Source organism: Streptopelia decaocto (genome assembly GCF_964273445.1).
Source record: "Streptopelia decaocto genome assembly, chromosome: 1".
NCBI lineage: Eukaryota > Metazoa > Chordata > Aves > Columbiformes > Columbidae > Streptopelia > Streptopelia decaocto.
The window spans coordinates 200,186,446-200,308,961 of record NC_138663.1 but is presented as its reverse complement, the minus strand read 5'-3'; the positions used below and the strand labels follow the sequence as shown (position 1 = coordinate 200,308,961).

At 47.4% G+C, this 122,516-nt stretch overlaps 1 protein-coding gene across 3 annotated transcripts; it reads left to right on the top strand.

Annotated features, from left to right (window-relative positions):
- Window positions 1-23,589: 23,589 nt before the first annotated feature.
- Window positions 23,590-111,657, top strand: AMOTL1 (angiomotin like 1). 3 transcript variants are annotated; one of them, XM_082069122.1, is made up of 15 exons: window positions 23,590-23,844; window positions 41,242-41,377; window positions 44,004-44,054; window positions 65,326-65,472; window positions 68,209-69,082; window positions 81,683-81,962; window positions 87,411-87,555; window positions 88,431-88,520; window positions 95,255-95,400; window positions 100,613-100,762; window positions 102,429-102,619; window positions 103,766-103,891; window positions 105,746-105,972; window positions 107,106-107,375; window positions 108,653-111,657. In XM_082069122.1, exons 2-15 carry the CDS (start codon window positions 41,293-41,295, stop codon window positions 108,754-108,756), a joined length of 2,886 nt encoding a protein of 961 aa, XP_081925248.1. In that variant the 5' UTR covers window positions 23,590-23,844; window positions 41,242-41,292; the 3' UTR covers window positions 108,757-111,657. The 3 variants fall into 3 exon arrangements, with proteins under 3 accessions (XP_081925248.1, XP_081925249.1, XP_081925250.1); XM_082069123.1 differs by lacking the exon at window positions 23,590-23,844 and adding an exon at window positions 31,163-31,304; XM_082069124.1 differs by lacking the exons at window positions 23,590-23,844; window positions 41,242-41,377; window positions 44,004-44,054 and adding an exon at window positions 53,564-53,646.
- The last annotated feature ends 10,859 nt before the right edge of the window (window positions 111,658-122,516 follow it).

Here is a 122,516-nt window from a genome sequence, read left to right as displayed (position 1 = left end):
CTGGTGGTGCTGCCCTTTTTCTGTCACAAAGGCTAGAAACTTTAATCCCTGCTGAGATAATAGGGATGTGATCTTGCATGCATATTTTGCAAGAAAAATAAAAACATCATGACTTATCTGCTTTGTGAACGCCTTGAAAATTACACTTTCTGGCCCTGAGTTTGTCATGAGGCTATTGGCCAAAATGCCCCTGTGCACCATCTCCTGTCCTACTGAAATTTATGAAGTGGCAGTTTTTCACAGCTGTTTTTCTCCTCTCCAAAGCTGTCTGTGTTTCATAAAACAAAGGCAAATTTTGAATGTGCTTCATTCAATTAACTTTTTTCCTGTTTATGTTATAAGGCATATAATCTTTAATTGTCAGAACTTCCTGTCTTCTGTTTTTATACAATTGACCATATCTCAGGATTATTTTTTTTTAATTAAAAACCTGCAGCACTGTGATAAATCAGACCTCTACCTCATACCTTATGATGGTGCCACTATACCACATTGATATTGTTATGGTGCGTGGCTTTTTTTGGCAGCTTGCAGGCACTTTGCTCGGGTGGACTCACCTCCATAGAAGACAGCTGCCCCAAAGCCATGGTGCAAGGCTCCCTGACACAGCATGGGCTGGGTTCTGGTGCAGAGGAACTGGTCACACACCATGTTTCCAGCAGCCCACTGGTCCTCCTGCTTGCACGTGGGCTTGCTGAGGTTTCTGAGATGCTTTGCTTCCCCACTCATCCTCAGGACATGGCCAGAGTAGTTCAGTAAACAGAACTGAAGAAACCCACTCATCAATGACCTTGATTTGTGATTTTTTGGGGAGGGCCCTAAAACACATTATGTGACTTCATAGAGGCATTTTAAATCTAGTCCCAAATTAATCTCTTTTACACCAAAGGAATTTCTCTTTAAGATAATTTAGCTATCCCACCTCAGTTTCTGAGCTGAGCTACACATTAGTGCTTCATGCGTTGCCATCATTCTGACCAGTGGTTTTCCTGTTTTCAATATCTTTTGATAATTATTCTTCTGCTGTGTGTTATGTGGAAAGGCTTTGAAGAAATTCTCCAAATAGTAGATTGAAGAGGAATTCTCCACCCTCAGAGCTGGTGGCAATTCTCTAGCACAAATGCATTCCTGTCTTTCCTTTTTTTCCCCTCTTGCTCTTGTTATCCAGGCGTTTGATAATTTTAATGAAACTTTAAAGTTTCAAAAGACATTGCTCAGTATTTCTTACTGCAAATCAGTTTTATTGCTGAGTTTTGTTTGAAAACAGAATCCCCACCATGATACCAAACTCCAACATTTTGTTATGGTGTTTTGGATATTCCAGATTCTTTACAGAAATTCTTGTTTCCACCAGCAGTACTTCTAACAAAGGGAAAGAAATGTAGGGAAAAAACTGTCAGTACAACTGTTCTGTGGGTGTTGAAGCTGTCCCTGCTCATTGCAGGGGGGTTGGACCAGATGACCTTTGAAGGTTCTTTCCAACCCAAACTATTAATTGATTCTGGATTTTGTGATTCTTCTCTACACCACATAACTACTATGTTTGAGATTACTTTTAGTAACAGTTAATAAAACATCATACTTTAGGACTAGTGTTTGTAAACAATTTGAAGATGAAAAATATATCTGTATGAAATATTATGAACATTTTGTATTGTGTTAGATCATTGATGTAGTCAAGCAGGACTCAAAAATCTTCCCCGTCTCAAGACATTAGAATGCAAACTCTTGATGAGTAACAGCTAAAGCAGAATCGAAGTACTCTGTCCTTTCCTCTAACTTACACTGATAGATCAGAATCCTGTTAATCTCTGATAATTCTCATGTGCATAAAATACAGCTGGCTAATAAGAGATATTTGCTTATGTCACCAGGAATAAACCCATATATTAATTTTCAGTGAAGTTTTTTTCTGTATAATGAGGTTTTTTGAGGAGATAGTGAATTAAACTCTTGCTTCTGACACATAAGCAAATACCTGTAAACACAGGGAAAGTGAGGGCCAGCCGCATGCTGACAAAAACAGCTCACAGTTCTCCCAGTGCCTCGAAGTGAGTCATTTTCCATCCTTAGAAGCTAAATATAGGAATCGTTAAGCATCTGTTGCCAACCGCCAGATCTTTTTCTGAGGAAGTACAGCCTCACCTCTGATGCACCTGTGTAAAATACAGAAAAACTTTTTCTTTTCTTTTCTTTTTGGCTACCTTCAGCTTTCTTGTTGAGGGCTGCTGGATGGTTACCTCCCAACAGCTACAGAGCTGCTGCCAAGTATTCAGAAATTGTAGTTGATAACAACATGGGGAAATCCCCTTCTGGTACATGGCAAGATCATATTGCACCTCTTTCTAACAAGTCAGGAGTTAATTTTTTGCATAAAACTTAGTGAGGCACCGGTGAAGATGCTTCTCTAGCTTTGTGTTTGTAGTAAAACAGAAGGTGGTACTCCCCAGCTGCACGTAGACTTGGACTAACTCGTATGCCTGTTTCCATAGACTGTGACAAACATAAAGCAGGCAACTCTGAGCGCACTTAGGTTTATCATCCCCAGTACTAAAAGACCACATTCCTACAAACATATAAAAAGTGTCAGAAAAAGTAGTAGGGTAGAGATTACATGATAAAAATCCTCCTGAGGATGCAAGTGCTCTAGTCTAAGCAAACACATTGGAGTCAGAGCATGACATGAATGCTTTGTACTATTTGTGATGGCCAAAGAGTGTTCCCTTCCAGCTATAACATCTACAAAATGGATGGGCTTCAGCCTGTGGACATCTAAGAAGCTGCTATGCAAGGGGGCGGGTGTAGGGCAGGAAACCCCAGTCCCTGCCCAGTCCCAGTCCCTTTAGTCTGTGACCAAAGTCATGCTGTGGTGCCTAAAAACGAAAACTTCTACATGCACACAAAATAGTTGTATAAATTGAAACAGCTTCCTGTATGATGTGTTTCAAGGGTCATTTTTTGTTGGTAACATTCAAATGATAACAATACCTATAAATTTGTATGTGCCTGATACCGGATTTCAGACTGCAGAGTTGCTACGTGACTCTTGGCATGTGCCTCTGTAGGATTCCCTGATGTTTTTCCAGTAAGGGTTTGGTGCACATCAGGTTGATCATCCTGTTGGATCAAGATTGGGTAGTCACAGTTTTTTCTTCCACAGAGCTACTTAAATGCCAATAAGCATGGTGCTGTCATCATTTACACTAATGAAGTATAATCTTATATCTTAGGGATTCACAAAGTAGAAGATAGTGTTAAACTCTCCTTGCAGGAAAGTGAACCGTTACCTGCAGTCTGTGTACAAACTATTACACTTCTAAAAATGAACCTCATAACGTTCAATGAGGCCAAGTGCAATGTCCTGCACCAGTTTGGGTCAACTTCCAGTATCAATACAAGCTGGGGATGAAGGGATTGAGATCAGCCCTGCCAAGAAGGACTTGGGAGTACTGGTGGATGAAAGATTGGACATGAGCTGGCAATGTGCACTTGCAGCCCAGAAGGCCAATTGTATCTTGGGCTGTATCAGAAGGAGCGTGGCCAGCAGGTGGAGGGAGGTGATTCTGCCCCTCTGCTCCGCTCTGGTGAGACCCCACCTGGAGTCCTGTGTCCAGCTCTGGAGCCCTCAGTGCAGGAAAGACATGGACCTGTTGGAGAGGGGCCAGAGGAGCCACAGAAATGATCAAGGCTGGAACAGCTCTGCTGGGAGGACAGGCTGAGAGAGTTGGGGTTGTTCAGCCTGGAGAAGAGAAGGCTCCAGGAAGCTGTTCAATGTTCAAAGCGGTCTTATGAGAAAGATGAAGAGAGGCTATTAACCAGGGCCTGTAGTCACAGAAGAAGAGGCAGCAGTATTCAGATAAAAGAGGGTCGATTTAGATTGGATGTAAGGAAGAGTTTTTTTATGCTGGGGGTGATGAAACACTGGCACAGGTTGCTCAGAGTAACTGTGGATGTCCCATCACTGGACGAGCCTTGAGGCTTTGAGCGAACTGATCTAGTGGAGGATGTCTCTGCCTATGAAAGGGGGGTTGGACTAGACTATCTTTAAAAGTTCCTTCCAACCCAAAGTATTCTATGATTCTACATTTTTCAGAAATAGTGAGACCCAGACTGCCCACACCGAGGACGTGGGCTGCAACTGCACTCAGTGAAGTCTGGGATGAACAGCAAGAAGAGGGACTTGCACTGTGCTCCTCAGTGATCATGTGAGCAGAAGCTCAACATTCATTTTCCAAAGTCAGGTTTGATTTTTTTTTTTTTTTTCTGTGTAGCAAATTGTTCTGCATTCATGGGTTTACCGGCTTTTAAAAATAATTTTTGTTTCGATTGTGTTTAACCAGTTTAATCCCTCTTAGAATATATGATTTTGTATAGCACATACTTAGGTTTATATGTAATCAGTAGTTATTGATGGAAACAGGCAGGGAAAATGAAGATTAGACTAGCACAATAAGTGGTAAAACTAGATGAAAACTGAAAAAATGGCTAGAGTGCAGGTAAAAATAGGAGGGTTTAAGAGCTGTGTCACAAATTAGTTGCAGGGAAAAGGCAGGGGAAGTGGGAGTTTGGGGCTGGAACAGTGTTATTTTATTTAAAAGCAGTGCCCTCCTCACCTAGCGCTGGGCTGCCAGCTGCAAATGCCTCCCTCATGAGCAGAAAAGTGACCAAGTCCCCTAGATGGTGTTAGAGCACTGTAATTCTTGGTTAGCTCTCAGAGTTCGCTCCGCACTTTCAAGTGACTAGCTGATAAAATGGGCAATATCCTAAGAATGTCTTTTCTTGAAGGAGTCACAGCATGTTGGCAGAGGCCACCCAATCTAATCGCCTGGTATTGTGTTGCTTTTCTCAAGTAATAGTGTGAAATACAACCAGATTCTTTGAAATCTAACCTTTACCTTTTTTTTTTATAGCCGTTTCTCAATTTTGTTAGTGTGTACTTAAATTTTTGTCTTTTATAGCAAATAAAATGCTTCTGAGGAAACAGAGGCTTGTTTATATTGGAGATCTGGTCATACAGCTTGTGTGCCAAATTTCTTTGAATGGACAAGCTCTTCCAGCAGAGAAATCTTAATAGAAGAGAAGAGAGTAACTTTGCAAACCTAATTTTCACCATGAATTGTGTATTTCTCTGTACCTCCACAGTTTGGGACTGCCCATCCAGTGCTCTTTGTGATAACTTTCAAACCCCAGGCAGGAAAGTCTGCTATTGGAGAAACGCCAGATAAAACCTTGTTTCAGTTATAAAGAAAAATGGATGGTCTTTCAGCAGCCATAGGGCATTATGATTAATGTTATACAGTTTGTATCTGAAGCATAAGTTCTTATAAATAGAAGTTCCTTGGCTGCAGGAGGTGATCTCTCCATGCAGGTGTTCAGCTATCAACATTGTGCCTAGGAAATGCTGCAATTTTTAAGGAGAAATGATTGATCCATAGTGGGAAATTTCATTGTAAGCTGATGATGTGAAAGAGTCACTCTGTGACTTAATAAGAAGAAAGGAAGAAAGGCTTGAAACCAAATTCCATGTAAGTAGCTCCTGTCAGAGCCAGACTGGCTCAAATGCCACGGTGAGCTGGCACAGGCTGTCAAGTTTATGTCTGAGGAAATCTTGTGGTCCCCATCTGCAGGCAGAGGATCTAGATGAGGTGGGAAGGTACTGAATTGGTGCCATCAGAGCACCCCCTGCACTGCCAAAGCCCTCCCCATTCACGCTTCCCAACCCCACTGCAGGCCACACTCCCACCTTGATATGAAAACCGTCTCTTTTTCCTGCCTTTCCCACATATTACTCATGTATTTTAGCTTTTATTTGGAAGGAGGGGCTTTCTTTCTATAATTTAATATTAGTTACTCACACAGCTATAGGAAAATTGTTCCTAAGCTCTTAGTAAACATGACATCTCTGTCAAATCTGTGTACCTGTCAGCTTCTTGCTACTCATTCCAGACATGGGGTTGAGGTTATCATGGAGTGACAGAATCCTAGAAACATGGAATGGTTTGGGTTGGAAGGGACCTTCAAATGTCACCTAGTCCAACCCCCTTGCCATGGGCAGGGACAGCTTCCACTAGACCAGGTTGCTCAAAGCCCCATCCAACCTGGTCTTGAACACTTCCAGGGATGGAGCATCCACAGCTCCTCTGGACAACTTGTGCCAGTGTCTCACTACCCACACAGTGAAGAATTTCTTCCTAATATGCAATCTGGATCTATCCTCTTGTATTTTAAAACCATTATCTCTTGTCCTATTACTATACTCCCTGGTAAAGAGTCCCACCCCAGCTTTCCTGTAGGCGTCCTTTAAGTACTGGAAGGTTGCTATAAGGTCTCCCTTCTCCAGGCTGAATGAGCCCAACTCTTTCAGCCTGTCCTCATAGGAAATGTGCTCTGATCACCTTTGTGGCTCTTCTCTGGACTCACTCAAGCAGGTCTATGCTTGAATAAGGTGTGTATGTCTGCAGAGCCTCAGTTTCCAGGGTCAGAGTTGTCCAAGGGACTGCTGACACCTCAAGAATCTGCTGTCGGGCACACTGCAGCATGTAGATATTGCTGCAGCATCCTTTATATGCTCATTCAGGAAGCAATTAATTCCTTTTAAGAACTAGTTACTCACAAAAATCAAGTCTAAAAAAAAAGAGAGAGAGGTTTTTGAGTATTATATTTGTAGATGTGGTATCACACTGGTGACTGGTCCTTGTCTTGGAAGATGAGCCACAAACTGATATTTGCAGTCAGTGCACAGCTGAACGTGCTCACTGCACATGTTTTTGCTCAGATGAGAAGAGCCTGAGCACCGGGTGGCATTCCCACGGGCAAGGCAGCAGCACATGAATTTCAATGCACAGCTGGGGTTACTGCCTTTTCTTGGCTCGGGCATCCATTTGTGCTGCATTTGAAGAAGATGCAGCCTGACTTCTGGCCCTTAGGGAGGAGAGACGGAGAAGGAAGCAAGTGTTGGCAGCTCAGAGATGAGAAGCCTTCAAGCAGTTAGTTTGGGTACTGGAAGTGGCATCACTGCAGGGGCGGGGGGCTGCGTTTTGCCCTGCAACCTGCACTGAAGGCTTTGCTCCCATACTTAGGCTGTGACTGGTATTTGGACAAGCTGGTTGAAAGTCATATAAGGCATATTTGTGTGAGATGCAATCATTTCTTTATTTGTTAATGTAGGTGTGAAGAGGCTGTGGAGGGAACTGAGTGAAAGTGCAGTAGGTGCAGGGATGGCAGGTTGGGGAACACCACGTCCTGCTGCGCATCCTCTAATGATGTATTATTTTTTTTTCCTTCCCCAAAACTGGGCTAAATTAAATGTCCTGCATGTGCTCCCCAATCTGATAGTGTTGCCATAACTGGGATCTCACCCTCCAGTGCTTGAGCTCGTTTGATCCTGGCAAGATTTGGGCTGGAGCTGAGTCACTGGTTCATTCAACAGGGTCCATTTAGGCAAATATCTTCAGCCCTGTTATATGGATCCCATTTTCTAGCTGTCATCTTGTATGAAAAAGAAATTTGCAGGACAACTAAGTTAGTTCAGCTTCATAAATTCTTCCTGTTTCATGGGGAAGACTATGTACATTTTTTAAAAAGTAGAAAACCCTTAAGTATGAGGAGATGTATGGAAGTGCAATGCTGCTCCATCATCTCTGTGCCTCCTGGGAAGGAACATGGGTGCTGTGAAATTTATATGTGGATTTCTTATAACATCATTTGAATTATAAAACTGAAGGCATCTGAGACTACCAGTGTGAAGGGGAGTATGTGCCATGAAGGGGCATGTGCCGGCGGCCAAGGCAGACAGCAGGAGTTTTGCCCTCAGGACTAACTGTCCAGGGGCACTGTCCTGTTGAGAAAGTTGGAAGTCCAAGTCGGAGACAACCTCTTCCTCTGCAAATGGGATGCTGGAAATCTTTTAGCCTTTTCTTCATGTAGGTCCCAGGGACATGGTGATCTGCCAGGTGATGTGGGAAGCTTTAAAAAGTAGACTTGATCCTGGTGCAGTACCATAACCAGCGTGAGGTGCCTGTCCCCTGGGGATCACGATGTGTCCCCCTGGTACTTGGACACTGCAGAGCTTGAAGCCAGAAGGGGCTGCGCGTGGGGTGTTTTACCTGGGTCACATGGAGTAGCTGACATGAGAGAATAATATCAAACTAATTAGACTTTTCCATTCAGTAATAAACTAGAGATTAATTCTAGCTATTGGTCATCTGAGGGTGGATCAGCCTCATTACATTAAAATGTTTCTTGGTCTTCAAAAGTAAGTGGGTGCTTAGCTATTTGGACAATGCTTGTGCATTTTGTCACTGTCTTAGTAGTAGGAAAAGTTTGCCCCTGTGTTATTGACACAATAACATCAAATCGTCCTTTACTGTTTTTCCCCTCATCTTCAGTATTAAAAAAAGGATTGTCAGCACTGTAGAAGTTTTATCACCAGTATAATTGGGTCACATCATTTGATTTGAAGTGACCCATCACTGTGAAGCCTCATTATTGAAATCTGTCCATTTGATTTGACTTCTGTGCATGGGGATGTCAGGGGCCAACTCCAGTATGGGACAGATTCCCACCTTGATTACAGCCATGAAGTCAATTATTTTCTCCAAACCCTTTAACAGCAGACAGGGATTGTGCAAGGTGCAGGAAGTGGCATTAGGCATTATAAAAATCACAAGGTATAATATGTAATAATGCATTAGCAGCTCATAAAAAACAGTTTATCACTAAATCACTCCAAATTTAAATATGTTATTTCACAGTTCACGTCACTCCTGGTGACTGATGCCGGTAAAGACCATGTCAACACAGAAGGCTGGGTAATGGGGTTGGTGGCCCACCCTAATTCCAGCATCATGAGGTAAGGCTTTGCTAACACTGCCGCTATTATTGCCATGTCTGCCTTCCTTATTAGGGCAGTCTGAGGTTTGATTTCTACTTGGACTGCCTCAGACAAATCAGATCATCACTGAACTGGAAGACAGCAAAATCCTTACTGGTAACACTCACAGCTTCAGGTAATGGGTAAAAGAGGAGGAAGGACAGCCTGCAGATGCTGAGTGGCCCAAATTACCTCCAGCCATGGCTGAATTCTTGCTGAAGAGCAGGAGGTGGTGACTTATCAAGTAGTGAGGCTGGTTACACAGCATGGAGCTTCTCTCCTGCCCAAGACATGTGGTTTTGGGGGCCCCATGGGCAGTCCCAGTGCCTACAAGGAGGGCACGGAGGAGCCGGAGCCAGGCTCTGCAGAGTGGTGGAGGGCAGGAGGATGAGGGGCAACAGACACAAGCTTAAACATGAGAGTTTCAGACAGAAGATTTCTCCCCATGAGGACACCCACGCCAGCTGCCCATAGAGGCTCTGCAGCCTCTCTTCTTGGGGGCTCTCAGCACCCACCTGAATGAAGCTCTGAGCAGCCTGGGCTGATGTGGGAGCTGAACTCCTGAGGTTCCTTCCAGCTTGAATTTTTCCCTTGTGCTATGGAAAAGCAAGCAGGCAGGAGAATATTGAGTGGTGTAAATGAGTTACTGTACCTGCTCATTTGGCAGCGTTGTCACAATCCTTGAGCTGTGATGGTTTTGGTCACAATTTAACGCCGAGACAGTTTAGGCGTGAGTCACAGATTTAATGAAGTATTGGGGAAAGTGCCTTTGTTGTCAGACTCCTAATGAGCTTAATGAAGTGAAGATTGAGAGTCAGCTTCAATCCCTGTAGCTGTTTATTTGAGGAACAAATTTGATTATGGACTTTTCAGTGTATCAGATAAAGTCACAGCAAAATCCAGTGGCTGAAGTCAAAGCTAGATGAATTCAGGGAAGAGGTCATTATTAATAAATAATAAATCATTTTAGTAAGATTATTGATTTTTGGAAAAAGAATACTGTGGGTCATGATCAGTCCTCCACCATGAACTGCTTTTAAATCAAATATTTATTTGACAAATATGGTCTGCCCTAAAGGAGAATGCATTTGTGAGAGTCCTTTGCCCCACATGATGCAAGCTGATGTGGTCAAAAGGGTGAACCTGAGCAGCCAGTGCTGGACTTGTCCCCTGGACCATTGTGACACAGGGAAGACTCACAAAGCTGAGCTCAGGAGCCTGGCACAAAACCGCAGCTTTGTCTCTGATGCTCTGTTTAGTCACTTGGACTAAAATACTCAGGTTTTCTGTAAAAGTGTAAATACTTCCATCATAAAAAACCAGGCTAAATTACACTTAGTTACCACGACTTGGTCACATGGACCATCTAGCTGCCCATGCTTCGCTTTCTATATCTGTCAGATACAGATAATGACTCACTAAAATGCAGCATTTCATCCTTCATCTCTATAATTCACAAAATGTGAAGCAATTTTGATGAAAGCCACATAGGAACGAACATTACTGTGTTGCTACTAATTGACAGTCACAGACAACCTATATTTCAAATAATTCAAACTTAATGTGAGCTCACAATAGAAAATGCACACACTGTTTGCTCTGCATATTTAACCAGCACCCACAGTGTACTCTCCTTAGAAAGCATTAAATACATTCAAATATTAACTAATTGACTGTCCAACCTTTTTATGAGAAGGAAGAGTAATAGTAAGGTAATGTTTTGATTTTAAGAGCATGTGCTGAGGACCAGCGGTACACTGAGCATAATTCCTGATGCTAACACTGGTGTCTGCAGCCCTGGGCACTCTCTCTTCAAGAGGTTTTTTATTTAGAAAAATGTATTTAAATTTTAGTTTGGAGAAGAGGAGACTGAGAGGTGACCTTATTAATGTTTATAAATATATAAAGGGTGAGTGCCACAAGGATGGAGACAGGCTCTTCTCGGTGGCAAACAATGATAGGACAAGGGGTAATGGGATCAATCTGGAACACAAGAGGTTCCACTTAAATTTGAGAAAAAAATTCTTCTCAGTGAGGGTGACAGACACTGGAACAGGCTGCCCAGGGGGGTTGTGGAGTCTCCTTCTCTGGAGACATTCAAAACCCACCTGGACATGTTGCTGTGCGACCTCACCTAGGCGTTCCTGCTCCAGCAGGGGGATTGGACTAGATGATCTTTTGAGGTCCCTTCCAATCCCAAACATACTGTGGTACTGTGATACTGTGGTACTGTAATCAACCTAATCTTGTCTATTGTCACAATAATTGTCAGCTAACCGTTGTCAGGGTGCTGCCAGCTGAGGTGTGAATGGGTATTGAGAAGCACAGATGGATGAGCAGAGTCATGAGAAATGACTCATCTGGAAGCTGAGGGAGCCAGGCACAGAGTCCCAGCTGGGAATCAGACTTCCCAGGCCACCCGTTCTTCATGTTACATATTACCACCTTCCATGCTGACAGAGAAATGTCAAGAGGTTTTATTCTTTCAGTCCACAAACAAGTCCCATCACTGTTGCTGAGCACAGAGAAGTGATTTCTAATAAACTGAGAGCACGGCATCACCTTAAATGATGAGAATGTCTTAAATGTCCTATGTAATAGTGGATAATCACACATATGTTATATACCCATTCTGTTTGTCATCCTGGCAGTAAAATCAGCCAGAGATGGCCACAGGTGTTGTGGTTCCCCAGTTGGTAAATGTCACTGCAGGATTCAGCACAGGGACAGGTTTCTGAGATTTCTTCTTGTCCTTTTCACACTCTTGGAGCCTGAGCAGGTTCAGCACTTACCTGGTCTGTGAGGGCTCCCTCCCCGCCGCCCCTGAAAATATATATACAAAAACTTTAAATCTTTAATGTTTCTGATTTCTATAAGGAAGTTGGATCTAGAGAGAAACTGCCTAGTTTTATATCACTGGATGTCTTTCCCCTCCTGAGTCCAACAAATTGCTTAGATGTGGAGGGTCACATTGTCACACACCTCAGAGTGGGTCTACCCCTGATGTTGGTGCCTCGTTCACCTCCCCAAATCCTGACACCTTGCTCAGATGCCTATATGAGATGGGTGGTTGCTGTAGGCTCCACCGTTAGGCAGTGAAGAAGACCATGCAGCCCCAGGAAGGTAACCAGATCCTACAAGGACTGAGCCCATCTTCAGTGATGCTCAGCTCATGCAGTGACTACATAGGGATTTGAAGGCAGGACAGGATTTTAGCACTTAGCTGCTTCAAGTGCATCCTTAGGTGAATAAATGTGAGATGAGATTCACTTATATTTAGGAAATATAATATATGTAAGCACCTGGATATGTGTGCTTTTGTCTTCTCCATTGTTTCAAGACCCAAAGTGTCACAGCTGTGGCCTGGGAGAAATGCGTCCCTTGGTTCCTTGCATACACCTTGAATGGCAAGGAGAGATTTACATCATGCTGAGCAAAAGTTTGGCATCCGCACAGAGCCCAGTGGAGAGAGCCAAGCTAAGGGGGAGTAACGTTGTTCAGAAAGTATCTGCCATCACTCAATTTTATGAGAAAGTGTTCAATTCAAAAACAGACCATATACGTGGACCAAATAAAGAAGTGCATGACTATTTTTAGCAATTCTTCGTCTCATAAAACTTGCCTTGCCTTAACTATTTTACAGAAATTCTCATATTTTTAAAATTAGAGCTGTATATTAAAATTCCAATATAGAACTTGCTGAAAAAGTCATTTGTTACATTGCAAAGGGTGCATAGCAATCTGTGTTAAGGTTTTTATTGCTTTAGGGTGATTGCAGTTCATTAAAAATAGAAGACATTGCATATAGTCCGATTTCACTGGTGTAGTCTTAGATTTTAAATGTAATTCCTAATATACGTCCCTCCTAGAAGAGAAAGATACACCTGTAGAATTTATCTTGAAAGAATTCACATAAATCTTATTCCCTTTACTTCCTGTGTTGCTGCCAATGCAACTTTAGAGTGAAGTGCAGTAAAAACTTTAATGTCCAAGAAACTATATTAAATAGGCATTGCAACAGGTAATATATTCTGAAATCATACATGGAAGAAGTCTGCATTTGCATATTTCATAACATTCAAAATCAGAATTGAAGGTGTTCTGGGTAAGAAAGGTTTTCCTAGAATATAAACAATAGGGTTTAATGCTCAAATACATGAAATGCTCTTCCACCTCCTGCAGTGAGGGTTCAGTGGGCACGAGCATTGCAGCCTGTGCAGAAGCTCCTTTCTGATGCCCAAGAGGTCCAGGGGAGCCTTGGAGGAGCTGAGCAAGATGCCACGTTCTCTATGTGGTTCCTGGTGAACAGAAGGGTACGTTTGGGGTGCAGATTGGGAGGCTCTGCCTGGGCCGGCGTTGGGCACACAGCAGCCTTTTCCTGGCTTGTGCTCCCTGGAGGTCGTCAGGGCCATGTGGGGCATTGCCAGGTACTGCAAAGTCTTCCCCAAAAGCTTGTGGTTACTGAAAAACTGCTCGACGTGCTTGTGGTCTGAACCTGTTGTTAGTGTGTGTGTGTGTTGTGGCTTCTGTCTGTGAAGAGCATCTCTGGTAGTCACACAAGAGGGGCTAACAGCTAACAGCCACTTGAAGGAGGTGTTAGTCCCGCTCTGCTCTGCACTGGAGCGGCCTCACCTGGAGCACTGTGTGCAGGTCTGGGCACCACAGGATAAACAGGATAAAAAGCTGCTGGAGAGTGTCCAGAAGAGGGTTAAGAAGTTGGTGAAGGGTTTGAAGGGGAAGCCATATGAGGAGCGGCTGAAGTCACTTGGTTTGCTCAGCCTAGAGGAGACTGAGAGGAGACCTCACGGTGGCTACAGCTTCCTCACAAGGGGAGGAGGAGGGGCAGGCACTGATCTTTCTGGTTACTTGTGACAGAACCCAAGGGAATGGCAAGAAGATGTGCCAGGGGAGGTTCAGGTTGGACATTAGGAAAAGGTTCTTCCCTCAGAGGGTGCTGGACACTGGAACAGGCTCCCCAGGGAGGTGTCACGGCCCCAAGCCTGACAGTGTTCAAGAAGAGACTGGACAACACCCTCAGACACACGGTGTGAACTGAACTGTGGGGTTGTCCTGTGCAGGGACAGGAGTTGGACTCCATGATCCTTGTGGGTCCCTTCCAACTCAGGACATTCTATGATTCTATAACATCTGCTCTTTCTGTGTTAGCATTCAGAGAAGACTGAAAGTCTCGGTGAAGACTGGCTGGAAGCATGGCTTTGGACCACGGGCCATTTGAGACTATTCCTTCTGGAACAAGACAGAGTCTGTAAAAACAATTATTTAAATATGTTTGCATATCTGCACACACACACAAGCACTATGATGAAAGAAAAAAAAATGACAAAGCTTTAAACACTTGGTCTCACTTGACTTGAAAGATGACTAAATGGAGAAGGCATCACAGCAGGCACCCCACCATGGTCTCAATGCACATCACAGCAGACACCCCACCAGGTTATCTCCCCAGTAGGCAGCACACAAGCATCAGTGCAGGCACCTCACCAGACATCACTCCAGGCTCAGGAAAGGAGAAGCAGCAGAATCCAAGAGCATCCGATTGTTGGTTTGGTGGAAAGAAGAGTTCTGAAGGTGTTGTGTCTGCTCCTCAGCTGACTTCTAAGGAGCTGTATGCATATTTAGTCCAAAATGGTAAAAAATGGCTTTCCTTCCATTGACTATATATATATATATATATATATATATATATATATATAATGTCCCAAAAATTACAGTTTTCACAGTGAAATTTGGCCTCCGGCTGGACATGCAGAACATGATGTTGGGCAGCCCACCAGCAATGGGAAGCGCAATCCTGTGACAGCATTGTGTACAGGAATGGTGTTTCCCTGGGGCTTGTATCTCTCAGGAAAAAAAATAAAAAAAATTAAAAAAAAGAAAAAAGCAGTGGTGCAGATAAGACATGACCATTTCCTGTTCTCAGATGCTTCTTTCACAGAATCTGTTTGGCTTGTGAGCAGATCATGCCCACGAGCCGGGGGAAGGAGCAGCCACGGGGAGCTGAGCCTGGAGATGCCCGACCGGCTTCTCTGTCTAGTGAAGGGAATAACCTCATATTGTAAAAATGGTTTTCAGAAATCTTGCTGGAATCTCAAGGCTGCCAATATAATCTTGCTCCAACACTCTCTTGTGTTAGACAGGGGAAAATATTTGGGTTTCTATTTAAAATGAGGAATAATATGTTCTCTGAATTAGGACAGCTGAGGACTTCATTTGCTTGGAGTAGCACAGCATGAGGAATTATCATATTTAAATTCACATTCTGGTGTCCAGGAGCAAACCCTTCACTATTGCCCTAAGAAATGGGACATAAGTTAGCCATGTCTTCGCAGGCACACACATTTAACTTCTGAGTTCTTTTTCAAGGTCACTTCTTCATTTACAGATTTTTTTTTACTGTCTGTTTACAAGACATTTCAAACGGTTCTTTAAGAAATACAGAAGTATTTTTGCTACATAGTATGAATGTTGAGTTACTAAAAATATATGATGCTGAACTTTTTTTCTGAGCTCATTCTATTGTTAATCTTGATACAGAGGTAATCCTGGTAAGGAAATAGGCATTGGCACCAACGGTTTGGAAAATGAAGCCTCATGTCGATACAGCGCAGTGTAGGAACAAATGAATACATTAAAACATACTAACACATGGGCTGGAAATGGAAGAAACACTCCAGGCCTTGCTCTGGGCTCGGCTTGTACAACTCAAGAGGGTCATTATATTCTTGCTGTCTCCCTGCCATAGTTACTTGAAGAACTGTGCTGAGGCGGTGGCTGCAGTGCAGATCTGGCTTCCGAAAGATGTAATTTGTAAGGGTGAACTAGGACTAAGCTGCTTTTTTGCAGGGAGTTTGTGCATTTCCAGTCCAGGCTCACTGGACACCAGTGATTTTCTGTGCAAACTATTTCCACACCGAAGGCACAGCGCGTGGCCGTGCAAATGTGGCTCTAGGCAACACTCCTGCTGTGGTTTGAATTTTATGTACTATAAGTGTTGTTATTCAAGTATTGAGCCCAAGGAGCAAAAAAGATCAGGTCACACATTTCAAATGGCAGTATTTTGTGGATTTCCTGTTTATATTTCTAATATTAGGAGGCTAACAATTTGGTCATTTCATTTATAGATGTTTTGGCTGATTCTGGCATCCAGTATTTGCCCACCCCTGCTGTTTTTGCAGTAGCCCTTTCCTGTATTTGACAATATCTCCCTCTGTTATTTCTACATGCCAGGCCAAGCTCATTCCCCAGCTCTTATCCACAAGGTGGTTATAGGAGAACTGAGCCATATGTGACTGTGAGTTTAGATGAACACATGAACAGCCAACATGCTCTTAAACAATAAGGCAACTTTCTGGAAATTATTTTCAAGGAAGAGTGAAGAGAAAAGGATGGCATGAGTTTATTTATTTGAGGGCAGGGACAACTGTCAAGGCCAAGGTATACCTGTCTTTATTAGTATATCAGTAAGATATGTGGCAATATACAAATTTATCTCAGTTCTTAGTATCTATCTTACCATATCCAGTTGGATCAGAAGGTCTTTAAATCAATATGGTGGGGCTATTAAACATGTACACTTCATGCAAAGGTGATACTTGCAGTCGTATTATTTATTTTCAAATTCTTTTCAAGAGAATTCCTTTCAAAATAAGTAAATTAATTTCAAAGTCAGAGTGAGTGGGAGTTCTAACAGGATAAAACTGGGTTTGACTCAATGTTTTCATTCGCTGGTGACATTGCAGCATAATAATTTGTGGATCAAGGAAAGCCATGGGATCTTCAAACATCGGTATCCAATACTTTTTTTTTTGAAAGAACCTACTTTTTCAGCAAACGGCTAGCTCACAGGGGTGGTGAGAAACAGGAGATGAATGTTACCTTGCAATACCTTGCCTTGCATTTTATCCATGGCCTGAAGACCCATGTGTGTCTCTTGATTCTGCCCTGGCAACCCCAGGACAAGACCTGGATCCAGCAGCATCTGGCTTCTGGGGACCCTCACTCCTGCCAGGATTGGGCCCTCCAGCCCTTGGAGCTGCCTTTTTTCCAACATTTCAAAATTTCAAAAGCTTGGTTTTTCTTTTTTTTAAACCACAGACTAAAAAAACAAAGCAAAAAAATGGAACAGGAGGATAGTTTTATTCAGGACAGGTTTGAATCCAGCATATAATTTAGGCAATATACTTTGAATTATATATAGATTTAACATTTACTCTTCAGAAGCTTAAAGTTCCTTAAAAGGTCACATTTCATTTTGTATTAGAACATGCTGTGTTGGCTTTCTGCTTGTGTTTTTTTTGCACGTATGAGCGCTTAAGGTAAAATGTTTTCTACTTCCAAAAGCAGCAAGTGTACAGACACTTAATAAAAGAACGTTTTCTTCGTGCCCGTTTCTGGTCAGCAAGAATTTTTCCTCTCTCTATAGAGCAGCAGGGTAGAAGAATTTGGGCTGATTTCTTCAGGTTTCCCTCTCAGATTCTCCAGAGACCAATGAATATCATAATTACACAAAAATTATTCTTCATGTTCAACACCATTCCCAAACAATTTTCCTTTCTAACTCATCACATTGATCTCAGCTGCTCACTTCGTTTTTATGAGTTCTGGGAAATCAAAACACGAACCAATTTACTTCAGCAATCATAACTTCAACCAGACAAGAAACAAAACTTGTGCCAGTCCTTCTCTCTTCCCCATCAGGTTTAGAAGAAGCATGCCTGAAGTTAATGGAGTAGTGCCTGAGGTATATCTACCAGAGTAAGCCAGAAAAGAAAGAGGTCCATGATATTTATTCTAAATGTTACAAGAGTGGTCTGGTCTTGACTCTTTAAACCGAGCATGGACCCAGCTACATCATGTGAAAGGTTTAGTACTAAACTAAAAGATTAATTTAATCTATAGATTATATTATTATATAATTAGATAATAAACTTCTATTAAATAGATTATGTTATTATAGATCTGCTTAAACATGCAGCATTGCACTGGTTTAACTGAACTGGTGCAACTCTGACAAGAGTGGCTGTAATATAATTTGAGGGTCCACAAGAATTTTTAGTTTATTCAGATTTAAATGGGTCTGATAGCAGAACTTTGCTGATCTGACCTCTTTTGGAGGACATCTGCATGCAGGTTGCAGTCGGCAGGTGCAGGAGGCCACGCTCAGCGCAAGGCGCTCACCGCGGGGTCTCTCCAGAGGAGGTCAGTCATCTGTTTGCAGCCGAGCTGCAAATCCACAGGTTCTGTGTTTGAAGCAGTAGTTAACGAAGCTCTGGAGTAAAGTGGCAAGAAAAACTGGTATGGTCCCTGCAGTTATGGAGTTGTAAAGAAAAAGTCAACTCTGAAGCTGAGAGAACGTGAAGTGTCTCTGAACTTAAAGTGAAATCACAGAATCACAGAATGTCAGGGATTGGAAGGGAGCTCAAAAGCTCATCCAGTCCAATCCCCCTGCCGGAGCAGGAACACCCAGATGAGGTTACACAGGAAGGTGTCCAGGTGGGTTTTGAATGTCTCCAGAGAAGGAGACTCCACAACCCCCCTGGGCAGCCTGTTCCAGTGTCTGTCACCCTCACTGAGAAAAAGTTTCTTCTCAAATTTAAGTGGAACCTTTTGTGTTCCAGTTTGTATCCATTGCCCCTTGTCTTACCATTGATTGCCACCAAGAAAAGCCTGTCTCCATCCTCATGACACCCTTTATGTATTTATAAACATTAATGAGGTCAATCACTGCAAAGTATAAGGAAAAGAGGAAAATGAAAAGAACTGGAGAAAGAAGACAAAATGCATGTGTGTGTTTATCAGAGAGACAGAGTCATAGCTGTGCTACAGAAAGAAATGCTGTCTTCCACCCGATCCATCAGCAGCAGATGACTTCAGGTTTATTACTATTATCTGCTAATTGCAGTCCAGAGAATAGCCACAGTCTCCTGCTTGATTCTTTAGAGGTTTGTGGATAACTCAATTGAAATATGATATTTTGATTTAATGGCAGGCAAAGGAACATAATTCTTCTATCACACCAGCCTACAGGGAAACATTTCTCTCTGGAGCCAGCTGCTGCCTTGTGCAGATGCAGCTACCGCATGGAGCATCCCGCTGCCACGCTCGCCAGCACATCGGTCTGCCTGAACACACCAGCGATGAAAACAGACTGAGAAAATACCCCAAGGGAAAACATAGATCATTTAAAATGCAAGGAGAAAACGAATTCTTCAGAACACTGTCCATTCCTAGGAAAACCCTCATAACTCACCAGCCTGCTTCACCCAGCGGGCACAGGGCAGCAGGGGGGTATGCACATGCCTAATTTAGCTTTGCAAATGTGTCAGCGGGCATGGGATGGAAATCTACCTAAAATTTAAGAAACTGAAAGGGTGAAGAAGATCCCAACTTTTAAATGCAAGAAACATAAACCAAAGCTGACTATGGGTGCCCCAGCCCTCCTGGCACACAGGGACTGCAGGGGGTGGCTCCTGAATGGATCACCTGAGTGGTGGTGCCAGTGGAGTGAGAGACAGATGTGGCTTTTGAGGGTAAACCAGCCCATCCCAAGTCAGGAATTTGGTGTGATTCATCTCATCCTGAAAGCAGGCACCTCCGCTCATGTGGGATGAATTTTATAGCCTAAATTGGGTGAAGCTAATGCCATCTTTGTACCCCTTCCAGGTTAGAAAGCTGTGAAAGTAGTCTGCAGTTGTAGATCCATTTTGGGTGGGAATAATCTCTCTTTATGCCATTCAGAAAGGAGATATCCAAGTCTGAAGTAGTTGCTTTAGGCTTTCTTTGTCATCGCCGGAGAAGAATGGGCAACTCCGGAGAAAGATTCATCTGTTTTATGAGAGTTGATAGGCTGGTTGGCTGAATCATCCCCTGGCAATGATCACTGCCTTCTGTTAAGGCAGGTCACTGTTAACAAAAAATGCTTAAAAATAAGAAAAAGATGTTTTGGAGAAAATATTTTGTGAGATGGAGATGCAGGGGTTTGCTAACAAGTGGAGAACCTGGGACTGGTTCAGTATTTGCAGGTGCACTGCTGAAGGCACTGGACAGAACTGAAGGGGGGCACTTCCCAAAGCTACTTACACATGTGCCAGACAAATAAAATCCCACAATTTCTCTGATCTCAGACAAAATAAGGAGTGTGACTCCCAGAGTAGCCTCTGAGGATGGGACTTAAAACCCTGTTCTATCGGGCAATTCGTGCCGTGTTGGATGCAGCTTCACAGGGCTGACACCTCAGCCAAGGCGTCTACCCAGCAGCTGGCTGTCTAGCCCCACGTATGTATATAGATCTGCATGTACATACATACAGACAGAGACAATTAAAATGGACTGACATGGAAGGAGTTGCTGAAGCTCACTTTGTGCCCCAGCACACCGGTTAAAAGCGCAAAGAGCTCAGTAAAGCCCTGGGTTGGTCAATGGGAGCAGAAGCTGCTGTGCTGAACCATTTATGATCCATATTGCCAGTTACTACAGGATGAGTCTGTGCTTGTGCACTCAGAATTAGGAATTTATATTGGTATGAACAGCAAAGCAGTTTTATCTGAACTGGGTATTTCTGTATCAAAAGTTCATTGGCATTGGGCATAACAATTTAGTTTTGTGCCCAGGTACTGAGTAGGTGAAGGTGGTGGGAAGTCTGGGTTGCCCTATCACTCAATAAATGCATTTTTGTTAGCTTCATGCTAACCCATGTGTAGGTAAAAATAGTGTATTCTGTAATTTTATGTATGATGTTGTGTTAACTTGGCCAAAGTCTTCCTAGCTTTTTATTATTAAATTACACGCAAATTCCATATACAGCAATCAGAGATGCTGAACAACTAGGAACTGTCATCATTAAAGCTGCGTATCCTTTGCCCTCTTCTGCATCTTCCCGGATGAAGGGTTTTGCTGGATGAGGGGTTTAGGTTTTGCTTTTGTATTACTCTTAACACAAGATTATTGAGACAGCGCTACTTCTTTACATACACTTGTAACATTTTTTAAACCTAAGTGATTGTATTAGATTGCCATAGAGCTCTGTAATTTCATAATGAAAGAAGACAAATTAAAAGATATTTGTTTCTGTGTACAGAAAAATGCATATTATAATCCTTTCAAAATTTTTAGATGCAGAATACATACATAGATGCTGTAAATTACACAACCAATTTTCGTGCAAAGTTATGCTTCATTTTTTTTCTGAGTGGTCCCTTTAATTTTAACAGGCCTACATGTTAGAATAAAATTAAACAGATGAGTGTTTGCATGTCACAGCCTTAGGGAGCCAGCATATATCAGCCAAACTGTATAATACAACAGAGTGTTGTATATACCGGTTATGACTGCTCTTTTAAAAATAGATTCCTGGGTTAGAAAAGGGGATGCAACTGAACTATTTGAACCAAAAGAGAACATAGACTTAAGAACAAATGGACATAAACTGGCCATGAATGTACTTAGATTGGAAAGGAGAAGAACCTCTTGAACCATCAGAAGGTGAGAACATCCTTCTGACAGGAAAAATGGATATGGAGGATGAAACCATCTGTGAGAGACACCTTGGCTGGTCTAGCACAATCTCATGACAGCAATGCAGTGTAATGACCCAGGAGCTCTGTTCCAGCCATCTTCTGGGTCTAGTATAATATGAGTATTTTGTGTAAATAACCTCCATGGTTCTTTACAATGAGTTCTTGAATCTCCACTAATCACCATCCAGCTCATTATGTTCAAGCACGTCAACATGAAAGCTTTAAGGTAGAATCAGGTCCTCTTTGGCAGAGATAATTGGGCCGGTGGAAATGGCTGACAGCCTTCAGTGTCTGCAGCGGCAGGTGGGAAGATGAAGGTGATCGCAGCATGTCCCTGAGCATGAGTGGCATCAAAGAGAACACATTGATCAAAGGAAGAACAAAAGAGGGCAGAAGAATGACTGATCTGACAACAACACCATGTTTTGCTCATTAGCTGGAGAGTCAAATTGCAGCAAATGTCCTCAGCAGTCACAGACAGTGAAAGCCTAGGGGATGATGCACGGTGAAAGGTGGTTGTGAAACAGGTAAATTAATGTCTAGATGCACAAGTAGCAATGTTGGAAGGAAAATGAAAGTGATGTTACTTGATCCTTAAGTATTTCAGGTGTTTCTGCCCCAAGAGTGAAACATGGGCTTTTCTGTGGAAAGTATCTGAATTTTGCAATCAGAATTATTCCAGATTTTTGACAAACACATCATCCCCTGATGTGGTGAACATATTCACCTGTGAAGTGCTGATAAGGGCTCATCTGGGCTCTGCTGTTTGGGGAATACCCTGAATTTGAGCCTTCCACATCCCATGGGCATGAAGGACCTTCACAGGATGAACCTATGGTGACGATTTTCCTCAAGAAATATGGAAATTCTGTCAGCAGCCCTTCCACATATCAAATAACTTTGACTAAAATCTGAAAAAAAATAAATCATTATACTACTAATAAGCTCTACAACTTGTCGGGCAGATTGCATTAGTGTACTCTTAGGCATCATTAATGTCAGAAACAAGAGGCTGGACTTGAGGGCCATCAGCCTGCTCGGCTCCACTGCCTTTTTGTATTAGCAGGCCCTGAGGACAAGTACTGAGAAAGCAATTAAGGATTATCTTGTTTCTCATGGTCTGGCTTGGAATTAGTTTCTTCCCACAGCTGCCATTTCACTGGCTGTTTGGTGGCTGCAAAGTTATTCCTTGAGGAAGGCAAACAGGTGGCTCCTTCCTCACACCCAAAATGCTCCAGTTTCTGTTATTCAGGTGCCACATGACTGCAGTGAGACAAGGCAGTTGCTCTTGCAAGATGGCATGCTCAGAAGTGGAGAGATGTTTCTTCTGGTCAAGTCAAATGTGGGTGCCCCACGATCTCCATATGGAAGGTATGTGAAAACTCAAGGGTATTACAATAGCTTCCTGGGATGTTCTTCACACAAGGAATAGAGAGGCCTTTGCAAGAATCAACAAGGAATCAAGAGAAAAAAAGTAACCTGTTCATGAAAGAGACTATAAACTGTAGAAACAATCTTCTGTAAGTACTGAGGGTGCCACAACCAACCTTAATTGCAATTACACAGCTACAGCTTCTTGCCCACCTCTACAAGTGGCAAACAGACTTGGGATTCATAGACTCTTCTTGGATTTTAGAGTTTCCTTTTCATCTTTTGGGGGGAGTTGCCTCTTTTGTGACTGTTCCCCATTCCTTTCCTTCAGAGGTATACTCCCCTTGGAGCTGGGCTGGTTGGTGAGAGCTGCAGCATCTCCTGGAGAGCAGACACGGTGGCTGCAGGAGGTTCATGTTGGAGTCTGTGGGCTGGGAGCTGCTCGGCATTACCTCTCCTCCCACATCACCAGTGCCTCTGTCACCCCACAACCTTCCACCTTGACCAGCAGAGCTCCATGGGGCTATGTGACTTCAGGAGGGGCCCTACAGCCCAGCCATGGGCAAGGACAAGGACACTGTCTGCTTTTGTGCTGTAGCAGAAGACCGTGCACCTTGCTGGGGGGCTATTTTTGAAGGGGTGACGTGGCATAGCAGTGGGGCTGGTGCAGAAACTGCTGGCTCCACCTCCTGTTTTGTGCTGGGGTAGGAGGCAGTGGCAGGGTGCTGTCTCTCTCCTGCCTGCCCAGCTTTCCTCCAGACCATTTTAGGACTGTGCTAATCCCCTAAATTTAACCAGTGATGTCAAAGGCTCATGTTAGCTCTTTGCACCGAGTCCTGCACCCACACATGCCGACAGGAGCCAGGAATAACTCCACCACCACGTAGATTTGAAACTCATCCCAAGAGATGCCACTCGATGCTCGTTTTTGTAACACAGACCCCTGAGCCATGGCTGTGCAGGTGGAGCAGCACCAGAGCTGGGGGGGAAGGAGATGCTGGTGCTGGGCAAACTCACCACAGGAGAGCTGGATACGGCCGGCAGTGTAAGGAGAAACCCCTTAAGGTAAGCTGGAAAGAGAGCAGTGTTATTTATTTATCCAGTGGTGCCTGGAGAGCAGGCGTGGGGATGGCTATGTTTGGTTTGGCTGCTGAACTGACAAACTAGAGGGGAAAAGAAAACGCACTCTGGTGTGGATTTAAATATATGTTACTTTTGTTGTTCTTGTTTTTGTCATTAAAATTGCAAAGGGAAGAATTAAAGTTCTGTTCAAAACAAAACGTTGGATGGAGCTGGAAATGACTGCTTCCACTTTGGGTGCTGGTAAAGGAAAACAATGGAAACAAAGGGCTCTATTCACCAAAATACTGGGGAGGTGGCAGCCCCCCCTGCCAGCTTCCTGTCCACCCCCTCTCTCCCTTCCTGATCCCAAAAGCCAGGGGTGCAGCACCCACCAGTGTTTGGGATGTGGACAAGCTCCCACCCTGCTCCTCCCCGACCTGCCCTGTGAGGTGGTGCCCAGAAAGGCTTTCCTAGGAAAAAGTGTCTGTTTTCAGACAGAATTTGCACACCACAGGGGGGTGGCCTTTCTCATCCCATTGCCCGGTGTGACCCTATGTCTCCATTCACCCCGCTCATTTGGGGGAGCGCAGAGCTTGCAGCTGTGCAGATGTTTAGCAGAAGACAGGCGCTGGTGTGAAGACCTTTCCCGCACCATTTCAGAAGAACTGGTGAGCAGAACAAGCTGAGACAGACGGGATTTTTAACATTAACGTGTTTGGTTGGGGGTTTGTCAAGGGAATGGAGTCATTTGATGCTGTTAGGGAAAAGCAGTCACAGCCACGCAGGGTGTTTTACTGCCTGGGCAGGGCATGGGTAGGCAGAAAGGCTTGAGATAGGCCAGCACAGGACCACCATCACCTCAGCATTTCGGTCTAGCTGCAGGCTGTCACACACCTGCTGTAGCACTTCTTGTCTCCCAGACCCGAGTGGCAGAGAGGAGCCACAGCATGGATGGTGCAGTCTTGGCTCAGGACACGCAGGGATCATGGGAAACATGTGGATACCATTCCCTGGGAGGACAACAGCCTGAGCTGTGGCGGGGAAGAAATGCTTTTCCAGCTTTATCCTTTTTCCCCAACTTTGCAGAAGGACCAAATCTCATCTTTATAATGTAACCAAGGGGTTAAGGATGTGGGAAGCTCAGGTCTGAGATCCACATTTGAAACAGGCCATCTGAGGTCCCACCACCACCCTGCCCTAACCGCTAGCTGCTGGTGCCTTCCAGGTGGCTTTTCCACACATGGGCAAAAATTTCCAGCCTGAGAAACTTTTCCTGGCAGAAGTTTTGTTGAAAGTTGTACATTTCCAAAAAGAGGGAGAGAAAAAGAATTAGTTTGTATTTTCCAAGGAAGTATCAATTTCCCTGGCAATTGGGAGGCGGTGGGGTAGGAGCAGGGGCTCAGGCAGCCACTACTGAGCCCCTTGCATGCAAGCTTTGGGTGGACCAGGCTCATCCCTGGGGCCTCCCTGTGTCCTGGCCACTGCTGACACAAATGACAGCCCTTCAGAGAACTATGGAGGCCAGCATGAAGGATTCAGTGCCTGGGAAAAAACAGCAGTGGAAATCCCACCAGCACAGTCCAAACTGCAGATGGCCAAGAATGAGTTGTTATAGCTTCCTCATGGGAGAAAAGAGGTAGATTTGGTCTCCTATTCCCATCCAGAGTACACAGGCAAGTTTTCCTTTCTCATGAAAGGTCTTGGAGGAAAAGTGTGACTCTTGGCTCTTCAAATAACCCAAGCTGTACACCCACTGACCCCACAGGAGAGCAGGAGGTGGCTTTGCAGGGGACTGTGCCTGCTCTGTGGAGACTGGGATACGGAGGGAATCAAGGAGTGCTGTCATTTTTTTGAGGGGAGCTTGGGATAAGTGGTTACTGGAAGGAGGCAAAAGGGAAATGGCACCCTCTGTCCCACCATCTTTTGGGGAAGAACAACGTGATTCCTCAGTGCCCCAGAAGGTGCCTCCAATTTGCTCAGACCCAATGGGCATGTTTACAGTGTGCAGGTCACAGCAAGAACAAAAAAGGGCTTAAGAGCAGTTACTTTCTTTGGATGAGAGAGAGTCAGGCAAAAAATATTTAATGGAATTTAAAGCTTATTCTTCATTTATGAGCGGTAGCAAAAAAACCCTAAATAACCCTCTGAAAAGAGTTCATATCTACGATATCTCTGATTAGAGAATTATAGTGATGAACATGGATAGGATTGACTGTTATGCTGAACTGCCTGGTAAAGCCACAGGAAGGTTTTTTAGTTTATTGGCAGCATGACAAACATGTCAGTGTTAAAGGAGGCGTCTTCTTGGCTATTAAGAAATGTAGGGCAATTATTGTGTATCATACAGTAAAAAGAGAGAGCTATCCACATCCACTCACTTTGTTGCAACTGGGGGCCCATCATCTTTTGAAGTTAACAGGTAGAACATCACTGACCTGAGGAGGTCTCTCTTTTGCCTCACACCTGGACCTGTTTCCATTTGAGAAGTGCTACCCGCTAACATTGGATTGCTGATTAATTTTTCAGTAATGTGCATGTGAAAGTAATAATTGGCTGTGTATTACCTCAAGGGGTGATTAAATCATCCGGTGTCTCAGTCTCCAGGATGCAGCTGGACACATCCTGTTAGATGCTGTTCTTCCATAACTGACCTGAGCAGATGTTCTTCATGGTTGTTCCTCACCGATAGCTCATACTGGTTATACGGCATCACTGTGTTTGTCAGAGTCTCTCATGAATCACCAGATAATGAGGTGGATAATTGTTACATTGGTTCCTTGCTGAGAGTTTAAATAACATGCACAAATCAAAAGCCCCTTATTGCTACAAAACTCAAGCGTAAAGAATACGCAAACAGTAACGTGAAAGGAGAAGCAGAGCTGGCATGCTTCACATTTCAGCTGGAACAAATGCCACTGTAATGCTGATATTTTTATGGTGGAGATAGTTTTGGTTTCTTTACCAGCAAGTAGACCTAGCTGGAAAACAACATTTCTCTTTTATGAGCTATTTAGAAGTTTCAGCTTTGGGGTTTGTTCTGATGAGGAGCAAAACCAAGGTCTTATCTAATTTTTCACAAGAACAGAAGAAAGTGAGGCAGGGGCTTGGTGACAGGGACTTGCCCTCCAGCATGTCACATCTCAGACTGGTGGCCAAACCCTTGCTCAGTGTAATTAGTGGTGAGGACTTATAATTGTGTCATCCTCATGTCCAGTGAGCAGCCCCGGCTCCCCCTGTGCCAGCGGGCAGAGGGGACCGTGTGTCAGGAGGGACTGAGCCCTGGATTCACAGAGGATGTGGGGTGGGGGGTGACCACAGCACCCCACTGCTCAGTTCTCAGAGAAGGGCGGGCAGCCAGGAGAAAATTAGGAGAAAGTGGCTGATGGATGTGTTTCTTTGATCCCAGTGGCAAGATATTAGTTGTCTGTGCCACGACTGACCCTGGAGGCAGAGATCACACCTGGTTTGCTTAAATATCCCAGCCTACCCAAGCAAGACATGAGTCTTTCCTCTTCCAAACAACCAATGATCATCTGTCTGTGCGTCTGTCCAACAAGCGTACCACAAGGGCAGCCAGATGGTGGGCTGGGACCTGGGGGCCCCACATCAGCTTTCCTGAGCACCAGTGTCTTTCACTGGGAGCTGGGGCTGGGGTGGCCCCGCTCCCACAGCACAGGCAGAGGAACATCAGGTACCGGCTGAGCGAGCATGGGCTTGCCCTTGGATGGTGAAATACAGGACTGGGGAGGTCAGAGGCATGTGCGGGTGAGCTGCAGGGAGGAAAGGTGCTGGGTTAGCCCTGAAATGAGGGAGGATGGATTAGGAGACAGACCAGCTGTGGGATGCCATATCCCCTGTATGCAGCCAGATAAGGAGGGAAGGACAAAACATCCTTTGCATGGCCCACTGAGGTCTGGTTTTGCCATGTAACTCATCTCACAGTCACCAACACCACCACTGCCTCATCAACCCCTTTCTGCTCTTGTCTGATTCTGGGGAAGCCATTCGATGAGAGGTCAGTTGGATTCCCTCTTTATTTTTCTCCGCAGAATTCTGATTTTGTTTAGCACAGAATGACATCCCCAAAAGCAGCTTCCTCTGAAGAGAGAGTGGTAGATATTTTATGTCTAACTCAGTACTGCAACTTAAATGGAAAGATGAAGTGTTTCCCATCTGCCAGCAGAGATCCTGAGCCTCAATTGCAGTGAATGATATACCTGGGTTCTTGAGAAAGGAGCCTCCTCAGCCTGTGCTGTCTGTCAGGGTCTTAATGAGACAGAGCTCCGCTTTGAGCCTCCACTACTGAGTTACCCAAGCACTGCTGCCCATCTCTGCCTGCCCCACAAGTGACCTGAGGCTCCCATCGCCTGCAGCTGGCCCAGGACTTATCTCCTTTCTCCCACCAGCCACCCTTCCCTCCTCTCCCTTCCTCAGCACAGGTAACTAAGCAGCATTACTAAATGAGAGAGCATGATGTGTGCAGGGCATGGGGATGGGGGACAAACCATCCCTCAGCCATGAGGTTCTGCTGCTGCTCCAGAGGCAGCGGTGAAACACCCTGCCAGTGTTTGGGATGTGGACAAACTCCCACCCAGCTCCTCCCTGAGCTGCCCTGCAAGGTGGCCCCCAGGAAGGTTTTCCTTGGAAAAAGTGTTTGCCAACCACAGCAGCATGGACTTTCTCACCCCATTGCCTGGTATGAACCCCTGTCTCCATTCACCCCACTCATTTGGAGGAGTACAGCACTTGCAGGTGGGCAGATGTTTAGCAGAAGACAGGCCCCAATGTGAAGACCTTTCCCACACCAGTTCAGAAAAAATGGAGAGCAGGATGAGCTGAGAGCGACAGTTTTGACATGGACACCCAGGTGCAAGGCTCAGGTAACGTGGCTAGAGAAGGGACAGGAGATTGGTGACATCCAGCTCTGACCCCTGTCCCCAGCACGGGGTGGGAAGAGATGAGAGACCTCCCCTTTGTGTGTAAATCCTTCTGCAGCAGATTCAACACTGTGCTTGTCGCCGCCTCGCCCTGTCTCACCTGGGAGCTTGGCTTGAGCTGCAACCATCCACTCCATTTGTCTCGGAGGCAGATCAGTGCTGCTGGCGGTAAATCTGCTGGGAGATCATGACTCACAGTGTGAGAGCTGTGGAGCACTGCCTGCTCACCTCTCTGAAGGTGGTTTTGGCTCCCTGGGATGTCTGTGCAGGAACAAATGAGCCTGTGCCACGACGGGGCGACCACAGCCCTGCATGGACGTGCTGGGAAGAGGGTAAGAGTGTGCCCCATGTCAGGAGGCCTGGAAAAGTCATCAGGTCTCAGTGACATTGAAATTATAAGCCTACTATGTAAGGTTTTTTTTAAAAAAAACCCCTAAACTTAATCCAAAGCCTTCATTGCACATATGTCTGTCAGTTGACTTCTGTCCAAGACGAGTGGTTTCTCCAAGTGTCTCCCACTCCAGAGTAGAAGCCTTGGGGCATTCTCATCCTCAGGGTGGGTGTTGTGGCACCAGCACCCCAGGGGTTTGGTAGGAGACCTTCAACACTGCTGGGACTGCTCCTGTTGCTTTGCAGCTCTGGTGAATGTGAGGATGGCCTTGGGACATCCCAGCACAGCCAGGGCTCCTCTCAGCTCCTCGTATGTGCACAGGCAGTGGCACAACCTGAATCTTTTATTGCCCCACACACCAGCTTCTACCACATCTGGCACCAGTTGACACCATGCTATCAGTCCCCAAAACACCTCTTTGATAAGAGCTTGGATGCTTCTTCACTTGTGGCCAGAGCTGAGACATGCCTCTGGAGGAGCCATGGGAATGCAGGGTCTTTGAGGGTCTTTGCTCCCCAGATGATGTCTGCTGCTCCTGGACCTGCTGGCTTCCTAAATACATAGGCAGCGTGCAACCCATCTCACACCTGGCAGCATCCCAACCTGCTCACACTACACAAAGGTGCCAAACACAGCCAGATACCATCAGAGGCAACAAGCAGTGCTGGCCAAAGCTGGGATGGGGTGATAAAACAGCACCAGCTGGAAAGAGTAAAGGCCACCAGTCAGAGTTGGCTCGAAGGCTGCACAGCACATTTCTCTTTGTCATTCAGCGCACGTGGGTGAAACCCTCCTGGTCCTGGGAATGGCAGCTGTTTGCCTCCCAGGTATGAGGTTTTCTGTCTAACCTGTTGGCTGGAAGTCCTTCACAGCTGAGTTCATAATTTTTAAATCACATCCTGAGTACTGTAAGCTGTCAAGAGATATGATGGATGGAGCTGGTCTTTTGGGAGATGGAGCAAAATCCACTCACATCTGCCTGAGGTGTGTGGACTGCCTACGCTCAAGTGAGCTTGCTGCTGTCGTGCCTGAATTGGAGCTTCACTTCTGAGACGTCCTTCTTATAAGTCATTGGGGAAAACTGGCAACTCTGACAGGACTTTGCCGGGTGTGAACACCTGCTGGAGCTGTTTGCTCCATGGTAAGCCTATATTCTTCCTTGTGAGAGGATGGTGTCACCAAGGACCCCTTCACTGTTTGTTCTCCATTCTCAGCCTTCTCTCTTCCCTTATGCTTGGCAGAAGGGGCTTCTCGGGGAACCTCACTTATGTGGTGTCCCATTCTCTCATGGCATCTATTCCTCTTCTGAGACTGCCTGAGGTGGCATTTGATCATGGCAGAAATCCCTTTCCTGGTGTTACTTTTCCCCAGGTGGTTCTGACTCAACGGAAAACCCAGAAAGACATCTGCCATCCTTATCAAGATATAACTAGCCCAGACAGTGCTGCATCATGGCATTTTTCAACCTGTATCACCGATGACTCAACCTCCATACACAGCAGTCATCAGGGACTACTTCACCCTACCTTTCCTCCTGGCCAGAGGCCACCCCATAACCTGTGCAACCCACCAAGCTTCAGCTCTTCCAGTGCTGTGGCTGCTTTGAGACTGTGCTGCTCCTTCTCCTCGGCCCTCCCCACATATGCTGTTGCAAACTGCCAGGGAAGGCAGGAACAAAAGAGGACAGCCCAGCATCTCCACTAGCATGTGGAACAAATGAATTAGCAAAGACTTTGTTCAAGGTGATCTCCTTGCAGGGCTACTTCTGGCCATTGAGGGATTTACATGGCCAGATATTTTTGTTTTGTTTTGTTTTCTTCCTTTGCTGTGCTTCTGCAGGTTACTTTCCCAAAGATAATTATATGACTCAGGAAGACAAACACATACCTCACATACCTTCGGGAACCATAATGCCGATAGGTGGTGTAGAGCATTTTGAAGCTCTTTGAACAAAAGAACAGCTGAATTCCCGAGACTTACCTACCCAAACCAAAGCAAGTCCAGGCAACGGCTGCATAGTTTTTGTGGAGCCCTTACCCAACAGAGGACAAACCTCTCCCCAAGAAAACTTTGGTCTTGCAGCACCAAGGCACGGACACATTTTGTCGCCAGAGAAATCATAGGGGTTTTGTCAGGTAAGATTTACCATTTCTATTTTACTGGGTTTTGAAAGATCTTGTTCAAACTGAGGGTGGAACAGGAACATTTTCTAATGTGAATGAAAAAGAAGAAAAAAAATAAGCAGTCATGTGTTTTCTGAGAAGTCAAAGAAACAGAGCAGAGAAATTATCCTCTCTTAAATAGATAAGTGGTTGTTATGGCTAAAATAACCTGGCAGCTAATTGCCTGTGAAGATAACTGGCAGAAATGAGTTGCGGTGGTGTTTGGTATCGCTAGTTTAGCACAGAAACCGTGTGACAGACACAAAGGAATACACAGGCTTTGCTTCAAGTGCTTCAACATCCGAACTGTTGAGTTGCAATTCAATTTGCTGATTTTGGAATAAAACCAGAGGAGTAAGAAAGAGAAGTTTTATTTATGTGATAAATAGGAGGACCTTATAGATTTGAAAACACCCCAAATCTGGGTCAACATGTGCACCCAGCATCTCATGTACTTTGTCATGAGATCGGTGATTCTGGAGTGCTGCGAGGTGGCTCTTGGTGTCCTGCTGTGCCTGTGGAATGGCTGAGACAGGCTTGTGAGCTCCTTTGGGACTGTTTTGGGGAGCACCCTTGCTCAGCAGTGAGAGTAAGAGCTTGGCTGAAATAGAAGCTAATACTTTCAAGGCTTTTCAAGTTTTTGTTCTGATTCCTGGGTATCTGTGCAGATGTGTGTCCCTAGCTAGGGGTGAGCTATTCAAATGAGATCATGGCACATAAATAGGGATGTATTTATTGATTTGCCTCCTACCTTTATATCCAAGGGGATATAGAGAAGCTTCTCACATCTGTTCCCATCAGTGCGGGTGACCCGAAACTACCCACCTGCTGGTATCTCCTCTGAGACCAGAATGGGACAGGTCCTCCAAAAGGGCTTCATCATACAGAGGGCTTACCAGTACCTGAGCAATGCTAGGATCCTGGCCCTGAGCCACTTCCCGCTCTGGCCACCCTCACAGCCCTGAACCAAGGCAGGGGAACAGCGGCTGTGCTTTTGGGAAGGGTCCCTTTGGAGGATGCTGTGTGTTTCCTGACTCCCAAATATTTTTATTCATCAGGGTGAGGCGAGCAATGCAACTTGCAGCATGTCCTGACATGTGCCTGCTGTGCGTAAACCCGCAGCTTTTATAAAAAGGGTTCTTGTCCTGGGGACTGTGGAACCTTCAAGTGTTTCTTGGCTCTGGGCTTCTCCACTAGCTGTCGTAAGATCAGATTAATGATGTATTAATTAGTTTGAGATAACTGCCATGAGATCATGTAATTAACTTGTAACCGTATTCCGTGCCAGTTGACTGAAACTCACTGTTTTTAAGAAAACCTCTTTCAGACCAGCTACAAATAGAGTTTTCTGAATAATGGCATTAACGAACAGCTCATTAGTCACCTTTTGGGCTAATTAAGGGAGACTACATCCAAGGCAATAACGAACAGCAGTGGATGATTAAAGGCAGCCATCAGGCTGAGCTCTGTGGTACAGGAGAAGCACTTAATCACCTTGTGCCCCTCGCTGTGGCCATCGTGCTCCCGGTTACATGGGTTTGTGATGTCCAGTCCTGCCCTGCTCAGCTCTGTAAGGCTCGGTCAGACCTTATCATCCCTTCTCACCTTGCCCTTGGGCAGATGAACAGCTGCTGAGAGGTGGGTGTGAAGACGATGCCTTTGCAGGGCAGCGGTACCTGCCCAAGAGCAGCCCCTGCTTGCCCAAGTGATGTCACTTCACCTCAAAACTGCTCCCACATTTGGCATGCATGGCCTTTTCGTCACATAAAAGTTTTGCTCAGAGGAAAACTGAGGGTCAGGGGATAGTGTAACTTCTCTGGACTAATTTGGAGTGAAAAGAATCTGGGTTACAGTGTAGGCACTGCAAGGAAGTATATACCGTTTTGGTGAGGACTGGGCTGGAACAAGCACTATAAGGATGTATATACCATTTTGGTAAGCATAAGCCTGGACATTCCCAGCCCATGTCTGATGGGAAGAATGCTCTGTCATTATCCCAGTATTTTTGCACAGCACTGGGAAACATCCCAGAGAAAGGGATCTCGCTCACAGGATTTAAACCCATGTGTGACTACTGCAACACTTGCTGCCTGATACCTTCTCCCACAGTCTGCCCAAGCTCTCTCCCTCTTCTCCAGCTGGACCAATCTCCCTTCTTCTTGCCTCATCCTCAGTCCTGCCTTGGCTGCCCACCTCATCCCTTTGGTGTACTGGACTTCAATCCCAAACCCCACAAGATTTTTGGAGGCACAGGTCAGGGTCAGTGCTCTCTTTTGCTGGAAAACACACTGGCAATGTCCAACCCTCACTGTAGGGCTGGCAACATGAGTAGAAACAGAGATTTGTCTCCTCTGTCCCACCCTCCCTTGCCAAACTGATACCCAGCCCTACTCTCCCTGGTGTCCTCCCTACTGCCTCATCTACCAGACCTCCCATCACTGATGGCCACCTTAGCTGTTGTGCAGCCCTTTCTCTTGCCAATGCTCACTCCTCCTTTACACTGGGCTGCAACATGCTGCTGGTGGCTCTGCAGATTCACCCACCCTGACGTTGTCACCAAGCTCTGTGATGGTGTGTCTCAGGGCTGCTCTGCTCTCCAGGTATAAGCTGTGCACTCTCTATGCTGCTTAATTCCCCCAGGCCAGATCCTGCTCAGAAGGGTTTACACATGAGCTCTTTTTAGGTGCTACAAGGGGTTGGAAAGGTTGTTAATCTAAACAAAGATAGAGGGCTTTAAACTAAAGTTGCTGGGGGAAGGGAACCTCAGTTCATCCCACTCCTACCAATTTGATGTCAGTGCCATCAATAGATGCCCATAGCCTGGAGAAGGACCACAGTCAGCAGGAAAGCACCTGAAGAGCAGCACAAAAAAAATCCAGCCACTTTAGCCAATAAGTCAGCTTCATTGGGGGCCCAACTTAAATGCCTCTGTGCAAACACATGTAGCATGGGGAATGAACTAGAGGAGTCAGAGATGTACACATGCCTGCAGGGCTGTGATCTTATTGGTATCATGGAGATGTGGTGGGATGGCTCCTATGTCTGGAGTGTTGGAATGAAAGGAACCAGACCTTTTAGGAAAAACAGGCAGGGGAGATGAGGAGGGGTGTCACTCTCTGTGTCAGTCACCAGCTGGAGTGCAGGGGGCTCTGCCTGAGGATGGATAAGGAGCCGACCGAGAGCTCATAGGTCAGGATTAAAGGAGGGTAGGGACAGGTGACATTACAGTGGGGGTCTGCTACAGGCCGCCCAACCAGGAAGAAGAAGCAGATGAGGCCCTCTATAGACAGATAGGATGAGCCTCACATTCACAAACATTCTCACTGACGAGGAGGGGTGGGTGGGGAATGTGAAGTTCAAGGGCAGCCTTGGCTGCAGTGACCATGAAATGGTGGAGTTCAGGATCCTTAGGGCAGCGAGGAGGGCTCACAGAAAGATCACTACCCTGGGCTTCAACGAGTGGACTTAAGCCTCTTCATGGATCTGCTCGGTAGAGTACCATGGGAAAAAGATCTGGAGGGAAGAGGGCTCAAGGGAGCACGTTAATATTCAAGGGTCACTCCTCCAAGCTCAGGAGTGATGCAACCCGACAAAGAGGAAGTCAGGTAAAAAGGCCAGGAGGCCTGCATGGGTGAACAGGGAGCTCCTGGACAAACTCAGATACAAAAAGAAAGCCTACAGAGGCTGGGAGCAAGGACAGGTAGCCCGGGAGAAATACAGATAAATTATCTGAGCAGCCATGGGTCAGATTAGGAAAGCTAAAAGACTAAAAAATTAAATCTGGCCAGAGATGTCAAGGGCAACAAGAAAAGCTTCTATAGGTACATCGGTGATAAAGGGGAAACTAGGGAAAATGTGGGCTCTCTCCGGAATGAAACAGGAGACCTGGTTACCCAGGATATGGAGAAGGCTGAGGTACTCAATGACTGTTTTGTCACAGTCTTCACCAGCAAGTGCTCTAGCCACACCACCCAAGTCACAGAAGGCAAAGGCAGGGACTGGGAGAATGAAGAATTGCCCACTGCAGGAGAACATGTTCAAGACTATCTAAGGAACCTCAAGGTGCACAAGTCTATGGGACCTGAGGAGATGTATCTGCGGGTTCTGAGGGTATTGGCAGATGAAGTTGCTAAACCATTATCCATCATATTTGAGAAGTCGTAGTACTCCAGTGAAGGTCCCACTGACTGGACAAGGGGAAACATAACCTCCTATTTTAAAACGGGAAAAAAGGAAGACCTAGGGAAATACAGGCCAGTCAGTATCACCTCTGTACCCAGCAAGATCATGGAGCAGATCCTCCTGAAAACTATGCTAAGGCACATGGAAAATAAGGAGGTGATTTGTGACAGCTAACATGACTTCATGAAGGGTAAATCATGCCTGACAAATTTGGTGGCCTTCTACAACGGGCTTACAGTGTTGGTGGATAAGGGAAGAGCAACTGATGTCATCTGCCTGGACTTATGCAAAGTATCTGACACTGTCCCACATGATACCCTGGTCTCTAAATTGGAGAGACATGCAATTGATAGACAGACCACTTGTTGGACAAGGAATTGGCTGGATCATCACACTCAAAGAGTTGCAGTCAATGACTCAACGTCCAAGTGGAGACAAGTGACAAGTGGTGTTCCTCAGGGATTCATATTGGGACAAGGGCTGTTTAACATCTTTGTTAGTGACATGGACAGTGGGACTGAGTGCACCCTCAGCAAGCTGTTGATGACACCAAGCTGTGTGGTGCAGCTGATACACTAGAGGGAAGGGATGCCATCCAGATGGACCTTGACAGGCTCAAGAGATGGGCCCATGCAAACCTCATGAAGTTCAACAAGGCCAAGTGCAAGGTCCTGCACATGGGATGGGGCAACGAAGCTGGTGAGGGGACTGGAGCACAAATCTGATGAGGAGCGGCTGAGGGAACTGGGGCTGCTTAGACTGGAGAAAAGAGGCTGAAGGGAGACCTTATTGCTGTCTACAGCTACCTGAAAGGATGTTGTAGCATGGAGGGTGTTGGTCTCTTCTCCCAAGTAAAAAATTATAGAACAAGAGGAAATAGCCTCAAGTTGCACCAGGGGGGGTTTAGGTTGGATATTAGGAAAAATTTCTTCATGGAAAGGGTTGTCAGGCATTGGAACAGGCTGCCCAGGGAAATGGTGGAGTCACCATCCCTGGAGGTGTTTAAAAGAGGTATTGATGAGGGTCTTAGAAACGTGGTTTAGTGCCAGTGTTAGGTTAATGGTTGGACTCTATGATCTTGAGGGTCTTTTTCAACCAAAATGATTCTATGATTCTACAATTCTATGATTCTAATCCCAGCACAAATACAGGCTGGGTGGAGAATGGATTGAGAACAGCCCTGAGGAAGAGAGACTTGGGCACGTTGTTGGATGAGAAGTTCAACATGACCCAGCAATGTCTGCTTGCAGCCCAGAAAGCCAACCATACCTTGGGCTGCATCAAAAGAAGTGTGACCAGTAGGTTAAGGGAGGTGATTCTGCCTCTCTACTCTGCTTTGGTGAGACCCCACCTGGAGTCCTGTGTCCAGCTCTGTGACCCCAAACATAATAGGGACACGGACCTGTTGGAGCACCTCTGGAGGGGGGCTACAAAGATGATCAGAGGGATGGAGCACCTCTCCTGTGAAGACAGGCTGATAGTTGGGTTTGTTCAGCCTGGAGAAGAGAAGGTGCCAGGGAGACCTTAGAACAGCCTAAAGGTGGCTTACAAGAAAGATGGAGAGGGATTGTTTACCAGGGTATGTAGTGACAAGACATGGGGTAATGGCTTTAAATTGAAAGAGGGTAGATTTAGATTAGGTATAAGGAAGGAATTCTTTACTCTGTGGGTAGTGAAACACTGGCACAGGTTGCCCAGAGAAGCTGTGGATGCTCCATTCCTGGAAGTGCTCAAGGCCAGGTTGAATGAGGCTTTGAGCAACCGAGTCTAGTGGAAAGTGTCCCTGCCCATGGCAGGATGGTTGTAACTATGTGATCTTTAGGATCCCTTCCAACCCAAACCATTATTACAAATCATTAAGCGCAAAGGGCTCATGTTTGCTGTTTTGGGTGCTCAGACCAGCAGGCAATGTGTGGTTATCACCAGCTCTAGGTGGTCACCAGCATTAGCAATGCCTGGGTCAGATTGGACTGAGCATCTCATGAAACCGTGCCCTCTTTCATTCCTTGCAGAGGAGAGGAGAAGTAGCTGAGTCTGTGCCCTCTGGAAGATGCAGCCGATTTTTACCCCCAGTCAAGTAGATGGATGCAGCTAGAGCTCTGAAGTTGAAGCATATGCAAGGAGACATGATAGCTCAGAAAAATGGGAGATCCTTTGTACAGCCTCTGCATCTCTGCTCAGCAGTGCCTGGTTTTGGTGAGCCATGTGGATAGAACCAGTTTTGAGGGCCATGCTTGGGCAAACACTGATGACTTCTTGTCCTCCAGATTGAGCCCCTGTGTGCTGGAGCATTTAGGGTTTGATGCTTTAATCTCTTGTCTGTATGTGTTAGTCTCAGGTCATTAATTTTTCTTTTCCTGCTGTTCTGGCCATGTGAATTCTGCAGTTTATGGTACTAAAAAAGAAATAATCCCTGTGCAGCTGTTGAGTGCCCTGAGAGATTGTCTTAAACTGGAAATCCTCCAGAAGAGGAGCTTAACTGGGGCTTGTCCACTGACAGCCACTTCTTGCAAATTAGAGGGGTTGTAAAATATTGATGAAATGGTCATTCCAATATTAAGCTATTTTATTCTGCAGTTTGGAAGAGATTTGCAGGTTAGGCCAAAAATGAACAGTGGTTTGTGATCTGTGTGGGTGTTACTGAGGTATAGTGAAAGCTGTGAAGTGAAAGGGGTCTTAGTTCATTCAGCCCCCATTATTTTTTATATTGTAACAGGATATGACATACAGCAGGAATGTGAGTCAAGTCTTTTCTCATCTTGTTTTTCTTAGAGGACTGGTGGAAGCTGGAGGTGTGTAAAATGAGCTTGCTCTGCCCTAGGTGAGGACTGAACACAGGATCTGAGTGCAGGCTCTTTGGAAAATCTGATGTTTGATTTTCTTCTTAAAAGATGGAGGCAATAGGTGTTGATTGCAACAAGGTTGAATGCTTCAAGCATCTGGAGCATAAATCCCAGCCCTCATGAGACACCAGGCTGAGTGGTTTCTTCAGCTTTGCATTTTAGGGAGAAGTCTAATGGGTGAACGTTAATGTAGCCAATGGGTCCTGGTTGTACTCGTACCCATCCCTTTCCCTCCTGTCCCATCCTCCTGGCCACAGTGGAGAGTGGCATGGCAGATGGTGAGACAGGGACCACAAACCCACCCCTGATCCTGTGATGAACCTGACACCACCAGCCTCTGCAGGCACCAAGCTCTGCTGTGGCAGGAAGAGGTGGATGCCCCAAAGCTACAGCAATGACAGAGGTTTAGGATCTTTCAGGTGTTTCTCATTGCCAGTATTATTGCCCTCAATAAATTTTGGCCTTTGCTTTCTCTAATATTGGTTGGACCTTACATGTTGGTAAAGTCAGAAGTTTTACATTTGCAATTAATCTCCTTCGTGATGGGAGCTCAGGACTTGTCTCTACATGACCTCATGTCTATATGATTCCGAACAGAGGGGGACAGTGGGCAAAGAACTGAGGTCTGGACGTTTGCTTTTTTCATCTTTCATAGAAATCAGTGAAGATGGAAAAGCCATTTTATCTCCTACACTATGCTCACAAATTGCCCTTTTGTTCTTTCTCTCTTATACTTTTATTGAACTTGCAGACAAACCTCTCCCTTGGCAGGTGGAAAGAATAAATTGCCAGCAGTACACACTGATGAGATGCCTTTCAATAGTGGAGCTCTACAAATAATAGATTTTTCGTTTCAGTGCCTGAATGGAAAAACTGGAAATACTTTTTGGTTTGGGTCACTCCCTAAAGGAGTATGTTTCTTTTCTTCTTTGATTTCTTTTCATAAGCACTGCATGAGACATTCTGGTTTGAGATTATTTAGTGCTTTTCATTACTGAGAAAAGGAAGAAAAATAAAAGAAAATCAAACTAGGTCACTTTCAAACTAAAAACATCATTTGAAAGAACAAGAAGAAATGTTTCATTTCTAAAATGTCAAATTGGAACCTTGCAGCTTTTCTCAGAACTTTTTTCCTTCTCATTCAGCTAAAACTCATTACATATTCAACCCAAATTCACCCAGAGTCTTGGGACCTATTAATTGCCCTTTGGGTGAAATTACTACACCAAAAAATGCCAGGCAAGCTCCACCTGCTTGCGGCACTGACCGGTCCTGTTTGCTGCACAGCAAACGTATTCACACAAGTATTTAATTCTATGTAATTTAGGTGTTGGACAAGAGACCGGGTGAAATGACCTTTTGCAGGTCTGTCTGGCCAGAGAAGCACCGGCACTGCCATGATTCACCCTGGTGAGACCAGCACACTGGAGCAGTGGTTGGGGCCGGGAGCCAGTGGGGTGATACATCCACATGGGGGATCTGGGGCTGACCCTTCCTGCAGACCCCCCAGATCTGGCATCTCCCCTCGATGGGATGGTGGTTGGGGTGTGCTAGTGCTTGGGAAACGCAATGGTGTGGCTCAGCCAGGTTTCACTTCCTCATGGAGACAAGGTGCATCCATCTCTTTCTCTGCCTCATTTCCTAAGGAAATGGTGTTGGTGTGATGGTGAGAATCAGGGGCTTCCAGTGTGGTGGGTCCCAGGGGACTCACCTCGCCATGAAACCAGCTCCATCAGTGCCACTTGGGGTCCAGGTTTGGCTCAGAGAATGTTAGGGAAAGTCTTTGTTGTCACCTCCTCTTCAGCACCATGCATTGGAACAGGCTGCCCAGGGAAGTGGTTGAGTCACCATCCCTGGAGGTGTTTAAAGATGTGTAGATGAGGTTCTTAGGGACTTGGTTTAGTGCCTGGGTTAGGTTAATGGTTGGAGTCAGTGATCTTGAGGGTCTCTTCCAACCAAAGTGATTCCATGACTCTACGATCTTCCTGAAGAGGCAAAAAAGCTCTGCAGTAACTTCTTACTGCATCTGAACACTGGTGTGTGCTTTCTTGATAAATTAGAGGTTGGCAATGCTCAAAATACTCTATTCCCTCCCAAATACATGCAATCCTGAAAATGTAGGGACAGCTGAAATACCCCTGTGTGCTTACCCTGCTAGGGATGCACAGGTCCAAGTGATCAGGGAGGGAAAATGCCTCCCATGGACTCCCAGCTGCAGCAAACCTGTAGGTAGCACCAAATGGCCAATAAACAGGAAAATAATTCAGTGTCTACACCAGAAAGGGAGTTTTTGGAGACAGAAGCTCCATCTTTAACTGCTTGGTAATCTCCATGCTTCCCTGGCCAGGGCCAGGGATGCTGCAAGAGCCAAGTGGCCAGTGGTAGCATCGGCTTGTGATGTGCAACTGGTAACTCCCAGCCTGTAGCTCCTGCTCATGGCATATGTGGGACTGGGAACAAGGGCCAGCAGACCTGCCCGTTCCCCTCACCAGCCGGGACCCCAGCGCTCAGTCAGGCTGGGCACGTGGAGCTGAGACACTCGTCCCCAATGGACACCCTCGAGGCACATCACCCTGCTCAGAAATAAAATCCCATCTCTGCAAATAGGAATTTCTCAACATTGGTCAGGCTGACAGCAGAAAACGGAAGAGGTCCAAGTATCGGTGGCCTTTTGACACAGCACGGAGACTTGATGTGATAAGTCAAGGCTTGGCAGAGTCAGCTACTTCTTGGCCCAGTAGTCCCCTGTGAGCTATGAGATCTTTTTTCTTTCTTTTTCCCTGAAATTTGACAACAAATTTTCCTCTCCTGAGGGAAACTTCTCAGCAGCAGGCCATGGTACAGACCACTACAAGCACTCAGAGTATCTTCTGGTTATTCCCCAGAGAGAGCGGCAGGAGGCATTGCAAGCAGATCTTTGATGCTGCAGATCAGAGATGGACCCTGGTGAAAACTGGAAGCTGGATGAAACCAACTGGTTGTCTCATGGTGGAATCCATCCCTTTGCCAGTATGAAAGGAGGTAGGACATGACTGCTGGTTTTTAATCCATCCAGTGAATGTGTTGGGAACCTTCCTGATGTGCTGCTGCCTCCACTGTGCTTGCAGTGGTCCCAGGGGTGTTGCTGGGCTGTGTCCAGAGCAAGGCAGCACTCGGTATGGAGGTGGGAAAGATCTGACCCAAACTGCAGTGGCTTGCCAGGAGCTGGCACACTGACACAGGCAAGTAATCTGTGGCTTGACTTCCCCCTCTGGAGTGGCCTTTTGCCAAAAATACTCAAAAATACAATACCCGTCTTTTGCCAAGCTGGTATGCCACTTGTGCTAGGTGTGACCACTCTCATTCTCCACAAGCAGGACCCTGCAGATGACAGTGGCCAGGGGAGGAGTGAGGAGGAGACCTGGTAAAACATCCCCTTCTCTCTTCAATCATATTTGCGTGGGACAATTTAGGATGGCTCTAGAGAAACATGCTGTCCCAGCTGTGACAGGAGGGCCCATGGCTGCCCCAGCCAGGGCTCCCTGTGCAGGACCAGTCAGGGTTTCAGCCCACCTTGGCATGACACAAGATCTCGCAGCCCAAGGGGGTCCATAGCTCTCCATAAACTGCCAGTCTCAGGAAAGCACTCGGGGCAGATACGGTGGGAAACAGCCAGCAGATGTATTTCCTCTATTAGTTCATCTCTACGTAATTTCCAACCAGCTGCTGTAATTTGTTTCTTAATCCCTGTTCGAAAATTTGGCAGAGGCAGGCACATGTGCTCCCTGCTCAGCCCCAGCTCCCTGTCACAGAAGGTCCCCATACTCCAGCTCAGCACAAGCTGCCCCTCCTTGGGCAAAGCTGTTTGTATGCCTGGGACAAGCTGTGCCCCAGACTAAAATGAAAACAAACCCACAGCCCTCCAGATGACAGCACCTTGGGAACGGAAACATTTTGCTCTGGTAAAATGCTTCGCTTATCTCCATCTGTTTCCCTCAGCTTCCTGCTGATAACCCTGATGCCTGGGGAAGGAGACAGCCTGAGATGTGGCATCATCTCCTTTTCCACAAGAGCTGAATTAGATAAGGAGGTTCACACTTTTGAGCCCAGCAGCCCTGGGTTCCGTGTCCCCAGCCCAGCGCCACTGGGTGGCATCCTCATGATAGCACGTCTGCTGCTTCTGCAGTGCCCAGCCCAGGGTGGCTCCAAGGGACAAGCACAGGGACACCTGCTGCAGTCCAACCTTTTTCCCCATTAGAACAGACTCTGCTTCTGTTATTTTTTTTTTTTTTTTTAATCTTCACCATGTGTGTGATCTGTGTTACTGTTTATAGGTGTAGTAGTCAGATGCCTGTGGAGTTCAGGATCCCACTGTGCTTCGGTCTGTAAAGCACAGGAGGGCAGAGTTGCTGCTGTCAGGAGGTCATAAAAATCCAAAACAGTTAAATGTGGGTATACACTGGGTTTTGTATGCTGCCCATTGCTATCCTAAACTAGTGTCTCACAGCTTTTTCTAACTGCTGGGCCTAACAGCATTTTATAGTGGGGGGCAAGATGTCTTAGAAATGTCACAGGTATGGATTACTGTATAGTGTCATGCACATGTCCTTCTTAAACATCCTCCTTGAACTCCCTAGAAACAGTCCACAGATTCCAGATGAAAAAGCTTTTTAGTCTAACCCGTGCATTGAACAAATGCTGTGAACCTGAAAGAAAAACAAACAAACGAACACCAAAAAGACTCCCCAAACCAACATAAAGACCCCCCCGCCCTCTACATTATTTTTGTGTTGAATTGAGTTTTTTGCAATTCTGCATCATTTTGGTATTTCAAGAAATGTCTGAAAAATAACAAAATCCCCACCAGCTCCAAGGCACAAATGGCATTTACCACCTGGCCACATGCTTTTCTGTGGTTGCGGGTCTTTCTGGCAGTGAGTGATCCATGTGTGCTGTGCTCTGCAGCTGGGAGCAGACAAGAATAGGTGGGCTCATGGTGGGGTTGGACTTGGGATCCAAAATAATCTCCCACAAGCTTTCGGTGAGAGATGCCAGCAGCTCAGGGGTTTCCAGAGCCCGTGGTCCAACCTGCCACAGGCACTGAGCTCCTGCAATATTGTCAGATGACTCAAGAGTTTGCTCAGCCCCTGAAAAATCTCGACCAGAGCATCTTCCCACTCCTGCTAATTAAACTGACTCCAGCTGCTGTTGTCGGAGGAAACTCTGGCACACAGGGAAGCTTTGCTGTGGGTAGGATGCTCCTGAGCACCGGGTGAGAGGGAGAAAGGAAGCGGAGAGCTGTGGCACAGCTGAAAAGGAGAGCACGGCGGTGGCGGATCCCAGCACAGGCAGGGACAGGGTGGCAGAGCTCTTGCTCTGCAGTGATGCTGGAGAGGGGATAAGTGGTCATCCTGCCAAGTGTCAGACTTGAGCTGATTCCCAGGTTTTTCAATAACAGCTAGATTAAAAACACCACCACCACCACCACAAAAAAAAACCACCGCAAACAAACAAAACCACTACACACATATAAAGGTTGTCAGGGATGAAAGGGAAACAAGCTGAGCAGGGACTTGTCTGCAGTGTGATTAACACAGCATTATCAGCCCAGTTCTCCACACCCCCCTCTCCAGCTGACCTTTCTGAGCATTTCTTCTTCTTCCCTCAGACAATGAGCAATCCGAAGGTGCCCCAGCCCTCTTTGCTCTGGATCAGCTGGGTAAGTCCACGTGTGATACATTTTTCTCCTTTTTTCCTAGGTAGAGTAGTTAGGAGATGGCTTAAAACAGGGGGCAACTGCTGAATGCTTTCCGCTGCATAAATTTATCATCACCAGTTCCTCCTTTCTGTGCTGCTTTTGAATGCCACCCATCTGAGGGATGGGACAGCTTGACGCTTGAGTGTTTAGTACATTTCTCTGTTAAAATGATGCAGATTTCTTTTCCCTGGGGGAGAAGCTGTCACCCTCCTGGTGCAGAGCGCTCTCGGATGCTGCTGCTTCTTGCCTGGGAGTGTGAGGCTTAGTCTGCGACTGATATTGGAGCTTCTGTGACTTTCTGGTGCTCTGCAACATGATGAGGTGTTTTATCTCCCAGGAGGCAGAACCAGAGGTGTGTAAAGTGAGAGTGAAGAGTCAGATACCCAGAGAGAAAACAGCCTCAAATGGGCATGTGAAGCTGAAGGTTTCAGAGGTTGAATCCATAGGGGAACCTTATCTGGGAGCAATCTCCCCTCAATCTCAGGGCCAAGGTCTAAAAAGATGTGTTTCTCTGGATGAGTTAGAGGTGCTGAAGGTAAGGTGGGGTTAAGAAATTGAGCAGCCTGATGGGAAGCTTCTGCAGGAAGGCATCTGGCCACCCAGCCCTGGAGTTCTGATGTGCAGGGAAGAAATCAAGACCCCAGCCCCTCCTGAGAAAGGCGTGAAGGCTGGAGATGGAGCATACTGGAAACCTGGAACTGGATGTGTCAGGAGAGATGCTGGGCTCAGGTCTGTGCACCCTGCCTTGCTCTACGGCAGCATGGTGGGACCACTCCAGCACTCTACAATGCCCATCACCTCACACAGTCGAGCACCAGCCCTTCCTGCCAGGGAAAAGGCACCCTCCACTTTCAGGGCAACGAATTCTCCATCTTTGGAGACATTCGAAAGCTGTCTGGACATGGTTCTGGGTGAGTAGGTCTAGGTGGCCCTGTTTGAGCACAGGGTTGGATCTCTGGATCTCCAGAGAACCCTGCCAGCCTCAACAAGTCTGTGATTCTGTGACTTCCCCTCTGATCCTGAAACACACTTTGCCCCCAGTAAGGATGGTGCATGTGCAGCCACCAGACTGATCACCACATGTGGCACTGGTGGAAACTTGGGGTAGGAGGGTAAAACTGCAGGAGCCTAGAATGCTGATTTGTGTCATGTGTAACTATCTCTGCTGTAGAACTCTGCTGCTAAAAGCCAGGTTCTTGGGTTCTTGAAAAAAATCCTATAAACACAAAAATTGTTTATGAACCGTATGATGCCTCGCTAGCACTAGAAGGGGTTGTGGGGCTGGCGGCTGTCCTCTGGCAGTGTCATACACTTGGTCATATTTTAAAGGAGTCCTTGTGAGTGCTCTCCACTTGGTGTCAGGATAGAGACTGCTCTGACATGCATTCACCCAGAGGACTGTCTAACAGGGAGTGTGAATAAAGCCAAGAGCCTTCCCTTGGCTGCCTCATTCACTACCTATTTGCAGTTAAAATTAGTCAAGTAACTTTAAAGTGCATTTTCTGTGACACAGCTTCCACTAGCTCCTTTTGTTCTTGATCTTTCTCAACTTATCCCTTGAGCAGTGCCTTCGCTCAGTGACACATGCCTGTTTCTCCTAACCTTGGCAAACCCTGCGAGTTTCAGCAAACGCATTCCGTGACAAAGAACAAGCTCCCTCTCCCAAACAACAAGATTTAGTTGGTTTCAGTTGAATAGCAAAGAAATGCATTAGCAGCTAAACAGATGTTTTAGATGTGCAAAATGAGGCTCATGGTGACCCCTGGTCAAGGGGCAGGACCCTGGAGGGGCAGAGATCAGAGCTGAAACACAGGACAAACGGCTTCCTGGTATCCTCCTCCTGTTAATGGGGAAACAGTCCATGCGGTCCAGTGTGGTCCATTGCCTCCTGAGGTGGTGGGTGGCATCTCCCAGTGCTTCTGGTCAGCCCCGCTCCCATCTGAGGGGCAGCAGGATCTCCTTAGACATCGCTTTCGTCTGCACAGCAGTATCAGACATCCCTCAGTCTGGAAAAGATTATTCAAACCAGTGCTTGTATCCCCTTACATTTCCACTCTGCCTTCCAAACACAGCACAAGATGGGATTGTTCCATCCAAGGTAGACAAGACATACAAAGGCTGTGAGATTGCAGAACAAGTAAAGGAAAACTGATCTATCCTCTTGCCTCCCTCCCAGCTGGTGGGTTTTCAGCTGGATCAGTCTCCTGACCTGAGTCTGGAGATACATGGTCTGCATTGCAAGGCAAGCGAGGGGGTAAGAGTAAGCACACGTTGGAGTGGGAGAGGACAAGACCATCCCAGTAGCAGCTTGGATTTCTGCTGTGTTGAAGTAACTGCGTAACCAGAGCCTGGGCATACCAGGTCACCTGAACCGCAGGAGTTATTAGTAGAGGAGCAGAGAATAAAGCAGCGATATAATAACAACATCCTGAGACAAAACATCAATATCATAACAAAGCATCATCACCATAAAAATCACAGAAACGCAGGTCTGAGCGGGACTTCAAGAGGTCGGCTACAACTCCCTCCTGCCCGAACGCTGGGCTCGTGTCTCCCGGTCACCCATCACCCCACATGGAGGACCAGCCTGTCCTGGCAGCTTTCCCAGACAATCCACCCAGTGCTTCACTGCACTGGAAGGGTTTTCTCTGGTGTCTAATTAAATTTCTGTAATTTAAGCCCATTACACGTTGTGCTGCTGAAGGCAGGCACAAGCAGGGAAAAGGCCTCCCATGGGTCAGACTGAGAGTTTCTTGTCCTCTGTATGGGGGCCGGAGAAGGATCCCAGTAGAGGATCACATCGCTTTTTTTCCTGCTCATCAACTCTGCTTTGACCTCTATGCCTGCATCCAGCTTTCTGGCAGCTTGTCTCAGCCTGCTGTCAACTGCAAATGTAAAAAGCCATGCCTGGATTTTGAGCCATCTGTGGAAATGCTGATCAGTACCAGATTTACAAGACTTTTTGTGTTGCCTTATGCCATGAGTAACTAACCTCTGAGAAAAGGTTTGACCAGTCATGCATCCATCTTTTCATACTTCCTTCTAGCCCAGGTGTCTCTCTCTTCTCTATAGCAATACCATATGACACAGTATCACAAGCCTTATTTATATGCCAACATATACGGCATCTGCACTTTCCCCCTCATCCACAAGGTTTATTACCTCATTGCAGAAGATTAGATGAGTCTGACCAGCTCTGTTCTTGTTGAATCTGTGCTGGCTATTACTCATATCCTCCTTTTTACATGTTTACAAAGCCTTTGGTTGTTCCAGTGCTTCCAAGGATGGAATTAACAATGTCTGGGAAATAATTTCCTAACTCTTCTTTCTCACCTTGTCTTAAAGACTGGTGCTCTGCTTGCCATGTCCAACCTTTGGAAACCTCTGGTCTCATGCTGTGTAAGTCAGGGCATGGCTCACCTGTACCTTGAGCAGTGAGCACATTTCTGAGGTTCCCTGGAGAAGTACCAGGCTAGGGAGGCAAAGGTGACCAAGGGACAGAGCAGGTCCTATGAGAGCAGACACTGAGTAAACTACAACTCGATGATGAGGAAAGGAGATGCTGGAAGGAGGATACAGTAAAAGTGCAAGAATTATAAATGGCATAGAACTTAAAAGTACAAGAGAGATATGGACATACTGGACAGTCCAGAGCCACAAGGATGATGAGGGTACTGGAGCATCTCTCCTGTGAGGAAAAGCTGAGAGAGCTGGGTCTCATCAACCTGGAGAAGAGAAACCTCAGGGGGATCTAATCAATGTCTATAAATACCTGCAGAGAGGTTGTAAAGAAGTTGGAATCAAGCCCTTTTCAGCGGTGCACAAACTGAAACACAGAAGGTTCTCACTGAAACATCAGGAAACTCTTTTACTGTGAAGGTGACCAAGCACAGTTGGCCAGGGAAGTTGTGGATTCTCGGTCCCTGGAAATATTCAAAAGCCATCTGGGTGTGTTCCCAGGCAACCAGCTCTAGATGGCCCTGCCTGAGCAGGGGGGTCGGACCAGATGACCTCTCTTCTGACCTCAACCAGTCTGAGACTCTGTGAAATGAGGAAAGGCTTAAAACAACCCAAAGGAAGTCTGTCTTCACACAGTGCACAATTACATTGTGCAACTTGCTGACACAGAATGTCCAGGGTGCCAAAAGTATGAATGGGCTCAAAAAGTGCTTAGAAAACATGGAAGAAAGGTCTATGAAGGGCTCTCAAACCTGATGAGGCAGCTATGATGTCTGATTAGGGAAGGGAAATGGGATCACGTACTAGTGAAAACAGCATTTGTATTATACTTGTACTGTTCCTTGTATTTTCTCTGCAGTCATCTACCAGAGACCATGTCAGAGAGAGGACACCAGGGGCTCTTAAATTTTGCCATAAACCAATGTGGTCCTTCTTGTCTTCCCTTAGGTCCACAGTGACTAACCAGAAGGAAAAAACAAACCAAACCCACACCTCCTCTTCTTTTCCTTTCTTCATCCGTCTCTCCTCTCCCACAGCTTTGGCTGCTGGATTTCAGCAGATATGAATCAGACGGTGACTGTTGTGTTCCTTTTCTTCTGTAAATGATTAAAACAGAACATTTCACACTTGCTTTGTGGCCCAGCAGAGGAATGCTGCATTGTCTCCTTGGCAAGTCCTGAGGTGGAACTTCTGGCCATGGAGAAAGTGAGGTCAGGGAGAGATAAACTCTCCCAACAGGGGAACATGTGCAGATTGCTTTGCTGTTTCTCCCCTGTGCCTGCATGTCTTCTCCCTGTCTTCCATTCCCTCATCCCTCCCCTCTTTCCCATCTCCCTCCTGCTCCACTGGCTTTTCTGCTTGCTGCTTTAAGGTGATTTAGCTGACTATAAAAAAAAAAAAAAGACTGACTGAAAAATGCATGTTGAAAGCCCCCAGCCCACAAAGCCTTGAGTTGAATAATGAGAATGTGATGAAATGGAAAAATAAAGTGGGAGTGGGAAGTATGAACTCCACCTTGCCAAAATCAAGATGAAAATGCTTGTGTAGGAGATGCAATATCTCAGTGGAAGCCCCTGGAACCTGTGCCTCACATTTCCTCATAGCCGACCAGAAGAGGGATTTGCTGGCTGTGCTATTTATACCTGCACCCTGTGTATCTTCAGTCTGCTGGAGGAGGCTTCCCACAACGGAGGCTTGCAGGAAACACTGCTTTTGTGATACTGTCTGCCAGGGGAATAAATACGCCCAGGAATGAAATCCCATTGGAGAAATAAAAAGGGAAGGAAAGAAAAAGCCCTGGTCCCTGCCCTGTTTGTTCCCACTGCTTCATAGCCATCCAGCTGTTTCTCCTTTTTCGTTGTCCTGACCTCATCTCGTACTGGAGCGAATCCAGAGAGCAAGTGCTCTGCTTAGCTGTCTTCTGCCAGAAACCAAACAGGTCAAGTTATTAGGGAAAAATGAAAGCTCTTTGGCAGAACTGGAAAAACAGATGTGTGGAGATATTTCTGCTGCCTCTAAATACAATGCTGCCTGTTAAGTGTGTATCAGAGGGGACCTGATAAATATACACAGTTGTCACTGTGAAAATCTTTAACAGTGGCTATTAATTTAGCAAGACGAGTTTCTTTGGGGCTCCCTGAGACGCTGAGCTCACTGCCTGGTAGCAAGATTGCTTAAAAACCTTCTGCAGATGTGGTTTAGAAAATGCTGGTCCAGTGCTGCAAGATCTGCCTCTGCTCAGTAGTTAGAGATGCTTCAGGGATGCTGAGGATGGGTAAAAGGGTCTCTGTGGGGCAGGTGAAGCCTGTGAGTGTCAAAAAGAGGTAGGGTTTTCTCCACCCGAGGAAATGATAAGGGCATCTTTCATGTCAAAGGCTTTGTGGCTTTTATTTACTAAACTTCCTTGGGTGAAGCTTTCTACACAGTGTATTCTGATTTCTTGATTCAGCTGTTGCTGTGGTCTCAGCACCACACGGCAGTTATTTGTGCCATCCCCAGTGATGGTGGGCTCTGGTGTCACAGGCAGTGGCATTAATGGGGCTGTGACCCTCCGGTTGCCCATCAGCTGTCATCAAAAGCAGCAGCGACAGCAAGAACTGAAGCTGCGTGCAGGCATTTGGGGCTGCCGCAGTGTCAGGTGGAGCGAGACGATTTGTTTGCTTGCAGCGTTAGGAAGCTGTGGGATTACACGCATGGGTGGGTGCAAACACAATGAGCATCAAAACATGGTTGTGCTTGCAGGTTAGGAAGGCCACATCCCTTCCATAGGGCGTCGGTGATCCAGCCCTGGGTCTGGTGGTAGCAACAGCTACCAGCCACTGGGGATTCGGGATGGAGCAGAGATGCTGAGTGATCATAGAACCACAGAGTAGTTTGGGTTGGAAGGAACCTTTAAAGCTCATCTAATCCAACCCCCTGCAATGAGCAGACACATCTTCACAGAGATCAGGTTGCTCAGAGCCCTGTCTAGCCTGGCCTTGAATGTCTCCAGGGTTGGGGCATCTACCACCTCTCTGGGCAACTTGGGCCAGGGTTTCACCACCCTCAGTGTAAAACATGTCTTCCTTGTATCTAGTATAAATCTCCCCTCTTTTAGTTTAAAGCCATTACGCCTTCTCCTGTCACAACAGGCCCTGCTAAAAAGCCTGTCCCCATCTTTCCTATAGGCCTCTTTTAAGCACTGAAAGGCTGCAATAAGCTCTCCCTGGAGCCTTCTCTTCTCCAGGCTGAACAACCCAGCTCTCTCAGCCTGTCCTCCCAGCAGAGCTGTTCCAGCCTCTGATCATTTCTGTGGCTCCTCTGGCCCCTCTCCAACAGGTCCATGTCTTTCCTGCACTGAGGGCTCCAGAGCTGGACACAGGACTCCAGGTGGGGTCTCACCAGAGCGGAGCAGAGGGACAGCTAATGGCCGAGCCGGGGAGGCACCTGGAAATGCTTCTTCCTTCCCATGTAGCTTGCTGGAACGCTTGGGAAATCCATGAGAGGTGTTTATCTTCCACAGTGGGGCATAACAGACATGTGCTTCCAGCCCATGGATGATATGTGTCTCCTGGATCTGTACTCACCTGGGAGAAGCAGGAGGGGGGCAGTGAAGCGAGATGGCATCTTCAGCTCTGCTCTGCTGACCATACAGCTGGAGTTGTGGTGGCACTTGGCCCTGGCTCAGAAGGTTAGGACCAAAAGGGGTAGAAAGATTAACTTCTTTCCTTCCCCAAATTCATTGGACTAACAACAATAAATAAGTAAACAAACAAAAATATAAAAACAGTGGGAGAACAATATATTTTAAAATACAAATGAATAAATAAGCACAAAAAAAACATATAAAAATAGTGGAGCTGCAAAGGGGAGAAGCTTGAGTGGCAGTTGCCTTGTCCTCCTGGCCAGACACAGCTCCCCAGTGGTTATCAGATGTGTCAAAACACAGACGGATTAGGGAACTCCCCCTCCAACTCACCATCCTTTGTGGTCACTCAGTTTATCAAATCGAAATGGAGCCAAACAGGAAAAAGATTTTGAAAATCACATGTAAACACACACCAGAAAATTAATAATGTGGGGGAAAAGAGAAATCTCAGTATAAAAAAACCAAACCACCTCTTTTTCTTGGAAATGTAACAGCATGCTTCATGAGCTCCTTGCAATGCTACTGGAAGACAAGACAATAGATAACCCTTTTTCTCAATGTATTTGTTCCTCTAGCACTGAAATCATCACTGATCATCATTCAGCATTAGGTAAAAGTGGAGTATAGACTGTGGGACCAGAATGAGAAATAAAATAAGCCCTTGGACAGGCTGGATCTGTCTGGCCGAAGACAGTACAGCCAGAGTGCACCCCATTCCCCATGAAAGACTGTGAAGCAGAGTGTCCTGTTTGCCCAACCAAATGATAAAGTCAGAGCATGACAAAAAGTAGAGTTTGAATTGTCATTTTGAACTGGTCTAGGCCAGCAGTTCCCTCATGCAACTTCATCCACCACTCTGAACAGGGACTTAACAAGCCAAGGGCAAAATTTCACCTTCATTTACAGCTGAGCAGGTCAGCAGTTCACCTGTTTCTATAAGCAAAGTCAACATTTATCTCTGGGGAAAGTAGAAGGGGGCAGCTATATAATCTGAGACACCAAAGGCCAGTTCCTCCAGGGGACGAGGGTGTCTAGCTCTAGTGCCAAGGTTCCCCATGTTTTTGCAGAGGATTTAGCATTTTAAAACCTTAATTTGGGCCTGACTTTCTCTGAAATACTCAGAGCATCTTCAAGAGGCAATGGAACTGAATATCCCTCTTTTGTCCAAGTCTGGAACTCAACCACTAGCCTGTGTTTTCTCCCCTGAGCAGGCTAAATTGCGTGCCAAGGATGTGACGGTTCCCGTGCCTGTCCCTGGAACAGCAGAGTATTTGCAAGTCTCTGCTTTCCTGCTTGAGCCTTTTCAGGTGACAGGTCTGACCCACCATGCTGTCCCTGTGCCAGACCCTTGGCAGCAGGGCCAGGGTGGTGTGGGGAGATGAAACCCTAATGAAAATACATCCCATGGAGCTGGTGTGCTGAGCTGCAAAGAAACCTCGAGCTGACTAATGTCCTGTATTCCTGTTACCTCAGTGTTTGTTTCTGGCATCAGCCATAAATCCCTTGACATCAAGCATCTGCGGCTCATGTGAAAATGCATGACAAAGCGGGTGGACAGCAGGGGAAAGGGGCCACATTTAGGAATAGGGAACTGTGTTTGAGAACACGGGGCTGCCCCAGCTCCACACTGCTCATGTGCTCCCGAAACAGTTACCAGCTCCTCCAGGTGCAGGGGGTGCAGCTGGAGCCCTGGGGTTAATGCAGGGGTTTGGGACTTGGGGTACCTCCTATCAACTGTTCTGCGAGGCTTGGGGTGGAACTCAGGGAGCCTGTGTTGGTTTCTAGGGTGTGATGTAGGTCCCAAGCAACCCCAAGCACGTGGAGAAGAGGCCGCGCTGCCCCAGAGGCTCACCCCTGGGAGCATCCAGCTGGCTTCGGTGGCTCCGTTCGGGGCTGCGATGCTCCAGCAGAGCCCATGGCGCAGCATGGGGCGCTCGGGCTCCCCCCGAGCCTACCGTCCCGGTAGCCTTGGTGGGAATGTCACCGGTGATGTCGCGGCGATGTCACCCCTGGATGCTGCCCGGGCGGTGCTCAGGAGCCACCTCCCTCCTTCGGGAGGTCAGGACCCGCGTTCCCCCGCCGCGGTGGCGGGTCCCCCCCGCGGGCTCACCTCTCATCTCACCGCTGCACGGTGCGGGCCTGCGGGAGGGGGAACGCTCCAGGCCTGCGCGCCGGGAGGCTGCTGCGGGCTGTGCCGGATCGGCACCAGGACCATGTCCGGCAGCGGGACCAGGTCCGGCAGCGGGACCATGCTGCGACGGGCGGCTCCACCCCCGGCCCCGCCCCGGCCCCACCTCTCGCCCCGCCCCGGTTTCTGCCCCGCCCCGGTTTCTGCCCCGCCCCGGCTGCTGCCCCGCCCCCGTCGCGCCGCCCGCCCCGGCCCGGCCCGCGGTGCGCGCCCGGGGGCGGCGGGAGCGGCGCGGATGGCCAAGGTGCTGCCGGGGGCGGCGGGGCGCGGAGCCGGAGGTAACGGCGGCAGCGGTGTCTATGAGCGTGTGGGCGGTGTCGTGTGTCCGTATGTCACCGCACAAGTGCGTGTCCGTGCATACGTGTGTGTGCACACGTGTGTCTGTGTGCGCCCGTGTGCGTGGGAGTGCGTGTGCCTTTGTCCACGTGTGTACCGGGGAGTGCCCCGGGGGGGGGTACCGGTGTGTGCGGGAGGGCCGGGGCCGGCTGTCCCTTCTCATACCCACCCGTGTGTGGAGCGGGCGCTGCGTGGGGTGCCGGGCCGAGCTTGCAGCTCCCCCGGGACCTGTCCCGTCACTCCCCCGGGACTTGCCCGCCGCTGTCCCAGGAGCGGACCCGCAGCTCCCGCAGGAGCCGATCCGCCGCTCCCTCGGAGCGGTGCCGCGCTGCTCCCTCGGACCGGCCCCGCTGCGCCCCGGGGAGGCCTGGGCAATCCTCAGCAGACCCGGTACACCCGGCTGCCCCTGGGCTGCGTGGAAACCCCACCCGGTGTGGGGGACGAGTTTATCCTTCCCCCGCCGCACCGTTAGGGCCGAGCAGCCCAGCTCAGCCGGGCCGGCCGCGGGCTACTCCATGTTTCTCCGCGCCCTGAACCCTCCCTAAGTTCTTCTGCGAATTTTCTCCGCTCCGGAAAGGCAAAACCCGCCGGGTGTGCGAGCCCCAGAGCAACCACTGGTCGCATCGGGATGTTTGCGGTGTGTTTTGAAGGAAGAATGTGCCGGGCGTTGAAAGGGGAGCAGCTTCCAGCTTCCCTGGGCAGAGCGAAGCGAGCGGCCGGGACGGCCGGGGGAATATTTCCCGCTGGAGCCGGAGCGGCCGCTGGTGTTTCCGAAGCCGCGATCGGAGCGTCCCCGTGGGTCCCCCGGCGCCAGGCGGTCACCGCTCGTCCCAGCCCTGCGGCCCGGTGGGGCGGAGGGGCCCCCGGGAGCACCCCCGCGGGTGACGGCGGGTCCCATCCCGCTGCTCCGCCGGGTCGGGACGAGCGTGGCCGCGTCCCGCTGCGGGAGCGTGGGGAGGGCAGGGCGGGGGTGCAGGAAGGGCCTCCCACGCCTGGAGAGCGGTTCCTCACGTTGTTGTTGTAGGGGGATGGTGAGAGGGAACTTTTATATTTAACCTTCCAACCCCCGCAGGGAGAACAAAGCTAAACTCCTGTTTTGTTTTTGCCTATTTTTTTTTTTAAACATTGAAAGAGGAGGGGAAAAAACCCCACGTGAATTTAACCCGAATCCTCCTGCCAGGTTTTGTGATTCATAGTATTAAACACAGGAAGGTCGCTGCTTGGTCCTTTTCCTCTTTCGATGGAAAGAGTTGGGTTTTTTTCTCTTTCCTGGTGCTGTGTGAACGTCCCGGGAGCGCTGAGCAGCTGCCTGTGGAGCGGCGCCGGGCTGGAGACCGACATCTGCCTGCTGAGGCATCTGCAAGGCCCTTATCGGGCATCCCCCGAGCTGAGGTTTTGTCTTTTTTTTGTACAAAAATAAGCCTAAAAAGCTTTCTGAGGGAGGGGTGGACTTGAAGATGAGTCGTCCCCTGTTCTTTTTCTTATTGCGTACGGCTACCTGGCAGCACTGTTCTTGCTTACAGGTATGCATGGAGATATATATTTATGTATATACTTACATATACATAGAGTTCTATATAAAAATATATGTAGAGATATGTTTTAAAATATTTATATATGTGCAGAGATTAAGAAAATATAGGGATATATGACTACATATATATCTATATAAATATATACTAAATATATTTATTTTATATATATATATGCTAAATATATCTATATATGTAGTCATTACTAGTGGCTAGAAAAGCTCTTAAAAGGGTCCTATAAATATTTTATCAATAAATGCCCGAGGGGTGAGGGCAGGGAATGGGTGGGTGAAAGCCTGTGATAAACCCCCCTGGGGCTGAGCCACATCTCCCAGCTGCCGGGTGGCTGCACGCTGTGCCCTGGCCCCACGTGGAGGGGCCACATCCTGCTTCTCCCAAGTCCTGATGCCCACAGGACTGGTGGTTGCTCTCACTTTACATTTCTGTGCACCTGTGACACTGTGGACAAGCGTAGGGGCCGTTCTTGAGGTCCTGACCGCGTACAGTGGTCTGGACCAGACCCTCTGCACATCAGGATCCTGGCTGGAGGGACTGATGCACGGAGACAGCTCCAGTGCTCTTCCTAAGAGCTCCTCTGTGATAAAATGCCATCACAGAGCTAAAGGCATTGCACATCCTCAGCAAAGAGACACCAAAGGGGCTTTGTAGGATCCCAGCAGCAGTGCCGGGAGGGATGTGCACAGGGCTGCCCCAGGGTCAGGCTCAGCCAGACTCTTGGGACGCAGGTAGAGGTTTCAGGATGATGTGGAGATGTTACTTCTGACCATTGCAGCTTTTCTTCAGGAAACAAAAGCCTGATGGTCCCCAGTGCCGTTTTTTTTTTTTTTTTTTTAACATTGGTAGGTATATAAGTGGCTTTAAAGGCCAGATCTGGTATAAATGTTATTTGGTGCTAAGGTGGGATGACGTGCCTTGCACAGCCTCCTTGTCCTGGAAACCATTAGGAGGACGGCTGCATACTCAGGTTTTCGCACAGAGACTATCTGCTAATGTAACAGTCCCAGTGGAAACTTTAGTGGTTGGGAATATTTTTGCGGATTTGGGAAGAATCCCAGGAGGATTTTTGGTTTCGTACAGCAATTGCTTTTTGGCAGCTTTGGGACAGATGTAATCTGGTTCCCATTTCTGTCCTGAATTTTTAAATGGAACAGCCTGCCTTTGGTTCAGGGCAGAAGGAGAAATAGATGGAAGTAGATAGAAAATAGTAGTAATAATAACAAGAACAATGTCACTTCTATAAATAATTTGTTAGGGCAACGTTTCTGTTGAAATGTTTCATTTATTAAGTGTATCTGTTCTTTATTGGTCCTTTAAGTGACTTTTTCAGTAGGCAGGATGCTGCTGTGGGTGTAAATCTGCTGGAGAGAGTCCAGCACAGGGCAACAAAGATGATTAAGGGAGTGAAGCATCTCCCTTATGTGGAAAGGCTGAGGGAGCTGGGGCTCTTTAGCTTGGAGAAGAGGAGACTGAGGGGTGACCTCATTAATGTTTACAAATATGTAAAGGGTGAGTGTCACGAGGATGGAGCCAGGCTCTTCTCGGTGACAACCAATGGTAGGACAAGGGGTAATGAGTTCAAACTGGAACACAAGAGGTTCCACTTAAATTTGAGAAGAAACTTCTTCTCAGTGAGGGTGACAGACACTGGAACAGGCTGCCCAGGGGGGTTGTGGAGTCTCCTTCTCTGGAGACATTCAAAACCCACCTGGACACCTTCCTGTGTAACCTCATCTGGGTGTTCCTGCTCCGGCAGGGGGATTGGACTGGATGAGCTTCTGAGGTCCCTTCCAATCCCTGACATTCTGTGATTCTATGAAATCTGGAGTAAATCTGTACAAGCTGGTGAAACCACCCTGGGTTTGGATAAGCACGGGTGAAAGCTGAGTTTTTCCTCGCAGTAAGGTGTATCCTGTGTGCAGCAGCAGGTCCTGCACCATTTGCTGGTGTGTGTGTTTGTCCCTGCCTCTCAGTGTCCTTGTCACAGCCCTGGTGCATGGCTGTGACTTTCCCCACGTGTGTCTGACTCGTTCGTGTCTTGAAGTTGTAGCAGGTCCGTATTGAGCGAGCCAGGTGATGACAGCCAGCACGTGTCGAGGCAGCGCCTTTTGAGGAGCGGGGTGATCTACAAGGGGATGCCACATCTCAGGAAAACAGCCCGAGATTAAAAAATTGAACAAGATTTGGGATTATCTGCTCTGACCGTATTGGGTTGGCACAAGTATAAGTGTGCTTTAGACAACAGTAATGCCAGTGATCAATGCTCAGGCTGGAAGAATAACAAAATAATTTTATTAATTTAATTTCATGAAGAATTTTGTCAATTAAAATGCTTTTAGTGAAATTCAGTCTCCATTCAAGACCTAACCCACCTGAAGTCATTAAGAGACTGTCACTCCTTCGCCTTCTCTCCTCAATGTGTATGTTGGGGGCAGACATTTCAATGACGTCCCTGCTGGGCAATGGGGCAGAACCCATGTCCCCTGAGGTGCCTGGAGGGCAGGAGGCACCTGGTCTTGCCCCAGGGACCTGGTCTGGGCTCCCGCATCACGCAGGGGTGGGGAGGCGCTTCTCGGGGGGACTCCCCCCAGGACGGCTCCCTAGGGTGGGCAGGGGGTCCCTGGAAGTGACATAGCCCATCCCCTGGGACATGTCCCCATCCCTGTGGTGAGCATTGTTTTTGGGCCATTTGCGAGTCGTTTTGGAGGTGCTGGCTCCACACCCTGAGCCGTTACCATGATTTTGCCTGTTCTAAATCTGAGCTCAGCCATCTGGGAGCAGGGACTAAAGGCAATTATCTTGTTAGCACTTCTGTGTATAATGCCTTTATTAAATGTCTGCATTTTAAATGTGACTGAATATAAATTGCGTGTAATGATTTAATAACGGAAGGCTCATAATTTTAATATATATTCGGGTGGGAAGGTGGTTTAGTTTTTTTCCTTTAGACCTGACACTTAAGATAAGAATAATGCAAAGCCTCTGCTGATTGTAGGGTTATCAGGAGCAGTTCTTCACACAGATCAAATGAAGCACTGTGGATCCTTAGTCTATGGCTTGTTGTCTGTGTTTAAAAAGAAAAAAAAAAGGAAAAGCTCTAGAAATCTGAATATCCATACGATAGAGTTCAATGCCTGCATTTTCAGTTTGAGAGTACTGTACAGTCTTTGTACTATTTTTGTTCTGTCCTTATCCCAGGCTCCTTTGTATGCTGCAAGTTTGTGGGAATGACTCAGGGAGAAAGCTATTTAACCTAAAGGACACCACTGGCAAAAAAATAGATGGATAAAGAGCGATGTCAGTGGCTGCGAGTGGGAACCGGGAAGAACATTTGTGTGTGTCTGAGGAAGAGGATCCTGAAACCTCCTCCAAATGGGGCGAAAAAAGTTTCTTCTTCAGATACTGTTTATTCAGTTCAAGAAGGGAGTTTTATATGGTTGCTTAAAGTAACGAGGAACTAGACTGAATGATCCACAGTCCTAGGTCCTGTTTCACTTCTGGTTAATTAATGGAAGGGTTTAAATATCCAGGCGACACAGATCATGCCAGTGCTTTTCTGTAATGTGAGCATTTTTAAAAGCAGTAAGTACAGCAAAGTTAATCATAGCTTAAACTCCTTCTTTGTGGGTGTCTTGTCTGTATGTTGTAGCTGGATGATTTATGATTATCTTTTTCCCCTGAGTGGAAAAAATTTCCTTCCGTAAGAATTTGCGTAATTAATTTTTATCTTGGAGGTTTTTTTTATGTCTTGGAAATCAGAATTTACAGCTTAGTGAAAATATCTGCAGACTCTTCACTGTGCTGACAAGCATCACGGCTGCAGCAGAAGCCTTGTCTCACTTGCGAGCTCCATGTCAGCCTTTGTATTTCACTCTTTTATAGAGAGTTTCTTCCCTCACTTACAGCTCTGAATAATACTTACCCTTTTATCTCAGAGCAGCAACGCTGACATGAATCGTCACCGTGCCACTGGCACTTTGATCAAAGTGGAAATTTCAATTATTGATTCAGTTCTTTGAATAAATTTAGGCTGTGTGCATATTGTAGGCTCAATGTTATAGCTGCAGAGACGTTAAAAATGCACATATTTGTGGAAAGCCTAGTGCAGCCACCTAAGGAATATGCATCCCTTCCTCTGTCGGGTTGATGCCTAGGTGACTGGAGCACCTGGAGCTGCGATGAAAATACTCTGCCTGCATCCTCTGGGGGTGAGCCTGGGACAGGGAGGAAGATTATAACATTATTCTAATGTTATAAAACCTGCAACCCTCTGAGATGAAAGAGCTGTGATGGGCACTGTTTGCCCCCACACGCCCGCGCACCTGATTTCCATTGGGGCGGCGCGGGCATCCGTGGGGGATCTCCCGGGCAGGCAGGCTTGGCTCCGCTCTTCCCTGTATCCATCTGATCTCGTGCCAGGTTTGGGAGCTGCTTGCAAGGCACCTTCGCTTTGCTTCACTTGTAGCTTTTGTGCTCGTCCGCTTAATTTTTTTTGCTGAGGGGAAGCATATATGAAAATAAGCGTGTGAGGCAGAAGTTTCACAGAAAGCGTTGATCCTTGTAGGCAGCTGAATTTGGATGTGTTGGCACGATTCCTTGGGTGAGATGGGATTTGGCTGCCTCCATCACCTCTTCTCATTAGTCTTGCTAGTGCTTTCTTGGACAAGGCACTTTTTGGAAAGTGAAATGATGGTACCCGAGCTGGGAGACTCCAGGAGCTCTTACTGAGCAAAGGAATAGCACAACATGGATCCGGAGCTAATACTGGGATGAGGATTTATTTCCCCGGAGCTGGGGCTCGGTCTGGTGAACCATGCCAGCCACAGGGATGAGGCTTCTCCCAGCTCAGATGTGGTAGATCCCCGGCTTTCATGTGGGAAAAGGAGAGGTACTGCTCGCTCACATCTGGTGTGTGTTATGTGGGCTGGATTTCTGTCCTGCAAGATGTTGCTTTGCTCTTGTGAAAATAGTATTAGTGATGCTTGTTCAGTCCTTGCAGGGCTCGGGAGCCCTGACAGCAGATGTGGGGTTCCCAAGCAGAATTACGGGTGTGGGAGTGAGCCAGCCACCCCAGAAGAGATCTAGAAAACCTGCACATCAACGGGGGAGCTGCTGGTGGGAAACAGTCACCAACATGTGTCTGAGCCCCTGCTCTCCCTTGGAGCTGGGGCTGCGGAGAACTCCCAGCACTGCCGGAGAAGAGCTGCCAGCGGTACCAAGAGCTTCCTTTGCAGTGCTGTTGGAAGCGGCGTCTCCTTTTTGTAGGTAAAACAAGAAAAGGGACACATGAGTTAATTTTTTCTGAGCCAAAGGAAACTCAGATCTGCCTCCCAGCCTTGTGAGAGTGTCACGGCTTTGTGGCTGGGGTACAGCAATCCCTACTCTTGAAACTGGGCTGGTGTTTAGGAGAGAAAGGAAGGTTTGCGGGCCAGCAAGCACCTGGAGGGGAGACCAGCCTCGATGGAGTGTCCTTGCAACCCTTTGGAGGGACTGATGGATCTACCCCGAAGAATTCATGGTGCAGCCTTCAGGCAGCCCCTGGGACACTGGAACGCTTCAACTCTCATTTTTTCCCTTAAATAATTATTTTCCTTTCTTGTTGCCCTTTATGCAGTGACATGTCAGAGAAAGTGTTTTAAATGTGGAATAAGGTATTTATACTCCTTTCTGGCTTGGCTATGAGACAGAAGGACAGATGTGGGCTTGGAAACGATGTCATTTTTGTTCCGTCATTTTTGGACTTTCCTTACAAACCGCAGCAGAGTTTATAGGAAAGTGTAAAGCTGCCTCACTTTTTAATTTTGGATGATTGCTTTGGATGGTTTTTGAAACGCCTTGGTCTCTTTCAAGCTGCTCGGTCAGTAGGATACAAACGGGGAGAGGATTTTTGGAGGACAAGCGTGTTTTTGTTTGGCTGGGTGGCTTTGGGGTGGCGGAGGAGGAGCCATCGTGCCGGCAGCGCGGGTTGAGCTGCAGGCAGCTGCGGAGCGGTACCCGGGCGGGCAGCGGGGTGCGATGCCGAAACTCATCACCCAGGTGTTGCCTTGAGGTGTTGCCTCTAAATAGCAGCAAACTGCCTTTGCATGACAGGCTTTTTTTGGTGTTTTACTGAAGGTGAGAGTAATAGTGCAGTTTGGCTGTAAGAAAACCATCCTTCCAAGTATTTTTTTTTGGAGGAAATCTGTGTTTTGAGGATGCTGTTATTCCTCTAAAAATGTGGCTTTCCTGAAATGTCGCAGCAATGAGCTTCCTATGAGGTTTTGCTTTAGATCCTTTTCAAAACCAGACTGAAGCCACATCAGAAACATGAAATATTTAAGTGTTGCTCCTCTGTCTCTGGGTCCTTGCTGTCTGTCTGATGATTTGTTGAAATAGTTCTGAATCTTCAAATGAACTCTGCTGCTGTGTAGTAACCCTCCAGGATAGTGTGTCTTCTTCTGTATAGCATAATGCATGTTTATCTTGGAAAAAAAAAAAAAAAAAAGATGTCAAGGAGGAAAAACCAACTGAATTGGTGTCAGGCAATCACTTCGATGTGTGAGAGTTGGTATGGATGCAGCAATCAAGGACTGGAGCAGCTGCCTAATTCAGCAAGGACTGAACCAGCCCAGAATTGTGGTCATGTCTTATAGGGTTGGCTATAAGAGACATCAGATGTATGGCACATGAAGAGATGATGTCTATGGCCCAGGCTGTATCCTGGCTTGCTGGGCTGTCTTTGGAAGGGGGAGAGGAGGGGGCACAGCACAGCTGACAGCTGCCTGTGGGCACCTGCAGAGGTGATGGGGTTGACTCTTTGCAGCAACAGTGACAAAACATGGGGCAGCAGCCATGGTTTGTGGCTTGGGCTGGATGTGGGTAGAAAGCCCTTCCCCAGGGACACATCCTTGGAGGATGGTGGTCTCCATCCTAGGCTGCCCTGGCACCAGGATTCAGTTATAGGGATGAAAATTGCTTTATTGGTGAGCATCATAGAAGAATGGGGGGGTTTGGCGAAGGAACAAGTCCCTGAGCACCTTGCACCCCAGCAGAGCTGGGTGTAGCAAACCCTTTTCCTCTGGCGAGAGGAGCTGGAATTTGGGAGGCTCCAATGATGGCAGGAGGGGAAGAAAAAAGGCTCATGCCTTGCTCCAAATAGCTTGAGAGGCTTCAGTGAGCTTTCAAGTGGTGCGTTCTTGCCCGTGATCTGGATTGCGGCTGCATGCCGAACACTGATCTTTCTGCAACTGTTATCTGTTTTACACATAAACAGGCTTTCTGTGCCAGTTACAGGTGACATTTTATTTAAACTTAATTTGAATGTACATAAAACTTCATTACATCATTTTCAACATCATAAAGCACCATTACATCATTTTACGATGATAAAACATGAGCATGGGTACAGCAAAGTGCAATGGTTTCTGCCTGGGTTGGAGCTCCTTGGTTTTGACTCTGGTATAACAAGAGATCAGAAACTGAGCATTTTGGCAGATACTGGCATTTGTCAGTCCTGATTTTAGTACATTATTGCTTTGCCATGGCCACAGCCCCCAAAGACGAGTGTTTAGGTGAGAATTTCTGCTCTTATTACAGAAAAAAACCTCAAGTCTTTATTCTCCATTTTGCATCTCAGAAAATTTGAAACCACAACCCGAGGATTCCTACAGACTCAAAACACAGGAGGCAACAGTACAGTTTTAGTAACTGTTTATTTCTTTTAAATTCTATTTGGTGAGTGCTGAGGCCAAGCCGGTAGTTTTTGGCTGTTCAGGTCGCCTGTAATGCTTGAAACCATTTGACTTCCTTGGGTGTGCGGATCTTGTTTGTTTTACTCCAATCACTTTTTATTTGTAAAACAAGTCCAGGCTCAAAAATCCCTTGTTTCATACAGGGTTCCTGATTCCAAGGCAGGACCATGTGTAGAGGGGCAGTGGAGGGTGTCTTTGATGTTATTCTGTACCAGAATAGGGTAATAATGTTGGAAATTAGGGCTCTTGAGATTCCAGACTAGTCTACCATGCTCATTTTCACAAACATGTTAGGTGTAGATCTACTCAAGTGAGCAGTCTATGCCTCTTGCTCTCTAAATATAGAGAACTGCCATACACATTCATGCATAATGTGAATGGTAAAGTGATGAATTCATTAACATTTTGCAGAAATGCCTATTTCCTCTCCTCTGGGTGTGTAAGAAAATAGCATCTGCATCTTCATGCTTGTAGAGAGGACGGGCTGGATCCTGTCCCATGTCACCCTCTGCTTCCCTGTTCCTTGCAGGGGCATGGGGTTGGTGGTGACCTGTATGTAAGGAGGAGAGCAAAGCAACCTCCCCATGTGATATATGCCAGTGAGCATGCAGCTGAGTGCAAACCAAGCACTCAGGATTAGTAAGTCCAGGTCACAGAATCACAGAATGTTAGGGATTGGAAGGTCATTCATGGCTGATAGTTCTTCCTGCAGAGCAGGTTCTGTGTGTCCCTGTTCTCCTGGGCTTTCTGCCCCACCAGTATGGACAGATGGCCCACTGTGACTGATGGACATCCCACCGGTGCCACTGAGAGCCCTCCACATCCCACCTGGGCTTGTCCCTTGGCAGTGGTCAGTGCTGGAGATCAATGGTCACCTCTTAGTCTAAAATGACTGCTAGTGGGTGGTGTAAATGGACAGTGATTCTGCTGTGTCCCCATTGCACCAGGGAACTCAGGGATGGGGGATACTCACCTCTGAGGTTTGGACCTCAAAGAGCCTTCTCTTCACAAAAATGAGGTAGTGCACACAAAAATAAATCGGAAGTGGAAAATCATGGAACAGCCTGGGTTGGAGGTGACCTCAAAAGATCATCTGGTCCAGTCTTCTGTGGGAGAGGGAGCCTAGATGAGATTGTCCAGCACCTTGTCCAATCACATCTGGAAAACCTCCCATGATAGGTACTCCACCATGTCACTGAGGAGGTTGTTCCAGTGAATGATTGTTCTCACTGTGAAAATGTATTTTCATGTCAAGATAAAACCACTCCTGCTGCAACTTGTACCCATTGCCCTGTGTCTTCTCTATGTAGGTCCTTGTGATAAGAGAGCCTCTGTCCTCTTGGTAACCACCCTTTAAGTACTGGCACACTGTGATGAGATCCCTCCCCAAGGCATCTCTTTTCCAGGGATAGAAGACCTAACTCCTTCAGCCTTTCCTCATAGGGCAGGTTCTCCAGCCATTTGATCACCTTTGTGGTCCTCATTTGGACCCTCTCTAGTCCATCTGTGTCTTTCTGAAATTGTGGGGTCAAGCCAATATCATTCCTATCTTGACACTGTTTTTTTGCATGAGCTTGTTAAACCAAGCACCGCCAGAGAAAGCCACCCCTGAGAGCAGATTTAGGATGAGCCTTGTTGCTGGCCAGGAGAACTTGTTCTTGCTCACTGGTTGTAAAAGGGGCTGTTGACGTCTGTGGGATGCCAGGGTTCAGGCGTGCGGCTCCTGCGCGGTCGGTCTGCCGGACACATTCCCATAGTTCTCCAGCTACATCCTCTCCTTGCCATGTTAAGAACATCTCGACAAAGTGATTTATAAACTCTCTCCCATGATAGCGTTGGCTGTATTTTATGCCTCAGCAATTTTCTGTATTGCTGAGCTATTATTCATGAGTGGATTTTGTGGCAAAGCCTCTCACAGACTTTAGCCCAATTGAATGTACGGCCGGGTCCTCACCTATCATTCTGTCCTTCTTTTTACCCACTCCCTCTCTCAGTTTTAGGCTGGCTCTCTTGGCCTCATGTCCCAGGGCTGTGCCTTGATTTGTGAGTTTGTCACTGTCAGCTCTTACGAGCCAGGCTGTGCCAGCCTTACTTTGTACCTAGTCTGGGGGCCTCAGAGGACAAGCTGTGTCAGTACATAAACCAGCAGGATTGACTGGGTGGCTGCCTCTTGTTTCTCAGAGCTAATGTGTCATTTGGGTGGTGTGGACAGCAGAGGTGGTTGGGTCAGGGCTTCTCAGGCACCTAACCATGCTTAATAAAAGTTCCACCATAAGTCATTGCTTTATATTTTGTCATTCAAGTGATTTCTTTACTGACATTTTGTTTTTCCTTCTTGCAGGCTCCACATCTGTTTGTTACAAGCCTACCAGCCCAGTCCAGCTACTGGAAGATACTGGCTTTCTTTACCAGGATCACCAGTTGTTTGCTGGCAGGCATGACGTTTCTCCACTAACAGCTGAAGCAATCAGTGCCAAAGAAAAAGCTGGTGAGTAGGTGGCCACACTTCCATACGAATCCACCACATTTACTTCCAGGTTTTTTCTGAAGCATAAATTGAGCAGTTTAGACCATTTACAAATAATAATTATAGAGTTAAAGGCCAGCTTCTCATCCTCTGTAGAGTCAAAGGGGAGTTGCCTTTGACTTGAATGTTACAACCCACCATCATCTCTCACTTATGCTTGTGGAGGATGCAACGTTTAAGGGCATGGTTGCTCTTCACTGCACCACTGGACCACTGCCCATAGCTTTTTGCTGGTGGAGCAGGACCGCAGGTGCACTATGGTCAGTACTCTTGGACCTTAAAAATAGGCAACTAAAGTACATCTCCCAGATATGAGGATGGTAACAGATGACTAGTACAGGGGTAAAAATCTTCCTGGTGTATTATTAAGAGCTGCCTTGACCATGTAGAGTTGACTTTTTTGCCTTTCATCAGGCTTACCTCAGGTATAGTCTAACAACCCAGACTGAGCTTTCTGGTATGTTAGAATGAGCTTTCTGGAATGTTGGGGAGATTTTTGTTTCATGTCTACAGAAATGGCCAGTATGATGAGGCTTCTTTGCACTGCAGTAACATGAGTAAAGCAGCAAGAGCTTCACAGGCATCTAAAGTAGATGGGCACTTGGCTGCTGTGCAGGCAGTTGGATGGACGGGTGTGTGTATGTCTGTGCATCTTGTTGCCTCAAACACCAGCCCAGGGAGCTGAGAGACCCACTGAAAGCTGGTGGACAGGCTGCAACCCCCAAAAGTCAGGCTGGCAGGCAGATAACATCATCTCAGGGAAAGCAGGAGATGTGTATCTCATGGAGCAGGCGTGGGGTGTTTTACACCTGGGAATCTTCTCTCACAATCATCTTTAAGGCTTTGCCACAGAAAAGTTAGTGGAAATGACCTGTTCTCTTAAAGGCTTTTCTTCCCCCTCTGGCATCTGGGTTGTGTATAAGTTATCCCACAGCATGTGCAGTAACTGATGAAACCTCTGGGAAATACCCGACCTCAAGAGAAAGTTTGCTTTCTAACTGCTTTCAAATGCCAAAAAACAAATGTAAGTCCTTCTGACGAACTCCTCTGAGAACTGGAAACAGCAGGAGAGAAAGTTGCCAAGGATGACCTCAAAAAAACTGAACTCAAAACAGCACCTCCTTCTTGCCTAGAGGCATGGGAGGACTCGGTCCAGAGCTGTGGGCTTGTTCTCACTTTTGTCCACACCGAGATTTTGCAGGAGCACCCCTCTGGGCTTAGGCACTGTTTGGGCAGATGTCTGAGACCACTTTTGGGATGGGTGTGGAGGGAGGGATCCCAATGTCCCACCCATGGTTATATGCCATTAGATGTCTGGCTCCGGGCAAGCTCCACTGAGTATATGGTGCAAAATTGGTACTGTTGCCTCTGGATAACTTCAGTAGCCTGTGTTAGGGTTGTGTAGCTGATCCATCTGTGCTCTTTTTAAAATTCTGGTATTACATCTGTGACCATAATGCCTTTCTTGTACTCATCCAGCAAAATTACAACAGTTAGTATTGACTCCCTTAGAAATAGTGTTATTGGCCAGATGGGAAATTTCAGTTTTAGGGGAAGATGACAGAGCACAGATTACTCTTTAATTACACTTTTGGGACCTTTTTATTTTTAGTGTAATTTCACAGTTTTCCTGTGACACATTCTGCAGTTTATTTTATTGTGGCAGGCAGCGTGCTTAGGAGGGCATTTGACTCATCTCACTTTGGCCATCAAAAATGCAGCACCTCTTTTAGTATTGCTATGTGAGCTGCCTCTCTAAGCTGTGCAAGGCATCTCTGGGTGGAGGTCAAACACTGCCACAGGCTTTCTAGAGAAGTGGTTGGTGCCCCAAGCCTGTCAGTGTTTAAGAGACATTTGGACAATGCCCTTAATAACAAGCTTTAACTTGTTCAGCCCAGAATTGGTCAGGCAGTTGGACTAGATGATCGTTGTAGGTCCCTTTCAAATGAAATCCTCCCTTCCCTTCCCTTCCCTTCCCTTCCCTTCCCTTCCCTTCCCTTCCCTTCCCTTCCCTTCCCTTCCCTTCCCTTCCCTTCCCTTCCCTTCCCTTCCCTTCCCTTCCCTTCCCTTCCCTTCCCTTCCCTTCCCTTCCCTTCCCTTCCCTTCCCTTCCCTTCCCTTCCCTTCCCTTCCCTTCCCTTCCCTTCCCTTCCCTTCCCTTCCCTTCCCTTCCCTTCCCTTCCCTTCCCTTCCCTTCCCTTCCCTTCCCTTCCCTTCCCTTCCCTTCCCTTCCCTTCCCTTCCCTTCCCTTCCCTTCCCTTCCCTTCCCTTCCCTTCCCTTCCCTTCCCTTCCCTTCCCTTCCCTTCCCTTCCCTTCCCTTCCCTTCCCTTCCCTTCCCTTCCCTTCCCTTCCCCTTTCTTATGCTTCCATTGACTTGGGAGGGGGTTCAGAGCCATGGTTATGGGATGCATGGAATATTACGGAGGGGATGGCAGGGGAGGGGATAGGAGTATGATTTTAGGGGTCACTGCAAACAGAATTAGGGATGAGCTGGGGTGGGGGATGCGTAGGGAGCGGTGCCCTCCGTCCTTCGTCTGCTTGCAGCCACATCCCAGGGTGACCCTGGCAGGGCGTTGCATGGGGGTGCATCCTGGGTATGGAGTCACAGGTGTGGGGTGTAGGATGGGGAAAAAAGGTGAGGGGACCAGACCTCCCAGGCAGCAGAGCTAATGGCCACCTCTCTCTCTCCCTGCCCAGCTGAGGAGGCCCTCTGCACCCTGCGCCCCCCCAGCTGCCGCCGGGTGCCTGAGGTGGAGATGCGAGGGGCGGAGGAGGTGGCAGCCGGCACCGTCCTGCAGCGCCTGATCCAGGAGCGGCTGAGGTATGGCAACCCCAGCGAGAACATGAACCTGCTGGCCATACAGCACCAGGCGACGGGCAGCGCCGGCCCCTCCAACAGCACTGCCAGCACTCTCTCTTCCGCAGAAAACCTCGCGCCCGAAGAGCCGCCAATGGTCCAGCCATCGGGGCGGCAGGAACCGCAGGGGCAGGAGCACCAGGGGGACGGTGCTGCCATGGAGAAGCAGCCCCGGGCGCCACAGCCCCCGCACGGCACCGAGGAGCTCCCCACCTATGAGGAGGCCAAGGCGCAGTCTCAGTTTTTCCGAGCCCAGCCACCCGCTGCCACCGCGGGATTTTATGGCACGTCCAGCCAGAAGTCCAGGACGGAGGGGAGGCCGACAGTGAACCGGGCCAACAGCGGGCAGGCGCACAAGGACGAGGCGCTGAAGGAGCTGAAGCAGGGCCATGTGCGCTCACTGAGCGAAAGGATCATGCAGCTCTCACTGGAGAGGAACGGGGCCAAGCAGCACCCCCCAGCCCCAGCGGGTGGGAAGGGCTTCAAGGCGGCCCCACCGCCCAGCAAGGCCACGGACCCACGTGGGCCACCACCCGAGTACCCCTACAAAGGCAAAGCGGCGGCCCCCAGCAGCAAGGCGCAGGAGCATGGGCTCTTCTACAGCGAGCAGCCAGCACAGGACGTCCTCAAGGCCTCCTATGCTGCCCCCCAGCCCGCCCGGGCAGAGATGGCCCTGGTCCGCTACCAGCCGCCTCCGGAGTACGGGGTCAGCAGGTAATGGCCGCCGGGGGTGGGTCACTGGAGGGGCCTGGTCCTGCTCTTGCTGAAAGATTAATTGTCTGCAGGGCTTGGGTCTTGGGTAGACGTGGTCCCTGTGAGCTTCAGCCTCGGGCATGCGGTGGGGACATCACACCGCTGCGGCTAGGATGGCTGGTGAAGGCACCTGCATCCCCAGGAGTGCTATATGAAGTGTATACACTGCTTATGTCCTATTTAAATCTTCCCAACAGAGCTCACGCAGGGCTTTCACGGTGCCGAGCCCCTCGTGCCAGGCCTCCCCGCGAGCACGGGTTTATTCCAAGCGCATTAGAAATAATCCAGAGTGTTCGCTCGCTGTGTGCTGATCCCTGTGAGCAGCGCGGTCCTGGCCAGTGCCTGGGCAGAGTTGCTGCCTCCCTTTTGCTTGTTGTACCTAAAGGCAAGTGTTTCCCTGTCTCAGACCTGTCTCTTTGACCTCCCGGATGGTGTTTTGCTGTATTTGGGAGGCTGGAATTTTGTGGTATGGATGTGAGTGGTTTTCATGTTGCAAGCTGCCCCATTAAGTCTTTACTGACCCCAAAATCCCCAAAAGTTTTGTTGGTGTTGACTCAAGTTGCAGACGCTTATTTTGCCACAGTGCAGGCACAGAGAAAAGGTGACACAGCTGACCCAGCTCTTCCTTTCCAAAATTTGTAAGGCATGAAATCAGGGAGTGAATGCTCTTCCTTTCCATCTTTGCAGAAGTGACAGGTTTTGTGTCAAGACGGGGAGGAACTCGGAGCGCGCGTCTTTGGTGAACGTTGCAGGGCAGTTGCAACAGGCAGAGGACCCGCACTGAGAACCGCTGGCCTTCCTCCAGCTACACTTGTGTTTTGATTACCAGCCCACCACTGTGTGGAGTTTGTGCAGTTATTTCAAAGGAAGACGATATTTTTAAAAGCTCAGCGAAAATCTCTGTTTATGCTAAAAAACAGCTATATGAACTTTAGTGCAGCAGGGTTGAGCTGGGGCCATGCTCTGCTGCAGCCATTTGCAGAGCTAACAAACATCTCTGGCACCAAGCAGATTTATCCCCACAGAAAAGGAGCTGGTTTGGGTTGTTTTATTACTCTTGAAAAATGCTGATTCAGTACCCACAGAGTCTGTTCTGCTGAGTCCGTGTGAGCGAGCAGACCCGGGCACTGCATGCACTGCTGCAGCTGACTGGGAACAGCACTGGTGTTGAGTGGGAAACCCTTTGGGACCAGTTTAAAACCTTGTCCCGATGCCTGATCAGCAAGGTTAATACTGAGAAACCCCTTGATTTCAGTGCAGCTTTCCACACTGACAGCAAGGGCCTGCCCAAGCCTTATGCCAAGGCACAGCTTGATCACCCCAGCAGCTGTGGGGGAGAAGCCCCTGGTTCATGATGATGACTACTGCTCATTCTCATTAAGGAACCACGGTTTAATCCCCAAATCACAGTACAGAGGGTTTGCCTGCTACCCCTGTGTGCTGTTTGCTTTGCATGATGGTGGAGAAATGTCCCTGCTGGCAGGTTGAGGGGCAGTGGGGAATGTGTTGTGCAGCAGTGCAACCGAGCAGAGCCGCTGCAGTTTGCAGACTTTTAAAAAAACCTCAAATGGTGTCTTTCTTGCAGCTTAGCAAGCCTGAATAGCTTTCTCAAGCTCAGGGCCTGAATAGCTCCTGATCTGTATGTATCCCTGCTGGCCTTTCCAGGGGTAGCTGAGGAGGTTGGCATGGCTGGAGGGCGTTTCATCAAAGCTAGGTGTGGTCTAAGGTGTGTGCTCTCTCTTGTGCTTTCTCTAAGGTGGGTCCAGGTCCTGGTGCACAGACAGGGATTTTCAGGTCCCTCTTAGCTCCTTTCATGAGGTGCCTAGATTTTGGAGGATGTTTCCTGCCTACATGTTCCTGCCAGCTATGTGTGAGGCAGTGATTAGCACTAGCAGGACATTTGCTTGCTCGCAGACTGTATCTCGTGCTTTTGCTTGCACAGTGCCAGTGGCTGGGGGGACGTTTGGCTGTGCAGAAGATGTCAGACAGTGAGCCTTGTGGCCTCCACAAAGCAGTGGTCTTCATTCTGTCTCGTGCTTTTTTCTAGTATATTTTTGATGCATGGATGTCAGCCTTTCACTTTGCTTGGGAGTGCTGACATATTCACCGCTGACATTACCTGTTCTTCATTGGTGTGAACTGGCTTGGTTTCTTCTCCTGTACCATATCCCACTTTATAAGTGGCCTCACAGGCTGCCTTGCCACCAGGTGGCCTTGCCACCTGGAAATATTTGGGTGGTAAAAGGCTGTAGGAAGTGGCAGCAATCCCAGTGTGCTCATCACTTGCCATTTCTTGGTGTGCAGCAGTGGTGCTGCGGTGCATCCCTGCCACATCTGGAGCTGTGTCGCAGGGTGGGCTCGCTCAGGTCTAGAATGAGCGTGGTTAATATGCAATTCTATAAAATGGCCTCTGCCCCAGATATTCCTCTATGTGGAGAGGGTAAAGGCAGGTTACCTGCTCAGAGACATCAGCCCCATGTCTGCTACAGGACTCATCTGGGCGGCAGCCCCCAAGTGCTGCTGGAGGAGAGCCCAGGGGCTGTTACACCGCTGGGTTGCTCCCAAGCACAAACTTGCTCATGCCTCCAGTTTTGCTCACTGCTTCCCCCTTTACCTGGGCCCTGGGGAGGCTCACAGCCAGCTCTCTGGCTGGGGTGAAGGACCTTGATAAGAGAGGTCAAGTACTACTCAGTTTCATAAGGTTAATGGAAGAGTAGGATTTGGAGAGGCTGTTTTGTTTTTGTTTTTTCTTCTGTTAGAGGAGCAAGCGAGGTGAGAAATTGCAGCTTTCATCTCACCAGGTGGGCCTGGGAAAGAACCTAATGGAAACACAGTTTTGCCTGTGGTCAGATGGGAATCTCATATAACCTAGCATCATCTTTTCTCTGTCCTGGCTGTATCTGTTCTCCAGCCCTTCCATCCTGGCGTCCTCAGGACAGGGACTATGCAAAGGGCTTCTGCCTTCGAGGAAAGAGAGGGGAGAAGCACAGAGCTGCCTTTGTCCAGAAGAAGCGCCCACAGATACCAGGGATGGAAAAAACATGTAGGGTCACAGATCCCCTACTTCCCTCCGCTACGTCCTCGTGTGATGAGGGAAATGGGGCTGGAAACCCACAAATGCTGGCAGGGAGCTGTTGCAGAAGATGGGATAACTGCAGCTGCTGCTGGACTTGCTTTTTTGGTTTGGCTCTTTGTTTTTTTTAAACTCACAGGTTTTAAAAGGAACATTGCCTTTATAATCACCATGGTGAAATCTCACAACTTTATAGTAAATCTCAAGGTATTTGGTATTATTCTGAAGATCTTCTAGAGTCGTAAGATACTGTGTTAATCTCAGCATTTATATAAATTAGGCTTAGTGACCACTGCTTTATGGACATCACAGTTGCAGAGCTTGAAGCCTGAAGATTAAAAGGCAAAAAAATCCCATACCTAGAAGGCAAATAGAGATGAACCAATATTTATTCTTGTTTTAAAGTATCAGTATTTTTAAGCCAGTTGCATGATGCTTGGAGCCGTGACTCACGACTTCTGAATGCTTTAAGTTGGCCAAGCATAACAGTTTTTAGAAACTCGTCCTTTCCTAGATGGGCAGCAGTTCCTGAATGGTGTCTTTGCTGACTTCTCTTAGGTGCGTGTTCAGAGTCAGAGCTTGTCAGGTTAAAGGGTTTTGACATAATCAAAGTTGTTATTTTGCACGATGCTGTGAATTAATTGCAGTTTATGAAACATCCAGTCCTGGTGACTATAAAACTCTCTGTCTGGAGAATCCATCACGGCCTTTACAGACTTGTTCCACTAGCTAATTGCCATCTCTGGCACAGATCTGCATCTTAGTTTTAGCCTGTGATTTCTGGTTACCAGCTGGGATTTTGCAATATCTTTGTCAGATACAGTGAGGAGCCCTGTGCTTTGGGTCCTTTAATGCACTTAACAGATGGAGCCCTGTAATTATTTCACTGTTGTCAAACCCCCTTTTTTCACTGTGGAAAGTGACCTGGACACCATTGCAGTACCAGCCGAAAAAAAAGGTTAATCAGATATAATATCACCTCTGCAATGCGACTCAATGTTCCTCATTTATGTTGCTTATTAACACTTGCCGTTTCAGACGTTTGCACCCCAGGAGCTCCCCATCCAGCTTGTTATCTGGTCAGGCATGTGGGTGTAGTCACAGCCCAGAACAGATTTTCTCACCCTGTTGCTGTACCTTGTTGTGTTTATTCCTGGGAAGATGAACTTGAACCTGCCCGAGTCCATACTGTTTCTCCCTGCCATGCTTAAGCAGTGATCCAGATCACTCAATGCAATGAATCCTCTTCATTGCTCCCAGTGGCCCTTGTCAGATCCTGGTATCTTTTATCCTGAATGATTTTTTTTCTCTACACTGTTAATAAAAAGTGTTTATAATGCACATGAAGCCCTGAACTGCAAACACCACTGCTTGGTGAGATGACTTCATTCGTGGCTACCTGCAGAAGTCAATCGTGCAGGCACCTTTTAATTCTGATTTAATCCATGCATTCTAAAAGGTGGCATGCAACTGAAGAATAAATCTGGTCTGTTTTTAGAGATATCCAATTTTTTTATGTGCCTCATAAAATTCCATCCTGCCTGGATGTAGAAGCCTATATTTAACTGCCAGAATAGTATGTGGCTTCTCCAGTTATTTGTGTATTAACCACCCCCCCACATTACTGCTGTTTTCTGACAACATGTTGATATTTACTCATTCAACCACATGTCTGTGGCTGCTGAGGGGACAACAAGGAGCTACTTTTCCTCCCCGAGACCCCCCAGGCTGGGGGTGTGCTGCCAGTGGGGCTGAGCCCAGGGGTGTCTGGATTTGAGCCCAGGGATGTCTGGCCCAAGCTGAGTCCTGCTGGTGTTTCCCTGCGAGGACAGCCCAGGCACAAGCGTGAGCTTTGTATCCCCTCCTTCAGGTCTAATCTGCCTCTCATGAAAATAAATAAAAGAGAAACGAAGCTGTTCCCACAGCTTGGGTGATGCCCGTATAATTTCTCTTTACCCTTCCATGTTGTTATCCTGGTTGGTTCCTCTAGGAGCACAGAGGTTGAGGAAGGCACCTTTTCCCTTCCTGAAAATCAGCTGGGCTTTAGAAGAAATATCTATTCTGAGTGTGGATCCCTGTGAAGAAATACGTCTTGTCCCTCTCTTAACTGCAGAGGATATGTTTAATATGGTGTGTGTCTTTTCAGGTGACAGTTTTGCCAAGCAAATCTTCATGTAATCATCCCCCAAAGAAGCCAGGCCAAGTCTTCCCAGCGTTAACAAACTTTAACAAAATAGTGAATTCTGGAGATGCGAGTCCAAGTCTGCAGAATGGTTTTGAAATAAAACTTTGTGTCTACAAGGTGCTGCAACTGTTGCTGATTCTGCAAGCCAGAGGATACCACAGGGGCTACGTCTTGGCTATTGAAAATCTTATCTCATTTCTGGCTTTATTGGCATTTAATACTAGGTTTATAACTGTGTTTCCTTGCACCATGACCATCAGACTGGGCTTACAGACTCCTCCAAGATCCTGTCTTTTTCCCATACAGTGACAACACTGATTCCTCTACATTATCCACAGCTACAAAGAACAGCATTTGGAGTCTGCTTCGTGACTACAGAAATCATAGTTGAAGTCAGGTAGATCCCTGGGTCTGAGTTTAGTAGCCAGACTCAATGGGCAGAAATAAGCACCTTTCACGCACTTTTTACTCACATTATAAGGTAAAAAAGCCTAAGGCAGCTTTCAAGATCTGCACCCCAGAAACACCTCTTTCTATTTGCTGACTCAGCTGGAGCATCCACAGCAGGTGTGTGAAGTTGTGAGATTAAGTCCCTTGGGAGAGTCTTATAGAGATGAAGTAGGCCAGTCTACCTGGGAGGCAAAGGAAGGCAGAGCATTTGGAGAAAGAGGAGCTAAATAGGTTAAAGGAGACTGTTTTAATTATGAATGTAAATGCCATGGTATGTTGGAAACAAAGTTCTTCCTCCGCTGGCCACTCTTCATCCCTACATACAGGAGAGCTGCATTGTACCTCTAGCAGGGGAGAGATGGGCTTCGCTTTCCAGAACATTTACAAGCATTTTTATTTCATTGCTTCCTAATACTGCCTTGCTTTATCAAGCAATAGCGCTTCTGTATTTACAATTTCCTAGTTGTCAATGGCAAGTGGACTTTATCATTAATTGTAATTTCAGGGTTTCTTATTCCTACATACAACTACTTATTGTGTTCAGTTCTGGGCACCTCAGTTCAGGAAAGATATTGAAGTGCTGGAGCGGGTCCAGAGAAGAGCAACAAGACTGGTGAAGGGATTTGAACACAAGACCTATGGGGAGAGGCTGAGGGAGCTGGGGTTGTTTAGTCTGGAGAAGAGGAGGCTTAGAGGTGAGCTCATCACTCTCTAGAACTACCTGAAGGGAAGTTCTAGCCAGGTGGGGATTGGTCTCTTCTCCCAGGCAGTCAGCAATAGGACAAGGGGGCATGGGCTTCAGCTCTGCCAGGGGAAATTTAGGCTGGATATTAGAAAGAAATTGTTTCCAGAGAGAGTGGTCAGGCATTGGAATGGCTGTCCAGGGAGGTGGTGGACTCGCCGTCCCTGGAGGTTTTTAAACTGAGATTGGACATGGCACTTAGTGCCATGATCTAGCCAATGGACTGGAGTTGGACCAAGGGTTGGACTTGAAGATCTCTGAGGTCTTTTCCAACCCAGTGGATTCTGTGATTCTGTAATTCCTCCCCCCAGATTCCTCTCTGTTGGTCATTCTTGCTCCCAGGCATTCAAGTGTAAGAGGTGTGTGAAACCCATGCCTAAATCTGGGGGCTTGGGCGCCCTTGTTGAATTCTGAGGAATTTTTCATGGAAGTGAAGTCTATGGTCAAGCATTTTGCTGAAGACACTGTATTGCAAGCTATGTATAGTAAGCTATTATGTATATTGCAAGCTATACATCACTTAAAAGAGAGAGTGCAGTCTGGTGGCCCTTGAATAGTAGCCCTTGAAAGGCTCACTGCCTGCCTAGTACTCCATATTCTAAAAGCTGTTTTCCCTAGTTTGTTTTTTTTTTCTTCTTCTTTACACTGCATTGCGGAAGTATATAAGAGCCCTACTCCTACAATAATGCCCACAAAAATATGTTTCTGATAGAAACATAGCTGAAGTTTTGCAGAGATACCCGAAACTCATCTTGTTCCACAGTTTCTTGCTTTTAAGGACAATTTTTTATAAAAATGTGTTTAGCTGGAAGATTTTAACCTGCTCTAATGCAGAGTAGGATCAACATTTAAAATGCAGTAGAAGCATTTTGAGAATGTTGTTCTTTACTAAGCCTGAGGGAGCTCAGGATAATCCTGATTGCTTTGTTTCTTTGGAGCTTTATGTGAGAGGTTGGATGTGAACTAAGCTGATATTATAACTGTCCTATTTCCACAAATGTTGATTTGTTAATGTGAATTCCTGTGTTGATTTTATTGCATATACACTCAGAGATTTTGCAGTTGATAAAGTCAGAATTAAATAGGGACAGATTAAACAAGTAAAAGGAAAGTCAGAAACATGTTAATTGTGTTGAACAGCCACATTTCAAAAGGTGTAATGTCAATTGTGCCCGTTCAGTTTCCAAGCTGTAAAACACTTTGGAGACTCTCTCCTGTGGCCCTGGTGGTCAAGACTCCGGTGCCCAGCTGCTGCTACAGGGTGTAAATCCTTAATAGCTCAATAACTGGTTTGCAGTTCAAGAAAATTGGGGTCCCAGGGATCTCTCCCCCTTTGTAAAGCTGGACAGACAGTTGTGCACATGAAAAAATCAAAATTGATGGGAGGTTGAGATTTGCCTAAAGTACAGTATGAGGAGTTCCTGCAAGCATTTAAAGGGTGTATCTATGACCCAAGATTGTACTACTTCATTATGAAAAGGAAAATTGCTGTATCTCCACTGGTTTACATTCAAAGATCAATTTTATTATATTGCTTTAAACTGTTTCTGTAAAGAAGTGAGAAAATCTGTACCTGTAGCAAATCTGTGTCTTTATAGTCATATAACCGTGTCCAGCTGGGTGTTTACTTGCATAAAATCAGCTGTGGCCTTTATTGTGGTAAAGACAAACAAACGTGGATGTCACGGGACGGGACCAGACTCTTTTCAGTGGTGCCCAGTAATAGGATGAGGGGCAATGGACACACACTGAAACACAGGAGGTTCCTTCTGAATATGAGGAGAAGCTGCTTTACCTTGAGGGTGCCAGAGCCCTGGAACAGGCTGCCCAGAGAGGTTGTGGAGTCTCCTTCTCTGGAGACATTCAGACCCACCTGGACACATTCCTGTGTGATCTGCTCTGGTGAACCTGCTTTAGCAGGTGGGTTGGACAAGATGATCTCCAGAGGTCCCTTCCAGCCCAAACCATTCTGTGAAACGTTTAGTTGAATTAATTGTCATGGTAAAACATGCAAGTGCAGGCTGTCAGCAGCGCTGAGGAGGTGCCACACACTTGGCTGTATTTGCACATACTGTGGAGCATCTTTTGCATCATGGGTGATCCCTTTTGCATTGTACCTTGCTCATGATGTTCTTTCTTGTTCAGATTTTTGAGAAAAAAAGTATTCCAGTCCCACGAGAGGTGCAGGGTCCCTCGCTGGGCTTTACATGCTGGGGCACCAGAAGGAAAGGGGCACTGTGAAGATGGTAGGAGAGCCGTGCCCATGGTGGGCTGTCCTTACAATTTGCAGAGTAGCTTGGCACAGGGCTCCCTGGCATGCATGGCCTCGGGTCCCCAGGCACTGCTAGGAGACATGGTTTTGGTCTCAGGAAGGTAAAACAAGCCCCTCAGGTCAGTGTGCCCCCCAGGCATCCTGCCACGAGGTCCCAGCAGCAGACAGGAGTGGTGAGGGCAAAGAGGCAGTAAACTCCAAAGGCAGATGAGGAGAAGCAGCATCTTAACCCAGTCCCAGTGTTCAGGAGCTCTGGGACCACCTTGGGCCCGCCACTTCAGAGGGATTTCGAGGTCAGGACATGCTTCCTTTTGCAGCTCTGGGCTTTGCTGAGAGCATCTAAAGGCCACAGTGCAGATACACCAGCCAGGAGGTCAGCTTAGGGGTGCACACTCCTTCTCTTTCTGATGACAAAAGCAGGAGAGCAAGGCAGCCTCACATCCTGAATCAAAATGATGTGCTCCCCATTGGAATGTCCCACATCCTGCTAAAGCACTGCAGCAAATCACTGCGGTCAGTACAGAAGCAAGAGCTGCTGTAGCATCCTCTTCTCTGGGGGGTGGGATGGATTTTAGCTCCAGTTAGCCTGGCATTTGGTGAGGGGTGTTGTTGCGTGGCTGCTGTAGTTTTCTTTCTCCCACTTCTCTGAGCTGTTGCGTTGCCGTTGTGGTGCACGCTGCAACATGGGATTAGTGAGCGGGGCTAGAGCAGAGTTTTCACCAGCAACAACAGATAAAACTTTGTAATGTTGCTTAAGAAATGGTAAGATCATGGAACAGGTCCTCCTGAAAGCTATGCTGAAACATTTGGAAGACAGGGAGGTGATTAGAGATAGCGAACATGGGTTCACCAAGGACAAATAGTGCCTGACTATTCTGAAGGCCTTCTATGATACGGCGACTGCATTAGTAGACAAGGGAAGAGCTACCTAGATTTCTGTAAGGCCTTTGATAGAGTCCCTGACAACATTCTTACCTCTAAATTGGAGAGAGGTGGGTTTGATGGATGGACTGTTAGATGGATGGGACTTGGCTGGATGGCTGCATCCAAAGACTTACAGTCAATGGTTCAGTGTCCCTGTGGAAGCCAGTGATAAGCAGTGTCCCTCAAGGGTCCATACTGGGACCAGTACTATTTAATATCTTCATGAATGACATAGATAGTGGGATCGAGTGCACCCTCAGCAAGTTTGTGGATGACACCAAGCTGAATGGTGCAGCTGGTTTGCTTGAGGGACAGGACGCCATTCAGAGAGACCTGGACAGGCTTGAAAAGTGGACCCATGTGAACCTCATGAGGTTCAACAAGGCCAAGTGCAAGGTCCTGCACCTGGGTCAGGGTAACACCTGGTATCAATACAGGCTGGAAGAATGAAGGGATTGAGAGCAGCCCTGACAAGAAGGACTTGGTGGTACTGGTGGATGAAAGATTGGACATGAGCTGGCAATGTGCGCTTGCAGCTCAAAAGAATAATTGTATCTTGGGCTGCATCAGGAGGAGCGTGGCCAGAGGGTGGAGGGAGGTGATTCTACCCCTCTGCTCCGCTCTGGTGAGACCCCACCTGGAGTCCTGTGTCCAGCTCTGGAGCCCTCAGTGCAGGAAAGACATGGACCTGTTGGAGAGGGGCCAGAGGAGCCACAGAAATGATCAGAGGCTGGAACAGCTCTGCTGGGAGGACAGGCTGAGAGAGCTGGGGTTGTTCAGCCTGGAGAAGGCTCCGGGGAGACCTTGTTGTGCTCTTCTAGTACTTAAAAGGGGCTTATGAGAAAGAGAGACTTTTTAGCAGGGCCTGTGGTGATAGGACAAGGGGCAGCAGTTTTAATCTAAAAGATGGTAGATTTAGATCAGGTGTATGGAAGAAATTCTTCTCTGTGAGGGTGGTGAAACACTGGAATGGGCTGCCCAGAGATGTGGTAGATGCCCCATCCCTGGAAGTGCTCCAGGACAGGTTGGATGGGGTTTTGAGCAACCTGGTCGAGTGGAAGGAATCCCTGCCCATGGCAGGGGTTTGGACCAGATGGGTTTTGAAAGTCTGTTCTAACCCCAACTGTTCCGTGACTCGTATGAATTACTTTATGTTTCGTCGGCCAGATGTGAAGTGTTATACAACACCTCCGTGCCTTACTGTCCTTTGAGAAGTGTCATCCACTTTCCGCAGGTGTTTAGCTCCTTAGTCATTAGCCTGTACCTCTGCCAGAGAAGTAACATGCCAGGGCTGAGCACAAATGCTCCTGGCCCTGGGAGCTCTCCTGTCCTTCTGAGCTGCCTCCATGGGTGTTTAATTTATGGGGGGAGACACAGCCTGAGGGTGCATCTGTGCTGTGCAGGTAAACTCGTCTGGAGGCCAGGGCTGGTTCAGCACAGGCTTTCCCAGTGCTGTCTGCATGAAGCTTGGCTAGGACCTTCCTCCCAAGGACACAGCTTGGACCAGGGTCAGTGCTGCCAGGCAGGTCCGCAGTGTCCTCGCATTTGGGAACGGGCTCAGCACTGGTGTTCACTCCATCTCAACACCTTTCCGTGCATGGTGTATGCATTGGGCAAAGCACAAGAGCCGGGATGGGAACGTGGGGCTGTGTGCTGCATTTGGGGGCCCCAGGGCCCCGTTTGCTTTCCCTCTAGTTTTGACAGAAGATACAGCTGAATTGCTGACTTGGTGGGAACAAGCTTGTCAGAGCAGTTTTCATCTTGTTCTGCTGCAGCTGAAGGCAGTGATGGCTTACTATCAGTAGAATTAGGACAACACTGAGAGCTTTTGAAAACCCCACTTTGAGAAGCCATGTAGGTGCTGAAGACAATGGTAATAATATTTGTTATGTATTTATATAGCACAAAGTCATCTGTCTAAAAAACAGGCTTCATGGATCTCTGAGGCCAGATGGTCGAGGCTCTGAGCTGGCCTGGCCGGCTCTCCAGGCTGCCTGTGGGGTGGGAATAGGTCCTGTGCAGATAAGCTTTGAGCTGCTCCCTGCCAGAATTCCCCTTTTGAAACAGGGACAGTCTCCCTTCCTGCGCTTGCAGGGCTGAAACGCAAGACAGAAGCGAGGGACTCTGGTCCTGCCTGGCCACCAGCCACAGGATTACCCTCACCACTAAGATGTTCTTCGGGGTTATCCTCCAGCAAACTGTGACTGGGCTGGATTTAGGAGCCACCCGCCATCAGAAAGCCTAGCCCACAAGCAGGTCTGCTGCCAGCGAGTTCCTTATCCTTCCCCGATACAAGCCTGGTGGGTGATGGACGCCGGTAGTCAGGGGGTAACACAGTGAGGTCTCGCGCTGGACGATGACTTGGGTGGCTTGCTGTGGCTGACCTGGGCTGTGACTCCAGCAGCTCCTCGGAACCCTTCCCTTTGCCGCTTGCTAAAGCCGCTCAGGGACACTGCTTGGCTCACATCGCTTCCTTTCGCCTCCCAATTCAGCTGGTCAGCCGATCTCGCTCCAGGCAGGGAGCCGTGTTCAAGGGAGGAGTAATGCATCCCTTGTGTCTCCTTCGAGCCTGCTGGCTTACGCTTCTCAGTGGTGGGGTTTGTGGCAAGAGGGGGCAGGGAGAGGCTGGCTGGCTGCTGAAATATTAGCTGTGCACCTAGGCAAAAATTACATTTTCGACTCAATGCATCCTTTATCCGTTCATGCCAGATGTATACATCACTGTCCAAAGCAGACGAGGAGACAATTTACCTGGTCCCTGCTGTGATTGTTGGTATTTAGGAGTGACTAAGGATCGAAATCATGACTGTACAGTTATAACCCTATTAATAAACCGTGCAGTCATTAGGCGAAAGCTCCTGGGCGCGTTTTGAGGACATGCGGCTCTAACACCTCCCCTGTGTGCTTCCCCGCAGCCGACAATGCCAGCCGCCCTTCCCGCCACCGGCCCAGCAGCACAGCCCCATGTCCTCGCAGGCCGCCGCCGGCCCTCTGCTCCCAGGCACCTTGCCACCGCTGCCGGCCCCTGCCACTGCCCAGCCGCTGACACCGACACCGCCGGGCCAGCAGCTGACGCCCGACGCCTTCGCCATCGTGGAGCGGGCGCAGCAGATGGTGGAGATGCTCTCTGAGGAGAACCACGTGCTGCGGCAGGAGCTGGAGGGCTACTATGAGAAGGCAGACAAGCTGCAGAAGGTATGTGGAGGGGTGTTTGGTGCCTGGGCAGGGCAACCGTCTTGGTACTTCTGCATTTGGGCCCCTCAAGCTGTTCTGCATAGTCATGTCACTGCAATGGGGATGCACCAGTGGCCATCTCTAACCATTTCCTCTCCATGGTGGTCTCCCAGAAAGTGTAATCCTGTGCCTTGAGGCCCATGGGCTACTCTTCATCTAGGGCAAAATGGGTCAGCTCATCACATGTCCCTCAGTTGGGGATTTTCCCCTTCCATCCTTCTGTGCTGGCCTCCCTGGAGCTTTCTGTGGAAGTCTCCCATGGGCTAAGTCTGCTCCTGGGGCAGCAGGGTCCTGCACCATATGCATGGGCAGCAGAAGCATTTGAAGAGCACAGCCACATCAGTCCTGAACAGTCTTGTCCACCACAGTATGTTTGAATGGTGCTCCACACTCTTGGAAGTGTAACAGCCATCAGTGGGGTTGCCTGTTGTGTGGACTTGCATTAGTTTGGTTGTCTCAGAGGCTTTCAGTGACTACTCGGTGGTTTTCTAAGAGCTGATGTTAGATAACCGCCTTTGAACATGTGGGTTCAAAAAGCACTGCCCCTTATCTGAAAGAACCATTTGGTAAAGATTTTGCTCAAAAACTCTTTTGCAAAGAGATCCTGTACCCTCTCTTCTGTATGCAACTTAAGTGCTTTCAGTGGAGAAGGATGATGTCTCCTGCACTGCCCAGGGTGATAAGATGAAAGGTCAAATCAAACAAAATGGAAGTTGCTTAAAAATGGGAGTTCACTGAAGGCAATGCAGAAATGCTCCCCACATCTGCTGGCTCTGGGTCGCGAGCGGGGGATTGGACTAGATGATCTTTTCGAGGTCTCTTCCAATCACTAACATTCCATGATTCTGTGAAATGAGTTATTCAGGTTCCTACACTGCTTTCATTTGTGTCTTCCCACTGCTTATACATGGATGGGCTTACAGTGGAGGACTTTTCTCTCTGAATTTAGGACTCTATATAGGAGCTCAACTTCTGTGCTGTGTGGAATCAGGGTGTTCTTGGAGACACCCTTCCTAGGAGGAGGGGTAGCTCTGAGAGACTGTGTCCCAGCCTCAGCTTTGGGAAAAAGTCTGAGACCAGAAAGTTCAAACAGGTTAGAAAAAAGACCTGTTGTTTTGTAGCTTTTGTCATCTTTGAAGCCTCCTCCTCTGCAACCAAATGAGTTGAGTTTATTCACAGAATTTCCTAAACTTAGTTGAGAATTTTTTGCAGCAACATTAACTCTTTGTGGAGATGTCTGCAAAGGTTTTAACACTGACTTCCCTGTGGCCTTCAGGGGCAAAAAGAAATATTCTAGCTATTAATTTTACAAAAGCCATGTTGTTCAGTAAAAGGTATTTGAGTTCGATGGCCTAAAAATGTTCCGATTTCCTTTTACGCCCTTGGAAATGGCTCTCTCTTTATCTTGGATGCCCCGCGGGTCGATTGCATCAGGCACCAACAGAAAGGTATTCAAGCACGGCCTGAAGTCTCACTTCAGTCAATGGAGCGTGGACTGAATCCCATTGACTTTGGGGAATGTAAGCAGAGTGTTAAAGTGAAACACATGCTCAAGTGCATTCTTTCTTCAGGAAAATGGCCTGAACCAAAGCCTTAACACACAGTATCCCTCCCGTGCTGTTCTCTCTGTGTTTGAACACAAGGACAGGGCAGGTCCTCCTCTGTTCCCACAGTTTCAGCTAAACATCACCTCTGAAAATGTAACAGTGAGTTAAATTACATACTTGGGTGTGAAAACTCTTTCCTCTTGTTGGAAGTGGAAGGGTCACGAGGAGCACTTCTTGTTTGGCCCTGCATAACAAGTTTATTCTATGCAGGGCCACCCTCCCATCACTTATGTTGAATACAGAATAGGAGAAGAAATTAGAGAAAATCAGCTTGATGTGGAGGGCTTCCTGGGTGTTCATACATGCAGATCAGCCCTGAGGGTTGTCAGATTCTCAGTCGTGTGTCTGAACACACTTTTTGCAGAGAGGTACAAGGTGGTGATTAATCCCTGTGCTGATTGACGAGTTGTCTGGTTTTCTTTCCTTAAAAGAATTGGGGAGAAAGAGGGGTCGTAGGCATTTTATTTTGAGCTCTTTGTGCAAAAGCAAAGCATTACTTTATCTTTATTTAGTTATTTAGTTATTTTTAGGTGGTGGTACCTTGCTGAAGTTTAATTGCCAGGCTGGGCTGGCTCTTCCCCTTCCCAGTGAATAGGTTGTTTGAGTGTGTTGGCTCCAGGAACTACCAGGTAGAGAAGAAGCTCAACTGTTTTTTCATAGAGTCGTAAAGAAGGGGAAGGAAGTTCCAGAGCCACTGAGAAACACCAGCAGAATTTATCACTGTTCTTCTGCTCTCATTTAATTTTGTTCAGTGCTGATGGAGGTTCTTTCTCTTCCTGCAGCAAGTCTTTGCCTCCAGGAATGCAGGAGACTTGCTTGGTGATGTGTTTTGGGAAATAATGGCAGATAATGGGCAGAGCAGAGCCCTTGTGGTAACCAGCAGCATTGGGCAGGACTGTGGAAACCCCCTGCTGTGTTGGAAAATCGGCTTTGCTGTGGTAGGAGCTCTCTGCAGCAGGCATCTTCTGCAGATACAACTCACCCAGGAGAGGGGAGGCGCGGGAACCAGCGGGTGTCAGGGCCCCAACCGAGCATGGTGCCTGGTTGGAATAATGTAGTTAAGGATTCAGGAAAGTGCTTTAAAAATGATTTTTGCTAAGCCATACTTTCATTTCAAGAAGGGAAAAGCTCAATCTGCTTAAGTGGTCAAGGAGAGCAATGCGAGGTGGCTTGAATATAGCCTCTAACTATTTATAGGAAGAGAAAACTTTCACTAGAAGAAGTCACACTTATTGAAAGAAAAAGCTATAATAGAATCAAGTAGCTGAAACTATGCTGTTATTGGAGTAACTAATCATGTCATTTTGATTCTGGAAAACTCACATGAAACAGATTTTTGGGAGAAGAAGAAAAAGAGAAAGAGGAGAAAGAGAAGAGAAGGATAGTTGGAAGGGACCTATAAGGATCATCTGGTCAAACTGCCTGACCAATTCATGACTGATCAAAAGTTAAAGTATGTTATTAAGGGTGTTGTCCAAATGTCCTTAAACACTGACAGGCTTGGGCATCAGCCGCCTCTCTAGGAAGCCTGTTCCAGTGTTTGACCACCCTCTTGGTTAATAAATGCTTCTTAATGTCCAGTCTTAACCTCCCCTGGCGCAGCTTTGAACTATTCCCGCTCATCCTGTCACTGGACCCCAGGGACAAGAGCTCAGCACCTTTCTCTCCACCTCTCCCCCTCAGGAAGCTGTAGAGGGCAATGAAGTTGCCCCTCAGCCTCCTTTTCTCCAAACTAGACAAGGCCAAAGTCATGAGCAGCTCCCCACAGGACGCACCTTCCAGCCCGGTCACCAGCTTTGTTGCCTTCCTCTGGATGCCTTCAGGGACCTCACACTCTTCTTCAGTTGTGGGGCCCAGAACTGCACACAGTGATTTTCTCAAAAGAGTTCAGACTTCTTAGTGGGGCTTTGTACAAGCTTGCATTGCTGTGCCTATGAGGGAAAATAAAACTCATTGACTTTTTTTTAAATCACAGTAAGGTTCAGTCAGACTTTCAAACAGGTTTGGATTTATGCAGCGTTCCTCTGAGTGTACTGTCCTCATGGTGGGAACATGCTTGGTGTCTGGCCATGCACCAGAAAGGTGGGCAAGCAGGACCTGCTTTTCTAGGTGTGGTTAAAGAAAAATGTAACAGGGTTTCCTGGAGCTCCTGCTTTAAAACCAACCAAACAAAAAAACCTCAACAACAACAACAAAACCTAAATGGAAAGTCAGAATAATCTGACTAAGTTTGCAGTTCACCCAATAAGGAGTGTTCAAAAGGTCATCTTCTTCTTGGAGCTGTGGAGAACTGTCAGCTGAGAACTAATGTATATATGGTACCTTTTAATGTCGTGCATGTGGGAGAGCATCTTGTTTGTGTGTGAAATAGCTCACTGTTGTGAGACAGGTGATGTGTTATCCAGCCATGTACTAATCCAAGGCTGCTGGTGTCGCAGCTTTGTGTATCGCCACTTGTTTCAGCTTTTGTGCCTGAGCTGGCTGAAAGCAGAAACGGGGAAAGGTAACTGGGTTTCCCCATCATGGCTCCGCCGGGCTGTGCTCGGTGCATGGTTGGGAGGTACTGGGTGCCCATGGGCCGTATACAGAGTGGCCCTGGTGTCATGAGAAGTGCAGGTCCAGGCTGCCGGTTTCTCCACACACAGTGGGGTGACAGCTGCAGCATCCCTGGAGCTTTTATTCTGCAAGTGCTGCAGGTGGCAAATTACACCTAAATCTTAAGGAGCCCTGGAGAGGGATCTGTCTCCACAGCAAGTGGAGGTGAGCTTGCGCCCTGGCTTCACAAATCACTTAATCCATCCCACCCGTGATTTCAAGAGGCTCAAAAAGCACCAGATTTAGAAAGGTATGTGGGAGGCTATATATATCTCTTGGTTTTCCAGCCTGTGCACATTATCAAGCTTTTCTCCACAAACACAAGGGCTAGGCATGCAGGAGCAGATTCCCACATCAGTGTTGATCATTCCTGCAGCGATGATTTCAGCCGAGCACTTAACAAGACATTAGCTTACTGAAAGAGCTGGATGGGATTGTCCTGAACAGCAATAATGGTGCCTGGCACTATCCTGTCAGTTTTTTGGGTTTGTATCTTAAGATGCAAGCTCACTGCTAAGGGCTTCCTCTGCATGTTCTACCTGCAGCTTGCCAGATTTCAAGGAGATCAAATTAAGATTGGAAACCCGAACAATTGGTTTGATCTGTTATAGTTTATTTTTGTATAAAGCAGTCTTTGGTCAAGAATGGAAAGGAGCAGACCACAATAGTTTAAGACTGATGTGAGGTCAGAGCTGAGCCTAACACATTTCTTGTGGCATGCGGAGCTTAGAGCCAAGTTTTGGGTCAAGGGTCTAGCAGAATAATAAATCTTACCTCCTAAAATCCTTTATAGGAAAGAATAGAGTCCATGCAAATATGCTGTTTCCCTCACATGTCCTCCTGGGTGGTGTTAAAGATGCACTTTGGTCACAGAGCGAAGACAACTGAGCAGTTACATCAATCCCAGCCCATCCCAAGCTCCTTTGGGAGCTGCCAGGGGGTGGTGTGGGGGTTGTGGTGTGGCGAGCTGCCCCACAGGCCATTTTCAGGGGTTCAGCAATCGCTCCCCACTGCAGGAACCTCCAGCACCACTGGGGCTTTGCACCATTCTACACCGAGGAGATTGGTCATTGTAGAGCTGGTGGCTGGTGCAGCACTTGGCATGGGCATTGCCCTGCACTCCTGCACCCCATCAAAACGCACTGGGCAAACACTGGGATGGGATGCATTCCTGATGGACTTCAACAAGAGCTCTCTCTCCTTTCAGTTTGAAATAGAGATTCAGAGGATTTCAGAAGCTTATGAGGGCCTGGTCAAGACCACCACTAAGAGGGAGTCTCTGGACAAAGCGATGAGAAACAAACTCGAAGGAGAAATTAGGAGACTTCATGACTTCAACAGGGATCTCCGTGGTATGTTACACTTGCCTGTGTGGGTTTTTTTTTCCCCTAGTTGATGTGGTGTTGGTGTTGGTGTCTCACGTGGTGCTTGTGTGTCTCACAAGCTCCAGAGCAGCAGGCTTCAAAGGAGTGGGCTCACACATGTTTTAGATAAACTTTTTGAGAAATCAGACCCTGCTTATTGGCATAAGACAAAGCTGCTGTCACCTCCCCAAGCTGCAAAGAAACCTTCTGGCTAAATATGAGAGTCAGCTTCAGACAGTGCCTTTGACTATGACCTTGAGCTATTACCTGTCCAGATGCTTGACGGGAGTCCTTTAATATGTCTTTGGGCAGTAAGATGCCTTCTGCAAGCTGGCTTATGCTTTTTGCAACAGTGTGAGGGGGCTGGATGGTCTTTTTGGAGGAGAGGGGCACCTGAAGGCAGACCCTTCCCAGGGGAATCTGTCCCCTGCTGCAGAAAACTGATCCTTTCCTAGGGCATCCCCAGGGATCGGTGCCACTGGGCTAGGGGCTGCCTTCCCCCAGGGCATCTCGCTGCACCAGCAGCCTCACTCCGCTGCGGAAAGGCCCCCACCCCCTCGCAAAGGTGGGTAGTTCAGATTGCAAATGCCTTGTGCATTTTGGACAGGGTGAGAGATGAGCTGCCTGGGCACGTCAGCCACTAATGGCAGAGGCTTTTCCCCCAGTTTCTGTAAATCTGAACAACACAGCTTCATGGAAGAGGTCAAGGGCCTCATCTTTTATGTATGTGTCAGCCTCCATTTTAATGTCCTCCTTCAGAGAGTCTATTTATACTGCTCTGCTGGCATGCATCTTATTTTCTTGGTTGGCCTACAATTTGACATACATATATTTATACTTAAAGTATTTCCTGTTTTTTGCAGAACGACTGGAGACGGCCAATAGGCAGCTAGCCAGCAGAGACTTCGATGGGCATGAGGATAAGTCAACAGAGGGCCTTTATGTCACTCAGAGTGAGTACTGTGCGAATCTGCTTTGAAGGCGCACATATATACACATACACATATATATGTCCTGGAGTGGAGGTGAATACTTTGCTAGTAATTGATATTATCCTTATGGGTTGCTTTTACTCAGCTAATTCGTCACTTATTTAAGCTGCAGACTGGATTGTTCAGGCTGTTGTTCTGTGGGTTTTTTTCTTTCTGAGCACCAGAACCTGGCAGTGGGAGTTAATGGTGACAAAACTTAGCTTATTTTTGATAAATATTTATCTGAAATTGTGAAGTGTTGCTTGTGGGGATCATCTCTAGAGATGTATGATTTTTAGAGCAGATTCTTCTCTTGTCTGGGGAAAGCCCAGAGCAACCTCTGCTGACTTGTTGTCAGTGTCAGGGGCTGACTTAACAGTAGGAGAGCAGAACTGGACCCTCCTTTTCATAAAGGATGGAAAAGACAAAGGTTTTACCACTTCTACTGCTATGGAAAACATCCATTCCCAACAAGTTTTAGGCTCCCGTAATGATGAGCACAGTGCTGCAGTGTTTTCATACCGTGTGCTGATGGCTCTGTGTGACCGGCCAAACCAAAACCCGAGCAGCTGGATGCTGAATGACCCTGTGTGGCTTCTCATGTATCCTGAGCATCATCAGCATGCTTCTAGAAGGGCTTGACCACCTAGGAGTTGTGCACTGCTTTGTGGGCTTAAATCCCATGAAAGCTAAATGCCATGTACATCTTATCCTTCTGTTTTTATTTCTTGGACTAAGAGCTTCCTTGGAAGATTGAGCTGAAATTGCAAATCCTTAGGTGGAGAACTGGCCACCTCCTTTAGCAGTGTGGTGTTTGACACCACTCAGCATGACGTGCTGCCAGCCCCACAGCATCCACTGGCTGCCCCAAATGTAGAAGAACCTTCTCCAAGCTCCAACCAGCAGTGATGGTGCCAGCACAGCAGCTTCGCTGCTAATTTGGTGCGTGCGTGCACAAACCAGAAGAGAATCTGATGATCTTTTCCGTGACTGTGTTAGCTTTGCCATATTAGCAGAAGCCACAGGGGTGTGTAGATACTTCTGTGAGTCAAAGGGGATGATCTGTTAAGAAAATAGCATTGCTATGTGAGTCTTATCAACCTTGGGAAGAGTTCAAACACGGTAAGTTTCACAGTGCAAATTGCAGACTGGGGTTTGCTGTCTCCTTATAGAGACAGCCTGGTAGTGTTCCCATATAAAAGGGGGAGTTAAATCTGCAGGATAGACTCAATTTGAGTCATTTTCCAGCACATAAACATGCTCTGTGCTTCCACTGATAAGTATCTGGCAATAAAATTTTGCACTATGCTCTCAGCATATTACTGCTATCAATTCGCAGCTTACGAACAAATATAGCTTTTGGGATCCTATCACGTAAGATGGGCTGAATGCTTGGAGTGTCTCCTGGCTAGACCAGAGAGCTAAATGTTACCAGTGCGATGCAGAGTGCTTCCAAGAATAGAAAAATGGGCACATGTGGAGCAGATCCTCTTCAATCATGTTCTTTGGGCTGCTGGGGCACAGGCAGTAATGACCTCGATATCAGGGTACCAGCTTAAAACACCCCTCTGAGAGCTCATAAAGAGTTTTGCTTGGAATTCCTCTGTCAGTGACTGCATTTATATGCTAATGTTTGTGAGTCTTCTCCAGGGGTAGAGCCCAACCCGGGCAGGGGGCGTTGCAAGGATGATCTGTACCCTCCTCATGTCTTTTAATGGGATGCTCAGGCAGAAAACTGAGAGGAGAAGGGGTGCAGCTTGTTTTCACTGCCATGTGTGTGCTTGTCTACTGAGACTGAAATAGTCTATTTAGAACAAGAGAAAAAATGATGCCTACCTGTGCTCCCATCAGCCGCTGCAATTCTGTCGTGAAACTCAGGTTTGCTTTTTCCCTAAGGGTGGTAGCTTACTAAGTCAGATTAGTAAATGCAAATCTCAGTTTTCATTAGGAAAGCAAAAGCAGATTTCTAGTCCCTACATTCATGAAAAACAGCCTGAAAACATGACCCTTAACATCCCCAACCCAAGTTACATAAAAGCACTCTAACATCAGCAGGTTCCTAAAAGTTGTCGTTTTTAAGCCAGTCTCATGATGAAGAAAGAAAGCTAAAACTCATGAGGTTTTCTTAACGCTCATCCTTAGTAATACTGCAAATGCAGAATTATTACTATGTTAAAACTCCAATAACAGGGAAAACTCCCTGAAAAAGAAGTCTGGCCATGCAGGACGTGCAGGGATCATTTCTCAGATCATCACAGAGCTCTGCATTAGCAGCGCAACAGTGCAGAGTGTCGTGTGCTCTCAGATGGAGACTGGAGGTGACAAAAACTCTTAGTTTTGTAATAAGAGTAGGCAAAGCCAGGCCGCATGCCTCCAAGTATTAAATGCTAGGCATTTGTGCCTAAGGAAAATGCTACTGCTGTATCAGGGGTGGGAGAGAACTCACAGCCTGTTAGTTTCATGATGTTTTTTCAGTGAAAAGGTTCTTTTAAGGAAAGACATGAAGCAGTGACCGATGAAGGCTTATGCGTCCTTACAGGCGGAAGAAGAGCCAGGCAGAGGAGGCTGAGAGATGCTGTGGAAAGGGAGAGGGCAGGAAGACTGAGAATGGTTTCAGGGGCATAGGGCAGAGAGAAACCTTATGATACAGCATATCATGGGTAAATTTTTTTTTTTGTGGAGTCTGAGAATTTTGCATTTTTTTCTGGGATTTCTGAACTTTACAGACACTCTGTCAGAGCAGGGGTTCCTCCAAGGGGCTGTTTTTTCAGGTGTTTGGGGCAGACTGAGTTCTGTGCCCACCCACGTAGCTCTACACCCATTAGTAGGGATGCACAGACAGTTTTGGCAGCGCGTTGGTGGAGCCGCTTCCTTTGTGGGAACATGCAGTGGATGTGCCGCGTATGACTTGTGCATATATCTCTGTCCCAAATAGCCCAGGCAAAAAACCATTCCCATCGAGTGAATCCAACCAAAGAAAATGCTCACAGTAGATGTTTTTGAGGGTGGGGTTTTGGGCAGACTGAGAGCCGTTTGGTGTTAAGACAGGAAATAATTAGGCAGAGGCAGAAGTTTTAGGAGTGAGTGAAAGGCAGCTTCTTGCCCTCTCATTTCACAGCCATGAGCTGCATGCAGAGAGGTGGGGGCCTGCTGCACCCAGAACATAGTTGCAGGGAGCAGCATCCTGAATAAATAGTGTCATATAGAAAAATACATCTGTTCTGCATGACTTTCCCTTGCCCTTCGAAGGGAAGGGAGTGGGAAATCTGATTTCAGTTTTCAACATGTGACGGTCAAATTCTCCCCTGACTTGTACCTCATGACACGCAAATGGAAATGTCCCAAATGTAAGTCATACCATCCTTAAGCTGCCTGCAATACTTTGTAGGGTAAGGAAAGCCATCACGAGTTTTGATGGAGATTCAGTGACTTCTGACAACAGAGCATCAAACCTTTCTGCATACCTGCTTGGGTCAGTGACCACTAGTAACCATGTACCAAACCATTAATTAAGTACATTACAATTGATTGGAATTATTAATGCCAGTGCAGAATCCCTTTTAATCACCACATCAGAAAATGACTTAGGCACCTCAAGCATGACCTCCTGCAGCTTCTCAGCCTTTTCTTGGTGCTGGTGTGGTCTGAACTCCAGAGAGCTATTGAGAATTTGCTGTTTGTGAGCAGAACTGCAGGAGGAGCAGAAAGCGCTGAGCTGCGTTGGTGTTTGGCTGGGATGTGGGGGTTAATGCAGCTGCTCCTTGTGAAGCGTGCAGGGTGGACCTGTGCTATCTACAACGTAGTGTTGACTTGTGAGTGGCTTTGAGGGCACACATTCAACTGATATAGGTAAATGGTACCTTTAAAACATATTTATTGGTTTTCTTTCAAGACTGATCAGATCAAAACATTCTGTTAAGCATGAGGTTTGTGTGAAAAGCTGGGGGTCACATCTGAGCATAGTGGAGGTGTGCCAGAGATTGAATGTCTAATGTTTCTGCTTCAAAGCAGGGTCAAGACTGGTCTACCTGTGTTGTATGTACCCAGCTTGACAACTCAAAAAGCTTGTTTGCAAAGCACCCAAGCAGGCTTGTGGCTTTCTCTCCTCTTTCTGCTACCCAGCCACAGAGTGTCGGTGTAATGTCCTCAGTGTGGTGAGGTACAACAGTAAGAGGCAGTGAGTGGAAAGCTGTGAGATTACAGCTGTAATCTACAGCAGAGAAGCCTTTTGGGGACTGTTCAGTAACAGGATGTAGCAGTGACCCACCAGAAAATAGAAGCAGTTATTAGCTAGGGTCTGTTGGGTAAAAAGCACATGCCTGGGCAGAACATGCATGCAAGTGTAGCACAGTAGAACAGTATTTTTAGACTTTAGGGATACCTGTATGTACTTGAAGAGAATTTAAGACATGTTCAACAAAGACCTCCTTTACTAAAAGTTAATGCAATATAGGAAAGTACTGATAAAATGTACCTCCAGCATTTTGCAGGGAGAAGCTGGTATGGAGAAGTGTTGATAGCTGTTAAGTAAAATTTTCTTGTCAGCTTTCTAGTGGGTTCAGTGGCCATTTTTTGTACAGCATATCCTTGTCCTGCTTTCAGGGGGAAATAGAAAACATAATGCATGCAGTGGAGCAAACTGCGTGCTTCAAGTTCCTCAGATGAAAACTGAGAGTGAAGGTCCCAAGTCCTGTTTTTATATGTTCTGTCCTCCTGTCACATGGGTTCCAAATCTGCAGGACAGCAAGTGTGGCCCCAGCATGAAGCAGGGCTGAAATGACATTCATCTTCCAGCTTCTTCACCCTATAATGAAATTAGCTGCTTGATAATTGGCCTGGATTTACACTTCTGTACAATAGATATTAATGTTCCTTCTGGTGAATCTGATTGAAGTAGATGTCTTTGCATTGAAAGAAGAGATTTGCATGTCCAATACAAAATTTCTTGCTGAGGTGGGAAGATTAAGGCCACATAGTACAGAGGCAACACATGGTGGCAGTCGGTGGCACGATGTGTGCAGCACTTGCTGGGCTTTGCTCGTGGGCTTTGCAGCGGCCAACGTGCCGGTGTTGCTTGCTGGGGTTTCTTTTTGTGAGGTGCTGATTTCCTTCTTTTAGGATAAATGGGAAGATGGCCAGGTGGGTTTGGGCTCACCTTGTTCCACATGGTTCAGTTCGTCTGTATCTCACCTCGCTGTAGGAACCTACCAGTAGTGTGTAAATTAAACCTGTTCTCATCCCACCTGTAATTAAGGAAGAATAAGGCCCTTCTGGAGGTAGTTCAGGTCTGAAATGGGCTGGCTTTAGCTGCGCAAAGTTTTCTGACCCTCCTTGGGAGGAGGTGGATGGTGTGGCTTCCAGCTTGAGTGGTCACGCTTAGGTGGGGTGGGCTGGAAGTTAGGGGCAGATTTTCCACATATCGATGTTTTTGGAGCAACTTTTTACTTCAGTTAAGAACCAATAAATTCTGTAATGCTCTGTTCAAAAAGTCAATAGTCAAAACAACGTTTAATTGATGCCAAATTAATTTTTTGAGGAAATTTTCCTTCCTGGAGGCTTTCCAAGTGTTCTATTTTTGCTGTCATTCAGAACGAAGGCCAGATTTTGAAATCTCAGATTTCACTGAATGAAAACTCTGTCCCCTGCTTCCTCCAGTCATTAACTCTTTGCAGTCCAATGTCAGGGATCCAGGGATTGACCCGCGATGCTCATGTTCCCTGAAATGGCTCCTCGGCTCTGTCAGCGTGGAGGGAGCTGGAGCCAAGCATTTCCCCAGGCAGCTTGCCAGCAAAGTCAGTGGTGGGCCTGCAATTTGTTACTGAAGAAAAAGACATGATTGAACATAGTCAGCTTGTGTTTGGTTTGTTTTTTTTTTAATGTCATTTCAAATCTTATCCCAAAAAGGGATGATTTTTCAGCTCAAGAGGTTATCTACATGTTTTAGTCTTGCTCCTGATGTGTTAAGGCATTTAATAGTGGGGGAGAACCAACCTCTGGACCCTTAGATTGTGCAGGACTGGAAAGTCACCTAGGGCCCCCACAGGGCTGAAATCCCTCCCACGGCCTCCTGTTCTCTGCATGGCCAGAGGAAGCCCAATCAGATGATTCCTATCTTATTCTTCCTTGCTGCTTTCCCCTGTTTCAATTTTTCAGGCTGTCCAGTGTTTATTATTTGGCTTGTTCACATGTTCCGTATCTCATAATCTCCATCCTTGCAGGTAAAAAGGAACAGGCACAGCGCAACCCACATCTACGGGGCTGACGTTTCCTGTCCCTTAGAGAAGGGCAGCAGCATCCAAGCTGACAGCTGTAAACGGTCCCTGACGTAGCCTGTTCTCAGGCAGGGCCTGGGCATTGTGTGGGAAAGGAGTAGCTGGTGCAAGCCAAAATTTTGCTGGGGAACGTGCTAGTGGTTCAGCAGAATGGACAATTCTGAGATGATGCTGAGGTCCACAGCTCTGCTAGTACAGATGCAGCCCAGGCTGCTGCTCATTGCTGCTGCTGGTGCTCATGTAAGGCTGGACATCGAGGGACTGAGCCTTGGTAGTAGAAACTCTTTGCCAGTTGTGTCTCAGCTGTGTGTTGTAACAGCCTCACTTGCTGCTGCTTCGCATAATTTTTGCTTTTCTGGGGATGGAACAGCTTGCCTCTGGCTTGTGGCCCGGGGTCTGTGAGCTGTCCTCCTGGAGCAGCTCTTGTTCTTGTCTCTCTTCCAGACAAAGAGCACTTGAAGGAGAAGGAGAAGCTGGAGATGGAACTGGCAGCTCTGCGCTCTGCCAATGAGGACCAGCGGAGACACATCGAAATCCTCGACCAGGCCCTAAACAACGCGCAAGCCAAGGTCATCAAACTGGAAGAAGAGGTGAGGCACGGCCAACATTTCTCTCCTCTGAGGCTAGTGGTGGCTTATGGTTAGGGCTTGCTTCATCCAAGTCCTGAATCTCTTCTAGCCATGGTGTGGCAGATCTTCCTGGTCCCCTTGCACTGGGCCTCTTATAAAGAAAATGTGTAGTTAAAAAATACTGAGCCAAACAAGCAAAATTCCATTACCTCTGGTAGATAAACCCAGCAGCAAGAAGAGGATCACATTAAGTTTAACTGCTCCTTTGTTAGTTAGGCTAAAGCCTGCTGCCTGTCCCAGTGTATTTGGGGCAGTCCCTCTGGGGTAGCTACAGGAGCTAGTGTACCTTTAATCTGTACATAATTCACTTGACACTGTTTGCCTTAAAGGCAACTAGAGGTTTTCTGTTTGCATTTCATTACAAAGTGGCTGAATAAAGGAGTGTTTTAGCTGGCAACACCTGCTCCTGCAGTTGCGGCATCATGCAGGGGATGGGAGGAAATACATTTACCTCTGCAGACTGTCAGTGTGGTATTGGCAGGTAACATGGACCTGCTCAGCACACACCAGTGAAGGCAGCAGAAGCATAAATGCAGATTTCCAGGCAGGTGGTGTAAGAAGCTGCCCTGTGTCAGAAGCTACCTTGTGCCTGCTGGGTTGTAGTAAATATATTTGCAGACTTAGGGCTCTGTCTCAAAGAGCTTTGCAGCTGCCAGTTCCTTATCTAGACATCCAACAGAAATGTGCCTCTGCTGGGCATCAGAGCTCAGATTCTGGATTGTGGACTGGTGGAGCTGCAGAGGGGGCAAATGTTCCCATCTAGATAGTTCCTAGCCTCCTGCCCAGGGTATGGTAGATGTTATGGAGGCGATAACCTGCTGCCTAGGGCATGGTAGATGTTACAGAGATAGTAACCTCCTGCCCAGAGCATGGTAGATGTTACAGAGGTGGTAACCACCTGCCCAGCATATGGTAGATATTATGGAGGTGGTAACCTCCTGATCAGGGCATGGGAGATTTAATGGAGGTGGAAACCACCTGACTGGCACATGGTAGATGTTCTAGAGCTGGTAACCTTTTGCATAGGGGACAGTATATCTCAGGAGTGACAACATATGAGGGTCAAGCAACAGTATTTGCCAGAGTTTTGTCTGTTGGAGCCCTCAGCCTGAGCAAACCCACACTGACCTGGTAGTGTTCAATTGTTTTTTTCATTCTAGGGGGAGTTAAAAAGAATTTTATCCCAGCTGCTGTGTTCTAATTGTTCGAGGCAGTGTCACACAGCTTGGGCGAAGTGCAGTAACCTGTGCCTGCCGGGGTGCACCTAAGTTCCTGTGCTCCCTTTCCCTTGCGTTTGGCCTGTTCCATCGCTAAATCACTAATCAACTGTCTCCAGTGTTTCTGGAGCTCAATTTGACATGTATACAGCAGATACTGTTGAAGTTTTGAACCTTCATGTCAAGCTAGGGACTATAATTCAGAATGTATTGAAGGAGACACAGAATGACTCAAATAAACATGACTATTATTATTAACAGAGCTCTACCTCATATGCTGCTTTGTAAATCCACCTAGATTTCTTCTACCACCAGAATGTAATTAAGTTTAAAAGCTTTTTAAGTCAAGGCTTGAGAAATAAGCAGTAGCTACGGGGTTGAATTAACATAAGATTTTACTGTGTAAATCTACATTATCCTGAGTGCCTGCTAGTAGAAGGATTTAATTCAAAAATATGTAGGTTGTATTATCACCACATGTCATTTAGGAGATTGCTGCTAGAATTGTGTGTCTGGTTCACTCTTTGGTTAGGACACTGAATAATTGGAGAGGGTTCAGAAAACATCTGTAGAATTTATTTGGGGCACAGAAGCTGTTCTTTGGTGTGAACAATTGAAGTGAAGAGGTGGCTGAGCTCCAGTCCATGCCCATGAACGTGAAGAAGGGATTGCTGTCAGCCAGATTACACATTGCTCTTTAACATAAGAAGAAGTAATGAGATGCAGTGTTTGGAGCTGAAGCTGAGCAAATCAGGCCAGAAATAAAGAGTTAGAGTAATTAACACTGAACCTACTTAGGGTGATAGTGGATTCTCCATCGCTTACAGTCTTTAATTCAAATCTCATATTTACATAGAAAGATATTCTATAGCTCACACTGGAGTTACGTTCTTCCTGGAGATATTTTTCCAGGACCCGCTCATCTTTACTCAGATTTATTTGCTTCAATCATCCCCTTTTAGCCTTAGCTCTTCTTCATCTTCATTTTCCTAATCCCTGGGACAAGGGCAGTCTTCAGGCAAGTTTGCTGATCTTGTGAATAGTTTCATTAAATGCTTCTTGCTCTAGTAGATCACAATTTGGAAACAGAACAAGAAGTAATTTGCTTAAATTGCATAAGAGAAAGACAGATTAGGCATTAGGGTAAAAGTTTTCTGGCAGTAAAGGAAAATAAGCTGTGAAGTGGTTTGCAGGGAGAGGCTGTAGAGTCCCTAGTACCCAAGGGTTCTGTAAACAGATTGTACAGGCAAACATCAGGTTTTAGGAAGAGTTGATCCTACCTTGCAGCGGGAGGATGGACTGGTTCCCTCTCCAGGTGCCATCCAGCTGGTTTTTGTTTGAGTCTGTGTGCCTGTGAGGTAGTGGAGCTTAGTATCATGTATTTTTGATTGCAGGCCCCCTCCCTTACAGATGCATATTGCACTGACAAGGCCATTAATTTACATTACAACATTTTGTACTTTGTTTTTTAAAAGTGTGGGTGAATTTTTCACTTATGAATCTACAGGCCTGATAAAGAAGTCAGAATTGGCTCAAGAACCTCCCTGTAAATTTATGAATGTAGGAACTGTCTCATTGCAAATATTCAACAAAATTGTTTTGTAAGACAGTGGATGCGTGTGCATCGCCTCACCCACACGGCAGAGGTGCACTCGTGTGCAAGCACATGAACACTGGGGCTCAGAGGGCTGCTGCAAAGCCGAATTCTGGCTGCTGCGATGCAGATGGGCCCTCCAGCATCTGGCAGGATGTGGGGGAGCAGAGATCTGCTGTCAAGGGGGACCCTGGGGAAGCTCCCCTCCCCTCTCCGATCCACACTGGTGCGGCTGGGAGGTGGCACAGGCACCTTCATACTGCCAAAATAGCACATTCAGCAAGAAGCCACCGCTGTGCCTGTCTTGCCAAGCTGTGAGCCCCCGAGGAATGCAGTCTTCATGCTGATGCCAGAGGCCAGTGGGGATTATAGTCTTGTTAGTTTTCATGGAAAGCCCTGGGAGCAGTAAGCGTTAGCCCGGATTACAGCAGAGCTCTCATGCTGCCAGTCATTGGCTCTAGCTGAGGAGCTTTGTTTAAGCCAAGCTTTGCTTTTGCTGTGAACAAGCCCATATTTCTCTTCACCTGTGACACAGATGGATTTAGGGTGGCAGAAGAGCAATTTCAAGAAAAAGTGATTTTTTTAATAATTGTAATCAGTGAGTGAGGACCTAGCTGAATCAGCATCACACAAAGAAAAGAAAAAACTTATTTGCAGCTTGATACTCCTGGGCTGACCCTAGTACTGTGGGTGAAAGAGAGCCCCACGGAGCTGGAGGGACCCAGCGCTGGTGTTTATTTGCTCCGTGTGCCCAGGAACAAGGCAGCAAACTTCTCACTACATCCCCTGGATATTTATACACAGGTATTTTGTGGCCATAGCTCCTATATCATAACCCACATTGCAGTTAATTTCAGTAGTAATTTAAGTACTTCAGAGCGAGGTAGTCACTAGGATATGGTTTTAGCCCTGGCCTTGCCAGCTCACAGCACCTCTCCAGCCTCTCTTATTTATCTAGTTTCCCAGTGTCAGCTGAGGTTAATGCGTTTTTCTGCCTTCTGTTTACTTCTTAAAAACTTCAGGTTGCAAACAGCAAGTGTACAAATAAATGAGGGAGACTAGAAGTCCTAAAGATGATGTTAGTAATCATGGCAATGACCTCGGGCAGCCCCCATTAACCCCCAGGCTGCAGGTGGCGGCTGACTGAGGCTTGGCACAGTCAGTGTGATCCAGCATTCAAACCGATTCACCCTCCCCTTTCTGAGGCAGGGAGCTGAAAGTGGTTTGAGGTGTTTGGGGGTTTGTCAAGGCCTTTTGGGGTTTACAGCTTCAGTTTGTGTGCACTGGTGCTTTCTCTATTACAAGGTGGTTATTTTTAGAAAGGTATATTTATTCATGCTCATTAAGAGAAAATTAATGACAAAAGTTTTGGGGTTAAGAGGGGAACTGGGTTTCCTGAGGTTGAGACCTCAGCCGGTGGGCAGAGCAGGCAGATCCTGCAGCCACAGCCCTGTGGTCCAGTTTTCAGGTCAGTGTTCACTTGTCCCTGGGGACGAGGACTGCTTGCAGACACCCAGGTGTGCCTGGTCCCAGTGAGCTTGCCCCTCCTCGGTGCCAGATTTTGGCTGTGAGTCAGACTTCAGCACAGGCTTCAATGCCCATCCCAGTGCCTGGGGCAGCTGATGCCCAGCATGTCCAGTGTCTGCAGCCTCCTCTCCTTGAGGGCTCTCAAGGGTGCAGCGGCTGCCTGTCACAATACCCTGAGGTGTCACCAAGTGCCGGTGGCATGGTAGGAGGCCAGAAGAAGTGGGAACAGCTGCTAAACACCCTGAACATCTGCAATCCACTTGCAAATTCATTTGGGGGTATGCTGCTCAGGCAATCTGTCCATAAAACTCTGTATTGTAAAATGCTTGTGTCATCCTTAGCCCAGCACATCTACACATCAGCATGGCCAAGCCCGTGAGCCAGGTAGAGCATTTCTTTCTGCTGGAACTCCACTTGCTCCACCTGTGTTGAGCAGATACACAAAGTTGAAAAAAAGAGACTCTTCAGGTGCAGACAATGTGTTGAGTGTCACCAGTTGATAAAACCTACAGGATTCCTCTTAGCTGAGGCCAGCCTGTGTGCTTGCCCAAAGAGTGTCCATCAACATGATGGCTTTTGCTCAGACATGTCCAGGGGGTTTCATGGCTAGTGGATCCCTGACGGGTAGGACATCTGGGCAGCATTGGGAAGGGGTAGAGCTCCCCTAGCAATGCCCATGGTGCCCTTTCCCTGCCCATCAAAGGGGCACCATCCTTCCCCTGGAGAAACTCTGTGAATCAAATGACCAAAGCCATGCTTGTAGCCAGCGCACGGGGGTCCTGTTAGCCCAGGGTGGGTGTGCGGTGCCTGGCAGTGCTGACCCCGTTCCCCACAGCTGCGCAGGAAGCAGGCCTACGTGGAGAAGGTGGAGAAGCTGCAGCAGGCGCTGACGCAGCTGCAGGCGGCCTGCGAGAAGAGGGAGCAGATGGAGCGGCGGCTGCGCACGCGTCTGGAGCGGGAGCTGGACTCGCTGCGGATGCAGCAGGTGAGGACGGGGTGGTTGGTGCGGGACCCCAGCACGGGGTCTTCGGCGTTGTTTTTAAAGAGGGAGGGTCACTTGCAGTCCTGCCAGGTGCCACCTTGCTTTTTGGTTCAGGTTGTTGAGCTTTACACCTAAGCCTTTCCTTTGGATGGGGTTGTGGATGCATTGCTCTGCCATGAATCACGTTGCTTCAAAATGCCCCAGCTTTTTACTTCTGAGCTCTCTTCTCTCAGTTAGCAAGGACAAAAAAACTCCCTTTGACTGAGCGCTGCAGGCTGAGCGTGCAGGGCTGGCAGAGGTTTTGACTGAGAAGATGACAGGCAGTCATGATGTCCCAAGATGCCATTTACAGACCAGGATCATGCTTCCAAAATATCACCTTCCTGCCAAGGATTTGACAATGTTTGAAGTGTAAGTGCTGGTTTTTGCAGGAGCAGAGTCACAGCCGTTGCTCCCAAGGGCTGCTCTGTAATGCACTTTTCCAGAAGATGGCTTCCAAACACATCATTACTGCACCAAAGGCAAGGGCTGCAGCCTTCCCCTAGTATCTCTAGTTTCCCATAAGCAGGAGATAAGTGTCTAGAAGGAGGAAATGTGGTTTGGAAAATGGAAGCAGCTGCTGCAACCCTCTCTCCAGTGTGCTAGTGCAGCGCCAAGGAACTGCTGTGCCAGTGGAAGTTCATGCTGTAGCACAGATGAGAAGCTGGTGCTGCTGAGACACGATTTCCACTTTAACACAATCCTGTGCACTGTGGAGTGTAACAAATCTCTTGCATTTTTTATTTGAAAAAAAACATTTACTTCTAGTGACTTCTGCCAGAGCTTTGTGCCTTTCCCCAGCGTGAGCTCATCCCACCCACCCTCTGCTGAGCCCAGGGCTAGATCTCCATCCTCCTCCGCTCTCCACCAGCAGTGAGAGGAGCTTGGGGCAGCTACTTGTGCCACTTAGGTGCTTTAATTAAGTGCCTGTAACTGAGTGGGATAAATCCTGCCTGGATAAGTGCTTTCCTCAGTGTAGATGCAAAGGGTTACACACCTGTTACTCCTTGTCAGCATCTCATGGGAGCCACCCCTCAGTGCCTGAGGATCTTCTGCCCCTCCAGTTGAAAAGTTACCTGCTGCACCACAGAAAGCATCTCCTGAGGGTACATGATAACTAATGTGCCAGAAGAAATGGGTGTAAATCCATGTCCAGGGTATTTTCCCAGCTGCTGTTTTAAATAGGTTGCGTGTAGCTAGGTTACATGTAACTTTTTTTTCCTCTGCTTTTATGTATAAATCCTGTGGTAATAGCTGCCTGTCCATACTGATCACCACCCAGATATGTGGTGAAGTCCAGCAAGAAAAACATCTTTTAAAGCTTCCTTGCTGCTTTTTCCAACCAGCTTTTTTTCCTGCCTTTTCCCTTGGCTTGGGGTATCCCACAAAATCCCTGCACATCCAAGAAAGCAGCCGGATCCCTACTTGTGTCAGCATGGTCCAGAGAAGTATGTGCTGGGCTTGCACTCATGGCCAACCAGCCTGTCCTCCTCCACCCTAAGGGGCTTAGCCAGGGGTTTCCACTGTCAAAAGACACAGGGATGTCTTATGTGCTCCAGAGAAGTGGGAAAAAAGGGTATTCTTCCCGTACTTGGCAGAGGGTGAGTATCTGTCTCGTTTCCACCGGCAGAGACAGGGCAGCTTCCAGGCCAGCAGCCTCCCGGAGCACAATGCCCCGGCCCTGATGGAGCTGGTGCGGGAGAAGGAGGAGAGGATCCTGGCCCTGGAAGCCGACATGACCAAGTGGGAGCAGAAGTACCTGGAGGAGAGCACAATCAGGCACTTTGCCATGAACGCTGCAGCCACAGCTGCAACTGAGAGGTGAGACGGCTTTGCTGCGAGCGGGCAGCTCTCTTCACCACAGAAAGCATGGGGGAGTAATAAGGAACGGATATTTTATTAAGGCTGGATTTTTCTTGCCTTTCCCTGCTGAGTTGTGCTGCCAGGGTTAACGCACCTCTCCGTGGTGTCATGCCAGTGAGAGACAACAGGGTGTTAAGACAGGATTTACCCTTCTGACTAGGTCCAAAAGTTTATCAAATCCAGGCACCAGGCTTAAGCAATTACCTCAATGGCAAAGTCTTGAGCTGCCAAATTGCACAGCAGAGGTAAGACACCTCCTCCCTGCCGCACCGATGGAGCCAGCAGAGCCTGCATCCATCCCACCATGCAACGTGGTTGTTTAACCTAGTTTTAAAAACCTGTAATGAGGGAAATTTGGTGGCCTAAGTCCCCTGTTTCCCCATTTCATTAAGCTTCAAGTTAAAAAGGTTGTCCTGATAGCTAAGCTAAACCTCTTTACTGCAAATTACCTCAATTGATTCTTGTCCTTCCCAGGTGTTCATGATAAACAACAGATCACTGTCAATGTAACAGCCTTGTAAATATTGGGACACAGAAAACCCTTGTTGCATCTCCCTGGCCTGAACTAACTTACTTCCTTCAGCAATTCCTCACATGTCCTGGTGTAAACCCCTTCCCATTCCTGTTGCATTTGTCTGGACTATCTCCAGTTTGTGCATGTAAAAGTGTGTTGCCCAGAAGCACACAAGGCACTGCAGCCAGGCTTTCCAGTGATGAAGAGGACGGGATAATTAACTTCTCGCCGCCGTTTCTTAGAAGCTAAATCCCCTGAAACATCCTAAAATGACATTTCCCTTTGAAATGCAGTGAGTGAGTGTCTCTGAAGTCTGACCCTGTTGTTCAGGATGGCTCTTAGCTCTGTGGGGCTCACCCACAATTCCAGCTCTTCCATCAGCCCAGTTAATTAATGGTGTTAATGACTGAACCCAACCCAAAAGTAGCAAGATGACCCGATGCCAGATAGCCATCTACTAGACAGGCAGCCATCACCAGCTTGCTCTTCTAACATGGGTTTGGGGTTTTCTTTGCAAGCGCCAATCTCACTTGCAAAGCCACCCCTGTGGTCTGGGGAGCCCGACTCACCGTGTCGAACCGTTTTGCCAGGGACACCTCGGCCCCGAATCACTCACGCAACGGCAGCTACAGCGAGAGCGCGCTGGAGGTGCGGGGCTGGCAGGAGGAGGAGGAGATTGTGCAAGCCAACCGGCGCTGCCAGGACATGGAGTACACGTAAGGGGCCGTCGTTGCCAGACCTGCTTGTTGTGGGGTTTGGGCTGGTTTTGGATAAACCAGGGTTCCCTTCTGTTCCTTCATGCATGCCTGGAAAGGATGGGTTTAGCTTCAGTGTGGCTTAGTTTTGCTCTTCAGCATTAGAAGAGGAATTAAAGAGTTGCTGTCATTGGATAGTGTTCCCATTAAACCTTCTCTTTGCCAAAAACTACCTTCTTAGAAAACAGGGGCTGTTCCACTGTTAAAAGTAGGTTGGCATGTGAGGAAGCTGAATGCTTGTTTAATCTCAGTGAAAATCCCCCTCTGGAAACAAGCGTGTCTGGTTGTAAAAGCTGAAGTTGTAATCCCACTCCTACATCAGCGGCAGCGCGATGGCTTGCCTTCGCCTCGCTCTTGGCTCCTTGACTGCCTGTTGCCCTTCCTACATACACCAGATTTCCCACATCCAAGTTGTCTGACAGTCACATTGGCAGCTGGGAGCAAACCAGCAAAATGTAGTACCACAGGCACCACTACAAAAATGCATTTACAAACAGCAAAAAGATACAAACTAAACATTTTGGGCACAGGCAGTCAGCAAGAGTAACATTTGTTTTCATTTTCAGCAGATAGTTTTCATTTTCAGCACACAAGTGGACATGTAGACATGTAGATCAATGAGCATTAGACCTGGGCAGTATTTTTAATCCAGACATTTTTTTCCTGGTGAAAAGTGGCCTTTTGATGAGTAAAATTCCCTTGAGAAAGTTTGTGTATTTCTCTTGGTTTTTACTGAACAACTATTTGAAATCTGTTCTTCCGTGTTGGTTTCCCCACAAAAACACCGGTCTGCACACACTGTTTATAAAAAGGTGTATTTGTTGCTTGTGGAAAATATCAGTGATTGTTTTTATTTGGTTTAGTTTTTGTTTTCGACTCACAAGTGCAATATAATCCTGCTTCCAGTGAAGTAATGGAGTTTTGCCATTGGCTTCATTAAAGATAGATTAGGATCTTGTGTTTTCATTGCAAATTAGACATCTGATTATGAAAACTAACGCTCAAGTGAAGCCACTAGCCATCTCCCTTGTACATAGAGGTTTTTCAGGTGCAGCATTTTAGCTTTAACTGCTTCACAAAATCCAGCTGCAGTGAACTATATGTTGTTCATCACAGTCAAGCTATAGTCATCTGGCTGTCCTATTGTACATATACAATTATTTTTTTATTATTTGGTGTTAATCATTCCTGCAGAAAAGTCTCATATTATTATTTTGTGATTATTTTGTGATTTGAGAGCCTTTGGTGTCCATATGAGAGAAGTAGTGAGCTTTGCTCAGCTCTGCACACTATGTGCTGATCGTTTCTGCAGCAGTGAGGGAGAAGCAAGAGCCCAGCCCAGCTAGTAGAGAAACCAGAGGGAACCTTCCTGCTCACTTCAGCGGGTCTTTACTCCAGCTGACAGCAGACCCGATCACGGGGTTAACTCAGCCTGCCAAGGGAGGGCTTCCAGGTTTGGCCCCAATGTATTACAGAGGTGGAAATTACATGTATGTTGGAGTTCAGGTGAAGGCAGCAACACACAGCTCCGTCAGGACACTGCCGTCTTTGCTTCTGCTGGGTTGGCAAAGCCACAGCAATAGATGGGTGTAGCTAACCTTACAGAAAATAGTTCCCACTTTTGGCTTAATGTCCAGAAACATGCCCTGTTTCAAGGTGCATGGTTATCCTCAGAGGAACTGGCAGGAGCGCTCTTGTCCGAGTCGCTCAAAACCGGAGGGGACAGAACAGCAGGGCTGCTGCCCCAGGGTGGGGACAGCTGCCTGTATAAATGCTTTTTCCACTCCTGTAAGCAGAGCATTCATATTTTGGCAGAATAAAGAATCTTCATGCAAAAATAATTGAGAAGGATGCCATGATCAAGGTCCTTCAGCAGCGGTCGCGGAAAGACCCTGGGAAAGCCGACAGCGCCAGCCTGCGACCGGCTCGGTCCGTCCCCTCCATTGCCGCTGCTACAGGCACGCATTCGCGCCAGACCTCGCTCACCAGCAACCAGATAGCTGAGGAGAAGAAGGAAGAGAAGATCTGGAAGGGAAGCATAGGTGAGCTCAGTTTTTGGTTAAGCTTTGGCTCATCCATCACTTCATCCTAATCCTTCTGCTTGAGCTTAGCAAAAGTGCCCTGGCCACAGCACACATTGCCCCAGTGGCTCATTTCCAGAGTTCTTTTCATGGGAAGAAGATTTGTTCTTCTGCTGAAGTAAAAAAAATCAATCATTTTTAATCTTGCATTGTATCTTAATTGTATTTTTAATCATCTTAATTGTTCTGTACTGATTATAGAAAGCTATGATCGGGGCAAATCTTCCCAGACATATGCAGATGGTCTTTGCAACTTTGTGGGAGTAAATAACAAATTTGGGCTAGAAAAACGTCCTTGTTAAAGAAGAGGGTGAGCATCCCTTTGAATAGAAGTGCATGAAACTGGTGAGGGGCCTGTAGCACAAGTCTGATGAGGAGCAGCTGAGGGAGATGAAACTGTTCAGCCTGGAGAAAAGCAGGCTGAGGGGAGACCTTATCACTGTCTACAACTACCTGAAAGGAGGTTGTAGCATGAAGGGCGTTGGTCTCTTCTCCTGAGTACCAAGTGATAGGACAAGGGGAAGTAGTCTCAGGTTGTGATGGGGGAGGTTTAGATTGGAAATTAGGAAAAAAATCTTCACAGAAAGGGTTATGAACCATTGGAACAGGCTGCCCAGGGAAGTGGTTGAGTCACCGTCCCTGGAGGTGTTTAAAAGACACATAGATGAGGTTCTTATGGACATGATTCAGTGCTAGATTTATATTATGGTTGGACTCAATGATCTTAAGGGTCTTTTCCAACCAAAATGGTTCTGTGATGTGGCAGCTAAATGGGAAGTGAGTGCCAGACTGTGGTGTGGGACCGTGGGGGACGAAGGCAGCGGGGACATGCAAGTCTGCACCAGGTGTAGGTACCACTGGGATGGGTGTGCAAAAGGGGATGCAGGAAAATGCAGCTGCTCTCAAAAGGCTGTTTTTATAGGAAAGTACCTTGTGGATGTCAGGAAAACAACAACAGATGGTATCAAGTGGAAAAGCTAAGCCAAACTACAGGGCTGGAGACATCCAGACCAGTGTCTTGTAGCTCTGGGGTCGGACGAGGGGACTGCACTTACGTTTGAGCCGGGATGTGACTGACCTCTGCGTGTTTTCAGGGCTGCTCTTGGGGAAGGAGCACCATGACGTCCCATCGGGCCCCTCGTTGCCTCCTCCGCTGCCCGCCTTGTCCTGCATGCCTGTCCTGGTGCCGGCAGCCTCCCACACGAAAACGGGCAGCAAAGACAGCAGCACCCAGACAGACAAAAGCACCGAGCTCTTCTGGCCCACCACCGCCTCCTTCCCAGGCCGTGGGCGGCTGGGTGCCACCCCGTCACACAGCCCGGCCCCACGGCCCCCGGGGACACGAGCAGCCGGCGAGAAACTGGGTGAGCTCTGCCAGATCCCCACATCCGTGTGAAATGCCGTCACCCCAAGGGCTGTCGGTCGATCCCCAGAGACACCCCAGTGTTGATGGAGGGGGTGATGCCTTCACAGTTCCTCCAGGGAAACTAAAATTGTAGGGAGAGAATATTCCAAGGTTGCCCGGTCTGGCTCTGCAGAGCTTCACCCTCAGCAGGCTCTATAAAGCTCCGCTTGTCTGCGATGGGCAGAGTTTCCAACAAATGTAATTATTCATGCTGTCAAAGATAAAATTACAGAGTTTCACACCTTGAAAACACTCCACACCTGCTCACATACTCAGGCCCTTCTCTTTTTTTCAACTTAAGCCATGGTTAAAGGCACAATTTGGTCTGTAATTTTTAAAAGAAACCTGGAGAAACAGTAAGGAGAAAGTAAGATTGGGAGGAGGGTTAATGAAATACAATTTTAATTGATTTTGAAAGGGTGGAACCTGCTGGTTTGCAGCCCTAGCAAACAAGACATTTATTTTACACACATTATTTTGAAAAAGACAGTTTCTTACAAATTAATCTTGCCTTCCCTCTAAAAGCATGCCATGTATCATTAATAAGGCTGAATATCACTGATTCCTTGAAACTGTGGATTACTGTGTTTTGGGCAATCCAGATTGGAATTTGTTTCCAGGTACTCTTAAAATAGCCTTTCAAGCTATTCCTGCTTATAAGCAGTTAGAATCCTTCTTCTCCCTGAATTTGACTTTTGAGAACTATGATGATGAAGATAAAGATCTAACAACATCTGTCATACATTGTGATAATAGACCACATACATTCTCTCAGCCCATCCCACTAGCAAAGTTATACTCTTTAGATTAAACCACCTACCTGATTATTTGTCCACTGCCTTTATGATGTTTTAAAGTCCTGAATGTTGTACCTGATGCAGAATAGGAGCATAAATGTGGAGAGCTACCGTGGATCAGATGGCAAGTGGTTACTTGGTAAAGTGATGTAGACCTGTTTCTCTCTAGGGCCACAGCTAAAGAAGTACTTTGGTCTGTATCTTTTAAATACCATCTTTACTCCTGCCCTTGGTGTCTGTGCAAACCAACACACCTGCATTGTGCATGGAATTCAGCAGGACATGTTCTGACCTCCTGATCAAATTTGGTTTTCAGTATGTAGGACATGCAGTTAAAGATGTGCTCCACCACCACCCCAAAAAGTGGTGTTATATTTGCATGGAACAATTTGCTGTTGAATTTGTGCTGGAGACCAACTTTCCCTTCTTCTCGTTGCAGAGAACTCAAGCCATGGGAAACCACCTGACAGCAAAGGCAGAGTGAGCAGCTTGCTCCACAAGCCCGAGTTTCCAGATACGGACATGATGGAAGTCCTCATCTGAGCAGAGGACGGCAGCTCTGGGGTTTGTGTGCATACAGCCAGGTCCAAGATGGTCCTCGGTGTGCCAACCTTAAAAACTAACCCTGAGAGTTTGAAGAAAGATAAAGTTTGTAGCTGAAACAAAGCTTGAATCTGATATGTTAGGACTTTCGACCAGGCGAGAAGTCAAGAGCGCTGAAAAGGAGCAATAAAATGAACGTCTGGGATTTTCTGAGCAGAAAGGGGCGTTGAAAATGGAATGTGGCATGAGAAGAGGATCGTTGAGGGAAAATGAAGCTGCATTTTCTGGTGTAAAGAGAAGGTAGCGAAGTTACAGACTGCGTGCAAACTACTGCACAGTTTTCCTGCCTCTCTGCAGCCAGGACAGGGAGTGAAAACCCGGCTCTTTTGAAGCCATAGGGAGTTTCTGAATAACCCAGGAGAAACTTGCATCTTCCTCAGTATCAATTCATTTCTCAAATTATTCACTGCTGAATTTTGGTGAATAATTGGTCCGTAGATGTACACGGCAGGTTCTTGTAAGTATTTGTTTGAAGTGCTGTGGTGTGGTTTTCCTGGGCAGGCAGGTCAGGTGCCTCTTTCCTGGCTGGACAAGTGTTGCTCTTGGAGCTGGATTGACAATGCAAGTATTCGTGTCTTGCAACCTCGGAGCTTGCTGAGACTTCTTTTTTTGGTCGGAGCAGTTGTTGGCTGGAATTCCCATGCAGGATGGACGCAGAGGGGGGAAGGAGGACCCTGATGAAGGAATCCCTTTTGTAAGGATGGGAAGGTTTTGGGAGGGGCAGTCAAGGGAGGGTCCCAGCAGCTCCCTGAGAGGCCGTGTCCTGCTAAAGCTCAGTCACAGGGGTTGCGTAGGTGCGTTTCCAGCTGAGTTAATCTGGGCTTGCGTGTGAGATGCCTCTAACTGTACATTGGTCCATAGTAGTGGAAGAATCAGCGTGTGGCAAGAGCAGGATTTTTCCTTATTTTCAATGTCAACAGCCAAATCCTACCTCCCTCGAACATACAAACCTGCCATTCAAGCTGACATGGGACTGGGCATTAAGGGGTGTAAGGTCAGCCAAGAAGGGTTTAACTGCAGAGCAAAGCATGAGCATCATCTGTTTTCTGTGCTGAGCTGCAGTTTTTCACCTTGTTTTACCCAGGATGAAACATTTCCCATTTTCAGCTTAGTCCCTGATTTCTGTAGGAGGTGGCAACTGCCTGTAAGAAAGCCGACTCATCAGCTGTGTTAATCACGGCATACTGTTTGCTTCATGCATTACACATGCTGATCGGGAAGTTCTTCTCTTTGAGGTATTTTTATATTGGCTTTGCAGTTCCTGAACCTTGCGGTGCACTGTTAGGACATTAGGAAGAACTTGGCTTTGTGGAAAAGGGTGATGGGCTTTTAAGTGAAGCTGCCTAGAGTGGAAAAGTGATGGGTGCTGGAAGTAACTGTGTGCTCAGAGCTGGCTCAAGGTCACTCCTTCCTGTGGGGATGGAATTGGAGTCCTTGGTTGTGGAAACACTAGGCACTTTAAACTCTGCTTTCGCTGAAAACTGAAGTCCTTGCAACCTCAAAGCCTTCAGGGGCCAGAGCCCTGCGCTCGATACTGCCTGGCTGATACCTTCTTTTTTAAAAAACAAACAAACAAAATTGCTGTGTTAAATCTATGCACTTATTTTTGTGTGTACATAGAATTAGACGTACGTCAGTGTTGCCCTCTTTCTGATTTTTGCACTTGTTAAACAAAGTAGTGATAGGTTGTGTGGGCAAGCAAACTGTGTGTTTCGAGTATTAGCAGCTTTGCATTGTGAAACCAAATGTGTAAAATCCTTGGAAGATGTTACGTGGCTTAATATATGCCTTGTAAAATAATTTTATTTTTTTCTCTAAAGTTAATTTAAAGGTTGTAAGTGTTTGCATAAAAGCTGGGCCCTTGCACAGCAGCAGCGCTGACCCACCTCTGTGGCCCTTCCTCGAGTGTCAGTGGTTGGAGCGGAGCCGGAGGAAGACAAAGGAAGGGACTACAAGTAAAACGATGGTGAATATTTCATTTCATCATTTTTCTCCAAGAAATAAGGATACCCAGGTGCTTGGAAGTCCATAAGCATTTTATTACCAGCTGTATTATTTCTTTTGATGAAAGTATTTAATAATTTGTGTACAGGCAGACAGCTAGGCGTCCAGCGAAACAGTGTTGGATCAACGCGTGTGATGTGGCTTTCAGTTCTGTTTGGTAGTGGTGCAGCTCAGCTTCTCCAAGTCAGCTGGAGCACAGCACTCCTCCTCCTCCTCCTCCTCTGGAAAGCACAGTCCCTCCAGTTTCTGGTATCCCAGGGTCTGTTTACAACCAATGCTGCCTCAGATTCATGGTCACAAATAGGAAACTTTGTTAAAGACTACGGTGTAGGCAACTCGTGTTTGCTTTTGGAATCCCAGCTCGAATAAAGGTTCATTCTCCTCAATTATGTTGAACTCAAGAGATGTCAGTTTTCCTGGAGGGAGGGTCTGGAGGACCAGCGGGTCTCCCCTGAGCACTCGCAGGACTTGTGTGGAGCATCACTGCCATAAATCAGCCCCTCTCAGGAGAGCAGCGCAACTCCCATTCGTGCTGGTTTTCCCAGCTCTTGGAACTGTTTTGTGTTTGGGGAAACTGTGCTGTAGCCATTCCAGGTGATGTTGGTAACTAGTTGTAAAATACTGTCATTTTTTGTCGTCGTTGGTTGTATAGAGAAGTTGGTGTACAGTGTTGTACAGCTGGAGGGTTATTTGTACATAGGGGGGAAAATGAAAGTTATGTGTCACCCACAGCGAATATTGGTATTGTTGGTCAGCCAAAGATTTCTTATTCTTTGCTGTTTAAACTTGTGCCTTAATATTGTATATAATAAATGTATAGAGATGTTTCTTTTCTCACTTTTCCAGTGTTAATATATTCAGTCCCTGAGAAGAAAGGACTTCTTAAACAATTCTCAGCTTTGCACGCAACGTGCTAAGACTAAAAAGCGATACCTCGGGGACTCTAAGGTTGCGTCTCTGTTTTTCATAGCTGTTAATGAAAGGCCCCACAGCAGGTGCCATCGGTAGGTGTACGTGGGCACAAAATCAGCGGGTCTGCAAAGCAGAGGATCTAACTGAGAGCTTTGCCAAGCAAGTAGAGCAGGATTTTAGTGAGATTATCTTAACCTGAAGGAAATGAAGGTGGAAAGTTAATGAAACACTCTGGTGAAGATCTGAAGATCTTTAGCCCTGCATTCCCATTAAGAATAGCAGTCCCAATTATTTTTTCTTTTTTATTCTTGAAGGTCTGGGGCCTCTTGAGAGGTGTTGGATCAGTGTGAGTGAGGTAGGTAAATACCTTGCGGGTCTGGGTATTTTTTAATTGCTATAACATCCTTAGTAAGGAATGAAGATTCGTGTCCCATTTCGAGCTCTTGTGCAGGCAAGGGGAACGCTCTGGCCCGGTGGAAACATTGCACGTATGTTTGCTTATGCAACTGAAATAAACTGGGGGAGGGGAGCGAAAGTTACCCAAGTGCCTGGCTTTGAGTAAGGGAGGTTTGCTCAGCCGGCTCTCACATGCTCTTTAAAGTGTCTGTTTGAGAATTCCTGAATCAGGTCCCAGGGAGCTGCAGGCACGAAAGGCATGAAAGCCACTAAGGGCATCTCTCCCCGATGGGCCGTCCTCTGCCCGTCCCAGCCTCCTCTCCACACATGGGAAAAACAACCTGCCCTGGGCAGGAGTGTGTCAGCAAACACCCAGGGCTTTTGCAGAAACTCGAGCAGCCGTTTGCTTCACCAAGATCCATCACCTTGTGTTCCCTGTGCCAGCACAGGTCAGCCTGACCCACCTGGTTACTCCATCCTCAAGACATGGCAGCTGGAAGTATTTGTAGTGCCTTGGCTCTTTACTACTAAGAACAAAATACTGGGCATTACCGAGACTGTGGCTTTTCAACTTTCTTCAAGATTTGACAGTAAAATGTGGGGCTTAGCTTGTTTTCTCAAGGCCATGGGAGAAAAGAAACTAAGAGGTAAAACCAGTATTAGGGTGGGAAAAGCCTCATGGCCTGCCGTGTTCAGGTGCAACGAGGAGAGGTTTTATCCCAGTTGTTAGATTGTGTCTTCAGCATGGATGCTTCAGAAAGGAAAAGAAAAAAAGAAAACGAAACCCGAACATGAACATGACTGCAATGTTGTCTCCAGGTTAATTTTGTCTCAGGAAAAAACATGCAAAGAAGCAAACATCCAGAGTCAATTTGTTTAAACATTAAGATCCTTGATTACTGCATGCTCCCAGAACTAAGTACTGGGCAGTGGTCTCCTTACTTGCCACAGATAGGGAGAGAGCTCAGAAGAGCTAAAAATATGAAAAAAAAAAGCCATTTACAAGCATTCAAAAAGTACGTGTCAAGTCCCACCCCCAAAACGGTGAGACTTTTTCAAGATTCACTTGAATTCATAGAATCGTAGAATGTCCTGAGTTGGAAGGGACCCGCAACGATCATCGAGTCCAACTCCTGTCCCTGCACAGGACAACCCCACAGTTCACACCGTGTGTCTGAGGGTGTTGTCCAGTCTCTTCTTGAACACTGTCAGGCTTGGGGCCGTGACACCTCCCTGGGGAGCCTGTTCCAGTGCTCCAGCACCCTCTGCGTGAAGAACCTTTTCCTAATGTCCAACCTAAACCTCCCTTGGCACAGCTGTGATTTCTCAAAAATCTGTGATCTCTCACATCGTCAAATATTGCTTGGGGCTGGACTTGAGGTGCGCTGCAGTGAAACATGCGTGAAGTGCCAGCGTCCCTCACTGGCACAAGGGATGCTGCCAGGTGTCCTCCTGCCATCAGGATCCCAGTCTGGGGTCTGGATGCAACCTGACAAACCAGCCTGGGTCTGAGCATCTTGCTGTGTTCTTGGGCCACCCTTAGTCAGGTTTTTGGGTACCTTGTGGCAGATGAGCTGCTCGCTCAGAAAACCCACAGTGTGGGGTTGGGGGTGCCCAGAGGTGTCTGTGCTGGGCTGCCCTTCCCACCCGTCAGCCTGCAATGGTGGCGACTCGAGGGACCAACTGCACGTGCACCCCAAACACCATCTTCTTGCAGGTCTGTAGCTTTTATTACAGAGATCATGGAAATTCGGGAAACACTTCCCTTTGTCCCCATGGTGCAAGAAAATGCTGTTGAAAGGGCAGCCTGGGGGAGAAGCAATCCCGTGCTGGCACTGCAGCAATGTGCCAGGCATGGACCCCCCTTTGAATCCCAGTACTAAAACTGGGGGGGCCCAGAGGTCCCATAAGCCAGAAGGTAACAAACCCACCCCTCTACAGACCAAAGCAAATGGGGAAAACGGGGCACAATGTGCAGAAGTGTGATACCCGCCTAAAAGCCCAGTAAAACACGAGCAGCTGTCATAGTCCCTGCTGTGATTAATGCTCATCCAGACCTTAAGCTGTGGCTTCGCAGCATTGTAAAATCAACTGAGAGCGCCCGGCATTCCTGAGCTATAAAAGGCCCAGGAATTCATTGACTCGAGGTATGAAAGACCACAAGCTATTTTCTTTCATACCAACCACTTCAGCTTTAGATGAATAAAATATCAGCACACATATTTTCCAGAGTAACCCTGCGTGGCCCTGCCACTGCCCAGAGCTCGGTCCTTTGCCAGTGCCCTCCACTTTGGTGCAAATCTGGGCAGCGATGAGAGATGAGACACAGGTCCACATCAACCCCCTCATCTTTTCAGGGGCCTGGGGACCCATGGCAAAGCTCAGGGCTGGACGGGAGCTTGTTTTCCCTGGTACCACTGGGAGAGGCAGCGACGGAGTTATCAGCAAGCTAAAATCTGGGGGACGGCAGTGCCACCACCTTTCCTAGGAGGCTGTACCCACACCTGGCTGTCGTGGTGGCTCCCCCAGCTGCTCGGTGGCCTCTTTGATTCCCCATTCATGCTCCCCATGCCCGTGTGCCCTGGGAGCACCCTCGGGCCCCTGCAGAAGCAGGGCGGGCAGCCCATGACCCTCCAGGCATGCGAAGCTTCCTGCAGGACAGCTGGGCTTGGGGCGAGGACAGGGGACTGTGGTGGCAGCTGACATCCCCTCACCAGTTCCTGGCTTGGGACTTGATCAGCCCGGGCAGGAGAAATCCCACTGGGAGGAAGCGCTGGGCGGGAGGAGGGTGTCACAGGGGACGAGGAGATGGAGGTCCCCTCCCTTGGCCCTTTCTTTCAAAATATTTTTAAGAAGACCCTTTCTTTGTGATTTGGTGCACAAAAAAAGTGCTGCTCATGGGATGAACTCCACCTGAATTTGCAGCACACCCAGAAACAAGGAGGCCAAGCCCCAAATCCAGTGATTTTTTGCTCTTATTAGAGGACCACTGGCCACCAGGTGTATGCTCCGGCGCTGTCTACACCCTGAGCCCATCAAAGCAGCGGTGGGACCTGGTGAGCACATGGAGAACATGCAGCACCTGAACCAGCTGCCCAGGACTGTGGGAGGAGCAGGATTAACCCGCCACCCAGGTGCAGACCTTGGCTGTGGGAAGCCACTCACCTCCTTGCTGCTGGGCAAAAGAGGATGCAGGGATGGGGAGCTCCCAATGCCGTTGGGTCCAGTCACCTCTCACAGGGGCTAGAGAAGGGCCTGTGGACAGGACACGCTCACCCCACACCTGTGAGGAGCCCATGTTGTGTGGATTTAGCCCCAGCCAGGTTTGGGGCCAAAGGGGGTTAAAGAGGTGAAGCCATCGCCTGCATAAAACCAGGTCTTGGGTGGGCATGATGCTGGGGCAGCAGCAACCTGTCTGCTCCCTCGGTGCGGAGCGGGGTGAGCAGAGGAGGCTGCAGTGAGCTGTCCCCATCCATGCCCTGTTCCTGCACAGGGACACATCATCATCTGTGCCCTGCTCCTCTGCAGGGACACCTCTCCATCCATGTTCTGCTCCTCTGCAGGACACATCCTCGTCCCCTACCCTGCTCACCTATCCTGCTCATGCCCCTCTGCTCCATCCCTCTCACGCTGCTGTCTCACACATCTTTTTCTGACTCAACCCTGCCACAAACAGACAGAGGAAAACCAGGCGCTCAGGTCCTCATGTGCCACCATTTTTCCATGTTTCCCTCTTAAGACTGAACAGCCAGGGGAGTGTTTGCCCTGATGCAGATGTTTGTGTAGTGCCTGGCGCAGTGGGGTCTTGTGTTGTGCCTCAAAAGCACTGTTTCAAGCTGTAAATAATAATGTTGTTTATTATTATTACAGAATCACAGAATTGCAGGGGTTGGAAGGGACCTCTGGAGATCATCCAGTCCAACCCACCTGCTAAAGCAGCTTCACCAGAGCAGATCACACAGGAATGTGTCCAGGTGTCTCCAGAGAAGGAGATTCCACAACCTCTCTGGGCAGCCTGTTCCAGGGCTCTGGCTCAAAGTAAAGAAGTTCCCCCATCCTAAATCTGGCACAGAACTAAGAGCCCTTTCACTTAGGTGTTAAATAATGCCTCACCCCCACCACATGGATTTTTTTAGATGGACGAACCTTTATTTTCAGATGCCAGGAGCTCTTTATCGTGTTAGCCAGATGGCTGGGTGAGCGCTGGCTCTTCCACTGCCCTGTCCTGCCTGCTCTTCCCTGGCACTTGAACTGGGGAGGCTCCGGGATGGGGTCAGGGAGATTTTGTGTTTGTGCAGCACAAGGCACAGTGGTTTTTGGGCTGAAGAGTGGCTCTGGCCTGTAGTGGTCAATAGTGCTAATGTCAATAGTGATATGGTAATAGTAATTATAGTAATAGTAGAGGAAGAGGTACAGCAAGAGGAATAAGACTAAGAATAGGAGCAACCTAATGTAGTTGAAGATGTGCCTGCTCATTGTGGGGGGGGGGAACTAGCTGACCTTCAAAAGTCCCTTCCAACCCAAACTATTCTATGATAGGATCAGGAACAAGAATAGGAATAGGAATAGGAATAGGAATAGGAATAGGAATAGGAATAGGAATAGGAATAGGAATAGGAATAAAAAAAATAATAACAACAGGAATTGGAATTGGAAAAAGAAAATAAAACCAATAAGAATAGAAAAAAGAATAGGAATAGGAATAAGAATGATAGGAATAAAAATAAGAATAGGAATAAGAATAAAAGAATAAAAATAAGATAATAGAAACAGTTTATCATAGGGAACAAGAAGGGCAGTAAGAATATGAATAAGAGAATAAGAATAAGAATATTAGTTCACAACAGGTGGCAAAAGAAGGGTTTGAAGGTGAATAATTTGATTCCAGAGTGTGCTGGGGGAGAATTGTCTCTTATCCCTATGCGACCACTGGCTGTGGCCAGGAGAGCTCAAACTTAGACCTTTCCAGGTAAAAAGCTCACAGGGCTCTGAGTTTGCATGAGGAAAACAGGATGATTTGCTCGTGGGAACTGGACTGCACTTGAAAACTCTTTATTTTATTACACAGCCTCTGGGTGTGTAAGTCCTCCTTGCCTCATCATCCAGTCGATCTGTTCAGACCCAAATCAGCTACCACAGACCAGGTTCACGTTGGTTTTAAAGAGGAATTTCATACACCTCTTTAGAGCAAACATTTCCCGGCACTTGGCAGCCTTCACCCAGCACATGTCGGCTTTCTCCTTGGATCCTTCACCAATGGCAAGATTTTTCCCATGTGAAAAATACACTTGAAGTCCTAAGTAGAAGAGACTTTTTGGACTCAGCCCCAGCTCACTGGGGAGGGGGAAACACCGTTCTGAGGCTTGTCCTGGGAGCAGCTCCAGCATCGCACTGTGCTGGGCATCTGTTGGTGGGACCCTGAGCCCCCCCGCAGTGCTGTGTTATCATCATGTGCCAAAACCATCACCCATGGCCAGTCCCTCCTGACCCCAGCAGAGGTAGCATGGAGGGCTGCAGCACCCTGAATTTGCTTGGGCACCAACCAGTAGCTGGGAATCCCCTGGTCAATGTCCTTCTCACCCCACCAGCTCTATGTGTACTCTGTGCCAGCCCATGGGACCATCAGGGAAGCACTGTGGAGTCTTCACCCATCATCAAACGTGTGCAGAGACTATTCCTTTGGATGCTGTATGCACCAAAGGTTTCCCTTAGCAGCCTATCATAGAAACAGGGAGAACTGGAAGGGGTGAGCACCACAGACACTTCCCCTTGAGCTGGTGAAACATCTCTGTCAGACCCCTCAAGTCTCTTCCAAACTTTTCCTTCCACACCACTGAAGCAAATTGTCCTCAGTCATACCAATATTTGCTTGGGTCTCAAGCTAGCGGTGTGTCACTTCGCTGTAACGAGAACTGTGTGTTTGGAAAAAAGGTCAGAGGAGTCAGCCCCGGTGCAGTGGAGGCAGAGCACATTCCTGCAGGTCTCAAGACATGGGACAGAGATGTTCTAAGGACCTGATCATGTCTCCAGAAAAACAACAGAAGATAAGGAGCAGGGCTGGGTCCTTGGATGGTACTAAAGAAACATATGGAAAATAAGATTAAAGGGTTCACATTAGTTCTGTCATTTATCGAGCTTTACAGTCCTGGTGCTGAAAAGCACTGGAGAGAAGTTGGCAGCACATAGAGTTCCTCCTAAATTACCAGGAGATACTAACTTGTTGCAGCAGTGGAGTAGCTATTCGACATCCCATTTGTACCTAGGTCCCAAAGAATTCAGCCTACCAAGACCCATAAGCCTCAAAGCTCCTAAAACAAGCCTGTTACTGTGGATTAGGAGGATTACAAAACTTCACAAGATGACAGCCATGAAGAGGCAAAGGAGGCAGAAGACAACAGGCGAGAGAATCTACATAGGAGTCACCCTTGGCCTTGAGGTTGAGAACGGGCCCCAGTTTCCCCACCAAGCACCTACAGTCACTTTCAAGTGACACCTTAATTGGGGGCCTAAGGTAAAGTGGGATCTAATGAGCTTAGTTTTAACTGAGACCTGGTGAAGGAAAGGGAAAGGCAATAGAGTAATTTTCAAAGGGGTTGATTTACCATGGAGGGGTTTAGGTTGGACATCAGGAAAAGGTTCTTCCCCCAGAGGGTGCTGGAGCACTGGAACAGGCTCCCCAGGGAGGTGTCACGGCCCCAAGCCTGACAGTGTTCAAGAAGAGACTGGACAACACCCTCAGACACACGGTGTGAACTGTGGGGTTGTCCTGTGCAGGGACAGGAGTTGGACTCAATGATCCTTGTGGGTCCCTTCCAACTCAGGACATTCTGTGATTCTATGATTTTATGATTCTATGATTTTATATCAAGCAAACCAGCTGTTTCTCATGGCAGCTTTCCGGGTGAGTCTGCAGAAGATCAGACAAACATTTGGGTCATGCTGGGGAGGCGTGTGGAAATCCGTCAGAGGGACCCAGACTCAGCAGCAGGGATGGAGAGGAGTAATGTCAATAGTGTGGCTCTGCAGAAACATGGTCTAATGAGAGGACCAGCCTGGGTGAGAGGAACCGCGTCCATCAGTGCTCTGGCCAGGAAGTGTCTGGCAGGTGTCAGCAGTGATAGGTAGGAGACAGGAGCATCAAAATGCCATATGGGAATAGCGCTGACATGTTCTTCCAGATCATGAGGGTCATATGTGGGTGTGGACACGGATTTCGGTGCTGTTGTCATGGCTGATACTGTCAAGCATGGCAGTGGTGTCTCTAATGAAGACCTCAACTTCCCATCATGCTGATGGTGATGATGAGATGTGGCTACTCCCGGGCACAACAGTCTGGTTTCTTCGCTGAAGTGTCATCAGGCAAACAGGAGGGAAGTCTCTGTTGCTTGGCTTTGAGAAGAAGTAAGGACATTACAACAAAATTTTTCATAGAAAATATCTTGGATTGAACACCCTCGTAGTATTTCAATTTAAACTGAAAAGAAGTTAGCTTGCTGATAGCAGTTTCAGAGGGGGAATTTTGAGAAATTAAGGGAACTAATCAGGGAAATCAACTGAATTTACAACAATCTGGAATGCAATCCCAGGCAAGAGAGGAAACCTCTCAGAAAAAAAGGCCAAAGCCTTAACTGGATAAAGAATTACCACAAAAAGACTATTAGGAATAACCACAAGCTTGCAATGGATGGAAAAAGGGATTAACCAGCAAAGAGAGGTTTATGTTAAAGGTCAAGAAGTACAGGGGTAATGTGAGAATTGCCAAAGTCAAGCTGTGTTAGATCTTGCAAAGGAAATTAAAACAACTAGCAAAATGTTCATGAGTCATAAATGAGAAAAGAAGAAAGAAATGTGGCTTCTGCGTGTCCCGGGTGTGGTGGAGTCTAAAGATACTAAAACTACATCCCTCAACTGAGGTGGCTGTTTGGGTCAGGCATTGGGAATACAGAGGATGCCAAAGCTCACTCCAAACTGAAGATGGATGGACATCAGGGTATGGAAACGACCACATCTGAAGGGGACACAAATCTCAAAGAGCTGGGTGCATGCAAATCGGAGGAACTGGACCAGCTCCACCTTAGAGAGAAGGAAGAAATGGCCATGAAATTGCAAGTTCAGCAGCGAGTATTTGAAATTAATCTATGGTGGTTTAGAAGCAGCGCTGGAAAATAGTAATTTAAGAAGGGCAAGAAAGATGCCCTGGGCAACTACAGGCCTGCTTGTCTCCGGTAAGTCTGCCAAATGAAGTTCTTGCCAGAGAATGCTGCAAGCTTTCCTGAATAACCGATTTTCTAGGCAAAAGAGAGGCATTGACTCATATTTTGCTGAACTTGAGCAGTTTTTTTTTTTTTTAATGGTGTCCCATGTGAAATTATTAGTTAAAATGGGGAAGACAACACCTGGTGGGAGGAAACTGTGAGATGGGTAGCAAAGGGACTAAGGGAGATATAACGCTCTGTCTCAGGCTCTTTTCCCAGGCTATAGGGAGATGGAAAACTCCTGGGTATCCTCAGAGATCAGTCTTAGGGATCAATTAGGATTTCTGGCAATGCCAGTGGCACAAGAAATAATGTGCTAATGAATTTGTGGTAACATAAACACATAATAGTTTTCACAAAAAAAAAAAAATATATATATATACACATATATATATATATATATATAAAATTGCATGTCATTTGGGAGGAACTGAACAACCCTTTGGAGTGAAATAGGAGAAATGGGATGAAATTTTATGGGAAAAAAAGCCTGAATTAATGGATAATGGCAAGGTCCCCTAGCAGACTGGCATATTTATCTCTCAGTTTCAAATGCTGAATAGAGATGATGCTGAGCCATTGGCACAATGGTGTCCTGGAAAACCCAAATACCCTCGCAGGCATATCAAGCACTTAACAGCAACCTTCTGCTTTTGGAAGAGAGCCACGAAGGAGGGGAACACAGCACATCCACGTTTGAGGGAAAATGACTCTAAACTGGGACAAGTCCTGGGCTGAGTGAAAGGATGCAGAGCACACCAAAAGAGAGGAGAAAGGGGCAGCCTGGCATTTTCAGCTTTCAGGACAGGCGCTGGATGGATGCTCTTCCTTCCATCAGAGTATAACCAGGGAAGGTTGCAGAGATGCTGAACTACTGAACCACCCTTGGCATGGGGTTCCACAGCTGCTGTTTCATTTCCTTCATCGTCCCACATCCCACCCCAGCCTGCTCCATGAGGGTGGGAAGTCACCTCCTTCAGGGATGATTTGTCCCCAGCAGCAGACCATGCCCTGGTTTATTCTGCCATCTGTATGTTATGTAGCAGGGACTGAAGCCCAGAGATGCTGAACCAAGTTGTGTGTGAAATTTGAGACTGCAAGGGCTTGAAGCACACCCCCAGCTACCCCCTTGTACCGAATTGGACTCCGAGGTCTCTGCTGTGCTTCTCGCGTGGCCAAGCTGCCCAAGCTGTTGAGATGATGCTGGGAATGCACTGTGCTTGGTCCATGTGGTGCTCAGCTCAGCCTGGGAAGTCCTGGTAAGAGGAGCTGCTTCCCTGACACTGCTCCCCAGCACAGAAGTGGTCAGGAGCACCCCCTGCCACAGCAACCAGGATCTGAACAACGTGTTGAACGGTCACACCTTGGGGTGCTTGGTTCCACCCTCCACTGCAGTGGTCAACAGGTCCCGGGGCGGTGGAGCAGGAGACGGTGTCTTGAAGATTTGGATGCTTCCCTGGACTCCTTTCAGAAGGCTCTGAGGGGATTTGGGCAAAATGTGCTGCAAATCAGAAATCTCAGGAAAGCTGTGGATTGGTGACCCCACGTGGGAAGCCTGAGCCTGCTGAGCATTTGGGAGGGGAGAGCAAGAGCCACAAGTGGGGCATGTCCTTCTTTTAAGGATGAGTAACCTCAGCCTCAGAAAGGGAAAAAAAAATGCTTAAAGGTCAACAGTCAACAGGAAAATGATCAAAAATGTAAGCTTATGAGGCCAAAATCTGCACTCCCCCCCATCACTGGGCACTCTTCCTCAAAAAATATCATCTTCTGAAACCAATTATTAATTGTTAATTTTTACTTGGCAGCTCATCGTGGTCAGGACACAGAGCCCACAAGAAAGCACCTCTCCCACCACACACCTGAGGCACTGAGCCACGGGCTTTGTTGAGCTCCCCGAAACACTTAAAAAGCAATGAAAAGCAAGAGTATAGTGAAATAACTGAAACACAGTCACCCAGAAACCAAGATATCCAATGCCATGAGTCACTTCTGCACAGCTCAGCCCACCCGAAGACATTTTCTGCCAGAAACCTCTGATTTGTGTGTCAGGCAGGAATGGCCGTGAGCTGGAATCTCACCAGGCAGCACCGTCCCTGGAGACGGGCAGCACGTCACACAGACCGACCATCGGTG

Coding starts and splice junctions, on each gene's coding strand:
- AMOTL1 (XM_082069122.1), top strand. CDS start 41,293: ATGGACCCTGGTGAAAACTGGAAGCTGGATGAAACCAACTGGTTGTCT. Junction 65,473..68,208: donor CAGTGCCAAAGAAAAAGCTG/GTGAGTAGGTGG, acceptor CTCCCTGCCCAG/CTGAGGAGGCCCTCTGCACC. Junction 107,376..108,652: donor AGCAGCCGGCGAGAAACTGG/GTGAGCTCTGCC, acceptor TTCTCGTTGCAG/AGAACTCAAGCCATGGGAAA.